Consider the following 144,179-nt stretch of genomic DNA (forward strand, 5'->3'; position numbering starts at 1 on the left):
TCACCTGATGAAAATGCAGCCAAACCAAAGAGACAAGCTAGGGTAATGTACAGTTAATCATTAAAGTTTTAGATACTGTGATGTATTTTTTTTTTTTTAAATCTGTGATCTTCAATTGTTTTTGTGCATTTTCATTTGCAAGTGAACTGTGACATTAGGGCCTTATCGAGCACTATATTCTGCAATTTTTAATACTGACTTTGGATACTGTTTTAATTCTGGAAACTGTGTTGTTGTTTTTTTTATTTTTAATCTTTTGCTAAATTGCATTACCTTTTACGTTAACATGGAATTTTACATACTGCTACAATACGTATCAGATTAAAAGTATGTACAATCCATGTGTTGTCTCTTTTGGCAAGTGATATTTTCAGAATCATATCATTCTGCATTAAAACACTTCATCTGTTGAAAATATAGTACTGTACCAACAAAACCAATACAGTACATCTAAATGGACGCCTACTTATTTTAAAACAGTCCTTTCAGATATGTATTTTTGATATTGTATCTTTTTTGTGTTCCCTGAAAAACTGACAAGGGTTGGAATGAGCGAAAATGAAATAATCAGATATGCGTCGCACGCGTTTAACCGTCACTGAAGTCAACATTTTATAGGGTCGGATATGTGAGTGCTGACTGTAAAGCACAGTGAAAGCATGGTAAAGCGTAGGTAATCGTTGTAAAGCATAGACAGGTATGGTAAGGCATATTTAGAAACTTGACAACCCATAATAAACTATGGTAAATAAATAGTATAGCCGTGGGAAAACTGCAAAAATGATATGCAATAATGTTTTCCTCAGTGAAAATGTGCCTGTTTCAAAGATGCCAATGCCAGTGAGATTTGAAAACACATTTTTTAGTAGTCTTTTAGGAGTGAGGCTGTAAAACTGATGCAAACAAAAGTATATCCAGTGCTTGAGAGCTGGTTTTTAATATTATTTTCCAATCCGAGCCCTTCAATAGATTCTGAATACAGTATATGGTGCACAATCTTACCTGACCCAGAACCTGCCTGAATTACTAAAGCGCACAGGACACACCCACCAGGTTTCTAGAACTGAAACTGCTAAAAAAGGCCGGAAACGTTTATTATTATTATTATTATTATTATTATTATTATTATTATTATCGAGCATAGACCCTCCTGCTAATGCTTCTCCTTCAGTCCCCATTAACAAATAGATCCATGTCTTATTTACTCTGTTCTGTGATCTCTGTGTGCTTCAGTCCCCATTAACAAATAGATCCATGTCTTACTCTGTTCTGTGATCTCTGTGTGCTTCAGTCCCCATTAACAAATAGATCCATGTCTTACTCTGTTCTGTGATCTCTGTGTGCTGCTGATTGTGTTTGACCCACACATGTTTTTTATTGTGTTGTTGTACTTTGCTATTATTTTACAGGACCCCCTTGTAAGCGAGGTCTCATCTCAATGGGCACATCATTAAATAAATAAACAAATACATACAGAAATAATTTCAGTAAAGTGGGAAAGCAATAATGGAGAATAGAATGTTTTAAAATCGTATGATGTAAAATACCCTTCTATTCACCCTTATCAAAGTTTACCACGGTATTTTTGCACTTTCCCCATGCCTTTCCCAAGATTATACTATGCATTTACCATAGTTTACCCTGGTGTGCCATGTTTTATTAATATACTTTCCCTCTCTGTGCTTTACAATGCCTGCCTATGCTTTCCCATGCTTTCACTGTGCTTTATTACACTTTGCTGTGCTTTTGCTTTGGGAAACCTTTAAAAGGGCAGAGCAGAGAAAATCCACAAGTGAAAACACATCAGTGACATGACCAAACACAAGCAAAAATAAAGCACTGCAAAGACACACTGTTTGTGATATAAATTATTTATTTACATTACTGAAAAAAACCCCATCAAGACAATGTATAACTATTTGAAATACATCCATACATAATCAAATATAGCTGTAGTATCATGTACTGTAATCATTGGTGTAGTTTACCACAAATGCAAGGCAACACGTGTTAATCCTGCCCTGGCACCCTCCGCCAGTGTGTCCAGCTCAGAGCAGTCCGTGGTGGGGGGGTACAGGGTAGGTGCTGTTTACTCTTCTTGCACGATCACATGGTCCTAAATCAACCGGGTCGAAGCTCGCCTCGTATTGTCTGAACTGTAATGCGTCGCGTTTTGTTTCTGTCGGTTTATCCTGCTGCTTCTTGGGCATTTTCTGTGGGGAAAAAAAATAAATATATATTTTGTTAATCAAATCCACAAACCAGAGGAGGACCAGTTGATGATTGACTGAGCTATGCACAGGTAGACCAGGGTTCCTGCCTAGGGTTACCAGACATCCCAGGAAAACAGGAATTATCCCACTTATCAGCCTTCATTTATTTTGTCCCAGTCAGAAAGAGTAAAAATTTTAAATCGTCCCGGTTTTGCTAAACTGTAAACTGTATTAGTGTGCTCAGCAAGTTAACAGCAGAGTCATTTATTAGGTTGTGTCAGCACCACAAAAACAAAATCTTGACTATTTATTTAATAAACGCTATTCTGTTTGACTTCCTGGACCCTGTCTAGCTTTTTAAAACTTCATATCTTGCTAGTGCCACCAGCCAAGGTAGCCTTTTAAGTCAGTCCCAATTATGTCCTGATTAATACAGCCATCAGTATAACTGATTTACTGACTGACTTACTACATACACACATATAGTTATGATCTGCAGTAAATACACCCAGTGCTTTTTGCTTTTGAATTATGATTGAGTTATTATATACCGGTACAGCTATTTTAACTGCTTCAGAGTTGCTACAGCTTTGATGAAGTGAATTAAACTAAAAGTCCTGTTTTAACACTCTCTAATCTGGTAACCCTACTCCTGCCCTTTCTCTGCAACAGTGAAGAGATTCCATATGTACTGCAAAGCGGGCTCATGCACATGGAGATTTCTCTCAAATCCTTTCCCACACACCTGTCTAAGGATTCTGAAAAATCGCTCCTGATCCTAGATATGGCATGATATTAAAAAAAAGCAAATGTCACTTTGGGCTCAGGGAATGAGAGACAGTTCTCAGAAACATTTTGAGTACTTCTTTTTAAATGTTTTATGCCCCTATAAAACTCTGCCTTAGCAAATGCATAGCAAAGTGTAATGAAGCAAACTTTCTGACAGCACAAAACAGCTGTAATGAGAAAACCCTTATACAAGTGTAATGAAGCACAGTGCAAGCATGGCAAAGCATAAGAAAGCATTGTAAAACCCAGAGAGGTACAGTAACACATATTCAAAAACATGGCAAACCAAAGGAAACTATGGCAAATACATAATATAAACCATGGGAAAAGCATGGGAAAACTGCAAATAACTGTGGTAAAATGTATGTGTTGGAAATGTTATAATGTGCACCGAAGTCACTAGTGCCTATAAACTATTACACTACCCTTCATAGGCTATGGTACCGTTTCCTCTCCTCTCTCAATAATAGTCTTTAGTTCCTCTGTATTTCAATATATATATATATATATATATATATATATATATATATATATATATATATACTGTATTTTTAAAATAATATATATATATATATAATTTTTAAAATAATGGGTTTTCAGTTTATCAATGACTTTTCTTCTTCATTTCTTTTCTTTTCATCTATATATAATAATGATAAATAAAAGTCGGCTCTTTTGAGGGTTAGTGGTTAGGGTTCGGGGTTCAGAGTTCGGGTTAATATAGAGGCAGCAAATCTAAAATGATAATGAACAGTATCACAATTTAACAGATAAAAAACAAAACAAAACAATAAACAAACAGAAACATATATATTGTTGTTACCATGTCAAATATGAGTAATTCCTATAAAATACCATCTGCAAATCCAAGACATTCTTTTTTTATTTTAATACTTAGCACAGGAATGTAAAGAGAGTTTTCTACCTGGTGAAGCTTACCTATATGAGGAGTGTACTAAACTGAAACAAACTGCAATCATGTTAAAAGCCTGTGATTCAGGCCACACACACTCCCCTTGCACTTTCACTGCAATTGCCCCAATCTGCACTTAAAGGGTCCTTTACCATTAGGAACAGATTAGTATTTCACAACCCCAGTTGACTGTGCTGTCTGCCCTTTAAAGAAGCTGGCAGGTGACTCAAGGTTCAAAACAATCGCAGACGCAAAGGGCACATTTTCAGAGGAGTAAAATCATTTTAATGGAAAGAAACTACCTGTAAAAGCTGAACTGCTTCCTATATTAATATCTGCAGTTAATCAGTTCAGGCTCATCTGCAGTAACAGCTTTATGAAAGTGATCAGGTAATCTGGAGCAGGCACATGCAATAACTCTTGGGTTTCAAAGATGGGTATTGATAACCTTTACTCTTATAACTTTTGTAAACCTTTAAAGTAAATTGCTAACTTTTTTTTTAAGATCTATTTATTCAAGATGGGACAGGCTACTTTAATCCAATTTAAAATGAAAACAGAAGAAATCCCAAAAGGGTGTCCTCTCTAGAACACAACGTATGGCGATCTTTAAAGATGGTTGGCATCAGGGTTTTAATGACAGGTGTTTGAAGATTTGAATTGACACGTCTGGTTTCAATAACAGTTTAGTGGATCTAGCTGTAACTTTATGAAACCTGATTCTGATGCTTGTAAAATTACCAAATATCCGGTCATGCTTTATTGAACGGGCTCTTCAGATATTCCTTTATTGAACAGGCTCTTCAGATATTCCTTTATTGAACAGGCTCTTCAGATATTCCTTTATTGAACAGGTTCTTCAGATATCCCTTCATTGAACAGGCTCTTCAGATATCCTTTTATTGAATGGGCTCTTCAGATATCCGGTCATTCTTTATTGAACGGGCTCTTCAGATATCCGGTCATGCGTTATTGAATGGGCTCTTTTTTGATATTTATTACCTGTTAACAACCATGCTTACTAACATATTAACAGATGCAGTTTATTTTGTTGTTGTTAATGGGTAGTTAATATATAATATGTAGTGGCAGAATTAATTACCCTATCTGACCCCCTATCCTAAGAGTGAGGGTGACTTGGGACCCTAATACCTGCTGCACAGGATATCAACTTGCAGTGTTAGTATTACGGTGGGATAAATTAGCTTTAATCTGGAAACCAAAACAACCTGCAGGAAAACAGCCTTACAAGTTATTATGTGAAAGCGAGGCACTGACCTTGATAACCTTTTACCACAGTCAATAAATCAAATGTTGAGCACGATTTAATTAGATGCAATTAACACACCATTGATCCATTCTCTCCCAGAATAATTAACTAAATACTTGAATCTATTCTGCACGTTAATCCTGGTGTACATCAAGTCAGTCGAGCACAGAGGGCATACACTGAAAAGTAAGTTAAGGACACATCGTGCTAGAAAGGGATGAGCCATCCACTGTAGAAGTTTACCACAGTAAATTTGCTCAGTAATCTTGCAGTGTTCCCATGCTTTTCCCATACGGCCCTATTCACAAAAGGACTGTTGTAATGATTTCATGACAATGCTTTATACGCAAAAAACACATATGTTTAAGACATGTTTGAGGCAGGTGAGAAAACGTGCTTTCCTACTGCGCTGACAAATCTTGAAAAAAGGCCAAAAAGCCAAAAGCATCTTATCCTGAAGAAACCCAGAGTGCTGTAAACAGTGCCAGTGGGCTTGGAAACAAATACTAGATGGGAGGAGGAAAAAGGCTGGTTGGACTTCAACAAAGAGTCAGTACATTTACAGAGATGTTTGCAAACAGCTCTTGATATCATCAGTCTTAGAAAGTCGTCCCCAGATGCATTGTTAAAAAGATTACTGCAGGAGAAACCCCCACCGACGGACTTGTTTACAGGTGCATGAGTGCACTGGGGGACACTTCTCATTTCTATAAAGGTCACCATGCTAATACATCTCCCCTGATTGTGCAGCGGGGAATCCCAACTCAGAAGGGATGATTAGGTGCTGGCTGCAGCCGTTGTAATTTACGCACCCTGGGAGTGCTGCAATTGTTGTGCGCTGGTGTGCGCGAGGTTGGCAGAATGTAAAGTGAGCCCTCGAGGACTGGCTAATGCTATGGAGGCAGATAGTTGTTGAGATTTTTTTTCTTTAAAAAATTTAAATAATTAATTCTCTAGTCGCTAACAAACCGCATGTGAAAGAGAATCATTGGATGCTGGAAAAGCAGAACTGCTACATCAGTTTGCAATACTGATGTGTATAAAATATTATTTTAAATACTGTTAAAAAACGTTGCTGTTCCTACCTGGTACCTAACCCCTTATTTGTTGTAGGTCAGATTTACTCCAATCAGACAATGTGGTCTACAGCACAGGAAGTGATTACTGGGGGTTCCAGGAGTCTGTAGCGCTGTATCAGAAAAATCTACTGGACATATCCTGAAAAAAAGATGCCACAAAACTAACCATGTTCAGCGCAATAAGAGGTTAATCAGAGGTAAAGGAATGGCTTTTACTGCTTTGCTTAGACCTAGAGGACATACTGTGCAATACACACTTGGACATTTGTATCTCAAGGCTGCTAAAGAGCTATAGAATTGCTGTAGAGACTGGCATGTGTTACATAGGGAGGGGAGGGGGGTGGTGGTGGATGGGTTTGTAATGATTTGTGAAGTCAGTCCGCCCTCATACCTTGTTAGCTGTGCAGGAAGTTGGCTTAACAGGAGGGCTGTGGTGTCTGCATCCCCAGCTGCAGGGATAACAAAGTGCAGTAGACAACACCAACAAACAAACCGAGTGAGCATTCCTTAAGAAACTCCTTAACAGCCTAGAGTGCTGGATAAGAATGAGAAGAAAAAACAGCTTCCAGCTGGGTCCTTCTGACTAACCTGCACACACAAAAACTCACCTATGTGTTTGTATTCCTGTTCTCAAAGGTATAATGGTTGCACGGTTCAAGTTTACATTCAAAGGTGTTCTTTGAAATATCAGTCTAATTGAATGACTTTAAACAGCAGCTGATTTAAATAACACAAGCGCTAACCCAGTTAACACCAGGAAACACAGGAAATGACAGTGGAAAACTGTCAACGGTAGTTCATGCTCACTGGAGACGATATTCAGTATCTGCTGCACTACATCAATCCAAAAGAACATCTTTGAATGTAAAAACCAAACCAGCGCCAGAGACGTTTGTCGACAGCACAGAAGCTACGCAAACACCAGCTGACTATTAGTGCAGCCCGGCTGTGATCCACCACAAATGTGCTGCTGTGTCTAAGAATGCACCAGGGAATCTAGCACAAATGAAGCCCAATGCTTTTCAGACATTAGTAAAGAACGCTAGTTGAAACTGTTTGTCAGAAAACCTGTTCAGTTCTAGTAAAAAAAAAAAAAAAGGCTCTAACAACGATTCCAAGCTCCTTTGAACAATATATATATATATATATATATATATATATATATATATATATATATATATATATATATATACACACAGTACTGTGCAAAAGTTTTAGGCAGGTGTGAGAAAATGCTGTTAAGTAAGAATGCTTTCAAAAATAGACATGTTAATAGATTATATTTATCAATTAACTAAATGCAAAGTGAGTGAACAGAAGAAAAATCTAAATCAAATCCATATTTGGTGTGACCACCCTTTGCCTTCAAAACAGCATCAATTCTTCTAGGTACACTTGCACAAAGTCAGGGATTTTGTAGGCATATAGTCAGGTGTATGATTAAACAATTATACCAAACAGGTGCTAATGATCATCAATTCAATATGTAGGTTGAAACACAATCATTTACTGAAACAGAAACAGCTGTGTAGGAGGAATAAAACTGGGTGAGGAACAGCCAAACTCAGCTAACAAGGTGAGGTTGCTGAAGACAGTTTACTGTCAAAAGTCATACACCATGGCAAGACTGAGCACAGCAACAAGACACAAGGTAGTTATACTGCATCAGCAAGGTCTCTCCCAGGCAGAAATTTCAAGGCAGACAGGGGTTTCCAGATGTGCTGTCCAAGCTCTTTTGAAGAAGCACAAAGAAACGGGCAACGTTGAGGACCGTAGACGCAGTGGTCGGCCAAGGAAACTTACTGCAGCAGATGAAAGACACATCATGCTTACTTCCCTTCGCAATCGGAAGATGTCCAGCAGTGCCATCAGCTCAGAATTGGCAGAAAACAGTGGGACCCTGGTACACCCATCTACTGTCCGGAGAAGTCTGGTCAGAAGTGGCCTTCATGGAAGACTTGCGGCCAAAAAGCCATACCTCTGACGTGGAAACAAGGCCAAGCGACTCAACTATGCACGAAAACACAGGAACTGGGGTGCAGAAAAATGGCAGCAGGTGCTCTGGACTGATGAGTCAAAATTTGAAATATTTGGCTGTAGCAGAAGGCAGTTTGTTCGCCGAAGGGCTGGAGAGCAGTACACGAATGAGTGTCTGCAGGCAACAGTGAAGCATGGTGGAGGTTCCTTGCAAGTTTGGGGCTGCATTTCTGCAAATGGAGTTGGGGATTTGGTCAGAATTAATGGTCTCCTCAATGCTGAGAAGTACAGGCAGATACTTATCCATCATGCAATACCATCAGGGAGGCATCTGATTGGCCCCAAATTTATTCTGCAGCATGACAACGACCCCAAACATACAGCGAAAGTCATTAAGAACTATCTTCAGCGTAAAGAAGAACAAGGAGTCCTGGAAGTGATGGTATGGCCCCCACAGAGCCCTGATCTCAACATCATCGAGTCTGTCTGGGATTACATGAAGAGAGAGAAGCAACTGAGGCTGCCTAAATCCACAGAAGAACTGTGGTTAGTTCTCCAAGATGTTTGGGCCAACCTACCTGCCGAGTTCCTTCAAAAACTGTGCAAGTGTACCTAGAAGAATTGATGCTGTTTTGAAGGAAAAGGGTGGTCACACCAAATATTAATTTGATGTAGATTTTTCTTCTGTTCACTCACTTTGCATTTTGTTAAATGATAAATATAAACTATTAACATGTCTATTTTTGAAAGCATTCTTACTTTACAGCATTTTTTCACACCTGCCTAAAACTTTTGCACAGTACTGTATATATATATATGTATGTATATATATATATATATATATATATATATATATTTATATATGATATGTGCTTTCCCACGTTCACCAGAAAATGTGAATTCAAATATCAAAATCCGAGAAGCTGCTGCAGTGACACAAGCAGCACAACAGGATGTGAGTCGTTTGTTTTAAGCTTTACACAATTAATATCAAAATAAAAGTGTAACGTTTCAACAGGTAAATTCGTAAAAACAAACAAGTTTACTCATAGTGTGGAATGTATGTAATTGATCACTGAACGTAAGCACGTGATTGGATGTTTTGGGGGGTGTTTACTCACTACCGTACACATCAGTATTGAAGAACTCCCTGTATAAGGATGTCTGTAACTTTACTTCTAAACTTTCTTTTGTTTCCAGTTTGCCAGGGCTTACCAATGATGACTAACTGTTTAATATGCAGAAAGTGCCGTGAAAAGCGTGCCATGAAAAGGTGTGCAGGCAATGTCCCTGGCTTTGTGCTGCACTGTGCTTACCGCGTGATACACAGCACCACGATGCAGATGATGGCCACCTGCACAGCCCCGATGATGGAGGCGATCAGGACGTAACGCAGCTTTCCGGCTCCTGGGACCACGTACAGCACGTTGAAGTCCTTCTTGTCACAGTGCGCCCCGCTGAAGCCAGCGTCACACCTGGGGGAGGAGAGGAGCAAGGCATGTTAAAAGGGTGCAACACATACTTCGGTCAGGAAACTAAATGAGGGATGAGAGATTTTTATTGACAGGGACTGTAGGTTGGAAGCATATTTTCTAACAAAGAGTAGTAATGGCTGTATGGAATGGCTTTCCAAGCCAAGCTGCACTTATAAAAGTTTACCACAGTATTTTTGCACAGTATTTTTGCAGTTTTACCATTCTGTTCCATGGTTCTACAGTACTGTGCATTTCCTATAGTTTACCCTGGTTTTACATGTTTATTAATATGCTTTACCATACCTCGCAGTTGTTTACAATGCTTACCTAGGCTTTACCATGCTTTCACCATGCTATATTACACTTTGCTATGCTTTTACTATGGGAAGCTTTTATAAGGGTGTTGCTGCTGATTCATTGGGATTCAAGTGCCATCTGGGTGAGGTTTGGCTGCAGAATGTATTTCATCTAGAGACTAGTTCCTCTAGCTGTATGCTGTATGAATAGCATTGGTGCATTGGCCTGTTACTGTTAAATGGCGAAGGACCCTGTGTAAGCTGACATCCCCGAGAGCACTGTGAAGGGCATGAGGTATGGACAATGGTTTCAAACACCAGCTTAGTAAGGAAGGGTGAATAAAAGGGCTATGTGAAGATGAGTTTGCAATTGCGAATGAGAGCTGCCACAGAATCAGAGCTGCAGAATGTGGACGATAGTTAATTGTACAGACGGCTAGTGTAGCTCAGGGTTGGAATAAATATCTTCCCTGCAGGAGGGGGTCTTGTTGTGCAAACGCCATGTCTCTGGAAACAACTCTGACCTCTTCTTAACGTTGCTTCTTACTAGTTTTAAAAAGTCAGTCACTGCAAATCAGATTCGATCCTTTATTTGTCATCCGGTGACGTCTGTAAATGTTATGTTTAACTTGACTGAGCACCAGATGCGTATATTCAGTGCAAAGACGTTGTCTCTTTGTCATCTCTACATCTGCCTGGAGGTCAGGTGTCTCCTTGTCATTTACACCCTTTCTTATATGTATTCTTACAAGCTCCACTGTGCCGCTGTAAGCGAGGAGAGGTTTGTGGGTCACTATGCTTCCCCAATCTCTCGCTCATACAGCCAGATCTCTGGGTCAAAATGCCTGACCGGTTCCCTTACCCTTTCTCATTCCCCCTTTCGAGTCACACTCAAGACTTTTTGGGGCTCTGGGTTGAGCACCACTTAACTGCCCCAAGGAATGTGGAATGAAGCTAAAGACTCTCTCATTTCTGCCTAGCATTTACTACAAACCTGGCCTGTTGATCTAATTGACATTTCGTTTGTCACTTTGGATAAAGAAACTGATCTGGCATGCAATGGTCTTCCCAGAGCTTTGATCCTTTCCACTAAAAGGTTTGACCATGGTCTTCTGCATGGTAATTGGGCTGTTTTGCTGAGTTATTTCTCATGGTTATATTAAAAATGTCCCATGGTTTAACATGGTTTGCCATGCTTCTTAATCCAGCTCTGTACAGTACCTGCAGGAGGGCTGCAGCAGGTCTCCAGGGTATTCGCACTTCCCGTTGACACAGTAGCCTGAGTAGCGCTCTGGACACGGGATGTACAGCCCTCGAGCCGTCTCCTTGGCAGCCTTCTCCTCTTTTATCCAGCTCTCATCTGTGTGAAGACAGCAGCTTGTTTATTACGCAAGCATTCCGCATGTACGTTATAAAGAGAATTTCCACGTGACACTAAAATTAGCTATACTAAATGTAACTATATAGTATAAAAAATATTGTATAGGGTACAGTGTAAGATACAAGCTGATTTTGACATACCTCCACCCTCGGACCTCTCGTAATGGGGGATTTGAGCTTGTATCATACAGCACCCCATAGAATGTAATACTTAAATCATAGATTATAAGTGTAGTGCAGTCTGCCTATGTCAGGTTCTTAGAGTGTTATGCTTTTGAATTTATAAACTCTTCTGTACAAAATGAGTATACTGTATGTGCTATGGTCAATTATTATTGTTTTAGCACCCTTCATGCTTTTTCCATCAGGGACAGAGCTACAGAGACAGACAGATGCCATGTTTTTTTTCTCTTTTCCTTGCCTGCATTATTGTAAGATATTTTTTTTCTTTTTTGATAAGCAAGCTGAGTTATGGCTTTTTAAAAGAAAGAGGAAAAAAAACCCATTATCATTAGTTTGATTAGTTTCCTTGGGAATGAATGATCCTTTTAATTAAGATAAAAAAGCTGTTATTTTTCATGAATTCTGGGGCGTTTCAGTTATCAGTGTAATTCCCTGACTATACAAAGCTGTTTATCAGTCTGTTCTTTCTATCCTCCATACGCTCTGTTGCCAAGAGATTTAAAACAAGAACTTGGAAGTTGGAATGGAATGGCTTGCACAGAGGCAGATAAGAGACACTCCGTTTACAGTGTGCCACTCTTTTCAGTAGCTCAGGGCGACCACCACATCTACCTTTAGAAAAGTTTTTGCACAGGATTTTTTGCAGTTTTACAATGTTATTCCTATGTTTCTACTATGCATTTATTATAGTTTACCCTGGTTTACCATGCTTATTAATACTCTTTACCATACCTCACTGGTCTTTATAATGCTTACCTATGCTTTCACTGTGCTTTATTACACGTTACTATGCTTTTAATATGGTAAACCTTTATAAGGAAACTGCCCCCCCCCTCCGTGGTAGTGGCACAGAGTGCAATATTCGGTTCTGATGAAGAACCCTTGAAATGCTCTGCATTGCTGGCAACAGCAACATACCTGTGGTATCTGTGCGTGCATAATGTCCGTCTTCAGTGGTCACGTTATCTGTGAATGCCGAGAATAAATACATTTAACAACATGCTCATCTATTTGGTTGAAATCAGTGTCAGTGAAAGAAGCTGCATTGACAGTGCTTGAGCCTGTATTAGAACATAAGAACATAAGAAAGTTTGCAAACGAGAGGAGGCCATTAGGCCCATCTTGCTCGTTTGGTTGTTTGTAGCTTATTGATCCCAGAATCTCATCAAGCAGCTTCTTGAAGGATCCAAGGGTGTCAGCTTCAACAACATTACTGGGGAGTTGATTCCAGACCCAACTCCCCAGTACTGCATACTGCTTCTCATACAGTATACTGTAATATGCTATGTATACATACACTGGCTTCTCATACAGTATACTGTAATACACTATGTATACATACACTGGCTTCTCATACAGTATACTGTAATACACTATGTATACATACACTGGCTTCTCATACAGTATACTGTAATACACTATGTATACATACACTGGCTTCTCATACAGTATACTGTAATTTGCTATGTATACATACACTGGCTTCTCATTTAGCAATGCCATCCTTCAGTACATCAATCACTGTCTGACAGCTGTCAATAACAGAGGAAACACTGATGGGTATTTTCCCAATTTGTTCAAAGTTTAAGAGCGCAGCACAATAGATAACCAGGTACCTTACTGGAAGACTTTAAAGCTGGAATCCCTTTGTGGTGATCAGATGGGTGTGACGGGAAGAATCTTTTTATTTTTCCATCAGATGCCCTTAAATGAATATCTACTGCTTTATAATGCATGCATCTCTCTGTACAGAAGATGTAGTGTATTGTAAAAAAAAAAAAGCAGTTCAGTATTTGAGGAGTTTCTTGGCAGTTTTATAACGTTAAAATGTATTTATTTATCCATAATATAAAAAAATAAATAAATAAACTGGTGTTTAATCACACTGATGAAGTCATTACCTGAATAATGTTTGTCTACCTGACTTTTTTTCTTATCGTTTTTTAAGTTAATCGATGAACAAAATAATTTTACAGGATAAAACTGGCAGAAAACGTTACTTATAATTTTTAATGTTTCTCTTTGTCTTTGCTCTCCAGTCAGTCCCCCCCATCATTCTGGCACTCACCTTGACATCTACCCAGGTACTTCATCTCAATCCTCTCCTGCCTTTGACAGGAAGCCTCCTTCACCTGACACGGGTTATCATAGGACTTGCCATCAGAGGCGCAGACGGGATTGAAGCTGATGTGAGAGCAGTCGATGTTGCAAACACACCTAAACAAGGAGCGAGAGACACAGAGAGAGAGACAGAGACAGAGGGAGTCACGTCTGTGAGCTTGGCACATGTCAGCTTCACTTGGGGGGGTCGCTCTGCAGTGCAAGGTCAGGTACAGTAAAGAGGCCCTGGGGAGAAGCCTGGAAGGGGGGGGCACAGTGTTATTGATATCAAGCTGTACACTACAGGGGGGTCTGGCAGGAACAGCAGACAGCTCCATTACAAGGGTGAGCTGCTTCTGCAACTGCAGCAAGCCAGGAGCCAGAGAGAGTTACAGCAGATCGATTATCATATGTATAATATGGTCAGAGCATTAGCTTTGCGGTAATCAATGCTTTTTAGGCAACACTGTTATGAGATTTGTAGTTTGCAGGTCAGTCACTCAGCATGACAGGAGATATCGCCTGCTTCCAAAGTGGAATTCATTCCATGCTGTGCATGACAAGTCTGCTTTTATAATGAGGAGCATCCATTATTTTATAGAACAGTCCAATATATATATATATATATATATATATATATATATATATATATATATATATATATATATATATATATATATATATTATATATATATATATATTTATGACATTGGCCGATTTTGTCAATCAATGTAGTCATAAAGCTCTAAATAACAACATTGACAATCGTAAATACAACTACTCGTGCATGGGGGAAGGCAGTAGCAGGGCTGGCAGGTGACGTAATCTTACAAGAACACATAAGCCTGATATACGCTCCTTGCAAAGGAGCCAGCTCTTCTGTACAGCAGTATCAGCGCTATACTTTAGTGCAGGGGTCTCCGACCTTGGTCCTGGAGAGCCCCTATCCAGCAGGTTTTATAGGTGTCTTTACATCATCAATGGCTAAAGATCTGGAACACCTGTTAATCTTCACTAATTAAGCCAATAATTGGTTCAATTAAGTAACTGAGAGGTTGGAGACCCCTGCTTTAGTGCGAGAGGTCCCGGTTTCGCGCCCGCCCTCCGCCTGTATGTGGATTGCCTCGCCCTGAGTGATGCGCCTGCCTGCGTTAACTGAGATTGCTACAATATACTGGAGATAAAACAAACTAAAAAAAGCAACCCCTGTATATTTTAGAATACTTTGTTGCTTTATTCAACAAAAGGTATTGAATATTTGAAAGAACCAGCTATACATATTTAAATTATCGACAATGCATGGGGCATTTTAGAAACTATTGACAGCTCTATAAATCAAATACATTCTCAGCTATTATTTCTAAATAAGAGAACAAAGAGATACAATATACACCTCACTGAAAATAGAACTACTGCTTAATAGCAAATATGAAATAGGAAAATATATCAAACTCAGAAGATTTATTTACACAATATTTGCAAATGTTCGGAATGAAAAAAAAGAGAAAAGTAACAAAAACATGTATATGCTTTGAAACACAAAACCAGTAAGATGGTAAGAACAGATTACTAGCAGATGAGTCATTTTGGAAAATAAATAAATAAATAAATAAATAAATAAATAAATAATAGTCCCGAAAATGATTAGTATAAATCAGTCTTTGTTTAAACAGCCCGAAATATCCAGTCCCCCAAATTTTTTTTTTAATCCCAAAAATAAATGGGGAAAAAAAATGCAAAAAGAAAAAGCTTGGTCTGAGCGGAAATCCAAATCGAGGAGGATGATTCTTCAGAGATAAGATTCTTGCTGATCACGGTTTAGGAATGAAGATCCAACAGCAGGGCAAGGCGTACACAGTAATAACACAGCGGCATTGGAGTGTTTTGGTTGTTATTCATAGCTTTTTTGAATCTTCATAAACTATACTGACTGAACTACAATGGATTACAAACTTTACAAGCATGACCCAGGACGTCGTTTTTAAAGGGATACACTCCTAATAGAAAACCAAACAATGGGCTCATTTTTTTTCTTTCTGAGTATGTTTTTCTTAAAAACATAGTGTCGCCTGGCCAGGCTTACTGCTGCTAAAAATAAGAGCAGGTAGAACCCTTACTGTCCCACATTGTGAGGAATTTGCTACAGATTGGCATAGTTACACACATTGCCTGAGAATCACTGGGAATTGTTGACAATGGTCAGTTAATGTCCGAAGTACTCTACATTTATGTCAAGATAACAACATCGCCCTAAATGTGCGGCTACTGACGTCAATGACCAGGGACTGTTGTCAGAGCCCAAGAGCAACGGCCAATGACAGCACTGGTCTTTGGCCGTATATATATATATAATTTTAAAGTCTGTAATGCTACAAAGTACAGTAACATTGGACGTTCAAAGTATTCAACAATACACAGTAACATCACAAAAAAATACTTTATTTTATAATAAATGTCTGATAAATCAAATTTTTTACGATGATAAGAGGAAGTTCCTGTTTGCCTGGACTAACACACGCCACCCAAGCTGTTGAAATGTTCTATTGGTACCAACTTCTGCCATGAGAAAGTATGCATGTGCTCAGATTTGAACCTTGGGCAGCTCCATTCTGTGTCCAAGTCCAGAGCAGCCTAACACAACGTCCTTGGAATCTGATTCAAGATCCTTTTCCACTTTGCAGAGCACGCTGCTCATTTATAGCAGTGTGGGGAGGAGATACACTGAAGCACTGACAGTTGTTTATTAGCTTCATAGAAGCATTTGCTTTCAGTCACTATATATTAACGTTAATGCTGGGATATGTTATTTTTCAGCGCTGGCAATCTATTACATTGTAAGCTCATTTTATTCTTTAAATAAACAAGCATCACTTCAATGCCGTTCTGACAAAGCCCTGATTTAGATACTTCTTAATAATTGAAAAGGGAGGAGAGTTTCACGCTGTATTTATTTAAAATAAAGCAATGAGTTGACGTTTTACTGTACAGTAGATCAACAGTGACACTTTATTGTGGGCCTCCAAATAATTGAATTGGCATGGCAATTTAATTTATTTGCATTATTATGAATATTATTATTACAATATGGTCCATTTGTAATGCCTTGATGTCATGGTTCAAGAGGGATTTGCAAACCCTTGCGAATGCCAATCATAGCTGGAGTGCATTCTTATTATATGCAATGGTTTAATAATGTAGATCTTTCTTTGGGTATAATGCCCTGCCTAGGGAATTCAAATGCCTGCAATACGTTTCATTCTAGAGTGTGAGCGCTGCAGAAACCACCTTTATTTCTGGCCTCTAAGAGTGCTGAATCCATTCCTTTTGTCAGCCAGCCCCGCTATTGAATTGTTTGCACGCCTACTGAGCAGCGGATGGGAACTGGGCAATGTACAGGAGTATTAAAGACCATTGCATTACATCGAAACATTTCATCGATTCGCCAAACAGACCAGAAATCAGGGGAGCCCTAGCCTGTTTCTTTTCAGTTCTGCTGCTATTCGGACTGGCACACGATTCCTGCTTCACTTCAAAGTTTTAAGACAGCCTTTCAATAAAACGAATGGCGCTTCATATCCCGTGGGTTCACCAGTCAGGCCGCTGTAGCCGAGCCATGGCAAGATTTTTTGGGACTGATCTATAAATAGCTAGCAGACAGACCCCATCGGCAGAGCGTGGAGGCTTGATTGAGATTTATCAGCCTGGGCTCTGTGCCTGTAATTTATTACAAGCTCTGTGCACCCTGGTGCTTCAGATTGCCCAATACAGGTCAAATACTGGCTACATTATTTTGACCTATGTTACTATGAGGCAAGTCTAACAAGGCAGTTTGACTAAAATTTTGTCTTTCTATAGTGGTATTGCTCACCTGTATCTAATTGACACCAATGAATTTGTTCAATTTAAAACAAGCTTGTAATATTGTTTCATATCCTGATGAAGATCTCTCGTAGATCAAAACGTTGATTTGACCTGTTGGCATGGTGTTTTGATAAATAAAATAATTTATTTTGGAGCTTATTTAGTGTGCAGGTATTTAATTTCTTTATTCAAGTCTTTAATCCCCCTTGCCTTAGAGATGGGAAGAAGACAGCCCTGGGAATGTGGCTATACACAATGAAAAATGAAACAGTCTTTACAGACATGTTTGAAAGAGGCCACACTGATATGGGATTCTGCAAGCTGGCGTATAGCGGCAGAACAGAACAATTATTGCAAGTGTGCATCTTATAGAACATACACATTACGTTTTGCTTTTTTTTTTAACATGGGATGTGATTCAAAAACCCAGTTTCAAAACCCCAGCTTTGCTCACATCTCAGGAAGGAATACCAAACCGATAAATGACACCTTGTTTTCAATTGCACATTTGGCCAATCAGACTGTTATTGCCCATTAAATAAGGCAGCAGCAGCATCAGTCAGTTCACAGCAAGGACAAGCTCTCCAGCTAAATGCAAAGATGCAGTATTGGGCCCTTTCCCAGGCCTTATTCCCCCACACGCCAGCGCTCTGGTCTACATAACAGATAATGTGTCTGGGAGCCATGCATTTTTAATGAGCCTTATCACATTATCCTGCCCTGTGCATTACTGCAACGCTACACTCCAGTGTTCGTACAAACACATTACAGCAAAGTGGAACACTTAGTCAAGTTGTTTCCTTGTTAGTCTTGAGTCATGACCCTGGCCTCTGCCAACTGCACACAATCAGACACAGATACACACACACACGCACACACACACAATCAGACATACACTTACACAAACAATCAGACATACACTTACACACACAATCAGACATACGCTCACACACACACAATCAGACATACACAATCATACACATATATACACACACACAAATCCGACTCACACACACAATCAGACGCAGATTGTTTGAATCGAAACATAATTAAAATTATATATATATATATATATATATATATATATATATATATATATATATATATATATATATTTATGAACATCATTTTGTTTAACATCATGTAATCAAATAAACTACAAAATGATATCACAAAAGTCTACTGGAAGCCATATAATAGTACAGCATTTCATGTTAGATTTCGAAATTTCACATTTTTCAATTTTTCCTTAAATATACGGAAAACTACAAAGCGGCATGTAATTTAATCCAGCACTTTTCATTCAACTTAATGAAGCAAAAAAACAGTCAAACCAAGGCTAATTGCTCCTGATCTTTTTTTTTATCAATTTATTCCGACTTCCACCCCAAGCTGACTCTGCACCGATCCATTTCTGCACCTTCATTTTCAATAAGAGGAAGCCCTTTTAAAAGCTGTGGGGTATTGATCCAGGGCTTGAGAATCAGAAGCTGACCTCTCAGTTTGAATTGCCTTGCCCTTCTCTCAACCCCCAGTACCTGACAACTACTCTAATAACCCGAGCCTGCAAAGCATTCAATTAAATTACTTTCTCAACTTCTACCATATACCCAAGAACCATCATCAATTACAAACCCAATCAATGCTCCACATAGCATAACTAGTGTTGACATTGGATGACAAATTCATCAGATTAAATCCAAGTTTAATAACTTTCAACATGCCCTTTTAATAAAGGGCTGCCCAGGTTCACAAATGAAATCCTCCCCTATAAAGTGCCTTCACATTGGGATGTTTGAAAATGATTATTTTTGTAATTGCTGTAATCCTCCCAAATAACAGTGTAGGCAATGGGATCAGCCCGTGCTGGTTGGAGTGGACCCCAACTCGACTGGCTAGTTATTGGAAATGATGCAGTGGAATGTCGAGCCGATTAAATAGATTTACCTTTCAAGAGTGCTTTTCAATAGTTTATAAACAGGTTTCTACATACAGCATTTGTTAACATTTTAAAAAGATATATAAATGAGGCAGTAGTTGATGGTCACATATTTCTCGTCTGCTCTTTTAGTTTTCCCTGGAAGCAATTTCATTTTCACAAATATCTCTGTTATTTTATAAACAGTAAATCATTTTTTTCTTAAAGTGGCTGTCAAATGAAAGAGTGACACCCATCATCGGATTACATCACAATCCAGGGTTCAAGATTCAAGGAAGCAGACGGGTTTATACTATACTTTCACTATGCTTTATTACCCTTTACTTTTACTTTGGTCAACTGGTACTATGTAAGCAATAACACACTCCAGGGGTCGCGCCTCTGGTGTGGTATATTATGAGATAGCACACCCTGGGCTGTGTTATTGCTATCATAAAATGTATTGTATTGTTTCTTCTGTAAAGGAAAACTGCAAACATTTAAAACTAAAACTGCTTACTTATATGGTTTATAGACATTGGTATGTAAAATGTGATGTTTAAAATGACTGTTCCCCTACAGCAATCATGATCCGGACCGTTACATTTAAAACGTCAAGCCTTTGTTTATTCTCACTACCAGACTCAGCAATGGTGTCAAATTTCACTTAAATAAATAAATAAATAATAATAAGGTTCCGGCTGGTGGGGTGTTGAGAAATGCCTGCATGATTAGAATGTCCTCGAGCTCCCTCTCCCAATGCTATTTTGCAGCTCTGTATAAATGCAGAATGGGTGCTGTGGTCTTACCAAACGTCCTCTGCGTCCTCATCGCACTCGGCTCCGAACTGGCAGATATCGCAGGTGGACGTCTCCTTCTGGCTCGTCTCTCCAGAGCCCTCGTTAGCTGCAGGGACACACGACAGGAAGAGGCTGCTTTAGAAGGCGCTGGGCTCTCTCTACAGACAACGATGCTTTGCACTGTCTACATTTTCACAATATTTCATTTTTTCCCAGTTTAATATCTTATTACATGTATTCTCCGCCCCTCTCTGTTGTTTCTGCTTGCATCCCGGATGTAGATTCTGTTCTTCAGCACCACCTGTTCAAGAATGCACTCTGTGCTAATTGTTTGTATTGTTGGATAGTGTTTTTTTCTGTCGCGTTTGCTTGTCATTTTAGTAAAAGCTGCTGCTGATTCTGTTCTCAACTGATTTACCATCTTAAATAAAGGATTGATTGATTGCTTTATTATTTACCAGACTTAATAAATATTGCCTGTTTTCAGTCATGAGGGGGCTGCTTGTAAGAAAAGACTCCTAAAAGCTGAATCTATGAAGTGAGGTGGTAATCGTAATGGGTCTAAAGTGCAATTGTAATTTCTGCTCTTGTAATGTGGCAACTGAGTTAATCAATGAGTCAGTTGTGTGCTGCATGTGTGTGTGTGTGCTGCATACATGTGTTTGTGTGCTTGTCCTGCATGCGTGTGGGTGTGTGCTTGTGTGCATGCGTGTGGGTGTGTGCTTGTGTGCAGGCGTGTGGGTGTGTGCTTGTGTGCATGCGTGTGGGTGTGTGCTTGTGTGCATGCGTGTGGGTGTGTGCTTGTGTGCTTCTGGTGAGATTCCCCTACACTTGCCCATGCTGTGCCTGCTCTGTTGGTAAACTGAACATTCCAGACACTGATATGGATTCCTTGTCGTTCTAAAGAAGAAAAGTGCAGCAGCGATGTTTGCAGTACAGTGTGATCGTCTTTTCTGATTGTCTGCCTTCCTGCAGAGGCCATATCTGAAATAGTTTTGTGATAAGTTCTATTAACATAAAAATAACGAATGTCAGCAGAGTTCAATTAATCAGCTGTTTGTTTTTGTTAAAGTTTAGTGTTTGGCACATGCTGGAACTTTTGCATGACTAGGAAGTCTAGCACTCAAGCTTGTTTGAGCATCAAATAAAACAGCTTGCTGCAGTGTGTTTATTCAGAGTTCTAATTAATTCCCTGGCAAAATGAAACCTCAGAATTCTAATCCATTCCCTGGCAAAATGAAACCTCAGAGTTCTAATCCATTCCCTGGCAAAATGAAACCTCAGAGTTCTAATCCATTCCCTGGCAAAATGAAACCTCAGAGTTCTAATCCATTCCCTGGCAAAATGAAGCCTCAGAGTTCTAATCCATTCCCTGGCAAAATGAAGCCTCAGTTCTAATCCATTCCCTGGCAAAATAAAGCCTGTGCAAATACACTCCAGCCCAGTAACCTAGTAGCCAGCAGGACTGACTTATTTATTCATTGATATATATATATATATATATATATATATATATATATATATATATATATATATTTTTTTTTTTTTTTTTTTTTTTTTTAAAGTTAGATAGTCTAAGTTAGTATAGTCCTGGCGCATCTCAGTGTATGACAGGGCAGCTCTTAACAAACTACTATTTTATGATTTAACAATTCATTTTAACATTCAAAACATTAAATGAATCGATCAAAACATTTGCAGACTGTCCACTGCTTTAGGAGTCCTGCTTTAAAATGATTTGTCTTATCAACGCACCCTCCTCCCAGTAACCAGGGCCACAAGTAATCACAATCCAAGTTTTTGTCCTCTGCAGAACTTGCGCTGGAGCAGGGAAGGTGGGGAGTGCTACAGTGTATTCCATCTTGCAGGGGTTTGTTATCTCCCAGCAGCACAGTGTTCAAACCTGACTGCATGCCAGGGTCAGCTCCGATAAGCAATCGCTGCCATCAGATAAACGACAGCTGTCAGAAGGCACTGCGCAGCGAGGGTTTATCTCGGAGAAGCAGGTCTGTCACACTGCAAAATCTGCTTGTTCCCTTTCCTCCTATTTTATCTTGTATCATTTTCTTCTTTTGAATATTTGACGAAAGTTGTTTGCTTTTATTTGTGTTTTCTTTACATGTCTGCTGTTTAGATGGAAGGACCCCTTGAACCAACCAAGTGGATTATTGGTATGTGAGATCAGTGAGGGGAGGAAAAATCTTCAAAGAATCCTGATAGCATAATTAGAAGTTATTGTGGGTACTGTAGCCACTTGTACAGGTCTAGCAAATATATAGATGCACTGCTTAGTACGTGACAGGCCCTGCTTTAGACTTGCAGTGATACAGTATGTATGAATCCACATTGTAGTACACAACGTCACTGTGAATGAAAGACAGCTTCTAGTTTTACTAATAGTGACTGAGAGCCCAAGGAGCAAGCAATGCTGTCACAGTAGATAAGGAGGAGGGGATTCAGAGTGTAACAGTCTTTCAGGCTACCTGAGACATGCCTGTTCCACTGCAGAATACTCAATGATTATTGGCTTTAAGACTGATACCTGACTTTGATTATTAAGAATGGTACAGCCTACAAAAAAAAGACTATTTAGTGGGAATGCAATTCTTTTCAACATTTTTAGTACACACACACACACACACACACACACACACACACACACACACACACACACACACACACACACACACACACATATATAGGATTAAAACATGAAGTACCGTGATCTGTATCCCAGCACAACATTGCCAGGTAGTCAACACATATGTTACAAGGTGACTAATTGAATTGCAGGTTCCTGCCATTACTGATGACACAATAAACATTATGAATCAACTGTAATCTTTAGTGTTAAGAGAACACTCACTGCAACACAGAGAAATGTTTGTTTACCATTCTTTAGTTTCTTTCAGTGTTCCGAAAGATGATCCAATAACTCCCCCTCTATCTTACATCATGGACAAGCAAGCCAATAAATAAGAGGATTGGATAACTGCCCCATCATAATTAAAGTGACAGTCACATTTGAAAGGTACACAGAACACATTGGCCCTGCTCCTAATGCATTAATGACATGCAAGCATTGTATCTGCAACAAATGTGGTACTCAATACTTCAACAAGAGTAATGACTGGGGCTGCAATGTGTGTGTGTGTGTGTGTGTGTGTGTGTGTGTGTGTGTGTGTGTAAGCAAAAGCAACTTGATCACTCTGCTGCAGTTACAACACTTGGCCACCTGGTGGTACTCTGTCTTATGTTAACATCCTAAATTCAAAGAATGTTATAGAACAGAGGTATGGAACCTGGGCTCTTTTTATCCATTCAATTGCAACCTAGTCATTCATTATATTAATGATCTTCATCAAGGTCTTACAATAGAACAAGCAGAAAAAAACCCAAGGCTGCTTAGCCCTGTGCTAGAGCAATACACATGAGCCAGAATATTCCTTTGCACTGTTGGGGGTTAACCTCCATGGTTAGGACTCTATTGTGTGTGTGTGCAGCTTTATTTCTGTGTTTACAATATTTTTCATAAGGTTCCCTTCACTCTACAAAAGTCACACTACATTTCTGCTAATTTATACAAACTATTCTTTGTCAGTCATTCTAAAGGCCCTGTTAGCATAACAGCAATGGTGAAGTCATAGGGAATATGCTCTGCTAGCTGGACAGTGATGCCATGCTTAGTTCAGTTTTATTGGAACACATATTCACTGGTTCATTGCTATTACCCACCCAGCTGATTTACTAACAGCAACCTTTCTGGTAGCTTGGGTGTCTTTTCTTCATCGGTTCTAATCAGTGGTACCTCCAGCAGCACAATGCACCCTCCTGTCATACACAAAGACGCTAACGGCTGCAGTACAGCAAGTCCAGGTTTATAAAGCAGTCTGGTAAAGCTGAGCTCTCTAGGTTAGCGACTCCCTGCTGAGCCACCAACTCCTGACCCAGACGTTAGAAAATGAGCCTCTGAGCTGCAGAGCTAGAGAGCCGAGTCTGGGGCCGTATTACAGAACAATTCCTATCTTATCTGTCATGGCTCGGATAGGATTTTTCCTAACTTGGTATTACAGAAGTCAGAAGTATTTCCTAAGTCAGCAGTGCCTACAATTTCCTAAGTGTCTCCCCCTATCCTAACATTAGTTAGAAAATCCTATCTAACACCAATCTCATCCGTGAACGACTGATCGAGTCTGAATAGAGCAGGTTACAGCTTTAGGGAACTGTCAACAGAATATACATGTTTTTTAAATTATGGCGTCTAAACTCGATTCAGTTGTGGTAATGAAACGCAAGGCTCTAAATTTTACTCAGGACGAGAATAGGGATTTGATCGCAGAAAAATCTACAATAAAATCTAGTTAACGACAATACATAAAAACTGCTATTTAAAAAAAAAAATTAAGCCATACTTATACAATTTCAGTCATGAACACAATTTTATTTTAATTATGAATGCCAACACACAACAATATCTCTCAGGCTAAAGTAAAGCTAAAAATAATAACAGTACAGTGATATGTTCGTGCCTCCAGTGTGAAAGAAAGTGTGTACAGTAATATCATTTTGTACATTAAAGAGTCCAAACTTGTATTTTTTTGAGTTACATTACATATACAGTATGAGCCGCTGGTTATAGTTCAATGGAGTGTCTTGTTGTGTAATACAATAACAAAACAGAATATCTTATTACTCAGTAAAGTTTCAAATATCAGTAACAGTAATCACTAACAGTAACTTGTGAGTGCGTCAAACTCCAACTCCATGCTGTCCCGTACATAACACGGACCACCACCTCGGGAGGTGGGGCTAGGTCTAGACGTTACACGTAGCCCAAATATTCGAATTGATCATTATGGTTCACTATAGAATATGCTGTATATAATAAAACCTAAATGCCCAGAAATACACATTACAAAACTTAAAGCTCGACAACAATAATAAATGTGCATCATTTTTTTGTTTTGTTTTTTGCAGGGTTTGTTCAGATCTTGCAAACCAACAATTTTCTTTTTCTAACTGACAGATAGGACAGGTTCCCCCGAGTCCTAAATGTTAGGAAAGAAACTGAGAAAATTTAGGAACGATCTGTTATATGTCATTTCCTATATTAAATTAAGATTGGAGAGCATTTTCTGTATTATCAACTCTCCTAAACTTGTAGTTAGGACATTCTATCTCTGAAGTTTAGATACGAATGTCACTTAGGATGCTTTTGTAATACGGCCGCTGGTCTTCTGAAGGCAGAAGCATGAGGAGCAGAACACCAGATACAGCAACTTTGAAATTGCTGAGCCTAATCCCAAGAACAGAGCCTGCAGTGTGAAGACACATTCCATTGAACTTTCTTTCTTTTTCAATGATTTCAGTGTGTCCCTCCAAATCCTTTCCAAGCTGGGTAAGGAATTCAATCTTCTTTTTTATTTTTTTAATGGTCTGCCAACCTCGTTCACGGCTTAAACCAGGGCATCACATCCCAGGTTGGAAAGTAATTGGTAGTGAATTTAAATTATGTTTCTGAAGAAGTATTAACAGCCGTCATTCTTCTCCAGTCTGGTGTGATAATGATAACCCATGCTTCGAGAAGGGGGTCGAGAGTAGATACGAGGTTCCCTAAAGCCACTGCCTAGCACTGCCAGCCAGTGCTGGATTTCTGCCTTCAATGCCTTTGTAACCCACATGTTTCATGAAATGAGCAAGCTGCTGTAACAATCACAAGCAATTGGCATTACAAGCATGAAGAATGAAACACTCCCTCTCCTCACCTGAGCATTTAAAATGTACCCCTTTCTTCCTGTGGTCATATTTCTCCATCGTGTTGGGTTCATTTTAGAGTAAAGAGTCACAGCACTGCAGAAAAGGAAACGGATTCTGGTGTTGTGGGATCTAAAGCGTTTGAATCAGTTGCTTATCAATGGGACCATGCTATTCCGTGGCATGGATTTATCATCACATACCTTTAAACACTCAATAGTGCTAAATGGAAAAGATGAAAAGGTTTTTTTTTGGGTGATAAAATATCATTTATTTCAGGATGTTTCGGACAAAAGCCCTTCTTCAGCTGTGTAGAATTTTTTTTTTAAATTTATATATAAATAAAAAAACATTTGAAGGCATGATGCAGTATATTTGGATTTCAAAACGTTGCCATCAAAGTACATTTCTGTTGCCATATGCACTGTATCATCTCAGGGGATGAGTTTCCAAACCTGTCTTCAAAACAGTAGTCGCTAATTATAAAATACTACAAAAACAAACAAAAGCAAAACAAGTTCCTTCATGTTCCTTTGTGTTTTCGTTTCTTAATAATCCTCAACCTGCCAAATCTAGTCACACTTCTGTTGTTTATCTCCCTTGCCAATTACAGACAGCGCATTCCTGTTTGAAGTGTGCTGAAGTGAACTGTCAGCACTTGCAGGATATTATGAGGCTGTATTTACACCATCATATCTGTTACTGAAGACTATCTACTCCCTGACAGAACAACAAAAGAAAACTCTAAAATACAGCACGGTGACCCTCATACTCTAGTCCTGAACGGGTGGGTAGTCCTAAATCTGAAGGTACTGGAACACCACCAAAATACAGATTGTCCTAAACAAGAATTATTATACGAATTCACATTTTATTTGTAACACATATAATAGGTAATGCATTTATCTAACTATCTAATAAGTAACCGCTTCACTGTATGCCATTCCTGGAAGAGCTTTTTGTGTTTGAGTTCACAGTCATAGTTGATGCACTGTTGCTGTCGTCTTCGTCACCATTTTTAGCCTTCTTAAAGAAGTAGTTCACAATAGAAGAAGTTCCTAATGGTCCTTTCATTGCATCAAGAGGACTACTGACTGAATCAGACAGTTGTGCTGGAGATGTGAGTCATGTGACTTAGCTTGCTTATTTTGTGAGTTCCGGCTTGGTTACAACACTGCTGCCTATTTGAAAACAGACCAGTGTTTATTGATTCACCCCGTTGTAAGATCTTTGCATATTTACTGCTGTCTTAGAACATAAGAGATGGGATTACCTGGAAGACCACAACCAAGGACCAAAACAAGAGTTTTAAGGATGCTTTTCTTATGGAACCCCAAAGAACATCTCCCAGAAATACAAGAAACAGAGTTATTACGGAAGCTTAACCTCTGCTCTTAGCAGCGCTGAGATCTGAGCGAAGAGCACAATTCAAATGCAGCACCACAGATCAGAGACTGTGAAAAAGCAGACTAAACAAACCGCACATCCTTCTCATTTATTATACAGGCTCGGATTATACAGGGGGAAGGCTGGCACTGGACCAAGCAGAACAGCTACATCAAGCTCCAATGTGAGTGTGTAAGTGTGTGTGTGACTGTGTGTGTGTGACTGTGTGTGTGTGACTGTGTGTGTGTAATTGTATGTGTAAGTGTGAGTGTGAGTGTGTGTATGTTTTTATATGTCTGTGTGTATATGTCTATGTGTTCTCTACTACGGCGCTGCTATACACAGGCACGTACCCCGGCTGAGTTCCTCAAACCTGATACAGGATTTTCGTTTCATCTTGAACACGTGCCTTTCTCAGATTCTCAGATGTGAAAGAACACTCCCTGTAAGTAATGTTGGTAGCACTTTAGATTACAGGCATACATAAAGTAAGCATGTAATAACACTGTAATAACAGTGCTGGGGTGCAACAGTTTTTACTGCGCAAACCAAACAGAGGCCTCCGTTTCTGAAGATGAGTATTTCAGAAGCCTGGTGCAGTCGCTGGTATTTAATGCGTTGGATTAGTACAAACCTCATTTCAGGTTACAGCAGCAGCAGACGTGAGACTGAGCTGTGCCTATAAAGAAATTCATTTCCTTAGCTTAGAAATTCTTAGCCTGATGCCTCTAAGATGGCAGCTTGACACTAAGGCAGCCAATGTCTCAGAAAGATAAGGCGCTCAAGCTGCTTTGCTCATTTGTACTTCAGGCACAGCCACAGCTGGTCAGAGCACAGAGCAACTGCTTAAACCCAGGCTTATCAAATTAAAAAACAGATCCCTACACAAAGTCTTAACACCCAGGGGACACTTTTAAATTGCTTTTCATTCTTTTTGTTCCTCAATCATTTTAAGCAGCTGATTTTCAGAAACGTCCAGGGAGACAGCATGGTCTCACTTAGCAAAACGTTACTATAGTAACATACTTTAAAGCGTTTTCAAATGTATGCAGTGTCTTCACTAGTTAAACACGACATTCTCCTACAGTACTTTATGTGTCACCTATCACTATAACCCAGTTGCCTAGTGTCCCTTGAGTTCATATGCATTTTTAACCCACTGACTCCCTCCGTTTCAACCATTGCAAGCACACCTTGGTCTAACTTCCTAAAATAATGAGGGAAGCATTCATCCAAATCCTTGCACAATCAAAATCAATTCATTCACAAACTGCTCATTCACTCTACAGAACTTGTCATTGAATCTGCAGGGTCAGTTTTAAAGTAAGCTTAATTTGTATTTTTTAGTTGATCATCACTAATAGCCTGAATTGAATTCAAAGACACTATTGCATGTGTAATGTTCAGTTTGTGCCTCACAAGAGATTCTGCTATGAGTTAAGGTGTCTCATGCACATTCATTACTTTTAAATAAATAAGTAAAACATCAATGAGATTGAAGGTTTCTCCCAAAAAAGCTATTGCACTCTAATAAGCAATCAATATACAGGGGAGAACAGCAAACTTTTAGAATCAATTCAGTTTCATTTAAACGCCTGCCCTGTGGAGCTGATTGTGGCTGCAGAATCCAAGCTCGTTATTATTTCTAGCTCATTGCCTTTCTCTGTTGCATGCAATCCGATGAAAGCAGAGTGGAATTGTGACCCAACGCTGTTTCATGTCCTGACAATTGGCAATCAGCCATCTTTTGTTTCATTAACACTAAGCTCTGGCGTAATGCAAATTGTCAGCCTTTTTCTTTTTCTTTTTTTCAGAGCCAATTTGATTGTGAGCGAGATGTGATGTTTGATTTCATTTGTCAAAGTAGCTGGTGATACAAGGAATGCTTAATTATTATTATTATTATTATTATTATTATTATTATTATTATTATTTATTTCTTAGCAGACGCCCTTATCCAGGGCGACTTACAATTGTTACAAGATATCACATTATTTTTTTACATACAATTACATTGTTTTTTACACATTATTTTAACATACATTTACCCATTTATACAGTTGGGTTTTTACTGGAGCAATCTAGGTAAAGTACCAGAGCCCTAACCACTACTCCACACTGCTGCCCAAAATGCTGCAGAAATGCTACACATGCTGATTACACAGCCCCTCTTGCGCATTGGGCATATGGAAGTCCCTGGGTACAGATCCTTTGGCTGCTATCGCCTCTCCTGTTGAAAGGCACTCCTTTGTGAAAATTAAGGGGCTGTACTTTTACATAGTGCCTTTACAAGGAGTGGTATAGGTGAGATATTGTTCCTGTTGTTTTTCTAATCTGAGTGTGGAGTAGTGGTTAGGGCTCTGGACTCTTGACCAGAGGGTCGTGGGTTCAATCCCAGGTGGGGGACACTGCTGCTGTACGCTTGAGTAAGGTACTTTACCTAGATTTACCTAGATGGCTCTAGTAAAAACCCTGTTTCTTAGAAGATCTGGATCAATCACTACTTTGAAATCAGGTCTTCAACCAAGGAAAGTCATCAAAGGCTCCTGTGCTCCGATACAGTTTGCATTGCATTTGGGTATAATCCCATGAATACTGTGTACTGTTCACAGAAGTGCAGTCTTGCAGTGCATTACACAACCTCCTTGGATTTGTACTCTACACTTTTGGCTGTATACCCAGACACATGCCACACTCTGTGTGCAGTCTAAATCGTTTTTTCATTTCCTGGGTGTCTGTAAGGCGTTGCAGCTTGCTTGGAGTCACTACCTTGGATCTTGAGAATTGGAACATAAACCACTGCATGCACTGCAATAGTTAATTCAGCGAATTACAAAGAAAAAAACCCACCAAGGAATAATAGGATAATTAGCCTCTTATTGAGAGTCCAATTTTAATTAAAGAACTAAATCACAGCCCCAGATTCCAGAACAATGTCATCGCAATAGGACCTAATGCAATCACTAATGCTGCATGTTCACAATTGCTTTGCATACTGAAGTAATAATAATAACTTGAATTTACTATAGCGCCTTTCACACCTAGGTGTCTCAAGGCGCTGTACAAAACAAAACATTCAAACACAAATCAACATTACAAAAACACAATGAATAACAATTAATCAGTTAAAAAATTATATGGATACATAAATAAATAAAATACATTAAAATAGGTAACTATAGAGATAAAATCGATCATCATAAAAGTACAGTATATTATAATAAACAGTGCAGACTGCAGTAGAGTCATAGAGTTAAAAGAGATGTACACAAGCTTCCCTCTTATCAGCAGGGTCAATCAAGACACTGTCTTCTAAATATACTGTAGTTTCAATACATGCTTTTCAAGTTAACAATTCTGACTGTAATGTGGTTGATACAAGCTTTTTAAAAAAACTGTTCCAATGCTGCTCTCTTCAACTTGCGAACCACACCATGTGGACAGGCTGTTATGTCTCTGTCATTTCTATCCTGAAGCCAAATGCTTTAACTAGAAAAGGAACAGCAAGGCTTCACAGAGAATGCTTAGAGAGAGATCTAATCGCCTGATCACCCCTGTTCAGCGGTCATGCCAGGACACCCAACAGAAAAGAACTACTACTAGCACACTGCTAGGGAACGATCGAGAATTAAAACTAAAAAATACTATACAGCAAGAGGAACAAGTTCTATTGTTTGAAAATGGTGCCTGTATCTTTTTATAATATAAACTACCCTGGAGAAGCCTTAGCAGCAATGGCAATGGCTACACAATTACTGTGGCGCAGTCCTGATAGGGAAGGACATTGTAACTGACAGAATACCATTATAATGCAGTTGATTGCCTTTGTGCATTGGAGCATACTGCTGCAATACCACTAGCATGTCAATACTTGTATTACACGCTAACTGTGCATCTTGAACTTCTATTTGCACTGCACAAGCATTTCACAGGCAGGAAAAACAAGCTGTCCCGACTATATTGTGCCTTCTGTGCTTTGATTCCAGAACTCCTCTTCTCGTCTCCCAGCTAGCCTGCAAACGGTTTAAAGTGCTGCTGCAGGAATACGTGAAGTGTGCATGGTGTTGTTTTTTTTATTATTCACATCCTCAGCGTGTTTGTGATATCTGAGACGCTTGCCGCTTCTGCCTCTTGTACCCCACTGAGAGCAGTGGAGTCAACAGAATGTTCCTTCTGGTTGAAATATTTGAATAAACAAATATAAAGTAAAAAGAGGCACAAATAACAAGGCTCCTGTCCCAGGCTGAGCAGAGGAACTGGCATTGCAGCCAACCCCCCTACAGAGCGGTACTGACGTAGAACTGGGAAAGCAAAGCAGAATCCGTGACTGAGCTGAACCAGCAAGGAGAAACAAACCACCGACAGCCAGCAAAAGCATGTGCTAATAATGTCTTTATGTGTTAAAATGAGAGCTCAACACATGCATACATTTAGAAAGGCTTCTCATCGAGATTTTTAGAATTGCTACCAAATTTTCTTAAGTACTACTACAGTATATATCTCATGCTTTAATGTTTGAAGTTATGGAAGCAAATATAAAGGGTGAATAACAATATATATTCAGCAGTGGACTATTCAGTATTGAATTGATGAGATGTTAATAATGTCATTGTGTAACATATTTTTACATACACAAAATACACTGGGGACACTTCTAGTGTACACAGAGGGTTCTATGTCAGTCATCTCCATAGTGCCTGTATTTAGGTCCACTGCAGACTGGGTCAATATAATGGACCCCTTTGTACAGCAACTGGTCATTTTTGGAATCAAATCAGAGCTTTGCATTGCTCTATTTTATAGAAGGCATGACTACATGATCTGTGTATTGTTCTATTGCATAGAAGGCATGACTGCAGGATCTTTGTATTGTTCTTTTGCACAGAAGGCATGACTGCAGGATCTTTCTTGAACACAAAACCTTTCTCTCATTTTAGATAAAAGGGGACGAGCAGAGGGGCTACAAACACGTTGGTCAGCAGTGTTCACTTTGACTATAGATGAACACGAGGCTCCATCTGCCAAGGCACGACGGCGCAGCTTTGTATTGCCCAAAGAGCAGCTTTTCTTTTCTGATCACGCCTTGTAAAGCAGATGTATACAGTACTTGAAGGGGTTCAGTACTTCACAATGAAGAGATCTGCTGATGATGTCGAGGGTACAGAGGGGAGAGAGGAAGAGATGTTCTCCCTCGTCCCTCATCAGATCAGAGGGACAACTCTTTTATCCTGCTAGACCTCTGCTAATACATACAATATCAATTATTCAGGATGCGTGTTGAGCTTCCTTTAATCATTGGCTATCTTTTACCCAATGAAGGAGCCTGGAGGCGGGGCTACGAGGGAACCGGGTCACTGCCACCTGTCTCTTGAAGTTTTATTATCACTCAAATTACAGACACACATTGAGATCTGTATAAACTACAGGAGTTTACTGCCTCATTATTTGCAGCAAGTCTGCGGTGCCACCTGTAAAAATAACTGCCTTCACCTCAGAACAGCAGCAGAAAACTATACGAAAGTGAGACGCTGGAAAAACTAGAGCAATCCAGTAAAGTGCACCCCACTGTACACATCAGGCTGTCAGTTCATCTCTGGTTTGTGGTTCCTGAGGTAAAAAATGAGTAGAACATGTTTGCATCTGTATAAACCACAGTGTATGCTTAATACAAAAAAAAGATTGATAGATTAAAAAAAAAAATTTGCTCTTCTTTTCAGTCCCCTTGTCCAAACTGCGCAACACTAAGAGACAAACTACACACACAAAACATTAACTTAAAAAAAAAAAAACCTGCCTATTAAATTCTGTGCAAATAATTCCGCAGTGAATTCTGCGTGTGTGGGGTGCTCTATGCATACATGTCTAAAAATGAAGACTCTGCTTTCTCTTTATTCTTTATAATTGCTATACAGGGACTGCTGTGTTTAGTTCATGAGTTGTCAATACAAGCCTGGCTCTGCTAGTTACTGTGTGCTGTTGATCTTTTAAGGGGTGACTCAGGGCTGCTTCAATATTGGGTGACTGGCAATATGCTGTACAACATTTACACTGACAACCTTCAGATTCACCATCTCTGTCCTGATCACAAGCCTTGGCTCCCAGGCTGTCTGCCTCAATCAGTGCAACCCGCGAGACAGGAATAGCAACACAAGACAAAATGCCACTGTCTTATTTCTCTTTATTTTCCACTTTCACCTCCACTGCTAAAAGATCACAAGGAAACAGAGGGAAAGTGTGTGCGTGTGTGCGCCCCGTACAACGTGAAGAACGCAGACGTTAAACCAGGTGACTCCAGTATCAAAGTGAAGACAAACTTGAAGAGGGTACTTGTCAGGATTTGTAGTGGAGAACCTGAAACAGTACGAGTTTAATGGGTTGAAAGACGGGGGTGGTTGAACTGACATTCAGTCAGACGTCACAGTGAGATACTGGCTTAACCAAGGGAAATGCAAGGTGTTTTCAGGGTTGACGTCTCCTCCACAATAAACGCATGCAGTATATACACCAGGGATAGCAAGTACATTATAATATGTGTAACAGCAGCGAGGATGGGTAATAGCAGGATGGGGGTTAATAGCCTCCCTGCAGGAAAAACACGTGCGTATGCACAACATTGTAATTGTTTTATTGTTTGTTATCCCCTGCACTCGGTGGTGATTAAAAATTAGAACTGAGTGCAGGGTATTTAAGACTGCTGAGTAGAAGGAGGTGGAAAGGTGCTCTGTCTCCGAGTAGCCATAGTTATAGTAAGTACTGTGTTAAGCCCATGTGGTTTTGTGTTTGTGTGACAGGTAAACAGCTTAGCCGTCCTGCAAGCTAGTCAGGGACTTACCTGTGTAGTCAGCGCTCCAAAACGGAGTTAGGTATTTGTTTCTGTTTTGTTTGTTTTGTTGTTGTTAATTTAAAAAAAATAGCGCAATCGCGCAGAAAAATCCATTCCTGTATGTGTTGGGTCGTGTTTTTAAAGGGGCAACGAACAGTATAGCATACTGTAGATGTATAGTTCTGTATCTATACTGTTGCTGTAACTCCCAATGGGGTATTGCATCACAAATGATTCAGGGTATCTGCTTTTAGATTTTTTTTAGACAGAAGAAAAGTGAAAACCACAAAACACACATATACATTGGTAAGGTACTCATGATCTCCAAATACATTCATCTATAGGTTAAAAACTTAATAGTCAATAGTTTATTGGATAATACCCACTCGCAATATGAAAGGACTATGATAAAAGTTTGCAGGAGATTTGTAAAAATGTAACACGGGTTCACCAGCAGTAGACAAGCATCATCATTTTGAAAGAGGACATAAATATAGCAGCTCTCCACCTTGATGGGGTTAACATAATTACGAAAAGTAACGGAGGTGAGCGCACCCCAGTCCTGAGCTGAAACCCCCAGCCCTCCATTCAGTCCTGGGCCTCTCTGAAGCAGAGACTGCTAAATGTGCTGAATCGAGTGGTGGCTTTATGGAGGGCTAAGATGAAACCACAAAACTCTTTCTTGAGAAGATAGTGTGCTGTAGTTCTGTTTTCAATCTAGTAGGAAATGTATTGTGTTTCAGTAAGGCAGAGCGAATAATACCTACAAACAAAATAAGGGGGAGAAAACAAAAACTAAGATAAAGGTCATTGTATTTAATAAACAGTATGAGAGTATAATCTGCCCTCCAGGTAAACTACCAGCACTGCTCTCTTTCCAGTGTCTTGTTCCAGTCTCTGGCAGCATTTCTATTTAATCTTTGAACAGAGTGGAAGTCATTATTTATGTCTCAACTCATGCTGAGGCAAACTGCCAGCCTTTCACTCTACAGCCCTGCTGTCCGGGCAGTGAGGGTGAGGGACATTTATTATATATATAAAAAAACTAAAATAAAAATGATACATTGAAAAAGTCCACTGAGACGCAGTCATCTTGTTTCTTGGGGAAGTCCTGCCCTACGAAGTCAGTACTCTTGTTTTCATTCGATACCTGCACACTGAATTGGACAGTTGCAGTGAACACCTCACTTCAGAGGTGGGGTTCCAGCCATCAAACCCTCAAACAAACTAGTGTCCTGGTGTAAAAGGGCCGAGGCTAGGTGCGAACCAGTGACCCCGCGTACCGCAGGGGAGTGTCTAAACCACAATGCAAGAGAGCCGGGTTCGTCTGCATCCGTGGATTTAGAGCTTTTAACCTCATCTCATCTCAACCACAGGGGACCCAATCCGTAACAGCAGTGTATCACACAACAATGCCTGTTACATTAAAAACAGGGTACAGAACGGGTCTCATGTACTGCATATAGATTTTTTTGCTGTGAAATTGCATATCATTTTTCTCTTAAATTTTGTATTTTCTTAAAGCGTGCGCAGTATTTTGTGATGATTGCAGTTATTGTGAGTGATCTGACTCAGCCAACAACATAAAGGACAAGTCATTAGGACGGACACGTACCACAAAATCTTGAGTTTTATACCGTGCTTAAAATATAATTCAGGGCTGTCTCTTAACTGCATCCTTTCATTGTTTACCATTCTGTAAGCCTATTCATCTTACTCCTGCTATTACTTCCGACAGTATCACTTGGCTATAAATGACACCTTAATGCTCTGCTGTGGCACTGGAAGCAAAACAGAAATGGGAAAATATTGCCTATTTTTTCTGTAATGATAACATTTTACAGAGCTGATATTCCAACATTATAAGGTAATCTTTACATTTATATACGCCAACAAAAGAGCCCAGCTATTTAGGTAATATTCCCTTTCATTTCTGCTATCAAATAGTAATAAATGAGACACATCTCATAACAGCGAGGCTGCTTGTAAAGCCTGGTTAACAATCAGTAGTCTCCTCTACCATACCAATTTGTCTTTTTGTTTTTTTTTTAATTTAAAGATGGTTTGATCTGAGCTTGCTAAGGGTCCTTACAGCCTCTGTAAAGTATAACACAGCAGACAGCCTGGCCCAATATTTTCTGTTAGTTTAGTTCACAGCCACCTCTCTGGAATACTGCTTTCCTATATGGAGCTATTGCTTAGTTTATGAACGTTTCCCACTGCATATTTAAGTTATTTATTGATGTTCATAATTATAAGAGAGTTAAGAGTTGTTTTTCTAATGTGATTTTTCCAGTTCCATGGGATTGTTTTTGCCACCCACAGTAATCTAAAAGGTAATCCAGTGGTTTGGGATTGCACCCTTTATGTGAACATCAAATACTAGATTACTTTGCAATTGAGGCCCTCTTAACAGCTGGGAAATATTTTATGTTACTTTATCCCATAAGATATCCTAAGCCTCTGTGTTTGTGTTTATTGCAGATTTCTTTTTAATCAATACAGAAAAGCCTGAATTTTTATTTCTATAAATTCTGGAAAAAAACAGATGCAAGATATAGCAACACGGCACAGATACTGGAAATAAATTAGATTGTCTTTTTTTTTTACATTAGCAGGGTTATCTTTGCACACAGCCATACAGACATATTATAGCACATTTCTTTAATAAATTCCAGGTTCTTGCTAGATGATCTGTCACATTTCTAATAAGTTAGGGGCTTGCCTGAAAGACCATCTGTATTCAAATGAGCTTTTTCTTCCCATTTTGACAACCACAAAATCACTTTTTTTTTCTCCTTTAATATTGTATCTGTCTCGCCTACATATTTTATTTTGTTAAACATTTGGCAAAATATACCATAAACAAGTTTGCTAGTTTTGTACACTGTAAATCCCAAAGTCATTCTAAATAAATTAAACCAAGTTACGTTAACTGAAAAATTCAAATTTTATTCATAACACTTTTTAAGTTAGTTGAACATTCAAATTTACTTTAGTTGTTCAAACGTAAATGGTTTAAGTAGAATCAGGGGACTCGATTCCCATCAGCCCTTGCAGGACTTGTACAATTTATTTTTGGAATCGTTTCTTGTTTATTGTGTTGTTGTTTTGTGTATGTGCGGTTGCACAAGTGTGTTGTGTCTGCTTGTCTCTTGTGCCCCCGCCTGCTCCCTTACATGTGTTCTAATTGTGTTGTCTGTGGCCACCCCTGTTCGGATGTGAGTCTGCGGATGTGATCTCCCTTCCTTCTCCCTCTGTCTACATCTCTGCATCTGCCTGCAAGTATCTTATGACTGAATATCTATTGTTTCTATATGCGAGTTCACTTTTATTTTTGCACACTTTATATGTGCTCTTACAGGTTTGAATGTCCTTTAATGTGTCTGTGATCCATTTATGTTTACTGTGGACCAATATTTGCATCCCATCTAAAAGCACTTGTGTACTGTGTACTGTATATATATATATATATATATATATATATATATATATATATATATATATATAATCTTAAAGTCATTATATTAGGTGCCTCATTATTATAATTGTTTATTTATATTTTAAAACCCAAACACCAGGTTTTGTTATTTATTTTACAAACACAATATTCTGTCTCAGGTTTCTGTGAGATTTTGTTAACCCCTCGAGCTGCTCTTTTGGTTTCCACTATCACAGAAAACCCCTTGATGGAATTATATTCTTGTAATTCTCCTCATCTATCTATCTATCTATCTATCTATCTATCTATCTATCTATCTATCTATCTATCTATCTATCAATAATTTAGGAGATAACTTGTATATTATATACCACCCGGGGTGTAATATGTCTATGGCAGGATCTTAGGTGTGATATGTACAGCATATGAATGTTTTTTTATAAAAAGTTAAAAAAAATTAATAAAGTTTTTTATTTTTTTCTTTTGCTAGATCACTTCAGGCAGGTTGAAGCTGGCACAGTAGGTTGATGAGTTTGAAAGATTGAGAGCAAATTGAGAGCCAAGCTGATTTCCTGAAAGTCCCAGTGCAGCAGCCTCATTAGCATCTGGGGAGCAGGGTCTGTTCACCAAATGATTTCCTGAAAGTCCCAGTGCAGCAGCCTCATTAGCATCTGGGGAGCAGGGTCTGTTCACCAAATGATTTCCTGAAAGTCCCAGTGCAGCAGCCTCATTAGCATCTGGGGAGCAGGGTCTGTTCACCAAATGATTTCCTGAAAGTCCCAGTGCAGCAGCCTCATTAGCATCTGGGGAGCAGGGTCTGTTCACCAAATGATTTCCTGAAAGTCCCAGTGCAGCAGCCTCATTAGCATCTGGAGAGCAGGGCCTGTTCACCATATGATTTCCTGAAAGTCCCAGTGCAGCAGCCTCATTAGCATCTGGAGAGCAGGGCCTGTTCACCAAATGATTTCCTGAAAGTCCCAGTGCAGCAGCCTCATTAGCATCTGGAGAGCAGGGCCTGTTCACCAAATGCAGCTCTTGTTCTCTGTCAATCATTGTCACCCTAAATCCTGATCCAGAACAAAGAAAAAGCCTGAGGTGAGTCTCTTTCTGAGGACACAGCTTTCCACAGCAATCCAGCTCAGAACAGTCACTCTCTTAATCCAATTGTACTAGTAGCACCATAAAAAAGGGCTGTACAAGACTTGGTCCTAAGACTGATAAACAACTGAACCCCATGCATTATCTCTGGAATGAAACCTTATAGTATCAATGACAAAAAACACATGGGAAAACCAAACCACTGCTGCACACTGAGAGCACTGTTAGAAACTTTTCAGAACTACCTTAAATGTGTGTGTGTGTATGTATATATATATGCACGCACACGCGCACACGCACGCACATGCACGCGCACACGCACGCACAGTATATATGATCAGCAGCCAGGAGTTTGATGTTAAATAAATCATTCCTCCCTCATAGCTCCACAGATAACTCCTATCATTAATCCTTCAGACTTCTTCATGCTGTGATGAGAATCGCAATCATTTCTGAGCAGATATACTGTACCAAGGCCCAGATTGTTCAGACCACATCAATTCCTGCTCTGAAGAAGGCAATAGCCAAGTTTTTGTCTACCTGACTTAGCTTCTTATAGTTTCAATTACTGAGCGTTTTCAAGTTATGGATACTACTACTACTATGACTACTACTACTACTACTACTACTACTACTAATAATAATAATAATAATAATAGAAGTTCTGAAAGCCAAGCCAGGGTGCCGGGCTAGTGCAATTTCAAAGCCCTGCTTGAAAGATATTTTTTTTGACCACATCACAGATTCCTTCTCCAGCTGATGTAACTGGCTTGAGTAAAGGCAATGCTCTTTCTGCTCTGCAGCACACAGCTACTGGCGTGAGGGATCCAGAAGATAATGAGCAGTAATGTGGAACTGGATTGCAGGCAACAGTGAAATGAGAGACTGCAAGTGAAAGGATCTCTCTCTCTCTCTCTCTCTCTCTCTCTCTCTCTCTCTCTCTCTCTCTCTCTCGTTAAACTTTTTATTGGCATGATAAGCAGAACAAGTATTGCCAAAGCTACAACACAATACACAAACATACATTAGAACAGATACCACACGGTTATATTGACCACATCTTACAGCGCGACTCTGGCTCTATGGCAGGATGCTACAAATTCTGCAGCTATTGCTCCCTCTCTCTTTTCTCCCAGAAGAGCCTGCAGTTTCTCCTCCTGGCTCTGGAACAGGAAACCCTCCATATTATTTGCCAGTATCTCGCTCAGCTCTCTGTATATCTCCAAGTGGAGGATGAAGTGGGGCTCAGTTTCAATCTCTCCACAGTTGCACTGGGTACAGATTCTTCCCTAGGTTTCCATTGTGCTCTATACATGCCTGTTTCAATGGCTAGCTTGTGGTCACTAATCCTATATTTTGTTAATAGGTATTTTTTTTTTTTTTTAAGTGTTTAGATATTCTCTGTTGAGGGAGCTATAGAGGTGGAGTTTATTTTGGCTTTTAATCTGCTGTCTCCAGTAGAGGGTGTATTTCACTAACAGGGCAGATCCTACAGCTTTTCTCAGTGCCCTCTGGCTGCTGGGCTCAGTGGTGGGACCATTGTGGATGTAGATGCTGGTGTGTGTGGACAGGGATGTGATGTAGGTCTGTAGCGAGTATTTAGCTGTACTGCCCAGGGAGGATTCAAGGGCTTGGAAGTAGAGGGAGTTTGGGCTGCTGTTTCTCAGGTGGAGCCAGAACTGGGTGATCAGCAGAGGCCCTCTCCCTAGCCATTGGTAGGAGGGTAGGGACATTTTTTTAAATTTGAATGGAAAAGAAAACTGTGGAAAACTGAGTGGTTTAATGAACTGACATATTTAAAACTGTAAACTCAAAAAAGAGATGTTGATTTAATTTATTTTTGAGAACATATGAAAACCGTGACTTCCTTTTATTAAATACCCCTGCAGTGTTCATTAATGGCAGTTAAAATGTTGATTTAACCTTATCTGACATTAATGAATAAATTACACTGCCACAGGCATGCAGTTGAATTATTTATGTACAGTATTCATTATTTATAATTTCAAATTTTTTATATTTCATGTATTTTTTATGCATTTAATTCCCCGCAGCTGAAAAAGAAAACACACAGTTCAGTTGATAACTTTTTTTTATAAAGCGCTTCACTAGAAATGATACATTCAGTATAGTTTACAAAACCACAGTGAGTGCTTTCCTTTAGGGTAATGGGGGACTGTATATGGGCATAGAAATGCAATCATGGTATGATTTACGATATCACACATCTAGTGGCGCTAGAATTGTGATGCAACAGTTCTGTGAGCAAAGCTGGCAGGAGGACAGCTGCAATGGTCGGTCATCTACAAAACAATTGTAATAGACATACAAGAAGTACAGGACTTACGCAACATTCAACACCAAAACTTTGTAAAAACAACCAGAGACAAATATAAAAAGAAATGTTTACTTATACTGTCATGTACAATCCAACTGTGCCGCCCCGAAATGCAAAAAAGAAAGTGGTAGGGGTAGGGTGACCACCTGTCCCTAATTGGGCGGGACAGTCCCGAAATGTAAAGATCAAGTCCCGGTCCCGGGCTTCATGCCTACGGGATGGCATTTGTCCTGAATTCGTAGACACAGTGCAATCTTACAGTTTAGCGCCACAGTCAAACCATAGCATATCTGTTTATTGCGCATCATAGCACTGCCCCTGATGCATTATTTTGCAATGACTTATACTCGCTCGCTCGCCAGTTAAAACTATTTAAAAAAAATGTATGTATATATCTAGGTGTGCCCCCAGAAATCTTTCACATGGTACGCACAACTGAACCACACTGACATCTCATCTCATGCCAATAACGACTCTGCATCAACATGCTGTAAAGTGTTTCAGTCAGAGTGTTCTTTCCTGAGTTTCCCATTATAAAAATGAATAAACACAACGTGCTGCCATCGAGACAGAACAGAAACTACCTTGACAGCCAAACGGTCCAGAACAATAAAAGCTACAAATAAACCTATTTGAAATACAGACTTAAAGGAAACACTAGCTCACAGATATTTTATGCTGGCTGGAAACAGTAAAAAAAAGTAAAAAAAAATAAAAATGTAAATATACCCCAGCATAAGAAATGGCAGGTGACCTTAGGTAGGGGTGTAACGATCCACTAATCTCACAAAGCGATACTTATCATGATACATGTGATTGTCCTGATTCACTAGTTCTCTGAGGCATTAGAAGATCAAATAAATGATGGACCATTTTGTTAAAATACTAAATTGAAATGAGAGAGGGAGAGCATTTCTCCATGGCAACTATAAAACACTCAGAGTAGAATTTTCAAACATCAACGTTATTGTATTGAACTCGTGGTATAGTAACGAGAGCTTTAGCAGCAAGGGATTTTCAAACTAAATGTGTTAATTAAATCAATCGGTTAATGATTTGAAATTGTGTCCATGAAGTCATTTGTAGGCTATTTATAAATATGTTTATGTTTGTAGTTGTTAGCTATATTATACATGTATACCATGTATGTAACACTTCATTATACATGTAGCAAGCTTTTAAAATTATGATAGAACTCCCCAATCCAATACACAATTTTTTTTATAATAAATTGTTCAGTGAATTCCTCTAATCGTGCATTTTCTCTGGTACTCTTTGATCGCCTCCGCAATAAATAAACTCAACATGAATAGCCACCGAACACTTACTGTATTATAAGAACATTTTATATGCATACAAACATGTGAAGGTGAAAGTGTACACTGTACATAAAGTGTGGGGAGAGTCTGACAGCATTAAATACGTTTAGGCAAACTCCATCTCGATCACATTCCTAGTGGATCTGTGTGCCCTTGTACGCCTGTTCTTCATTCTTGTGTGGATAAGACACAAGTGTTAAAAGCCAAGGATGCATTGCAAATCCGCAATCACCTAAGGAAACTTTATTGTAATATCTAATATACTGCTTTCTATACCAAGATTTCAGTTGAAAAAGTGGGCAGCAGTGTGGAGTAGTGGTTAGGGCTGGACTCTTGACCAGAGGGTTGTGGGTTCAATCCCAGGTGGGGACACTGCTGCTGTACCCTTGAGCAAAGTATTTTACCTAGATTGCTCCAGTAAAAACCCAACTGTATAAATTGGTAATTGTATGTAAAAATAATGTGATATCTTAATTGTAAGTCGCCCTGGATAAGGGTGTCTGCTAAGAAATAAATAATAATAATTCAAGTAAAATCTACAGTAGAGGTCAGCTGTCATATAATGTACATACAGTGCCTTGCGAAAGTATTCGGCCCCCTTGAACTTTGCGACCTTTTGCCACATTTCAGGCTTCAAACATAAAGATATGAAACTGTAATTTTTTGTGAAGAATCAACAACAAGTGGGACACAATCATGAAGTGGAACGAAATTTATTGGATATTTCAAACTTTTTTAACAAATAAAAAACTGAAAAATTGGGCGTGCAAAATTATTCAGCCCCCTTAAGTTAATACTTTGTAGCGCCACCTTTTGCTGCGATTACAGCTGTAAGTCGCTTGGGGTATGTCTCTATCAGTTTTGCACATCGAGAGACTGAAATTTTTGCCCATTCCTCCTTGCAAAACAGCTCGAGCTCAGTGAGGTTGGATGGAGAGCATTTGTGAACAGCAGTTTTCAGTTCTTTCCACAGATTCTCGATTGGATTCAGGTCTGGACTTTGACTTGGCCATTCTAACACCTGGATATGTTTATTTGTGAACCATTCCATTGTAGATTTTGCTTTATGTTTTGGATCATTGTCTTGTTGGAAGACAAATCTCCGTCCCAGTCTCAGGTCTTTTGCAGACTCCATCAGGTTTTCTTCCAGAATGGTCCTGTATTTGGCTCCATCCATCTTCCCATCAATTTTAACCATCTTCCCTGTCCCTGCTGAAGAAAAGCAGGCCCAAACCATGATGCTGCCACCACCATGTTTGACAGTGGGGATGGTGTGTTCAGGGTGATGAGCTGTGTTGCTTTTACGCCAAACATAACGTTTTGCATTGTTGCCAAAAAGTTCGATTTTGGTTTCATCTGACCAGAGCACCTTCTTCCACATGTTTGGTGTGTCTCCCAGGTGGCTTGTGGCAAACTGTAAACGACACTTTTTATGGATATCTTCAAGAAATGGCTTTCTTCTTGCCACTCTTCCATAAAGGCCAGATTTGTGCAGTATACGACTGATTGTTGTCCTATGGACAGAGTCTCCCACCTCAGCTGTAGATCTCTGCAGTTCATCCAGAGTGATCATGGGCCTCTTGGCTGCATCTCTGATCAGTCTTCTCCTTGTATGAGCTGAAAGTTTAGAGGGACGGCCAGGTCTTGGTAGATTTGCAGTGGTCTGATACTCCTTCCATTTCAATATTATCGCTTGCACAGTGCTCCTTGGGATGTTTAAAGCTTGGGAAATCTTTTTGTATCCAAATCCGGCTTTAAACTTCTCCACAACAGTATCTCGGACCTGCCTGGTGTGTTCCTTGTTCTTCATGATGCTCTCTGCGCTATAAACGGACCTCTGAGACTATCACAGTGCAGGTGCATTTATACGGAGACTTGATTACACACAGGTGGATTCTATTTATCATCATTAGTCATTTAGGTCAACATTGGATCATTCAGAGATCCTCACTGAACTTCTGGAGAGAGTTTGCTGCACTGAAAGTAAAGGGGCTGAATAATTTTGCACGCCCAATTTTTCAGTTTTTTATTTGTTAAAAAAGTTTGAAATATCCAATAAATTTCGTTCCACTTCATGATTGTGTCCCACTTGTTGTTGATTCTTCACAAAAAATTACAGTTTCATATCTTTATGTTTGAAGCCTGAAATGTGGCAAAAGGTCGCAAAGTTCAAGGGGGCCGAATACTTTCGCAAGGCACTGTATGCAGACTGCAGATGCATTGATAATTTCTTGGTAGTAATTTTACACTGGGTGCAAATAATAGTATATCACTAGCAATACAACAAACATTCCGTAAGGTTACAAATGGTTAAAACAAGTGAATAAATCTTCATAACCACAAGTATAGAAAAGGCTAACATATTTTCAGAACTACAAATATTGAATTATCTAGGTTGTCTGTAAGAAATTAACTCTGGTCCTGTCAACAGTGGTCTTCTCTCTAAATTTCTGTTTCAAGGTGAGTTATATAATGTTTTGTTAATTAAAACCCTCCTTTTTCAAGTGCAAATTAACTCCTGATAAATTATGACAAGTAACATGGATTTGCTATTAAATTCCCACGCAAATAAAATAGTCACAAGAAACACTGCTCGTTAAGATATTAACATTATTTCTTAAATCAACATAATTTCGGAAATCAGTGTAAATGTATCCTGTAAAGAAAGCATCATTATTCATCGAGACAAGATGGATCATTACACCCCCTAGAAACTGGTACTGACATTCCAGCAGAATTCCTAACCATTTAAAAAACAAAACAGAACACAACACAAAGTTCAATAATACAAGACGAGGGAAGGTAACTGAAGTGAGAGATGTACAGTACATGGGGGCTGACGATGCCCTTCCTAATGGCATGTAGCTCACTGGTTGTTGCAGTCTTACAGACCTTGTATTGTTATACAGTCAAGATACAGTCAGACCATTACAAGCCTGGCACTGCAGAGAATAAGACAAACTTGGCGCTCTGGTGTGTCTGTTACGCTTCAGCTGCTGATCAGCATAAAAAAAAATGCTTAGAAAAGAAAAAACAGCCGTAAAACTGAGACAGCAGAGGGTGGCAGAGGCCCCGGAAGAAGAAGATGAAGACTTGTGCATAATTCACCCCGAGCCACTACAAACAAACTTGTTTTATCACTTCCCAATCTCTCCCTCTCTTCCTATTACTCGCTTTCTCATTTTGGGGTTATGAAAAGAGAGCTGATATGAATGGATTCCATTACTTACCTTGTGACAAATGGGATTCTTATTGTCCCTGTGACTGGATGTTTATAAACATCCATCCATCAGTGTTTAATGATTGGGGTGAGGGTATGGGGGGGGGGGGGGGGGTTGTTTCCACACAAACGCATAATAACATTACAATATTCAAATTGAATATGTTATATGTTTAAATTAATATATATATATATATATATATATATATATATATATATGTGTGTGTGTGTGTGTGCTCAATATTATATATTTGTTTATATATATATATGTTGTCTCTTACCTTCATCCCCAGAGCCTGATCCTGCATCTAAAAAACAAATACAGTGATACATTATTACTGTTAAATATGCATAGTGTAATAGAACCAATACAACGAAAAGGCACACAGAACTAGACAACCAGTATTAGGGGTAGAACTGCATTTCTGTTTTATTTATTTATTTTTTATATATAGTTGTGTTAATCTAATGAGTTCTGATAGGCTGCCCTCCGGGATCATTTTCTAGCCAACGGTAGCACACGTTTTCATGTGTTTTGATAGGCTGCCCTCCAGGACGAGTTTCCAGCCAACGGTAGCACACGTTTTCATGTGTTTTGATAGGCTGCCCTCCAGGACGAGTTTCCAGCCAACGGTAGCACACGTTTTCATGTGTTTTGATAGGCTGCCCTCCGGGACGAGTTTCCAGCCAATGGTAGCACATGTTTTCATGTGTTTTGATAGGCTGCCCTCCAGGACGAGTTTCCAGCCAATGGTAGCACATGTTTTCATGTGTTTTGATAGGCTGCCCTCCGGGACGATTTTCCAGCCAATGGTAGCACACGTTTTAGCACATAAAGGAAAAGTTAAAGGGGCTGTACAGCACTACAGTTTTCTATTTTGTTTTCCGCATATTTATCAATGTTTAGAAAATATAGTAGTTTATTCCTATTAAATTAATATTGTACACGGTAGGCAGGCATTTTATAATAATGTGCAAATATTTAGAGGTTTTTGAATGTCAAATCGTATCATACAGTAACTTAGCAACTTATGTATACATACAAACATTCAGCAGAAACATTCTGTTTTTTATATAAGCTCAGCAATATCAATATGTTTTTAAGTGCACAGATTTATTGATGCTTCTTAATTATTGTCCTGTGTGACATTCTGGTTTAATACAATTCTTCATCTGAGCAACAGGTATATAGAGGATAACAATTAATGCAAAGACATAACCATCCTTTCACTGTTTATTGAATGCACTTTTCATTTTTCAGTATTTTCCCAGGGAAAAGTTAGTTAAATTGGGCTGCAAGTCATCAAACAGTTTCCAATATATATTTTTTAAATGTCTACATGGATTTTTATTTTTATTTTTTGCATTTGTGCATTTCCGAATTCCAAACAAAAGCAAATCTGTTCAGCTATAATTACAATATTTAATATTTATCCCATTAGGAGTCAGGAAATAGTTGGTGCATATTAAATCCATTTAATCAACCCAACCTGCTAACAGTACAATTAGCAAACCAATTAACGTGAAAAAAAACAAACAAATGTAAATGTCATTGTAATGCTCTTCGACAATGTGCTTCGAATTCTTAATTCTTAAGACTCAACCACAATTTTAACAATCTAATTTGAAGAACAGTTTTTCAGTCAGGAAACTCAATAGATTATTTATTAAAACTTAAGACTAGACAACATTACTGCATTATACATATTTTTACACTATACATTTTTTGGCCTTTGGCCTTGACTTTTGAAGTACCCATAAATTAGCTCATATATAAAAGTGGGGAGAGGCAGCCCAAACCACCGCTTTACTTCATTTATCAACCACGGCTTTACATAACGTGTGAGACCAGGTGATACCTATTGAATTATTTCATTAGCTTCAACACGTTTTTTTTAAAGTAATCTGTGTCGTTATGAGTTTAGTGAGACAGTTTGATCTTGATCTGCTGCTTCACTCTCGACTGTCTCAGCGGTAAATCTTCAAAGCAAGGTTTTGTCTCTGAGATTTTATACAGAGGAAATATTTATAAAGAAAAGGTCCTCACTTTAAACTCAACAGACACCTAGACACAGCATAAGAGAGCGAGTACGTGTCTTTGAATATTCCCTTCATAAATCCAGGAACCACTCGCCTCTTCATATAGGTTTTATTATTGATGTCAATATTTATATTCCTTTCGCCTAGTCGCTCATGAATACTCAAGAAAGTTTTTTTTTTTTTGTTTACAAGACATTAGTCTGCTCAGCCTATGATTGAACAGTTTGGCATTCTGAAGGAACTGTAGTGCACAAACTTGACTGCCAGCAAACATCAATAATGATAATTCTCATAGGCCTCCTGCTGTCTGGAGAGAGCTCCTTCTAGCGCATGGTCATCTGCTACTGGCTGTCAGCATTTGAAAAGCCAGTCAATCGAGGTTTTGAAAAACTTGTTTCAAATGAATGTCAGGAGTCAGCCCTGTTTATACTCATTGTCATCCTGTATATTGCAGGTGAAGCAGAAATTGCTTTTTTCCTATTAAGTTGAACCTGTAGGTACCTTGTGGATTTGCTAAAGGGGGGTGGGGGTTGCCTTTACTGTCTTTATTTCACTGTGGAAGTATTCATTTTCTATTAGCTTTGGATTATTCTGCAGGGAGGGAATGGAATAACGAGCACAGCAGGTTTTTAATTTGAACTGTATTTTACAGTGGGGCAATATCACTATGTAGATGTGGTCTGGAATAAAATAAGCACAATATGTTTATAAGAGTGCAATCTGAGATCCATCTCATAACGGGAAAGAAAGAGCTAGGGGCAAATGGGAGCCATGACCATAACGCCTTATAACCGTTCACATAGTATAAAGGTCCACATTATAACCAGGGAGCACTGTATATCATGAGGCAGTTGCTCAGTGTTTTTGGCCCCGGTTTCCATTTGAAATGAGAAAAATAAACTGGCTGACTTTGCATCAAGCAAACCCTAATCCAGTCCCTTCTTAGGTGTCTGGCAGTTTGTTTCACTTTACATACAATACCTCTCCAGCTTCACCACTCTGGCTTTCGCTTTAAAATGAGAAATGAGTTTGACTGATTGTCAACATTATTTATCCAGTGGCGTGTCTGATAAACGATCAGAATTACCTGTCAGTCTTTTCTGTGTTTGTTTATCTCTCCATGTCACCCGTGTTAGCGCAGATAGGGTGTAGAATTAATTGTCTAAATTATCTACTTGTCTATCTGTCTCTCAAGTGCATCTAACCATCAAAAAGCAAGCGAGTGGATATTGAATTGTTTTAATGATCTGTTTGCCAATGTGCCTTTCAGTGTCCAGACCCCGAATGAGTTATTGCCCTAATTGGTCTGTCTGTCCTTCCCCCAATAAAAACGGCTGATCAATAGCTTATTTGCCGTTCTGTCTGTTTCCACGTGTAAACACGGGTAGCTCCCTGATTGATTGCTGTGGTTGAATCTGTAGCTGAGCACCCTGAAGTGAGCAGTGGTAGAATTAATAAGCGATGCAGTATGTCACATGTTCCATTTGTTACTCTGTGTTCCACTTTGCAGTTCTTTATCATACCCAGTAAGCCTGTGACTTCCTATCGGAGCCTTGTTGGTTACTGCATATTTTAGAAAGCATCCTTTTACAACAGAGGTCATTTGAATAAGAAATTAATTTAAAACAAGACTTTGGAGAACCTAGCCAAGGTGCCAATATTGATTGGGGATGTTTGACAAGTAATCCTGGAGTGTTCAGCATCATCTTCACTAATTACAGGACTACTTTGCAGTCTGTTTCTCGTTAGACTTTTTAAAGTCTTAGACATGAATTACTGTACTTACAGCTGCTTGCTCGTGTGTTTTAGGTAGAGTTGCAATTTCTTCTTAAATATATCCTGCACCACTTACTGGTAACGTGAATTTCCTCACCATTTTCAATCTTTTTTTGTAGAACCCATTAAGTATTATTGTCCTCATTTGAGGACAGGCTACTTGGTAAGTTTTTGGAGCATCTTAAGCTGGCATCTACCTGTAATTTTCTCTTTAACTATATTGTTATGATAACTTACATCCAAATGTAATGTATTAAATTACATAAATGCAGCTTGTGTTCAGATTTTTTCAAAGAAAAATGAATTTTTTTACTTAATGGAGACAGTAACACTTACTGGTTTATGATTTTGCACCCTAGTGCATGTTTAACTAAAAGAGCAGTAGGAGGCTGCAGTGGCGAGTGCAGTCTCCCAGTATGCAGTACGTACCGACTGGACAGGCCCCCTCGGACACCACCAGGACTTCAGTCTGTCTCTTGCAGCCATCTTTCCGCAGTAAGCACTCGTTCTGGTAGTTCTCCTTATTGGAGCCACACACTGGCACATAGTCGTTGTTGCACTGAACAAGAAAGGAGGAAACTGGGTTATATACTTATCATATATGGACAGCAGTGTTTTAGAGCCAATGGTTATATACACCCATACCTTTAAACATGCAATCAAGGCTAATAAGAAGAGTAAATCAAACAGGCAAGTATGCAGTGTGATGCGTTCAACAGAGAGCCAGGGGTTAGGAGTCTGAGCCCAGGATTAGTCACAGGTGTAATGATTTCAAATGAAGAGAACCCACATACAAAGCACATCTATTTACATGTACAGTGCTGGCTGTGTTTAGTAAGCACAGGCTGGGCATTAAAAAAAAAAAAAAAACACTCCTAACAAACACCTGTCTATTGCTATCAAAAGGTTAGATTTTCAAACTTTGAAATTGTCCTTCTAAATCTCCCATCTCCAGTGGTTACAATCTGGAATAAGGTATGTGTGTATTATTAGTTTCGTTTTCCGACTCCGGACACAAGAGGGCGCTGTTGTGTGAAGAGGCCAGTTAAGGTCTGCCACTGTAGACATGGCTGACTGAAGTCCAGGGAACTGAAACTATTCGTCAGGTCAAAGTGAGGCTGCCTGGCTCATCAGGTGGCTTCAGGAGGATACTGGATGTGATGTCATGCTGAAAACGTTATGCTCTACAAATCCCATTTCCTTTTAGAGGCTATTGTTTACCTTTTTTGTCACTTATATCTGCAATGTGCACAAAGTGCCTAAGACTGAAAGCCTGCAGCATTTTAAACCTCTTTTATTGTAATAATTTATTGCAGTTTGGTTTGGTTGTGATGTCTGTCAATCCTAACTTTATTTTCTGAATATCGCTAAATTTCTTGACTGTTCTGGGAATAGAAACCATTGCTTTTTTTCTTGTCTTGCACACAAAACTAATCCTAATCTTTATAACAGCTTGTCGATACTGAGTGTTAAAGTACTACCATTGAAGTACAGGGTGAACCATTCAATTTCACTGGGATGCCAATGGAAACACCTGCAATGTATAGCACATCCTTTAGTGTAAATGGGGTGTCCGCACATGACTGAATTATTCATTATGCAAATGGAATCAATGACTCTGTAATATATAAAGTCAAGTGAATTTCAAGTCAAAGTCACCTTGAAATAGTCTGTCCATTTGATTAATTTGCTTATTTGCTTACAAGTCCTGACACCCTGGCCGACCTAAGCCCTCCCCCCGGGCGGCACTCGGCCAATTGTGTGTCGCCCCCTGGGAACTCCCGTCCACGGTCGGCAGTGGAATAGCCTGGACTGGAACAGGCGATGTCCAGGCTATGGGGCGCATCCTGCACTCCACGTGGAGCGCGTTTACTAGATGCGCCACTCGGGAGCCCCCTTTTCTGTTGACTTTTTCCATAAACTAGCACAAGCCTGCACATTATATACCACTTTCTACAGCTAACAAGAACACAAACAATTCTGGGCAATGCATGTCTCATTATAAGATGAAACACTACGAAATATCTAAATCAATTTGTATCAATTTATTATCAGCGGAAATGTAATATAATACACACATTCTAACTAACTGCTTGTCCCAGTAATAACAATGGTTTCCAAAGTGAAACAACAACAACAGCAATATATGTATGGTCAAAAGCATGTATAACACACACACACACACACACACACACACACACACACACACACACACACACACACACACACACACACACACACACACACACACACACACACACACACACACACACACACACACACACACATATAATTTGAATGAACTGGAACAATTTTGCGTTGAAGAATGGCCAAAAGCTTCACTGAGAAATATCCTAATCGTTTAAAAGAGGTTATTATTGCTATAAATTTTTTGGAGTTTTGCAAAACATTTGCTGAAATAAATAATTGTAGACATCTATTTCTTTTAACTTTTTTTCCTCATCCACAAAGCAAAACTTTTGCTACAAAAGATTTTTCCTATAATTATTTGTTTGAGAAATTTCTAGAAATTATAAATTTCCATTGGGGTATGTAAACTTTTGACTACAACTGTGTATATATATATATATATATATATATATATATATATATATATATATATATATATATATATACACATACACACACACAGGTAGTGGACAAAAAAATTGAAACACTTGGGTAAATGAGGGACACCAAGTATATTGAAAGCAAGGGCTTCCACACAGGTGTGGCTCATGCATTAATTACGCAAATAACATCCCAGCATGCTTACAGTCATGTATAAAAATGCTGGACAGGCCTGGTTGCCTATAATTATCTTGTAACAATTGTAAGTCGCCCTGGATAAGGGCGTCAGCTAAGAAATAAATAATAATAATAATAATAATAATAATAATAATAATAATAATAATAATAATAATTATGGCTAGCATGGCTGCAAGAGGAGACCTCAGTGACTTTGAAAGAGGGGTGATTGTTGGGGCGCGTTTGGCAGGAGCTTCAGTGACCAAGACAGCTCAACTTGCTGATGTTTCACGAGCAACAGTGTCTAAGGTGATGTCAGCATGGAACTCCGAGGGAAAGACATCATCAGCAAAGGGCAACAGTGGGCGGATGCGCATACTCCAGGATCGTGATATCCGTGCATTAATTTGAAGTGCAAGACAAAACAGGTGAGCAACTGAAGATCAATTGACTGCAAATTTCAACCTGGGGCGCGAGCAGCCAGTTTCATCAAAAATGGTCCACTGAGAACTCCACAGAGCAGGATACCACAGTGGCCCAACGCCCTATTAAGTGACTTTACATTGGTGTTTCCATTTATTGTCCACTACCTTATATATATATATATATATATATATATATATTTATTTATATATATATATATATATATATATATATATATATATATATATATATATATATATATATATATACTGTATATATACACACACACATACATACATATCATTATTTGTATCATTCGTTTCTGTTTTCTACAATAATGGGCTTAATGCATTAATGAGCATAGCTTCAAATGTCATTTAAGTTTTATTTATTTATTTATTTTTTTTACTTTACCTCTTGTTATTTTATACTTTTTGAAATCATTTTGAGCGGAGTTCTGTTGCCCCCATATTGAGTTATTATCATGTTTCTCTAAATCAGCCTGCACCTGGCTTGGAGCTGTTTTGAGCTTGTCCGAAGAATCCTAACTGCCGGGACGGAATGTCCTTCCTGTAAGTTTAATTGGGTTTCTGCTGGGGGTCCTGCAGTTCTTAACATAACACAATGATCATTTCAGTGGGTTTACGTGCGCTCAAGTTGTTTTACAACATTAGCATTTCTCTTTTGTAGCACTGCAGCACAGCTTATTAACTTGGGCCAGATGTATTTTCCAATGCATGGGTACTGCTTAACAGGCACTGAGGAGTGCAATGCTATGATGGGTTTTACGATGCTTCCACAGCTTGCCAGACAATCACACTTGTCATTGTATCTTCTTTGGCACTGCTCCTCCTCTGTATAATCCTACAGTATTGACTATTATAACAATGCTTATTTAAGCGTTGTGGTTCCTAAAGAGGGGAATTCAGCTTTTTCACACCATGGTCCTGGAATAAACTTCATAATGAAATGAAACCTGGCACCCTTACTACTGTATCTCTAAAGGTGTTTAATATCTTTTTTTGGCTGGTGGTCCTATTGTATTAACTGCTAGAACTGTGTGCATCTGTTTGTGATTACTTTGTAACATATGTGATCTTTAACAAACTCACTGTTGCAGGGAGGAAAGAAATACCGGTGTGCACCCTTAGTGGTGGTCAAATATTCCGGTAACGTACATACTAAATTCTACAAGCTGCTACCGGCGTAACGTGGGTTTATTGGGTACAAGCACCCAGGTTTGGAAAAATGCACTGATGGCCTCACTGGTTCATCTTGATCCTACAGGGATGTCCTAATATGAAAGCTTTTCCGCTGTTGTGCCATTCTAGCTGTATCTCTGTTCCACTGTAGAGAACCATTGCCACCACAGTGTATTGCATTTCCATTGCAAAGGGTGGTGTTTAGAAAGCAGTAGGGTAACCCAGTACTTTCAGCACTACATGCTTGTATTGTACTAGGGTTAACTCCATTTGTAAAACACTGATAAAACAAGTACATGCAATGTACAGGATGTAGAGGAAATTCCACCCTGCTGAGCAGATTCTAAAGAATACTCCACCCGTGAATGGCAGATGAGATGTGATCATATCTCTTTATCATGAAGATCTTGCATTCTGTATCTCCAGCTATGAGCACAATGTCCTGTGGAATCCACAGAGCACTACTGTATGTGCAGCACTTTTGTGTGCAGATCTGTGGGCTGCACCTGATGCATTGCTGCTGTAACGTATTAAATGCTGCACCTTGATGCAGAAGGGATATTGAATCAGAATCAATATAGTCTTTTATAAATATTCGACTGATAATATCTCATCAGGATCTTCACGTTTAAACTCGTGCCAGCACAGTATGATTACCGTTTCCTAAGCTGTTTTTATACTCTGCATTTACTGTGCTTTGGCTAACCCATGGCATTGACAGTGCTTAACTGCACACATGTGATATTTACCAAGCTAGTCTGTGCTTCAGCTCTTTTGTTAAGACTTTAATTTGAGTGGCATAAAGAAGTATTGAACTGATGTGCAATTACGCAGATATGCATTTGGGAAATTAAACCAGATGAAAATATCACTTTAAAAGTCAATGTTTTACACGGCGGTCCTTTTGTGTCTTTGTTTGTCGAAGCAGGAAACGGCAGTATATCACAGATTTGCAAGTGCAGTCTAAATGTGGGCACACACATATTGCATATCTACAGACTGCTTATTAACATGGAGCTGAACTGCAATAAACATTTAACTGCAGATCAATGAAATACTTATTCATGCAAAATAAAGCGCTATCACATTTTGTTAACTATGCTTTTAGTATGCTTTACAACACTTGGCTATGCTTTTACCATGGTCTCCTGCAGAGGGCTTCTTTTTTAACAGCTGTTTAACAAGCACACTCAGGGCTGAACAAGCCAAGTCAATCTGCATGATAAACTCCTGACTCCCTGCAGCTCCAGATTACACACAGAGGCTGTTAATACATCTGGCACAAGGAATACCAGGGTATGCAACTTGATACAAAAACAACACACCAGAAACCCACACAGCAGCAGCCAGGCTATTGTTATTTAGAATTCCTGTGGAATTCCAAGAACATTCCCTGAAGAGGAGACAGGCATGTTTTTTTGTTCCGCAGTTTGCTTTTATTATGAATGAAAATACAAATGTTTACCTTTTCCTTGCCCTTCTTAATATGATTTATGGTTAGTCAGTGGCGGCGAAAAGAAAGTAACAGTTTGAATTGAGTTCGACTTCAACGACAGGATACAATTAATGTTTAGTGGGTTATTTTGGCTCAATCTCTGGCTGACATTTTCACATAGATAGACAGAAATCCTATAGTCCTGGCCAGAGATACTGAAGGAGGAAGAGAAACATAGAGAGAGATATAACAGTCTGAGCATATGTCAGCTTGAATTCAGAATGGAGGACAGTTTGTATTCCGTAAAACTATTTGATTACCGTACTATTTTAAAAACAGAAAGCAACTTCTTTTTTCTTTTCTTGAAAATGTTATAGCCTTACCCAGAGCTGAATTATACATAATGGTCCATTTTCCTGGGTCTATCAGGTGGCACTAGCTCTCGGTTCTCACGAAAGTGCTATATTGGCAGAAGCAGACGGCTAAGGCACTCCTCTAATTCTTGTAGGCTCTTTGATCCATCTCCACTACACGGTAAAGCTTTTACAGGCACTTCTCTGCCTTGTTCTCAGTACTGATCCTGATACTTTCACCAAACCAAGACTGCTCTGCACTACTGAGGACTCATTATCAGTGCTGCTACCCTCCAAGGAACAGGGATACTGTGTGCTCCACCCTCTCTCTGATCTTCTCCTTCACAATAAGGCTCTCTGGCCTAGCAATCATTGGCATCAGGTTACTACACTTTACTGGTCAGCCTAAAGCTCCTTGCTGCAATAGTATCTGAGAGCACAGAGGCTTTTAAACTCCCCTCCCTGACACTTCAAATCCCCCCCACCCCCAACCTGTGCTGACAAATGGACTGGATCAAGGCCTGGGTGCACTTACATACACTTTACTACTGAATAACCTCTCAGCTCGCCAGATGCTTTTATACAGACTAAACCGCTCCTTTTCAATACAGGCTTGGCAGAGACTGCTCCCAGATTTCATTGCATTGTTGTCCTTATACTGTTTTTGGTTTCACTGGACTGTGAATCTGTTTTTAAGTGTAGCGTACGACGAGGTAAACATTCCGAATCCTAATGAATTTTTTATTTTAGAATTGGGAGTGTTTGCCTCAGCATGATTATACATTACAGAAAGATACCTCAGAAAGCATGGTCTTATTCGGTTTTTTTCACTTTATATACACTGCACAAATCAAAATCCAAAGCCATAGTGATGTGATTGGTGATATATGCAATATTTCAAATTGTATACACAAGAGGAGACACACAATCATTAGGCTGCAATATGTCCAACAGGAAAAACACAATCTTGTGTTGTATGTGAATATATATATATATATATATATATACACTCACACACAGTTGAGTTTACATACCACAAAGGAAATTTTGTTTCGAAAACAAATTATAGGCAAAATCTTTTGTAGCAAAAGTTTTGCTTTTGTGGATGAGGAAAAAAACGTTACAAGGAATAGATGTCTACAATTATTTATTTCAGCATTTATTTTTTGCAAAACTCAAATTTTTTTAATTCAGAAGTATTCATACCCTGACAAGGAAAATGAAATTAATAGCTAGTTGAGGCACCTTTAGCAATAATAACCTCTTTTAAACAATTAGGATATTTGTCAATGAGCTTTTGGCATGATTCTTTAGTGATTTTTGACCATTCTTCAACGGAAAATTGTTCCAGTTCATTCAAATTCCGAGGACTTCTCTTGTGCACAGACTTCAACTCATACCAAAGATTTTCAATCAGATTTAGATCGGGACTTTGACTAGGCCATTCCAGAACCTTGATTTTATTCTTCTTTAACCATTCTGAAGTAGATTTTGATGTGTGCTTTGGATCGTTGTTGTGTTAGAACATCCAGTTGCGTTTTAATCCAAGTTTTGTAGCGGAGGGTTTCAGAGAAGGATATTACCACCTCCACGCTTGACAGTAAGTATGGCGTTCTTTTCTTTGTACGCCTCATCAGACTTTCTCCAAATGTAACGACTATCAGCATGACCAAATAGCTAGATTATTGTTTCATCACTCAACAAAACCTTTGACCAGAACTCATATCCATCATTCAAATGCCATTTTGCAAACTTTAAGCGATTGTCAGTTGTGCTGCCTTCGCTGCCACCGTGTGTGAGAGACGCTGCTCCTCTTGGGTTTTTGTTCCAGCACTTTATTGACCCAGACACACACAGGACTTGTTTTCAAAGCGCAGTTGCGCTATTATTTTATTTTTAAACAAAATAAACAAACAGAAAACAAAACCTAACTCCGTTCAGAGTACTGACTAAACACTTTTTCTCCTTTTAACCTGCCTCAGCAACCAGGCAGCTGCTCTGCTTACCGTTAATAAAAAGAACATCCGTTACACAAAACAAACACATCAAACAAAGAGGTTTTCCACCCGACCTCTTTTCCATTTACGGCTGTACACACTCACAACCGGGCTTTTCACTCTGCAGCCCAGAATGCATAAACTGTGGAATTTTTAGACCCTTCTAAATCATGCAATTGGCTGATTAGGCCAACTGCCAAAATAATTAAACAATTCACATAATTAACCAGAAAATTATCACAATTAAGGCTTTTCAGCCCATGGCCTACTGGGGAATGTAGTCCTGTCACTCTCTTTGCGCCTTGTTTCACAATATATACGGCTATTCAAAGAGCCAGCTTCCCAACATTTCGGTACGTTTAACATACCTTTGTCAAGGGAAAGTGTGTTCGAAAACAAACATTGGCGGTATTGATAAGCTTTTTGATGCCATGGTGACCACACATTTATTTCTTCTATAGTGTACATTTTCTAATTTATTTTTTTTCAAAATCCACACACTGTAGGTCCTCCATGGTGTGTCTGTTCCTTGTAAAGTGCTGAAGTATTGGTTCAAGAGCGAGAGCAGCATGGTTAGGTTCAGACGAGTTACAGTAGTGCCTGGTGAGAAACAGAGCCAGTTTCATCACCCTGGCTTGGTACAGGCTATGCTGAAGGGTGCATTCTGAAGTTTCAAACACATTTTTGAACTGCCCTTCAAACCTTTGATGGAAATTTAAGAACAGAATGATAAAAGAAACTGATAAAAATGTTACACCTGTAGTATATAACACAGGCTTCTTTTCTTGTGTATTAGGTTTGAGTTTCCTGGCTAGAGAAGAGAACTTCTAAATACCCTTGTTCAGACTGATTTCAATAAAACAGCTAAGAAACTACTGAGAAAGGAAATACGTTGTAGTGATAATTCTTATTTATGCTTCTGGGTCAATTACAAAAGAAGGCTTACAGTAGTGTGTTATCTCATGCAACAAAGCATTTTTTCTTCACTTTTGCTTGTTTACATTACATTACACCTTTCAATTAAAGAGCTATTAATGACCAGAGTAACCAGAGGGCTGTACAGCAGACATCTAAAGCAAAGATGTGGTTGGAGACATACGAAGACAAGTGCTAGACAGTATGCTCCATTTGACCAGGGCTGTATATTTTTAGCCTAGAATAAATGAATCCCAGATAGAAATCACCCTCATGGTTTGCCCTTGGTAGAGAATTACTGACTAATATCATTTCTCTATGATGAAACCGCAAGCAAGCTGACGCCATATATCTCAAGGCATGGGCAGCAATAGAGTAGTTACTATAAGACCATGGGGGCTATTTTAATGATCTTAACAGCGGCAGATCCTAACAGTGACGCTCAAAAACATATGATCTTCTTCAGTCCTCTTGTTTGTATTTGCATTGTGTTCTGTGATATTATTAAGGGCGTTAATAACTCACCAAGGCTAGAAGAAAGAACCAGAAGGATTACTATAGAGTGTTTGGCAGCTCTTTAGATTACAGGGAATGATTGGCTGTTTAATAGCATTATATTAACACTGTAATAACATTGCAATAACTCATCCTTGGACCATGTAACTGTAGAGCCCCAGCCGTTGTCTTTGCAGAGCAGTTATACTGTATTTACTGGGCTATATTCCTGGGAGATAACCAATGGGCTAATCCTAAACAGCTCTCTCAGAGAAGCATCTCTTGCTCTCTCTTCCTCAAAAGGGGTGCCCCAGAATAGACACAATGCCATCTTTCTAGGGTGTCACTTACTCCTTCAGCAAAGCAAACCAGAGCTTAAACATGTGCAGGATAAGAGAAGGATATACAATTGAAAGGAACAGCTCAAAAACATCCAACGATGTATGAGAACTGGTAAATAAATATTAAACAAATTCACCCTTCCTCCACCCTTTCCATGTCAGGCTAGCAGCTTGGATTTATTTAGCCCAGCAAGATTATAGGGTTGTTGATTATGTTTGATTCAGGCTCCCTGCTGCATTAGACCTCGGTCAGATAATCTTCGTTAGGATAATCAGAGGTTTTTCAAAACTTTGGTAATCGGATTTCCGCGTTTGAAAATATTTCATTATTATTATTTATTTATTCGCAGACGCCCTTATCCAGGGCGACTTACAATTGTTACAAGATATCACATTATACATTATACAGATATCACATTATTTTTATATACAATTACCCATTTATACAGTTGGGTTTTTACTGGCGCAATCTAGGTAAAGTACCTTGCTCAAGGGTACAACAGCAGTGTCCTCCACTGGGGATTGAACCCACAACCCTCCGGTCAAGAGTCCAGAGCTCTAACCACTACTCCACACTGCTGCTTATACAGAAAAGTGACACTTCGACGTCACTGAATTCTACTGCAGAACAAATGCCCTCCCTGGCAGTATTAGTCAACAGATAGATTGCTTATCTTTTGTCACCACTGACTCCCTGTCCTACTGCTAAGTCACATTCTCAACAGAAGCCCTGCCCATTAGTACAGCTGCCCTAAGTCCTGCCAGCAGCCTCTTTGAGGAGCCTCCAGCACCAGTTAATCCACTGCAGCACCTGATGTACAAGATCTCCCATCCAATAACAGCACTTATCAGGCCAAACTCTGCTTAGCACTTGAGATCTGATTTATATCAGAATACAAGTCAGTGTGGCTGCAAGCCTTAGGAACTGGAGCTTTATCAATAAATCAATCAATGTTTATTTTATATAGCGTCTTTCATAGTGGACAACCATCACAAAGCGCTTTACATGCAAGCACAATATGACTGTCAGAATGGTGTAGGAGAATCACTATCCAATGAATGTGTGCCAAAATCGAATGTGTCTACAATGGATTTGCACATGTGATTTTTGTTTTCAAAACCTGAGTATACAGTAGTTTGAATACAATGATGATGAATGATATCCCTAAATACTTGGCAGATATCCTGGAAATTATTATTCAATGTAGTTGCTAATACCATGACAGCCACAATGTCAATGCAAAGCTAAACAAAACAAAACAAAAGTAGCACTGCCAGAGCAGCAAAAGTAATGATTCTTCTTACCTTGAACTCACAGACACACGTCACAGTCTCTCCAATCTGCAAACATTCCCCGTCGAACTTGCACGTATTCGTGTCGCAGAGGAACAGGTCGTTATCTCGGTCATCAAAACCTCAAATACAAAAAGAAAAAGGAGCAAGGTCACAGCCAGGTCAAAACTGAGAGCAGGTTCCCTTTCTGAAGTGTTTGCGAAGACCACATCAGAACCTCTTTGAATCCATTCAATTAATTTTCATTTTCTCACTTAGATCATTATTTGCCAAGCTTATTCAGTATATCAGCAATTGTGCTTCTGAAAAGACTCCCCATGACTCAGCCTTGAAGAGTCTTTTCAGAAACAATTCTTGTCGGAATAGTTATCAAGCAAGGTAAGCCAAGATCTATGACCATACTGAACACACATAATAAAATATTAAACAGGTAGCAAATTAAATATTAGGAAAAGTCTACAAAGTATATCTTTAAGCGTGTAATGTATTGGAAAATGTGGGAGCAGTGACTCATGCTTTATCTCAGTATACTGCTGCGATGGATAAAGATTATCTGAATGAACTCGTATTAACATAACCTTTGTTCCACTTTCTTGAGAGTAATGGAAAATAATTATTATTTGTTATTAACATGGTGAAAGATTTAACCTCCGACCAATGCAACAGTTGAAAAAGTTTTTTTGGAAAAGGGTCAAGTTTTTCACAAAGCTCATTAAAATGTTTGCATTAGGCAGTTCAGCAAGCTGATAGATATATCAAAGGTAACCAGGGTAGGATGGATCTGGTTGGAAACACCAAGGTAACAAGATACTGCGGTAACCATACGTGGGTATAAAGCAGAGGTGCCACCAGTGTACACATTACCAGGGCAGGCAAGTATAACCTATGGGGCCATATTTTCAAAGTGTTTACGGGTAAAACACCTGTTAATTTTACTGGACTAGAACCAAACAACTAAGTTATAAATTTCAGGTTCTCTTAAGGACTCGAAAGGTTTTTGGCTTTTCATTTTGTAACACAAACAAAAAAACAAACAAAAAACAAGACTTATTAAAGAATAGAGGAAACCCATTGAAAATATGGTCCATGGTATCCTCTCTTGAATGTATCCTGGTTCTACAAACCAAATGTAACGCTGTGGCTCATCATTGTGACCGTTTATGTGTAAGCTACTACCTGAAGGAACTGGATGAGCACTGATACGTACGCTATTTTTTAAAATTCTAATTAGGTTTATATTTGCCTGCTAAACCCTCTTTGTTTATATGATTAATTGACTCAATTTACTTTCCTTTGTGCAGAAGCCACATAATAATCTATTGCCCTGTGAAACTCCTCACTACACAGCAGGGCTGGAACACCAGCTTCAGTCCTCCGTTTACAAGCCTGGTATTTTTTCTTTTCTTTTTTAAATTAAAAGTTGCATCCCTTTCATATTCATTTCATAAACATTAAACACAAATTTCAGTGACATTTTTTGTCATATTGCAAGTCAAATACAAATGGGTTTTGCTGTGCAATCACTGATACAGCACGTTTGAAAAATGAAGGGCATACTACTACTATGACTACTACTACTACTGCTACTACTACTACTACTACTACTACTACTACTACTAATAATAATCCTTTCAATACAATAGTCATGCATTAAGTGGGGGATTATCATGGGCCCTATTCACAGAAAAATAAAAACGTTAACTCCTGAGCTATTTGAAGAAAGATTGTTCGAAATCTGTGAATCTTCATTTATCTCTTTGTTATTTAGCTGATGTTTTTAGACTAGAAGAGCCTTCAAAACTTAATAGCAACTCCTCAGCAAATGTGTATTAGAAAATTATATCAAGCACCTTTTACAGGAAAAGAAAGCCGACCAGAAGATTCTCTCTTCAATTTAAATGAATAATTAAATAAAAACAAGTCGGCAGGCATGCAATATTAACGAGGGGCTATGTCAATAATCGCCTTACACGGGTAACGTCGAGACTCTCAGTGGCATGATGCATACAATTAGGCACAACCCAAACCCTTATTCTTATTTCTACAGTGCAGTAGCTTAGCATAATATATCTTTTCAAATAGCTACTTCATTGTTCACAGCGGTGGGATGTAGATCCATTTGGTCTCATGCATATTTCAGTTTTTTTTAATAACACTGAGCTCTGACCGAGACCTAATTGGTAACATTCAGAGGACAGAAAGGGCATCACATTACTAGATAATATATTTCCATCAGATCCCGATGAAAATTAGTGTTGTCTTTATAAAGCACCACCTTGGAAGACAACAAAAGAAAAAAAGTGCAAAAAATCAGTTGCAAGCAAGATGCCACAGCACTGGAGGTCCAGCGACTAAGCCTCACATATCAAATGTTTGGTGGCAGGCAATGCACTCCGAAAACACATCAAGCAATTGGCTTCCTCTTTTGATCACATAACTGTAGTCTGTTTTTATGGTTTGCTTTATCCCAGACGTTAATTGCTCATACCGCAGGCTATATAAACTATAGGCTATATCAATTGTTAATAAGTTCAGATTCAACTAATTTTCTGCCCTTTCATATCGTGTCTTTGTAACAGAACAGGCATAGCTAAAATTCACAGTTCAAAATTATAAAATGCAGTGAAGATGCTTGTGTGCAAGTTTTAAAATGTTGTCACTTTATAACCCCATGCTGTATTATCAGTTCAGCAAAATTTGAATAAGATTCCCTGGCGACGAATTTTAGGTACAATCCTCTTGAATGACCAATGCATTATAACCCAGTTCTGCTGCATATAGCACGATTAAATTCCAGAACACTACACAATAACATCAAAAATTCACTCCCGCCCCGATAGTCGAAAATGAATACAACCTAGACTATAATAATAATAATAATAATAATAATAATAATAATAATAATAATAATAATAATAATAATAACAACTAGAACTGCCAGGCAGTTTTACAGCTTCTAAGCTGTAGCATTGAAGCACAAGTGTCAACAACAGATCAGTTTTATGGAGCAGTTTCAATTCAAAATACTGCATTAGTTAATTATCTCATGACGCTTTATAACTTTAAACACCATAATGACCATGACCCTATCTACACACTGCAAGGTGTTATAAGCAAATTTTACATTTAATCTTAAGGAGGGGTCAAAGGTCACGATCAAGGTAATTTTTGAATAAAGCATATATGAGTTCCTAAATGTGTTGTATAGTAACCATAACCCTATGTGCACTGTAAGGCGTTATAAGCTAGTTTTACATTTGACCTTAGAGAGGTCAAAGGTTACAGGCAAGTGATTTTTGGATATAGCATATATGGGTTCCTATATGTGTTCCATAGTAACCATTAACCTATCTGCACTTTGTAAGGAGTTATAAGCTAGTTTTACATTTGACTGAAGATTTTGAAAGGTTTTTAAAGAAATGCGTCATGTGGCCATATTGGTTCACGCACAAACACCGTTTTTTAAAAAGTCAACTGTATTGACACAGGGATGATGTTTGTCAACTTTGGAGTTAATCAAGTAAACCACTTTTCAATTGAAGCGGTTTTAAATTTAAGAACGAAATGTAAGTCTAGCCGCCATCTTGTTTTACAAAAGAACACCATTTTGCCATATTTGAACTCCACTGTCCCCAGGATGACGCCTACCAAGTTAGGAGTCAGCTGATTAAACGGTTTGCAAACAAGCAGTTTGATGTTTGGAGCGCGTTTTGGCGAATTTGGTGGCAGCTATTTTTATAGTAAAATTTATCGCGGCAACTTCTGTTTCGCAAACTTGAAGCAGGTTTGGTTGCTGATGACGTATGCTGAGATTCAGATCAATCTGTTCACAGCTTCCCAAGAAGAAGATTTTGAAAGGTTTTTCCAAAAAATGTGTCAGGCCGCCATCTTGGTTGATGCAGGAGTGCAATTTGTTTTTGCATTTGAACTGTACTCTACACGGGATGATACCTGCTAAGTTTCATGTTGATTGGTTACACTGCGTGCGAACAGGAGCAGTTTAAAATTTTGGGAGGAAAAACGACAATAATATATATCTATATATCTATATATATATATATCTATATCTATATATATATATACTGTATATATATATATATATATATATATATATATATATATATATATATATATATATATATATAGTCAGCTTGTAAGCCTAATAATAATAATAATAATAATAATAATAATAATAATAATCTACAACGTCACCCAACAGTGCTTAATAAGGATATAATTCTATCGAGGCTTTCTGGTGACATATACAAGAGCGCTAGCTGGAGTGCTTTATCACTGTAACATAGAAGTACAGCCCTATATGTGCAGTTTAGGGTGTATATTATTTGTTATAATGGTGACATAACAGAAATTGTTAAACTTGCAGTGTTTATTTTTAACAATTGAAGTGTTGGGAATAACAAAATAATTATTAAACTTCAGTATTTTTATTTTATTAATACTGTCTTCTGACTACATGTATTACTACTACGACTACCACTACCAATAATAACACAACAACCAATAACGATAAAGTTTCCTATTATTGTGTCACTATACAGTTGTAAATAAGCAAACTAAACGAACACGATAACGTTCTGATTGTAGCAAGACTGTAGCAAGCATGTAGTAAAGGACTGAAAATGAAGAATTGTGTTTTTGTGTGACATGAACACGATGGTGGGTTTACTACACCTCTAATAAATGTATCATTACAGTAACGCTTGAATTCCGGAGCTCTGAGTGCAGCAGGTGGGCGAACACTGGGCTACAATTTAGATTAGAAATGTGCAACAACTGTGAATCACACCGCAACGTTGCAATTTAACACGGGAGAAGTGCTTTAAAAAAACAAAGCGCCGTGTTTTAAATGTTAATTTGCAAACCCCGAGTTATGCTAGTGTACAGAACTGTACCTGACTCCGGCGCCTTTATGTGTCACAGAATGAACGACGGGAGCCGGTCTTCTGATTTACAAGGTGTCCACTCAGGGAGCGCTTTATGGCCGCTGCTGTAACTTTTTATAGAGTCGAAAGAAACCGTTTTACTGTGCAGACAACGGAGGCAGGGAGGTTATTGGTTTAAAGTGGATGCTATCGTAAAATGGTTCTGTGGCATAAAAAAATAAAAGCCAAGGCGGCTAGGACATCGGTATGCATATAGGCTGGGGGTTGGGGAAGCGTTGCTAACAGTAACAATAAACCTAATAGTGTAATGATTAAGAAGCATGTGAAAGTACTGGTCCGTAGCTTCATTGCACAGCTGTTATGCTATCTAATGCGTCATGTAGTTCTAAAGCGTGGCAATGCTATCTCTCCACTCAGTTTTGTCATTGGTTGTAAATATAGGTTCACCCCCCTTACTTCTAAATGTGTGATGATCAAGTGAATGTGATTGTTTGTGCTTTACTTACGGCGTTTTGTGCAAGATTGTGATTTCTTGACGGACTATGGTCTCCTGAAAACGGGGTACGCACTACGTTACAATTAATAAATGAGAGTTTACTGGTGAATCCATTCAGTGCAGTTTTTAAAACAGTCTAACGCCTTCGCCGTGAGATATGGTATTGGAAAGGCTGCCAATGTTTGCTCACAGATCGTTTTAGGGGATAACCCCTTCCGTCACCCCACACCGTACTGCATGTCGTTGAATTGCCCAGTTTGTTGTCACTAGTCCCTGCAGTTTCCATTGAATAGTAGCACCCACATTTAGAGTGCTGGTCACAAAACAGATCGCTTTTCTTTGTTGAGAAATTGGAGTGTAATCGTGTCTGTGTGTCATGTAGTTAGATACATACACGATGAACACTACAGAGGATAACTGCAGTAATGTTTATAATGATAACAATAATCTATATATTAAAAATGCATAACTGCATACCAGCAACAAACATATTTGAATGAACGTGCTGGATTTAGTTTTTTCAATTATTATGATACTGTTCCGTAAATCATTTTCATTTATGGAACTGACATCAGCTTGGGATTGTTAATGTACTGATATAACTGTATTACTTACATGTAGCCGAAATGTATTAACTAAATGGGTTTGTACTGAATCCACTTTTAAACGCAGAAAACTGCAAATCCCATCTTTCTGTATCTTCTTTGTCGCAGTATATTTATAGATTAAAGGATAGAAAAGAAAGAAAGAATGAAAGAAAGCTACACATATGCTGCTTACCAGAACAGTTCCATCCTGTGGGAGTTTGGCAATCGCTCAGGGAGGTAGGGAAAGCGCGAAGTTGCTGCACAGGTAAGGTTACAACAAACGTTACCATCGCTATCAAAAGCCACTCGCGAAGTGTCCTGCTGCGCTGGCGCCCGTGATAAGGCTCCGGCACCGCCGCCGCTGATGTAGAGAATCGCATTTCAAACCAGCAGCCTCCCCCCAAAATAAAACTCAGGGACATGCAGAAGAAACAGCAGAAACTCCGGTCCTAGCAGTACTGTGGTCCCCCGCTGTAACACCAGCATCTTCCGAACAAGGTAGCAAGCCCCATCCACGGATGATCCGCGCGGGCTGAGGTGTTGTAGGTGGACTGTGGGGTTTAAGGGTCGAGGGTAAGGGTGGGAGAGAGGTGGGTAGGGAAGTAGATAGGGAGTATTACATATATACCATGCACTGTTAATAAATCCAAACTGGCGTAGTCTTGCTGTACGTTCCTCTACGGGAAAGCGCCATGCAGAGGCTGGATGCACAGTCTACCCTCTCTGTACTTGAAGTTGAACTGTCTGTGCTTCGAGCTGCAAGTTAGTTAAACGCCTCCGTCTCTCCCTGTCTCTTCCCTTTGCTTCGAATCTCGCCTACTCTGATTCACCGCAACCAGAGCAGCAGGTTTCCAGCCTGGTTATGGTCACGTGACCCTGGGGCTTGGCAGGCAAGGTGGGATGTGATTGGCTGAGAGGGATGCAGGTCCGTGGAGCTGCTGCAAAGCTTCAAAATTCTTGTTTTGTTAGTGTGTTCAGTGGTGTAGGCAGGCGAACAGGCAAGCTGTCAGTAGTCACCTGCTATTTTGTCAGCCCTGGTTTGGGTACGGAGTGTCTTAATAATAATATCACGATTATTTATATGGAGAACAAGGAATGCATTTGTTTTTTTGATGCTGTACATTGTCGGGATTCTGCTGTGTATGCAGGCATCGCTGTATATCCACCCTCTGTCTCGCACACACACACACACACACACAGGTATGCTCATGCTATATATTATGAACATTAGGAAAATCAGTCGATCTAAAAAGCTCGTTTTCAATTTCATGAACATTCATTCATGTGAATATTCACTCGGACATTCACTCTCGGACATGCGCCGACAATCGCTGGGTGGTGGTATTCACCACGTACTGATCCCAGGAGTACATGCGGATTATTGTTTGTGCGTGTTTTATTATTATTATTATTATTATTATTATTATTATTATTATTATTATTATTATTTAATCGACTGCCGGGAATTTCGAAAACGCAATTAATTCTTCTTTTCATGTCACATGTGACAGACTGCATTCTTTTGAAAAGCATTAACGCAGGGTCTTGAATGCGCGTGCACATTAGTTTCAATCACGTGTAGATCCACCATTAAGTTAGAGATGTTAAATATTCATATTAAACTAGACGGTGTAAAAATAGTTGCACTGTTACTGAAATACAAGAGAGGAATACATTTAGTGCTTATCCAGACATGGGCAGTTATTACTTTTTACATTTTCTTCAGTTTGCGTGGGAAGATATTTCTTTTATATCACATTCAATAAATCAGCCCCTGCATGAAACAGTACAGGAGTCACTTTAAAATAACGGCCTCTATGAATTCTTATTAATTATATAAAAACACACACAAAGGACTGATAACCAAGGCTTTAAAATCTACTTATAACCTCTTATTAGTATTAGCAGCACAATGACTGCCCCTCACCCCACCCCACCCACTTAAGGAGTGCTAACATTGATGGGCAATAATATATATATATATATATATATATATATATATATATATATATATATCCAGATTTGCAGGATTTCCTAGTCCGCATTTTTTGTGCACCTGATGTGGACTAAGGCCCTGTCCACACTACATAACCGCTCTCGAGAACCGTACTCAAAAACGTCTTAATTAATGCAGCTCAAAGCGTCCACACTAAAGTACCTTTTCATGTCTAGTCGGGTTTAAGGTGTACACACACTATTAAAATAGTTCGGTTACAATTCCTAGCAGCGCAATGAACAGATTAAATTAATATGATAGTACCCACCATGCACTGTATTTTATTTTAAAATCATGTGTTATGCCCCACATTAATTGAGGTCCATATTGCTAAAAATAAATAAAACAAGTATTTTGGAAAAAGTAAATGTGAACACACACAAGTAGGGCTTGAAGTTTTCAGGTTTTATTTTTAAACAAATTGAGCTGATTAAACTCAGAAAAAGCTGTTAATTACAAAACAGTCTGTGCTTTTACCTTCATATCTTGCCTGAGCCTAATTGTGGTCACCCTTTATTTCAGACAGAGCTGACAAATTACATGAATTGTTCATTCCCGAACCTACTTTTACTTGCATATGCTTTGGGAGGATCACATCGCTGGCTGAAGCAGAATCTATTCCTCCTTGAAGAGGAACCATTAAACAGATCAATCTGCCCAGACACCCCAAGGAGTCCGGGGACAGCAATCCCCAAACAGGCCAATTAGAACGGAGAGGTGGAGAGGCTTCCCCAGGCAGGTTTGAGCGCTTTCCTTTGTTCGTCGGGATGAATCCCATGATAAAGGTTTAACACATTGACTTAGCCTATTAATGCCCCAAAGCATTTTGCAGTATTTCCTTTCCTGTACTGTGACAGCAAATTTCAAATTACACTACTCTGCTTGTGTATTTATTCCACTGAGTTTAAGTGTAACTGTTTGTACTCTGCTGCATATCGTTGTTGTGCACACCTGTGTTACATACAACATTGCAGCCAAACCAAGGCATTTTAAACAATGCACGGATGCATTAAATTAAACTGTGTTTGAATTCTGACTTGGACTGTAAATTAAGAGAATGTGGCACAGTCCATAGGAAAAACAAACAAACTGCAGTGTAACTGCTGGGAAAGTGCAGTAAACTGGTAACAGCAGAGTAGAGTTAGACAGCAGCATATGTGCATAATACAGTCCTAGAGAGTGTCTAAACAGTCTCAACCCCAGCTACAGTACACAATTCAAACGTTACGAAGTACCTGCACAACCCCATGGCTAGATATGGCTTAGCACAGTAAATTATTAGTGTGATGAATTGTACTAAGTGGTCACATTTTCAGTGGCATCCCAGGGAATTCAGACAGCTGCACACAATATCTGCATTTTCACATACATGACAGTACATAATATACTGTATAGTGTGTATGATACAGTATAGACATGAGGACGTAGACGATTGTGTTGTCTGTTAAATTGCATTTACCACCTGGTAATCTGCAGCTACATCATAGGTAATCTGAAATGGGGTCTCTTTGGGAAAGAGGAAGGATCATGAAAATGACCACAGCATCCTTGCCTACCTGTGATGTTTACAGAGAGAGGGTGGGTTTTTCTGGCTTTTTTACTTTTTTTGTTCCAAGGTTTTAAACTTGATTGATTTCTCCAAGGATCTGAAGTAAGGAGGATATTAAGATGGCGGAAAGCCTGGGAGGTATTATGTCTGAAAAACAAACATTTGGAACCTGGAAAAAAAATCATGATATAATAACAATGAGAAAACAACAAAAAATAAAACCCCACCTTTATGCATCTACCACATCCTGCTGTTTACATGGAAAACATGACGATGAAACTGATGATATCTCAGTCTGAGGTCATTTACTCCTGCAGCAAATATTATGCACCTCGATGTCTTCTGCAGCAGTGCATTTCTTTTCCTTTCGGCTGTTTGTGTGCACCAGGCTTGCACCTGATACCAGATATTGTTTCCCAAATGGCCACAAGCTTTACTCCCTGTGGCTGTTGGGTTACAGCTCTAACTAGAGGGCCCTCATCTTGTTTTACTAACCGTGACCTTCAATGCACTCGGCTCTACAACCCCAAAACATACAGTATCACAGTGAACAATCCCTAATAAAAACCAACAATACACAAGCAATGCAATCCAATGTCTTAAAATCACCCTGAATTCACGCCCCTATGGCACTGGCATTGAAAATAGCAAAAGATGAGTTCCAAAAACACACATTTTTTAACATCAGTGATGGAAAACAAAAGACATTCAACAGAATTGCAAAAAAAAAAAAAAAAAAAAGCCTACGGCATCCTAGAGATGCCAAAATACAACCCTGTGTGCATGTCTGTGTTTTTCTTATTTACCTCGAATCTGAATTTTCTTCTTGATCACACTGATGACCCAGTCATTGACCAGTTTTCCCTTGGCTATCATTGCAGCCAGTTGATCTATGGCCTGCCAACTGAATTAGCAATTATTTGACTGGCTGTCTCAATCTTGAGCACAACACTAAACATAATGTGTCACTTTGATCTGCTTTGCTCACTTCCGGCACGGAAAACTAACTTAAATTGATTCTTTGTTCTACAATGCTCCATCTTTGCCTCACAAGTAAATGCTCAATAATTGATCCCAAGCCTGCGTGCGCTTTGTGGTTACTCGCCATCTCCCATCCCTGATTCCTGTTCTTTTTCATCCCTTTATATTTTCTGAAAGCTTCGCTTCTCTGTCTAATTGGGTTTGCCAATTTGAATCAGCTCCCTGTAACAGTGTTATGGACCCACACTTGCCAGTTTCAATTAAAAGAGCCAGACTAGATAATTGTCCAAATGGCATCAAACCAACTATGGCAGAGAGAATGAACTCAAGATAAATCGGTCAGCATTGAACAAAATGATAGTATATGCAGTTTGGTAAGAGGTAGGATTTTTGGCTGCAGTATACTATAATAAATGGTATTGTCTTAAAAATATCCTTCTAAGAGTAGTTATTTAGTATGGTGCTTCACTGAAGAAAACCTTTGGCATACTGTAATGATAATGACACAAGCTCTGGGATTTATTCAATTGATCTAAAATTCTGATTTAATTACTGCTGTCATTTAAATCTCCAAAATAGCGTTTTGTTTTAACAGAAAGAAATAAGCTGAAGCAGGGGTGGGCAAAGGTCCAGTTTTTGCTCCAATCATGTTCTAATATGTTTAATTAAACCAATTTAACATAACACAGTTTTTTGTTTCATCTTTCTATTAAATCTGGAGTGGAATAGTGGTGCAGGACCAGAATATGGCACCCCTGAACAACACAGACTCCAATGGATTGTTAGTTGACCGATTTTCAGTGTGTTGGTACGCATTGTTGGTATTCACCATCATTTAGATCAATTGAATTAAACCATATTCACCACAAATTAACGTGCTCCAGGTTTATATCACTGTAACCAGCAGCCATTGTTAAGAGACTGGTGCCATATAACAAGAATGCAAGTGCTAGTGGAATGGCACTATGGGACAAATCAAGATCATGCTGCCTTATAAGTGGTCTGGGTCATCTTATAACAAGGGAGTACTGTATATAATGCACGGACCATCACGCTTTGAAAACTTGATGAAGTTAATGACAATCATGGGGTTTCAATGCATGTTGACCACACATTGTTTAGATAAAAGCCCAACGTTTTATAATTTTAAACAACCGTCAAATAAATGAGGAAATAACCATGCATTGTTGCATTTCTTGTGATTGAATTCCCCTTCAGTGTTTTTGTGCTTAGTTGGTTTAACATCCACAGTAGCCTTACAGAAACTACCAATGTTGTTGTGTTCGCAGGGTATTATATGTATTATAGATGATCTCCCCTTCCACGGACAGGAGCTGATCTGTTTCATTGGAAGTGTTTAGGTTTGCCGGTTCAGCAGTGTGATTGAAGGGCCTTCCTGCTGGCAAGTCCCCTCGGACTGGCTGAGAAATCCCATATCACATCTCGAGAGGATATACTGACAAATGAAATTTAAAGAAGTATAATAATTTAATTATTCATACAGGACACCATTAAATACAAGGCTGGTACTCAATCAAGGGGCCCTGATGGTTGACATTATAAATCATAGAAAGCACTCAGATGTTTTGTAAAAGCCATTGGAAATCTGAGGTTGAAATACTGTCTGTTGTAATATATATTATTGTCTGGAAATTGACAGAAGAGAACATTCTTAAACAAAAAACTGTATTGGTGATGTTCTTTTCAAATGAAGCTATTACAGCAGAGGAAATAATAATAATAATAATAATAATAATAATAATAATAATAATAATAATAATAATAATAATAACTAAATTATTATTATTATTATTATTATTAGGGTTAAGACAGGAAGAGAAAATTGCAAGCTTGTAAATCGCTTTTATATGTCATGAAATCATACAAGAGTTGACAAAATGTGATATATGGAAATTACTTTTATGTGTTTCAGCCCTGGATTTTCTATTTTTTTGTGGTATTTATTAAAAAAAAGGCTGGCTGTGTTCAGACAGTATAGATATGCTGAAAAATCACAACTTGTTTCCAGGGCTGCTCTGGGCTGGGTGAATTGAAGACATTTCAATAAATTATCAAACACAAACACTATACAACATATAATAGTTTCTCTCCATACACAGTATCAACTCGGATTTCTTAGGACGATGGTACTTCTTTACCATAACATAATGGACTGGTTAAGTTACAGCCCAGAGCAGAGAGAATCCCTCAACTTCCAATCCTGCTTCCAATGCTGAAGCTGGTGTACCTTAGAGAAACAAGCTGGAAATGAAGTGGAGACAGACTTTGGACAGAGACATTTCTTTCAGTGAATGGAATGGGCTACCAAGCCATGTTGTTGAATCATTGGAATCCTTTAAACACTGAAGTTTTTGGATCAATCAGCTACTAGAGCCGATTAAAGCACTGATGGGCCAAATGCCCTTCTCTCATTCGTAACCCTTCTTATGCTGTTTTATATTGGGTAAAAAATAAATAATCCAATCCTGCAAACCAGGCCCAACCCTTTTTAGTATTGCTGAGGTCTGACCTGATTACAAACCAGCCCAAATCTTCAAACGCCTGCCTGAGTCTGAACACATCACAGTCAAAGAAGGCACTGTCCAGACCCGACCTGTCTAATTGTTTCTGAAAACAGACCACATCACAATACCACGCCTGACCAGGCTTCCTCACCTTGCTGAGCTTCAGAGGTCTAACCAGAATCAGGACCAGCCCTGCTTAGATTTTGAGATAAGACCACACCTCAATCTAAGTGCTGTCCTTGCCTATCTTCTGAGATGTGACCAGACTGGAGTCTAAGGTGTTATTGCTGCTGAGTATTGAACTCAAGAGAGTACAGGGGTGTTCGTATCTGAGGACCGCTGGTTTAGGCAGGGATAGACGGTGACACCTGATTCATGCTGGAATGAGCACTCCAGCAGCACATTCCCTGTGAGCTATGGGTGAGCACACAATCCAATGACCTGGCATGCTTCACTTGACTTGTTGCTTTCTTGTAATAGGCTTTCTAATGGTTTTGCTGTGAAATACCACCTGCCTCTACATTTGTAATACAGTGATCAAAGGCTAAGCTCTAATGTGGCAGACAAGCAGAAAATGTACAAATCGTTGAACTGGTTTTGACATGGACGACTTGTCTAGCCCAGGCCACTTTCTGTATTTAAAGGGTCTTCCCTTTGCCGCCTGTATTCTCAGGAATTCCAGCAATCTCCTTTTTCCCATTGATGGGAGACTAATAGAATCATTTAGATCTGTTGCTGCAGATATCTAGTTACCTAACGTTATTTATTTATCACTGCCCGAGGTGCAAGGCAGGGACACCTTAATTGCGGGAACATCTGAACTGGGTGAAAGTCATTACAAATTCACATATGAGTAAAAACGGAAAGCTTTTGAACTTATCCATTATTGTGAGCATTTTCTACCCCTGCTTTAAATGAAATAGGATTGCATATGCAGCCGGGTCGGTTGCTTTCCTGTTAATATGTAGCCAGCAGAGAGTATTTTGCTTGAATCTGTAATTCTAAATTAATACACACTTCTTATATAAAAACCAGGAAGAGAATGCATTATCCTGACCAGAGTTTAGCACAACCAAGTTAATGCTTTTTTTTTTTTTTTTTTTTTTTTAAATAACCCTTCTTGGGCTTGTATTTAGTTTTAGTATGGAATGCAATGTTGTTTCTACTAAATCAGGTGTGCACAACTTCGGTCCTCAAGGGCAATTCCACATCAGGTAATCAATATATAGGTGCAACTGATCAATTAGTAACTAAGGGTATGGAACCAATATCCCTCACTGTGCTCCACTGTGATAAATGAACTGCACTTATAGCTTGTGTGTCTTTGTAGGCCATTGTTGCTTTTTTACCTTTTCAAATAATGGGATTTTTTTGTAGCAGTCTGTTTTTCACAAGGTTTCTTTTTCAATCAGTTATTTATAAAATAAACACATACAATGTAATAGCAAATGTTTTGACTAGGAGTCTTTCTGAATGTCTTCAATTTAAAATTCATGGAGCAGTCGGTTAATTAAAGATTTTAAAATAACTCAACGTGTCAACAGTGCGAAAATTAACAGTTTTAAAAAAAACCTGCATTCTTTTGTTTGTTAAGAAGTTCTCTGTCGATGAAAGGTGTAATCCTAATATTTCTAGAGCCTGCTACTGTACATGCTATGTGTGCATTTTGCCTGATTGTTAATGCTTAGGGCAACTACTTGTTACACAAACAAAACTAATACAAAATGAATAGTGTTCGGATGTAGCAGCTGGGCCCTTGGGGTGCTTGAAGAAATCAAGGTCACACTGCTGGGGCCAAAGTCCAAGGTGCTTCACTTTTAAATATAGACAGAAAGCATGAGACCTTTGCCTGTAATGCACAACTGTGCAGTACACTCTACAAGGAACCAGGAGAAAATAGAAAACAGGCAATTTATGTGGTAAAGAATGATAAAACAAACAATGGAAAAGCATTTGGAGGCATGGTATAGCACACAGAAGCATTGTAAAGCATGATAACATCCATGACAAATTATGGTAAACTGTAACAAATGGCATATTGCAGTATTAGCATGGGTAAGCCATGTTAAACCCTTGCAACTTGCAGGAACTGAGGGCTGTTCCACTGGACCAAGGTGCAACTCCTCCTAGTGGCTGGTGAGTTCATAATACTGACTTCTGCATAAGACAGCCTTTGCCTTTCCATTTGATTCAATGGGCTGAGATGAAAATTCATTACACCAGACCTTCAACGATTGCATCAGCAGGAGTCTTCAGACACTTAAGCACAGTGACTCGCAGAGAGACAACCCTATACTTACCAGTGGTAACATTAAGTCATGTTACATTAGACATTTGTGTCTCGTGAAATAAACGTGGACATGGTGCCTTTTTGTGTTTACATGTAAAGCCTCTCATTTCCTTTGGAATGCCTACTTTTCCCAGAATGCTATGCAAATGAAGGAGAGGGGGAGGGGAGAGGGGTCAGATTTAAAATAGCCATGCTAACGGCCACTAGATTCTCGTGCTGTTAATCGTCCCCAAAATACTGTTTACATGAAAGAGAATCCATGTGTCATCGTGTGTGACGTAAATTGTTGTTAAAGATCTGATTTGCTGATGGATACTGACTGGTTTTTTAAGACTTAGTTGTACTGTTGTCGGCCACATTGCTTTTCACACATAATCGGTCTGGGGCGTATATCTTAATTGCTACAACCTGTTTTGCCTAATTAATCAATTGAAAACTTATTAGCAGCATATATAAGGAATCTGTTCATCCCTCGTATGTCATCTCACCATGGCTGACAACCGGCGGAGATGCAGAATTCTAGCAATGTGTGCAAGACACCTACCTGGGTTGCTCCCAAGGCTGTCTGGATTGGGAACAGTGGATGCCATGGCACTGTTCAGCGATTGAACCACCTAACATCCTTTACCCACATTTATCCCTATGCCTCCTTACCTACTGGCTATGCTTAGCAATAGGGCAGTCTGGGCACATAATCATCCGTCTTGCTGGTGGGAAGAGGTTGTGCTGCATTCCTCTTTTTCGGATCAACAGTGGATGGAATCCTTTCGGGTCACATGATTAACCTTCCACAGAATAGTGGAACTCATAAAAGAAGACCTGTAGCCAGAATTAAATTATGTCTGGAAGTGCCACTTGAGAAAAGAGTGGCTATAGGTCTGTACAGGCTGACTTCCACAGCTGAGTACAGGACAGCTGGGAATGTGTTTGGTGTGCATAGGCCAACTGTGTACAAGTTTATAAAGTGACTTGTGCAGAGGCACTGCAAGACATATATAGCGGTGCCTGATGAAGCCGAGGCTAAAAGCATCACTGCGTGTCTTTGAAAAGTACGGGTTGCCCCAAGTAATGGGCATGATAGACGCCACCCACATTCCTATTACAGGTAAAGAGTACTATGATGCGTGTATTGTTAACACAACTTTTTGTTAACAGAGTTTACGAATGTTTTTTTTTGTTTATCGAAAATGTCTCTGTAAATTAACTTAAATTACTGTTATTTGTGTAAAAAATACGATTAAGTAGGTCCCGAATCGGTACCGTTTATGTCTGGCCGAATACTCCCATTTCATTTTGAGTAATATGCCTACTGAATTAAGGTTCAGTGACATTTGCTGTGGAATGGCAGGATCTGCACATGATGCTGCAGTGTTGCGTTCATCGGGATTGTTTGTGCATCAAGACAAACTTCTGCAGGGAAGCATTTCAAATGGATTACTATTTTGCAATGTAAAGGCAACATTGCAGTATTACAACAAACTTCCTGATTAACCCTTTCTGTTACGTCACTTGGATGCGTATTTTCTGTACAGTTTCTAAATATGTCTGCTGAATTAAACACAAATATATATATCTAAATGTAATCATTTTATGTATTGTTTTATAGGCACTGCAGCATATAGCAGATCAATACAGTAGGTGTATCTCATAGGTGATGCTGCATACCCTCTTCTTCCCTGGCTTATGAAACCCTACCCCTCCACACCGCTCACAGCTGCTGAAGAAGCATTAAATGATAAACTGGGCCAAATCCGAGTGGTCGTTGAACATGCATTTGGACTACTGAAAGGGAGGTGACGGATATTGCTGAAGCGGAGTGAGGTGGACCATGAGTTTGTTCCCCAAATAATTACTGCCTGCTGTATACTGCACAACCTCTGCCAGGACCGTCAGGGGGTGTACAGGCAGGATTGGCTGCTGCCTGTCAGGGAAGATGAGGAACAACTACCTCAGCCACCAGCGGTACCTGCACCACAGCGTTCTCAAGACGGTTGTGCTATCAGAGATGCACTGCGATATTTAGTAAACTGACAGTGCTTTTGATTTGCATCACATGTCTTTCATTAACTTTGTGTTGTGCATTTTGTGGTTTACTTAAATATATCAATGTAGAACTGTAGAGAAAACAATACTCAGAAACACCATAGTAAACTGTTTACATATTTAATATTTACATTTGAGGGATTCCCCTGGTGTGAATCCCTCGAGATGGACGACACTTGATGCATTTCATGTGAAACTTTACAAACACATTTAGATCCATGGCATAATTAGCATTATGCATGGTTGTACAGAAGACATGACAACATTGACACACCAAGCTGATAAGGAAAATACTGCAAACATCAAAATAATTTACCTGCTCCCATCTTTGGACCATGATAACTTCCATGTGACTTTTATAGATGCTTTATGTCAGGCAATTGAATGAGTTCATTAACATTGTCACATGCAATCTGTGTTTATATGTGTAAGGGGACAAACATTTCCTGGAATCTCACAAGAAATTGAGACTTTCACAGTAAAATATTGAGACAGTTTTCTGGGACATTTTCACAAGCTTTCCCTGACAAGTTTAACATGCATTGTCCATTCATGTGAAACAAACCACACATGCAAACTGGCCTATTCTCATGTCCTGGCAACATCCACCCATTAAAAATATATTTTTGCTCTAGGGTGTTGAAAATCTATGTGTGTGCGTATGTGACAAACTTAAAGCAATGGCTTGCCAACTCTCTGTTTGGATCTGCCGAAGGCATCACAGCAGTTGAATCATACATTAGTGATAATGATTTTTTCTTCTTCTTTTATCTCTCTGAGAGCAGCAGCAGCAGCTCTTGTTAAGAGTAACATTTGCTTGTTATGGCATATGGTTCTGTTAATGTTGTAAATTTATCTCCATACCAGCCATGTAAGATGCATTATCTTCCATTAGACTCAAGTACAGCCTAGACACTCATAGATACAGCAGGATATCTATTACAGTTGAGAGTCATTCCAGTAATGTGTGTGGTGCATTTTCCCTTGCTTTTCACATGACAAACGGTAAGCAGTGGCAGCCTTATGCAGTGAAACAGGCAATATATATGTCAGTCTAAGATTTCCCAAACAGGGTGTGGAAAAGGTTCCACTGGTCCCATTGAACCAGCCTGTGCCACCATTGCACTGTTATCTAAATCCAAACCTCCCTCAACACAATGTCGCAATGCCAAGTCAAGTTGTTTCATAATAGATTAGTTGTTTTACTGGTTTGTGTGTTTTCCTTTCACAAAACATTGTGTGAATTGCTCCCTGAAGTAAATAGCTATGTTAAATATGTTAAAAAGCTTTTGTTTTAAATGTTTCATTGAAAAAAAGGTTAAATACATAAATAACTACTTGTATGCCACAAAAAAATTCCATCCAAATAATTCTCTTTATTTATAACCCGTGATTATTTCCAGTGTAGTTCTGAATGTGTAGCAAATTCAGACTGCGGGGGTGTTTTTTAAGGAAACTTATAATAGTGTGATTGTTAGGTCTTATTGAGGGATGGTGGTCCACTATGAAAGGTGCTATATAAAATAAAGATGGATTGATTGATGGATTGATTGATTGATGTGTAAGCTTCTCTTTATGTCTGTAGCATATGACCGCTTGCTTCTCTGGAAAATTCATTGATTGGGTAATGGTGAAGGAACGCGATTCTTAAGGCCCATTCTGCAACTTCAATAAAAGACAACAGATATTGCTCTTGCGGCAATACTGCTCATCGATGACATTGACCCTCAGTTCCATGATACCATTCAATGTTCCAAATAATAATTGTAAACTCCTGAAGGCATACGGCACTGTCGAACTTTAGTTTAGCACATCACACAGTTCCTTTACCTTTCTTGCAATACAATCTGGGAGTAATGACCTGCGTAGTAGTGCAATATTAAAATAAGAGTGCAGGTATGCCAGAGCAAGACATTGTATAAGAGTCACTGAGAGACAAACTTTCATTAATGCACTGCAGCAGCTGTTTATAATGGGTCACTACTTTGAATAAAGCTGCTAATTATTCACTGCGCTCAAAGTATTGATTAGAGTTAACTGTGTCAAGAATTTAAAGACAACAATCATGTCCCTTCTTCTTTAGATTCAGTTCTTTCAGCCTATCCTAATAGCTCATTCTTTTAAGCCCTGGTATTAGTTTGGCTCTCGACCAGCGCTCCAGATAAGGTTTTGGGTCTGGGAGTAACTTACCCTCTAATTTTAACACTGAGAGAGTAAAATGCGTAATCTCAATAAATACTGTTCAAGCTTTAATGGTAATGACGTAGGCATTAACAAAGAGCCTTCCGTTTAAACTGCAGTGTTACTTTGAACTACTGACTGTACAACCACGAATGTGATCTACAAGGTTCTTTATTGGCTTAGCACATTTTTTCGAGGTATCACACTGACTGCAAATTAATTATGTTACTTATATTTTAACATTAAATTCTTAATCTCAGTGAACATGTTAAAACTTCAATACAGTTGAAACCATACAGATAATTAAAAGAAATATATTAATGTTATAAAACAGTTTGTTTTTATATTACAGGCACCTTTATTTAACGGTTGCCTCTGACGATGGTTCCAGTTGGATTTGTAGCTGGACTGGGGTGTTTACACTTCAACTTGTATAGCTTTGAATTTTTCTTACTGTTACTGTGATTGGCTGCAAAGAAAACAGGGCTAGCCAGAGACTGGATAATGTTTGTTGTGTTAGTTTTTCTTGTGTACAGTTTCCTGGTAACTGAAGACGTTGTATTCTGGGAGATGTAGTTGTTAGTGGAAGTTTTAGGGGAGCCGGGAGGGGAGGCAGACAAACTGTGCAGCAAAAATAAGCTATGCGTATTTTTACACATTACATTTAAATTTAGTGCATATTTCGGATTTTTTAATGCATATAAATGGCAGGTACAGAGCTTATCTGAAAGGAAGTACATGCAACTGGATACATAACTGATTAAAACATAAGCATAAGCAAGTATTTTAAGTGGAGAACCCTCTAGCTGGGGCCACAATGTCCCTTTGTTTCTGTGTCCAAGTCATTGATGTAGATAAGAAACAACAGCGATCCAAGCATGGAGCCCTGCGGTACCCCACTGAGTACATGGCCCGAGCTAGAGGGTTCTCCTCTTAAAATACTTGCTTATGCTTATGTTTTAAACAGTTATGTATCCAGCTGCATGTACTTCCTTTTATTTCCAAGGATTGCAGTTTGTGGATTACTCTTTAATGTGGCATTTTGTCATAGGCTTTTTAGAAGTCTTATATGATGTCATAGGCTCTTTTTGTGTCCATCCTTTGACTTCAAAAAAGCCAAAGAGGTGTCAGACAGGAGCGCCCTTTTCTGAATCCGTGTTGGCTGTCTCCTATGATGCCGTTGCTACTGCATTTAGTAATACCGCTAGATTCTCTCTTGCTATTGATTCCATGGTTTTACATGTTCTGGATGTGAGGCTGATGTCGTTGGTATCCATGTTTGGTGGACTATCGAAGTTCTTTTTTAAAATTGTATTTGTTACCTTGCATAGGTTTTGGTTCCACCTATGTCCATTGGTTTTACCTCTATGCTACTCTAATATACAGCACCACCCCAGCTCCTCTTCTGACTTATCTGTCCCTCCTCAAATTAAACCCACTATGCATTCCTCCCCGTTGCTTGGGGTAAGCCAAGTTTCGGTAACCCCAAAGACATCATAGTTTTCTGCAGCTACTGTAGCTTCTAACTCCAGTAGTCTAGACACCTAACATCACAGATTATCTGCTATTTATGCAACATATTCAGAATCGCTTTTTCTAGCAGCTACAAATCTCTTAATAACTCCCTAATGACATCACATATAGGTAATTTCATGGCTTGTAGATGTTCAGCTGTCATTTTTAATTCTGCACAATTACAAGCGAGTTATAGGTTTGAGTTCTGCTGTGATGTTAGGAGTAGTTTGTACAAAGACATTTAAGTTTCATTTTTAAACTTTTACAAATTTGTTTTTGTGCCCCATATGTTTCTTCTTCATATTTTATTTGTTCTTCTAGTTTCTCTCGTACTTGCTTTGCAGTCCAGCTTCCTTTTAAACTCTACTCCTTTGGTGTGATTCAAACAAATAAGCTTTTCCATCATTAAAGTTCCACTGTACAAAGATGAGGGGTGAAGTGACAATGGTACTAAAGGTAATCAGAGGTAAGAAATAGATTTAGAAATCTCAGCAAAAACATCTTTAACATTAATAACCTTTAATGTACAGCTATGGCCAAAAGTTTTGCATCACCTAGAATTTTAGGATTGAGACATAATAAACTGTGAACATAATTTAGAAATTTTATTTCAACATCATGTAATCAAATAAACTACAAAATTATATTGCAAAAGCCTACTGGAAGCCATAATAGTAGTACAGTGTTTCATTCTAGATTGTGAAATTTCACTACAGAGCAGTATGAAATTCAATATGTTAACGTAACATTATTCAGCAGGTGTCATTCGACTTTATGAAGCAACATCAATTGGATTTTTTAACACTTACAGGAGTTTTGAACATCTCTATCCTCCTTAAACATCTCCCCTGGGTTTAAGAGTGTGCTCAGAGCATATATATACTGTATAGATATATAAATAAAATATAAAGAGTATGTGCAAATCTGACAGTACTGAACCTGGAAAACAATCAAAACAAACGTCTTATGATGCAAGGTACCAGATATAACTATCCCAGGGTGTAGTGACTGATATTTCATAATATTAAATATGGCATTTTAAAATATTGCAATTTGCAGCTTTTAAAAAGATAAACTGTAAAGGGGTTACTCAATAAATATACATCCACTACTCCTATCCACTCTGGCTGTCATGTTAATTCATCTGCATCCATGCTTCTGTCAAGCCAGAGAGCGCCACTGCGTTCATTGCTGTCACTAACAGAATTCCTGTGCCAGCAGGTTTTATTGACTAGAAATGCAATTAAGCATAAAATGAAAAAAACGTGGTGCAATGCAGATTTATTCAAATCTTCTAACTTTTTCCCTTTTAATCATAATTAAAAACACTGATGTATACAGCAGTGGATAATTACATTTGCTATCTATTTTGTTTTCCAGGCTTCGAACAGTGTGCAGTGAATGTTTGTCTAGGACCACAGGGTGCACGGGGGTGAGTTTGAGTGCTTGTGTGTGTGGGTGCATGTGTATGGGACTGTGTGGGCTTTGAAAAATGTCCCAGTGTCTCATACTTCACTGTTGCAGCTTTGTGCACAAACAAGCTCTAGCAACAATGCAGCTTTCAAATATAATAAAGGATCGATCTGTCAAGAGGTGATGTGCTCCTGTGAAAATGTTGCATTTGTGACAATGAATCCGTTCTGATGCCAATAGTGTGCAGGTAATACAATATAATGTGAAGGTGTCACAATGGAGTATTATGACCTGTGTTGGTGGTCTGGGAGTCTTGCTGTCCATTGCTGAACATGGTAAATGTTTTTTTATTTCTATATCAGCAAGGCAAAACTGCTGACTTTAAAACCACCTGATACTGCAGTTTATGGAGTATAATGCATTCAAATTTAATGAGAATTTCTATAAGGTACGTGTGGGTAGCTCATTATATATAAAGTGTGTGGGATACGCAGCTCTAAATAGAATGCTCTTTTTGCTAGGGCAGTATACCAGAGGTGTGTGTTATGCAAGGGATGAAATACCAAGCTGCTCAGTCATCAGGATTACACACAGGGTCAAAGTTACAAAAGAACACTGCTGCTCCCTGGAGCATCTTCACATAAACCTAATCTTACCCAAAACCTTTAACTGAGTCCCAACCTTGAAGTCATTGACAGATTGAAAAAGTTATTTTCAGTCCCCCAGTGGGGCGATTGAAATAATATTCTCTACACAACAGATGCTAGTTAAACTGTGGGTGAACCCCGGAGCATTTTGCACCGGTTGAATGGACGACTAGCATTACACTTGAGAAGATCATGATAGTCAGTCACATAAAGGGATTATTTATAATGTGGGGGGGGGGGGGGGGGGTGTAAGGGCATTCCTTTACAGACTGAAACCACACAGATTCATTTCTAATACCCCTGGGATCCCTTACACTCATACTGTACCCTCATCACCAGGAATTTGCTTTCTGAATTTACCTTTCAATAGCCAATGCCACTGAATAAATAAAAACAAAGAGATAACACTACATGAAGTTACTTAGTCAGACCTGTAGATTTTTGCATGTTGAGTACTTGCCAAGAAAAGTTCAAAATCAGTAAACTGCAGATGTCCAAAGCCTCCTGCCGAACTGAAGACTTCACTGTGGTCTCTAATTGAACTAACTACGCGTCTTGTTTATCACTAGGGCAGTAGCCTGAACTCAATAACTCTTTATTTAGTTCAGAAAGGAACTGTGTGTGATCAGCAGACTGCATGAAAGTGTTCCTGGCACACTTTAGAGGGTATGCTAATCGGGGCTCATGGGCAGAGGGTGTGCTTTAAGTAATCTGTTTCTTTTCCTCATGAGGAAAGCCCTCGCCACAACAACAGAGTTTTAATTTGCTTGTGTCTAGTGATTGCTTTTGGTCCATTTACTGCTGGGCTGACTCTGGCTGGGAATTGGGAGGGGGAGGGGAGGGGGTGCATCAAGTATTTTGTTACTGTAGTGGTAACACTTTACATGAAGTGTCTCTAATTACTGTGTATTTACAGAGTACTTAGTAAATACATGTGTACTTACACATAATTACAATGCTATTATACATAGTTACATTGTATTTGATGTAGTGTTAGAATGCAATCAAAGTGCTATATTCTTTTTGTTTAAAGTATGGAGAATTCCCAAACCGCTAGAAAAAACAAGCAGTTTGCTGGTGTCAGATGTACAGAGAGACCAGACAGATAGAATGATACACTGGATCTCTGATGAGATGAAATTGAATAGGCTCTGATAATGTCATAAACTGATTGATTTCTCACAAACTTGGGGATGGAAACATAACCTTTAGTTTTTGTACCATCTGTTGTTGCTTCTCTTATGAGGGAACAGATCTAAGTAATTGGTAACATCAAAGGAGTTTAAACATCTTAAGGTTTTGTGAGGAATGCAAAAATAAATCACAGCAAGGTGCATGAAAGTGAATAGTGATCAAAACAGGCTTCAGCTCTCATCCAATGGACTTCCTTTCTTTTTTAGATATAGGTTAATCCCTTAACTGCAAGTCGCAAAATAATACAATTAGTGTCTCCAATTATTCTAAAATGACACTACATTTGCACATTTGGTTACCCGCTAATTACATTGTACTGTAAATACACAACCTAGCTGTGTAATTGCAATAACAATAAGTAACTATTGCCCACGAACATATAAAAGAGGACTTTTAAGAGCAGTGCTTTTCTTAATCAAGAGACTAGCATAATAGATAGCATTGCATTTTAGCCACAATTAAAGTCTATAATGAGCTGTAATGAAAAGAATGAAATGACTTTACATCTCTTTCATTGCTGCCTTTGTCTTCAGACACTAAGCGATGGATTCCACTGGATCACATACCTATTCATTCTGCTCTTTGTTTACAGGGCTCCCATATTCTTACACAGCACATTCAACCTATTCAGAAATGGTAGGAATTTGCAGGTCTGGCCCATTATAATGTTTGCACTGAATACAGGAAAGGGAAATTACGGTGCTTAAGCTAAGTGTGAAGTATGAAGCTGTCTGATAACCAGGATTGCTGGGCTCTACTTATCCACATCACAACAGAAAAAGGAAAGCCAATTAATCAGGTGTCCTGACCTAATGAGAAGCTGAGCCAATGGATTCATGCCTGGAATTTCAGCAGGCAATGCAGGTTATTAACTGGAGCAGTCCAGTAAACCTTGCCATGGTCAGTGACCGCGCTTGTGCCTCCTACATTATAGCTGCAGTTGAACTGAACGCATTCAGGAGCTAATGCTGACTATCCATGGTTCAGTACGTGTACGACTGGCTTCCACTGAACTTTGTTTAACACTTTTGATGCCTTTAGTGGTACACATTTATTTTATTTTAGCAGAGGGACCATCAGCGCTATCCGTCTGAAATAACTTTTCCCCATTTCACTACTGGCATGGCAGTAAGGCATGTCAAGAGGTAAGGTTACTTTAACAAGATTACTCAGGGAGTCTCAGTCTCTTTCAACAGCTGAATTTTAGATGAATGCAATTACTACTACGATTATAACTAATATTATGACTACTACTACTAATCAGTGTAGTGAACGCATTTCAAATATATCCTCCGTCATCTGGGTACATTCAGAAAACAGGTAGCCTAATGTTGAAAGCATGTGCAAATCAATCAACGACACGCCTGGTCTCCTTTCTATCTTGCTCTAAACCTAGATCTACACCATGGAAATTTGGTGAGCAAACTGCCTATCTGCCACCTGACAGCTGTGGCGGATAGGCAGTAGAATAGTAACTTGTGGGAAACATAGCTTGAGATAAAACTACGAAGACCACCGAGGAATGTCTAGGCAGAGACATGAGCTGTGCTATTTCATCTTCTTTTTTTGCCTTTCTGTTTTACTTTTACTTGGTTAGGCGCCTAAATATCAGTGAGCTCTGCGTTTAGATAGCAGTGGAGGAGAGGAAAGACGTTTAGAGCCATTAGCTGGCTGAGGTCTGTTTTTATGGCCCCTGGCGTTTCCTGTGCTTTAGAGCTCTGGTGAGGTTTATAGAAAGAGAAGGCCCGCTGCTCCACTTCTACCTAACAGGGCTAATGAACCAGGGGGGAAATAAGAGTGAAAAACCCAATGTCCCTTTCCACTTAACCATGTTTGTACATGCTTGTCATGCGTGCATTTCTGACAGGAAGGTGATGTTAAACCACCTTTCTCAACACTGTACTAAATTTCCACTTTACTAGACATGATACATTTCTAATAAACACTTGCTAAGTGCTCTGCTGTTTTTTGGGGGGGGGTTTGTCTCTCTTCAGAAAACTAATGCAAATGTATCCCCAAGCAAAAACCTTTCAAGTCTGCCCCTTTAGTTTCTCTGAATTGATGTTCATAAATGCAGTTTAAACACACATGCACACATGTTCTTAAAAGGTTTCTATATTTGTGTCAGTTCAATTAGCAGGTGATGATACCTGTGTTTAGACAGGTATGCTTCTAATCTCAGGACTTTAATCAAGCCTTCGCTGCTGTTCGTGCCGAAATGGTTGAGCACTGGAGAAACACGCTGAGCAAAAGCCCTTGACACAACTGCATCAGGAAAACAGCAGGGCTTGAGCTGCATGAAGTAGCTCTCAAACTAGAGACCTGTGACCCTCCCGCACAGACAAGGACACACTCTGAAAACTGTTCTCTCGAGCCAAGCAAGCAAACAGAGAATATTCACTTTGGAGATTTAGAAATGAGAGTCTTTCTCCTGCTTTTCTATTTAACATGTACAGTGCCTTGCGAAAGTATTCGGCCCCCTTGAACTTTGCGACCTTTTGCCACATTTCAGGCTTCAAACATAAAGATATGAAACTGTAATTTTTTGTGAAGAATCAACAACAAGTGGGACACAATCATGAAGTGGAACGAAATTTATTAGATATTTCAAACTTTTTTAACAAATAAAAAACTGAAAAATTGGGCGTGCAAAATTATTCAGCCCCCTTAAGTTAATACTTTGTAGCGCCACCTTTTGCTGCGATTACAGCTGTAAGTCGCTTGGGGTATGTCTCTATCAGTTTTGCACATCGAGAGACTGAAATTTTTGCCCATTCCTCCTTGCAAAACAGCTCAAGCTCAGTGAGGTTGGATGGAGAGCATTTGTGAACAGCAGTTTTCAGTTCTTTCCACAGATTCTCGATTGGATTCAGGTCTGGACTTTGACTTGGCCATTCTAACACCTGGATATGTTTATTTGTGAACCATTCCATTGTAGATTTTGCTTTATGTTTTGGATCATTGTCTTGTTGGAAGACAAATCTCCATCCCAGTCTCAGGTCTTTTGCAGACTCCATCAGGTTTTCTTCCAGAATGGTCCTGTATTTGGCTCCATCCATCTTCCCATCAATTTTAACCATCTTCCCTGTCCCTGCTGAAGAAAAGCAGGCCCAAACCATGATGCTGCCACCACCATGTTTGACAGTGGGGATGGTGTGTTCAGGGTGATGAGCTGTGTTGCTTTTACGCCAAACATAACGTTTTGCATTGTTGCCAAAAAGATCGATTTTGGTTTAATCTGACCAGAGCACCTTCTTCCACATGTTTGGTGTGTCTCCCAGGTGGCTTGTGGCAAACTGTAAACGACACTTTTTATGGATATCTTTAAGAAATGGCTTTCTTCTTGCCACTCTTCCATAAAGGCCAGATTTGTGCAGTATACGACTGATTGTTGTCCTATGGACAGAGTCTCCCACCTCAGCTGTAGATCTCTGCAGTTCATCCAGAGTGATCATGGGCCTCTTGGCTGCATCTCTGATCAGTCTTCTCCTTGTATGAGCTGAAAATTTAGAGGGACGGCCAGGTCTTGGTAGATTTGCAGTGGTCTGATACTCCTTCCATTTCAATATTATCGCTTGCACAGTGCTCCTTGGGATGTTTAAAGCTTGGGAAATCTTTTTGTATCCAAATCCGGCTTTAAACTTCTCCACAACAGTATCTCGGACCTGCCTGGTGTGTTCCTTGTTCTTCATGATGCTCTATGCGCTTTAAACGGACCTCTGAGACTATCACAGTGCAGGTGCATTTATACGGAGACTTGATTACACACAGGTGGATTCTATTTATCATCATTAGTCATTTAGGTCAACATTGGATCATTCAGAGATCCTCACTGAACTTCTGGAGAGAGTTTGCTGCACTGAAAGTAAAGGGGCTGAATAATTTTGCACGCCCAATTTTTCAGTTTTTTATTTGTTAAAAAAGTTTGAAATATCCAATAAATTTCGTTCCACTTCATGATTGTGTCCCACTTGTTGTTGATTCTTCACAAAAAATTACAGTTTCATATCTTTATGTTTGAAGCCTGAAATGTGGCAAAAGGTCGCAAAGTTCAAGGGGGCCGAATACTTTCGCAAGGCACTGTATGTATGCACTGCCCTGTCAAATGCAGAAAAAGAAGGGCTATTAGTTTCGCAGTAATGGCTGCCAGGACTGGCCCAGCATTCGGTAGTCTAGGTAGTCACCACTGCAGAAACTTACTAGTCTTTCTGCATTGCTAGTAGATGGATAACATTCCTGGTGCCCTCTTTTTGCTAATTAAAATCTGTTCTATAGTTTATTCACCAACATATTTTGTAAACAGGTGGTCTGAGTGGGGTTGATGCCCACAAAACATCCCACTCCCAGTCATTCTGTTTTCCTACAAAATTGATAACATCTTTTACTTATATTTGAAGAGGAGATAATTATCTATTCAGTGTATATAATATGAGATTGCCATATGTCAAACAAACAATACTGTAGGCTTTTCTTTCAGGCAAACTTGTAAATTACACCCTGGAATAAAGAGCTACAATAAATAGAGGTCTAATTGTTGTACAGCACCATGCACTGATGCTCTTGTAGATACAGCCACGAGTCAGTGTTTCTGTTAGTTTGAAGAGTTACCAACAATGTGCATCTCCCTATTGTCTTGCGGTGTTTTGCTTTTTGCTGTTGCCAAACTTTGTAATATGGTTCACATAGTTTAAAAGCATAAAACACAGGGTCTGACATACCGTACACTGACAATGTACAGCTATGTAATAGAATAATAGACATCGTTTCCAGCTGGAGATTGCTAATTATACCATTAACAAAGACACCCTCTGCTATATGGCATCTAAATTTGTGGTAAATGTAATTTTGACAATGTTCATTTGGATATGTGGGATAAGCAAGAACTTCAAAATGACACAAAGCTAGAGGGGGACTTTGCAGTCATTTCAGCTTGTTGAATTGAGCAGGGGCACAGACAATAGCAAACAAGCTATAAATAAATGTGTAAATTACATATCGTCCCTCTGATAAGCTTTCCAAGTTGTTTTGATATTCTTCTTAAATTTTAAATCAGTGATATATGCACTAATATAATTGGTGTGAAGGATGCAGCCTATCGTATGCATCTGGAAGCTCCTTGCATTGTGATTGGATGCACTCAGTAGCTTAACCCAATCAGAGAAGTTTCTACACATGTGCCGCAAGAGAAAGTTCAAGTGCGGAGCTAGGCGACCCAAATCCAGCAGTACAATGACATTTGGAACCAAACAGTAAATGAAAACCCACTGAAATATGACAATGTAAATATTCAAATGCTGAAATATTTAACCCTAACCTATTGCTGAGTATCCTGACCGTCTTATTAAAGTGCTTCTAAATCACACCTGTTGTGGGTTTAGCAATGGTCACAGCCGAGTCTGAGACTGACAAGCTTATAAAACAACTTTAACTCAAGCTGTAAACCTGATTGGGAGATGAATAAAAACGGTTCTGAAAAGTTGAGAGATGTGTGAATGTTTTTTTTCCGGCAATTACAGCTATTATGTCCGGAATCTCCTAATTGTTGGCGATCTGCCACCTTGCCTTCATACACCTTATCTTTCCATCTGCCACCTTGCCTTCATACACCTTATCTTTCCATCTGCCACCTTGCCTTCATACACCTTATCTTTCCATCTGCCACCTTGCCTTCATACACCTTATCTTTCCATCTGCCACCTTGCCTTCATACACCTTATCTTTCCATCTGCCACCTTGCCTTCATACACCTTATCTTTCCATCTGCCACCTTGCCTTCATACACCTTATCTTTCCATCTGCCACCTTGCCTTCATACACCTTATCTTTCCATCTGCCACCTTGCCTTCATACACCTTATCTTTCCATCTGCCACCTTGCCTTCATACACCTTATCTTTCCATCTGCCACCTTGCCTTCATACACCTTATCTTTCCATCTGCCACCTCGCCTTCATACACCTTATCTTTCCATCTGCCACCTTGCCTTCATACACCTTATCTTTCCATCTGCCACCTTGCCTTCATACACCTTATCTTTCCATCTGCCACCTTGCCTTCATACACCTTATCTTTCCATCTGCCACCTTGCCTTCATACACCTTATCTTTCCATCTGCCACCTTGCTTTCATACACCTTATCTTTCCACCTGGCTTCCTCCACCATCAAACCAAGAGTTCAGGGAAAACACATCTCAGACAACTACGCCATTTTGGGATGTATACACACACACACACATACATTCAATTAGTACAATTAGAAATTAACCTGTCAGTCAATAAATAATTAAAACCCCCCAAACAGATTATTTTCAATAGAAGCCACGGACGTGTTCATGTACATTCATACAGATGTCAGATTTAGATTTAGAACAAAGGAAATGTCCAAACGACCAAACAGATCAATGGACAGATGAATAGATAGACAATGGATCAGGAGGTTGCTGTTTAGAAAGATGGGAAGTCAATGAATAGGGAGGGATATTGATGGACCGAATGGAAGACACTCTCCGGTTACACAGTGCAGTACCTAAAAGAGGTATTCAACAAGGTCTGCAGCCAACCCAATAAAGCTCTATATACTGACATTGCCTTGCTTTGTGAGCAAGACCCCAACAAAGTCCTTTTTGAGATTCTTTATACTCTCACCACTGGAGCCAGGAAAAACAAACAAACAAAACGTGGATTCATAGAAAATAGTGTAGGTGTAGATCCATCAACAAGAACAGTAACAGACTGAGTCACCAACTGACTCCATGCAGCTCAAACCAGCTGCTTTACAGCCGGAGAACAAGAGGGTTCTGTTAATGACAAGTACTGGGCAATTGTTTATTCATTAATTACTTAAAAAAACAGAGCAAATATACGTTTACCATAATGTGTGCATCTTTCATATATGAAAATGTGATTCATGTCAGGTAAAACATTATTGGAATTATTGTGTTAACTTTACAGTACAGTATGGTCTTTAATTGTGTTTTTTGGTTAGGCTTCATAGGATCATATTAGTGTACACCATCAAATTCCCAATCACCCCAATAGCCTGTGTGGCAGAAAATGTTATTATTATTATTATTATTATTATTATTATTATTATTATTATTATTATTATTACTTCTACTACTATAAACTATGCAGATTCGAAGACTGCTCAATTACATTTTTTAGAAACTGAAATGTCGAAATCCCATAACTGTGAGCAGCTGACAGAGAGGTTAAGCTGTTAAAACAAGGATGGTTCCTTTAAAAACATTGCTCCATTACTCAGTCCTCCCATTTTCTCCCCTCTCTCCGTGCAGTATGATAGTTTTATTTTCATTACTGATAGCTGCAAGGCAGTAAATAGGCAGCTTTAGAACGCCCATGGCTCTGGATATTACAAAAGAAAACAAGCCTGAAGTTTTGGAAGGGTCACAAGTGCTTAATAGATGTAATTTTGAAGACGCACTTATTCCTGCAAACAGCCTGTCAGCAGTTTCACTGCCGGCTGTACAGTTGTGGAATAGAGATCAAGTGGTTCAGCCTCAGTAATGGCACTTCAGCTCCATTGCAGAAAGGGGTCTTAACGCAGTGATTTAGGCCTGGCTGAATCTGAAATACATCCCCGTTGCTTCAGGTCAGGCTCTGCTGAAATGAACCAATTTCTCGCGACACGGCACGGGGGCTGCTGCCAATTGCCCTGTCCTGTTATTCTATAACGTTCCCAAGCTGCCAAGCGGAGTGAGGCGAGATCCATTCAGACTGCTCTGATCCGCAGGCGTCTGGGTTTAGTAGAAAGACAGATTTGCTCCACTCTGCTGACTCACATACAGTACCTGCGTTTTATACAGGTGGGAGAATACCTGACAGATACAAATCAGCATATACAGTAGAACTTATTTGACAAACATGTTATCACTAGGCTATCACTTTCAGGTGGTAAACAGTGAAGGTAAATACAAATGGGAAAAGTTTTTAGCTATAATAGTCATATCTTACTGAACACCCATAGAAGGCATTCTCAGTGGCATACTGCATCCTTTCCTGCCTCCTGCACTGACGAAGAAGGCCGCACACAGCTGATGGAAAATAAGTGGAAAATAATTTGACACCTGTCTTGATGTGAAAAGCAAACCATTTAACCTTCTGACCTGAGAGCTGCAAAAAGACATACCGGTTTGAGAACCACCGTCCAGTCTGTGGGGAGAGGAGGTCTGTGTGATACAGGATTATATAGAGGAAGAAAATGTACTCTCAATTAGTATTCCATCATTCTCAGTCAATTACATCACCCCGTCCTGTATTAAGAAAACGGAAAACTTTCTTTTTTTCTTTCACAGTAGCTCCCTCACTTAAGTGTGTGTAATGATTGCAGTGTTATCTGCAGCCCCGGCTCCCTCCGCAGTGCTAATGGCTTTGTTGATATTAACAGCTGCCCTTCAAGCCAAGACTGATGGAGCAGGAAGGAGCATGCTTTTTTAAAAGATTTATGGGAGAGGGCTTCGTGGAGGGAGGATCATTTCAGGAATCACTTAGCTCCCTCCCTCCTGGGAAACCCTCCTGTTTGTCTTTGTGTTTCTGAATGTTTCACTCAGTTGATTAGGGGAGGCACTACACCTGTAGGGGGCTTTGGGCAGAGTTGACCCATGATGCTACTGCTGCCAGACTGCTGTCTAGTTCAGTTGCTTCACACGGGTCTGATGAGGTGGAACAGCACATGAACAGCAACGTTACCAGATAAAACACAACAGTTTATCTTACCTTTTAAAAGCGAAAGCTACAAGATGTGTATTATGCATTTCGTATTTTAAAGCTAGGGAAACTGGAAAGTACAGGTACATTATAAATGGTATATTGTCTGGTGCTATTTCATGATTTACCAATAGCTCTTGGTAGCTCTCTTATAAAATGTGTGACAAAGATGGCGATGAGAAAAACAGTTTTGCCACAAGGAAAGTGCATTCTGTTCCACTCTTCCTCTGGATTTGCATTATGATCTCAAATATGCATGTCTCAGTAATTTGATCTTGTGCTACAGTGCTTGCCTGTTATTTCATGATTCAATAATGCACACATTTGGTAATTCATGTTTAGGTCATATTGCACTTTACTGTTCTGTACAAGGGTCATTCACTAATTCACAGCCCTCAGCATTCTCTGATTGTTGATTTGTAATTCATATAGCAAATCAATTAACCAGAGAATACAGTGTATCAGAGAAGATGTATAGGTAGACGTACTAGGATAGGCCAGACACAGCGCAAACATACCGCAATTTGCATTTTCGTTGCGACACTTAGCAAAGTAAATGTGTTTCTATCAAAAAACTTTTCAGAATCATACAGTAAGTAGCCCCTCACTAAACCGGATATGTTTGTCTGACATTAGAAGGTGTCGGGTTTAAAAAATACAATAAAATCGCACACAATTACATTTACAGTTGTCAATGTATTTTAAATGTATAAATCATTGTGCTGAAATAACACCAATGTGTTTTGGGAAGGCTACACATTACATTATGAAAAAATATATTAAACTGTCCTAAAAAGTCTCAAACAGCATTGCGCTTGTCTAGTACATTTCACCCAAGACTTCTGACTCGTTTGCAACTGGTTTGTGACTGTTGTGACAGGTGCAACACTTTAGTAAACCTACCCCTTTTTGTTTTCATAAGTTGATCAATGGGGTCAAGATGGGGTCATCACATATAAATTTTGTTCCACAAAAAATAAAATGAAAATTTGTATCCAGACATAACATAATCTTCCAATGGCTTTTTCTTTTAACCTTTATTATTCACGAAAGGCAGTATATATAACTGCACATTCCACTGTAATTGTATTACTGTATTCAAAATCCAAAGAGAAAGCACAGTCTAACTGCACTCAGCTGGACTGCCATCTTTCACATGGGTCATAACATAAAATCAAACTTTCCATAGCTCATGTCAGATCATAGAAATCTTCTTTTTATTAAATACCTCTCAGGAGCTTGATTAAATGGGAAGGTCAATATAACCTGCAAAGGGTGAGCTGGAGAGCCTGTGTGTTGTCAGATTCTCATTTTTATGAGTTTTTAAACAAACACAGAACACTGAGTTATTGGAAAAACTGAAATAAACAATGCCACGATTGCCCCTAGAATGCAGGCCTTTGCGTTACTCATAAATGTGGGATTCAAGCTGGTTTATCATGGATCTCAGCATGAGTCGAGTGTTTTTGACCTGGCAGCTTTTCATCTGAGATGGAATAACCTTTTAATAATAATAGAGAGGCACAGGAGGCTGGCTGGGAGGAGAGTGTGTTTGATTAGGATTGCTTTTCATATTGCCTCAAGGAGCTCTATACTTTCTCTTCATCTCCTTAATCTATGAGTTTTGTGCTGATTTATTATTACTTTTTTATTAGCTGCTAAAACCCAATTGAATTTAAAATGGGATTCAAAATGGTGTCACAACACAGTGGAGTGGACCAGTGTTCAAGAAGTAGCAATACATCAGTAATTTCCCTTATAGAAGCTTATTTTTATATGTTACAGTAAAAGTATAGTAAAGTCTAGCTGAAGCAATGTATGTTAAGCATGGTATTGCATCCAGAGCTACAGAGCAATACTAGGTTTGCAGGAGGCAGCATCTAAACTGTGTTCCATAGCACTACGGGTCATAAAACTATGATGCCCAGTTCTATCAGTGGCCTTTTCAGAACTGGTTCGAATGATTGCAAGCAACATTAGAAGGTATGGATAAAACAAAAGTACATTTATGCAAATAAATTAAAACAAGTCACAGAATTGATTAAATCACCGATAGAAATGGAAATGGTCGGGCTTGTTTGCTGCATATTATTTACAGAAAGAGAAAGCCCAGTGGCTGATAAGCTCTGTACCACAAAACAATATTTGTACAATAGCCAAACACTATGTAAGTGCATATTGTATTCCTTTAATTCCAAATTAATTACATAACATACTTTTTCTAAGACATGCATGTCATCTTTAATGGTTCCTAGTTTCAAGTCTGTTTCCTGCTTGAACAGGAACGAGATGAGACTGTCCTCCTTCTATCAAAGCTTTCTGTTGTGGTGATACAGAGGAGCAATATGTTGAGTTTTTATAGGGCATTTCAAGTAACAAATGCCCCAAGGCGCTGTGCTGAGGAGAGTGAGTAATAGATGCTATCAGAGCTAGCTCACCTACTTATGACTTGAGCTGTACCCTAGCGATGCCCCTCCCCCTTGGAGAGAGTGTGGGGAAGAGCAACAAAATTTGTTTATTTAGCAGACGCCTTTATCCAAGGCGACCTACAGAGACTAGGATGTGTGAACTATGCATCAGCTGCAGAGTCACTTACAATTACGTCTCACCCGAAAGACAGAGCACAAGGAGGTTAAGTGACTTGCTCAGGGTCACACAATGAGTCAGTGGCTGAGGTGGGATTTGAACCGGGGACCTCCTGGTTACAAGCCCTTTTCTTTAACCACTGGACCACACAGCCTCCTAATCCCAAGCTAAAGGGTGTGAGTGTATGAGGACAGGCTGAGGGAACTGAGCCTACTGGTCTAGAAAATAGAAAGGATTGAGGGGCGAAGGGTTTTTAACAGTCTTAACACAGAAACAGGAGCAGAGGACGTGTTTGGAAGCCAAGTGGAGACAGATTCTGAAGGGTAGCAGGCCCTGGTGGGTGTATGGAGTGGGTCACCAGGCTCTGCTGGAGCTGCTGATTCAATAGGACCCTTGAATCAGACAAGCTTCGATAGGCTGAAAAAGATTCCTGTTTTGTATATTTTCTTTTGTTCATTATTTTGTTTAGACAGGGTCAGTATAGCAAGCAGAGGATAAGAAATCATACATTCTGCCTGGGGCTATGAATAACTGCAACCCCTGTGGTTTCAGTGAATACGCTGACAGTAATAAACTGACTCACTAAAGACACAAAACGACTGACTTCAGGGGTTGCAACCTATTTTCGGTGCAAAGCCGGGTCTACGCCACATTGTTATAACTAAATGTACACAATGCAACAGAATCCATTTCTTTGTGTGCTATGGGCTTTCTCTTTCTCTTATTTGTGCTTTTTAATACGAGTAAAGACAAAGTACAAAGTACACTATGTTTCATTTTTCATATTCTTGTTGCAATTCTAATATTCCACCGCTGGGTGCTATAATAAGAACAACTCATAATCTCCTATTCAAAGAAGCTGCAGTTACAATATGTGAACACCGCTGTGACACCTTGTGCAGTACACACATTCTGTAACAACTCTATGTAAAATAAAAAACAAAATGATACCTTTCGGATTTGATTTTAATTATGGTGCCGCCATCCTTGTAGAGGCATTTAAAAAAGTACCAAGTACCAACAAATTATGATAACTGTGTGCAATTACTGACTATTAACACTTTAAATATAAAAAATAAAATAAAAAAATCAGTGATCTTTTTCACAGTTTGCCATTTGTTGCCATTTTTGTTGTTGTTGTTGTTATTTGGTGTTTAAAGGCTGCTATCAGGATAGTGGCATCACAATGAAAATGTACTTTTTTGATCACATGCCTGATAGACAGTATCCAAGACGCTGTGAGTTGATCCTTCTGCAGCCACCACCCAGCAAACCTATGGCTTAAACTTCCAAATAGTGACTGAGAGTGTGGGAGATAGGTAGAGGTATCAATCACAATAACACAGCCATTACAACACAGAAAAGGTAATAGCCTTACATTACCATGACAGCAAAAATAACATGCCCAAATGTGAGTTGTGCTGCAGCTATGTAATTATAGAAACAGCAGTTTTAGATGATACTTCACTCACATGGGATAATCGCCAAGGCAAACATTCCAATGTTCTGGTATCAGGCTCTGATATAACAAGCGCTTGTAAATGAGCACTCTCTCGCCTTGCAGCACAGACAAGGATAGAACTGGGAGCATGAGGATCTGTAACAGGGTAGTGTCATGGCCCAAGCTGTTACCTTTTGGGATATTCATTTGTTAAATGTGTTCATAGAACATTGTTTTTGCTTATTAGTTGTATTGAACAGCTCATGCATATGAGCTGTTTTGAGATCGAGACATGTTTTTTTTTTAAAAGAAATATTTTCATACTAACTTTTGTACTGGTAACATTAATTTAAAAATCCAATTGATGCCTTTGCATAATGTTTTTTGTGACTAATTTGAAGCTATTAATATGTTTCAATATTAAGTAAATCAAGTTATTAATCAAATTGATTCATCTTGTTACATAATTGATTTATTAAAACGTTTGGATATACTGTTACTTGATTGATTAGTCTTCTTGTCATCTTAAAATAAAGTTAGAATAGTTATAAGTTATAACTTATAAAGTTATAAAGTTAGGGCAGCAGTGTGGAGTAGTGGTTAGGGCACTGGATGTTTGACCGGAGGGTTGTGGGTTCAATCCTGCTGCTGTACCCTTGAGCAAGGTACTTTACCTCGATTACAGTAAAAACCCAACTGTATAAATGGGTAATTGTATGTAAAAGTAATGTGTAAAAAAAAAAATAAAAAAAAAATAATGTAATTGTATGTAAAAATAATGTGATATCTTGTAACAATTGTAAGTTGCCCTTTGTCTGCTAAGAAATAAATAATAATAGAATAGGTTTTGTTGGGAAATTAAAAAAAAAAGTTTGGACCGATTCAGATTTTGCTGCGGATGTATTTAGGTTGTGTTGCACACTTTTCTTTTTCCTTTTTTTTGGGGGGAGGGCGGGGGGGTGTCCTACTATACACTCCTGCACCAGGGCCCAGTAAATCCGAGCTCCAGCACTGGTATTGCTCAACCCAAAGCAGAACAATGCCACTAAACTATGCCACATTACTTGCATATGTCCCTATTAAGGATTTAAGGTTGTATCCCTGTATGAGGAACGATTGAGGACCTACATTTTATTCCTTGAAAACCCCTACTTACTAAAATATCTATCGTAAGCCAGACAAGGAGCCTCCTTCTCCATTTGATGGATGGAAATGAATTGCTTGTAGAAGAAAACACATTCAACACACTAAATGTCTGAATGGTTAGCTTGGACGCCTATGAGTATGGGATGTGTTTGAGTTCAGACTCCTGCGAGGGATTTGGTATGTCTGCAACAACTTTGCTGACAGAATGGGGGTGTATTCAATTGATCTGAATAGTGGATCTAAATACTATCATTGTTGGAATTATTAACACATGACCAGACCTGGTTTCTAGGTCTTTTTTACAGATAGAAAATACATTAAAGAGACACATTTGCACTGTGAGGTTTAATTTAATAATCTTGTTGCAAAAAAGCAAGTACTGTCATATTATGTGTGAGTCCTTTTTATGATGTTTGCATTCTGACAGTATTTCTGATTCTAGCTGTTCTCTATACATGTCTTTACCTGGATTTGAGCATGCTTTGGGCTTGTGTGGAGAACTCTTTAACTGCCCAGCCCTGAACAGACTTTTCATTCCATTGAAACAATGTGTAGCAATTCGTGTGTCCTGCCTTTCACTGACTGAACTGACTGAAAGTCATATAATCTATGAGTAGTGACAAAACTATTGAACTGTAAGAAGACTTAAAAATCTGCATTTTATTATAATCATAATTAATCCTACATTCATTGGCTGAACCATCATCGTGGTCTATGTAATATTGATATTTTTCCCTAGCGAAACAGGTTTATTTTCAGCAGGGGAAGCCAAACGACAGCTTACTTGTTTTTTTTATAACGAAATGCACCTGGTTTAAACCCATGATTTACAGCAAGAGCAATTATAACAGCCAAATGCACTTGATGATCATGCAGAGTTAAGCACAATTAAAACTACAACTGTGGATAACACTAATAAAAATAGATGAAACTTTTATTACTTGTAAATCACTGTTAAACCTTAGGGGCAAGTAACTGTAAAGGTCAATGCTAGATTGGAGAACTCACTCTTTTTAAAAAAGATTTTGCAACAGTACCAGGAAGGGTGGGGGGTGGAGGGGAGGGGTAGGGTAGGGTAGGGTAGGGGGACAAGTTTGCTTTTAACCTTATTCCTTCACGGTACTGCATTTCATCTTAGCAGCTGCTTAAAAATTGGTTCCAGAATCTAAAATAGAAAAAAAAGCGAAACAGAAATGCTGTATTTATTTACTCTTATGAACTGAGCCCTATAAACATAGGATTAATTGACAGTGAATCTGCACATGTAGTTCTCCAGGAAGTCCTCTTTGCATAGCTGCTTGCAGTTCAAGGTGGTTTTCCATTCCACCCTCGCTGAGGTTGAAGCCAGCAGTGCTGAAGAGCTGATAATAGAGAGGTGAGGAGGTCAGGTATGGGGAAGGAGAAATTATTCCATCACTGTCTGGCCAGCGCGGAGACATGTGAGTTTCTGCACTGCACCCTCCCCAGTACCAGTGTATTCACATTCTACTGATATCAGCACCGGTAACTACTGTCACCATACAAACAACATTCCCACAAAACAAAAACAAAAAAACCTGCTAGTTTCCAGCAAGCTTGTGCCTCAATGTTAGGCACACGCTAATCCCAAGGCTTTGTTTTTTATCTTTTGTAAATCTAGCAAAGCCTTGCTCTGCGTTCCAGCATTTACATGATGGAGAGCACACAACAGAGTCCTCTGAAGGTGAGGTATATCATGGGGGCAGTCTCTTCCATCAGTGTCCCTCCAGTGTAATTCAACCACAGCCTCGCAGGAACCTCTGTTAATACATCACTGGTCTGGATACTGGGGCTGGAGAGTCTCAAGGTCAAAAAGCAGGACAAACAGTGACAAAGCAGCCTTTCGATATAAATGCAGCTGTGCTGTGAGCTCCCAGGCACTAGCTCAGCAAGGCTAGGTCTGGATTTGATGTCAGGAGTGCAGAAGAGATGGGCCAGGTTGGTGGCAGAGTCTTGCAAAGAACACTGTAATGTAAAACATTTTCATGACGCTGCTCATATTCATAAAATGGATCAGAAAATAGGAAAACGCAACCTGAATAGGACTTAATACACAGTGGAAATATAAGAATGAGGCAAAGTTAATTTTCAAATATACCCTGTGGTCGTTCCATTAAAGGTGAAACTACTTTCATAATATTTTATTTTTGGACATCTCTTGAAGGCACAATTCCTATCATATAGACGCTTGTCGTTTCTGAATGTTATATCGCATTAATATCAGGAAGCACTGAAAACCCTCTGTTAAAGCTAGAAGAAACATGTTTTCAGCAAACTCCTTTTTATCAGAACACATATAAACACCATCTGTATACTTATCATGGTTTCTCATCGTTAAGATTTTATGATTTTAAAAATCAATATTACTGTATGCGTGCAAAGGAGAACAAAATAAAGGAAAATTATTTTAACAGGCAGCTTGTGAAAATGTACCAGATGACCCCCCCCCCTTCCCCCTGAGAATAAATGGGCTTGTTCATTTGCATACATGTGAATAGGATAGTCAGAGGAAGCAAGATATTTAGGGATTGGATTGATCAACCTATACCCTCATAAACCACAGCTGGATTTTTATAACATTTTACATCACTGGGGTAATCCACCTGGACTGCATCACCCAGCTATACATGGCTATCCTGGGATTACCCTTGACAAAGAGTGGTTGATTCAATCCAGTTGGAATTCCAGGTCTTGTAAACTGCTATAAAAAACCTGCTGTGCCTTATCTACATTTTCTGGCAGAACCGTGTATTTAAATACATACAGCTGCTGAATTCTGTGCTGTGGAAAGTGAAAGAGCTGGTTCTAGAAAGGATGGTGACTTGTTACTGATTGCTTTAGATCTGATAATCAATGTCACATCATTCTCGTTTCTCCAGAGCTGTCTGCCTGCGATTAAACAGAATCGTCAAATTATCAGAGAATGACTTTAGGGAAGGAAGTCAGGTCAAAGGTCAGGTACATGTTTCTAATTGACAGCAGAAGAACATTGTTAAGCTGATGAATGAAATAAAAAAATAAATAAAAACAATCAGTTATATCCTAATAGACTTGGCAGCAAATTATCCATTAATAATCATTCATTGTGTTTCAGGAGCTATATATTTATTGATTGGAGCTGGAATGAAATAATGGAAAATCAAGCTCTGTAAAAATAGAATTGATACTTTTTCTGTGCACTCGATGTGATTATTTGATATCATAATGGCATTCGTTAAATCATTTTTTTTTTCTTTGGTTCATTTTTCTCTTCTGTGACACTTTGCAGATTGGACGTATATTTTGATAAATATCTTATTTTCATCTTTACTGTTCTCTAACAGTGACACATGCATGAGACCGACACACCAATCATTCTTAGCTAGGTAACTGACCACAGTATATGTATCTAAATTACATTTCAGAGATGTAAAACATGATTTGGTCACTTTTATCTATGCAAAACTACAGTATGGCTGAAATACACAACACAGTATCAAGAATATGTGTAAAGAATATCATATATCAGAAATATATCTCACAACAGCATCTAAAATATAATCAAATACATTGCTTTTTTTTACACCTGCTTTTTTCAGGTTTTTCAGATGTAATCAATACACCTGACCGGAACATGCCTCCTCAAATCTTCTGTGACTATACAGGCCAGCTTGTACTGAGCCCGGCAATATGTTCGCTTTTGTGCAGAGCTTGAATCTGATTGCATTTGAATCCGATATATATATATATATATATATATATATATATATATATATATATATATATATATATAGCTCCCTTGAGAAAGATATGTACAACATATCGAAACATTGGGCAGCTGGCTCTTTGAGCTAATATATATATATATATATATATATATATATATATATATATATATATATATATATATATATATTAGTTAAAAGTAATTTGGTAAACAGAAATAAATCAGATCTTAAAAAATATAAATTTTATGCTTGGACAGCATGCTAACCTTAACCTTACACATCTGGACAGCATGCTAACCTTAACCTTACACATCTGGATAAAAAAAAAAAAAGTTGCAATCATTAAAGTTCTTAGAGTGTGTTAGACACAGCTGGACTCTAATTAATCAAATTTGTGCTGAGGGGCTAGGCTTGTGTGACTGCTTCGAAAGGCCCAGTTATATACTAGCATAGCATTCCCCATTCTGCTGCTAATTGATTTTAAATTGGATGAAAAAAAAAAACTATGATTGAGTAAGATAGATTTTGACATAGTTAAAAAAAGTACATACTGTAGAAAATAAGGTGCAATTGGCATAATACAATCAGGGCAACTAAGCATTGTATCAGAATGCTTACTTGCTGCGGTTCCGCTGTTATAAATGATAGAAAGAACAATCATTACAAGACTAGTGTATGAACCAGCCTTATCATTCATTTATATACCTTGACATAACTTTTGGTTCTCGAGTTTTCTACCTGTTTATTTTTTTTGGCTCATCAATACCCTCTTTCATCACCTTCAAAGTTTTACAGTTTTATTATAAGCTGTGGTGGTACAAGACCCATGTATAATACGATTGCATGTGTATAATAAGGTTGATGATAAAACTGCCAACTTCAAATTTTAAATACCCCCAGTACATGAACACAACAAAACACCGTCAATACCAAAACAAAGCAACAATGAAGTGCAGATTTAAAGTTATAAAAAGTTATACAATTTAAAAAACTGAAGTTTAAAATTAATTGTTCTTTATTTGTTAAAAATAAATTAGTTCTACAATTTTTGTCTGTTATGTATTATAACAAATACTGTACACCAAAACATATAAGGCTGTAATTCTATCAAGGGTTTCTCTCTAGCTAGTGCTGTCTCGATTTATATGTCACCAGAAACCCTTGATACAATTACAGCCTTATAATGCACAACTATTCCTTACATTATTATTATTATTATTATTATTATTATTATTATTATTATTATTATTATTATTATTATTATCATTATACTGTACCACAGTAGTGCTACAGTACCAGAAAAACAACACATTTACAGTCTTTTGTAATCCTTTAACATCCATTGAATGATAATAATGGATAGATTACTCCTAAATGTCATTAGCACAGGCATTAATGGAGAATAAATACACACACGCATATATATGAAAATAATAATAATAAAATAATAGGTGAGAAATGCTTTAAGAATTTCGTACATAAAAGAGCTGTTACTATTAAAATGTTGCTAACGATTTGCAGAGGCATATAGAAACAGCAGAGGACCAACGAGGTCACGCCAATCCGGTTCAATCACCAGTCCTGAAAAGACAAGTATATTTGTGCTTTTTGGATGCATTGGCGGCAACCAGTGCATGCAGGACCTGTATTTAATTGTATTTTATTTAGAAACAATCAGCCTCTTTTGACCATGTGTTTCACAGAGTCAGCGGGTTGCTGTCAGGACGTTGAAAAGGTCAGTGATTGGGGGGGGGGGGGGGCAGGTCTACTGTTGACTCGCTCGCCTCCTCTCTCTCCCTGTCTCCATCCAGTGGCATTTGAAAGGACAGGCAGCAGGGGACAAGCTCAGGTAAGGTGATAATTGCTGTGTTAAAAATGCAGACAATTACATATTTGTAAATCCTGAAGCTTCATGAATAATTATGCACAAAAGAAGGGTATTCATGTGCTAGCACTTCAAGGTGGCATGATGTGCTTGAGAGACTGGATTATCCAGCCGTTCAGGGGTTGAGATGTAATAAGATCAGAATTGAGTCCGGCTAGGCAGTGAATAGCTTCCCTTAAAAAAAGTTTACGGTGTTAAATTTGCACTTTAATTTCAGTCATTTCCCATGCTTTCCCCATTCTTAACCATTGCTTTACTGTACTGCAGTTGTGGTTTACTTTGTTTTATTGTGCTTTTACTGTGCTGTGCTACTACTACATCTTTATAAGGGTACCTTTCAGTAATAACAGAATGAATGGCGCTGTCACGGGTGTGAAGTCTTGAACATTATTTTTACATTACAGGGTAACTACAGTAAAAATGATAGTTAAGCATCATATTGGCATTTTTGTTTAGTAGAATTCTCACTTCCTTCGAACCTGTGTGAAAAACTTTAAATATTTGGTAACAATGTGTATTTAGAAAGTAGTTACTTAGTAAATGCCATACATGTAAACTTACACATAATTACAATGTACTTAATGTGTACACCTTTTTGCGCGATATAACACTAACCCCAACCCTAACCCTTTCATTCAAAAAGATTTACACGTTAAGTACATTGTAACTGCATAATAACATTGTAACTATGTGTATGTACACAAGTATTTACTAAGTACCTATTATGTAAATACACAGTAATTACAGACACTTTGGGCCTCATTTACGAAACAGCACTAAATGTAGCTCTAACTTTAAGTAGTGAGCCTAATGTGCACTGTAACTCTTTGGCTAATTTACATACCATACCGTGCACACTACATGTATTATGTATTTACTTACGATTGTAAGTGGCCCTGGATAAGGGCGTCTGCTAAGAAATAAATAATAATGAGCGATAATTTAATGTGCACAATAATGTCCAGGATTTACTCGTAACCACTGTGATATAAAAAGCCCCAGCAGTCCAGGCGTATCTTTTGGTCAGTGGCTTATTGTGAAAGGTGGAGGTGGCTTACATTGACCGAAAATGAGGGATCAACAGATGCAGCCCTCTGCAGGGGACAGGCAGAGGCAACGCAAACTAAAACTGCACACAGAGGAGTTTGAAATTCTACTGGAGGAGGTTGTTTTAAATTATTATACCTTGTTTGGTCCAGTGTTTTATTTAACCACTCTATTATTTGTACCAATGTAATGAACTATCAAATAAAATCTAAAAATTATATAACACATTCACGTTTATTCACGCTTAATATAACCTGTTATTTACAGGTAATTTTCACTGCTCTGTTGAAAAAACGAATACAAGTAATGACTCCATGTGACAGGCTGGCTGCAGGGAGGAACTCCAGACCAGAGAGAGAAACACACAGACAGACGGTGATGATGAGAAGCCGAGTGCAAATGGTAGCACTCAGCGTTTATTAACAAAGTAAAAGGTTTAAACAGAACACAAAACACAGGACACGGCACACGTCGCCTAAACAAAAAGACAAACAAAACGGACTACACAGACAAACACGGTGAGCTTCTATTTTTCTTATTATTGTTACAATTACCTCCGTCTCCAATCCCATTCTCCACTCACCGAACACACAACCCCGAGTGAATGAGAATGTGTCTATATATACTGTTGTGCTGGGATTCAATTACTAATTAATTATTCACTTGAATCCCAGCACGTGAATGAATTACGTGCAACCCCGTGCTCACATATTACATACTTTAAATGCACGTGAAGTGATTTGTGCCATCCTCGTGCCTAAATACAAATCTACATTTTTGAAATACACGTGAAACACAGACCTGTTTATATCCCGTGTACCAATGACTATACACCAACATTTACACACGCGACATACAACATATAACCCACACATGCACACAGGGGCGGGGCACATTGCCACACTCCACGATGCCAGATAGATTTCTGCCCCGAAAAATAGGTTTAAATAGTGGTTAAAGCCTGGTTTCCAAACAAACTAATCGCTCACTTTAAGGTGCACACTATACGATTATCGTCCTTCAGTAAATAGGGTGTGAATAAAGCTCATCTCATTATTCAGAGTGGGGTGCCTCATTTAAATACATTATCATGCTTTTCCATACAAATCACATATTCATTGTGATTACCATTGTGTGTCACAATCAAATCAGCATGCGCCATAATATGGCCACTATTTCACGCGATAATGAATACGATTGCAATGTGTTGATCCTAGCAGTACATGTCCTTGCATTTTATATCTTTCAGCTCCTCCTCTTGGGAATGGATCTTCTGCACACTCATCTATCACAGTGACGTACTAAGGAAATAAGGCAAAGCTGCCCTTTTAATGATCTGTAATATAACATGGATAAATCAAAGAATGCTTTGCTTTAAACAAAGGTGCATGACACCAATAGTATATTATTAAGTTCATGTCATGTAAAGGATGATTCATATATTAGTGCCAGGTTGCTAATTAGTGCTCTTAATCGCCTGGAATGGCATTCCAATTTTTTATTGTCATTCACTTTAATTAGGTTTAACTATTCAAAACCCAAAGAGCCCAACTAGAAATAAATGACTGAAGAAGACTCAGTGCTCTAGGTTTTGTAACCTCAATGTTTTCCTCCTTTCAAAAAAGAATGCTAATGACACTCAGAGTTACATGGCTTTGTGAGTTTCTATTATAACAAATACATCGCTCAGGGGTTCATTTAAGAGCTTCTGCTTGCACCTTATTTCTTGTTAGTTCTGTAACCTTAGCAGTTTGATATTCACATCAGAAAAATGATCCAAACTGAATGATCAATGAGTATGGATTTGCCTCTAAAGGTGCACAGTAGTGGATTAATATAGCTCTATACACGTATTTCTGCACACATCTTAAGCCGGGTCCATACCTGAGCGATCAGTTGCACAACCCAAATTCTCCTGAAATTGTGAAACTCAGTTGCGATCAATTGCTGTGTCCACATCTGAGCAATTACTTGTGCAACAAGGTTCTCGCGTCTACAAGTTTCATGTTTTTATGATAACTGAGGTGACAGTTTTTTTTTTTTTACATTTTTATTCCATCTACAAGGTGAAGTAGTTCTTTTGGTTTTGACAACCGAGTTGACATGTTTTTTTTTTTCCTCCCATGTCTACAAGTTTAGAATCGTATTTATTTTTTGACAACGGAGGTCGTAATGTGTCCAGTAATTAATGAGGAAGAGTTGACTGTTATTATTTTTTCAACTGTTATTTTAAATGCCATATTTCCTAAAGAAAAAAACAAAGCCGCGTAAAAGCTGGAGAAAACCGTTACATTTTTTTTTACCGCTGACATTTTTAAAATTAGAGCTTCTTAATATACAAGCCGTGCAGTCAGCATTATAAGAACCAATCGGAGTTGGCGAATTGCCACGTGATCGCCTGTGTCTACAGAAGTCGCTCAGGAGGTTGCTTGGAAAGTAGAGCACGGCTCTACTTCAAGCAACTGGTTGCGCAACTGCTCTCAACTGATTGCAGGGACGTCCACATATAAGTGACTCGGTTGCATGCAACTAAGTTGCACAACTGATCGCTCAGGTGTGGACCCAGCTTTACTAGACATGTTCTTGTTGTTATAATGAACAACTTCTAGGCTAGACTGACTGGACCAAATTGGCATCATTCCACTGTAAACTCCAAACATTCAGAAGGCATGCAGAAAAGACAGCTGGTCAAAGCTGTGAGTCTGTCACTGAACCTTCTGAATTTACAAGGCAGCACTGCCAACAAGCTGCCAACAACATTCTGTTTATTTCTAATTGAAAAATGAAATTACGAGCAGGGAGATTTTATTTTTATTCACAATGAACAGCAGTTTTTATATACATAGAATATATATATAACAAAGGCGTGTTTTCAATATATCAATCACTTTTCTTTCTCTCTCTCTCTCTCTCTCTCTCTCTCTCTCTCTCTCTCTCTCAATATATATATATATATATATATATATATATATATATATATACACTACCGGTCAAAAGTTATAGAACACCTCCATTTTTCCAGTTTTTATTGAAATTTACGCAGTTTAATGTCTCAATGTACTCTGAAATTAAAGCATAGAACAAATAAACAATTGGAGATAAAAAAGAAATCATGGAATCGTTTTGTTTAACAAAATTTAATCTAAATTTTTGACTCATCAAAGTAGCCACCTTTTGCAGATATAACAGCCGAACACACTCGTGGCATTCTTTCTACAATGGAAATCAAATATTGTTTGGAAAGTTCTTCCCAACACTGTTGCAGAAGTTCCCACAAATGTGTTGCACTTGTAGGTTGCTTTGCTTTCACCCTTCTGTCCAGTTCATCCCAAACCAGCTCGATGGGGTTTAAGTCTGGAGACTGTGCTGGCCATTCCATGATTTGAAGCCTACCGTCTTGTTCTTTTCTTCTAAGGTAGTTCTGACATAGCCTGGAGGTATGTTTTTGGTCATTATCTTGCTGTAGGATGAATCCCTGATCAACTAGGCGTATATCAGAGGGTATTGCATGGCGCTGCAAAATGCTGTGGTAGCAGTTTTGGTTCAGGGTGCCACTCACTCTGTGCAAGTCGCCTACTCTGGATCCAGCAAAAGAGCCCCAGACCATCACGTTTCCTCCTCCATGTTTGACAGTTGGTGTCACACACTGAGGAACCATCCTTTCGCCTACTCGACGGCATACAAAAACCCTGCGTGATGAACCGAAGATTTCAAATTTTGATTCATCGGTCCATAAGACCTTCTTCCAGTCTTCAGTAGTCCACTGGCGGTGCTTCATGGCCCAGGCAAGCCTCTTTTTCTTATTTTGCCATCTTAGCAATGGCTTTCTTACTGCCACTCGACCTGTCAAACCTGCAGCTCGATGTTTTCTCTTCACAGTTGAAACTGAGACTTGCTTACTTCGACCAGTGTTAAGCTGTGCTTGAAGCTGTTGTCCTGTGAGCCGCCTATCACGCAAGCTGTTGACTCTCAGAAACTTTACTTCTGATTCTGTTGTGGCTTTGGGTCTGCCAGACCTCTTCCTGTCAGAGTTTCCTCCAGTTTCCAAGTGTCTTTTGATGGTGTAGGAAACTGTACTCACTGACACCTTGGCTTTCTTTGCAATTTCTCTAAAGGAAAGACCTACACTTTTAAGGGTTATAATGGTCTGTCTGTCTTCCTTTGTTAATTGCCTTTTTCTCGCCATTATGAGAGCAATATACTACTTCCTGCAGTACAATACTGTCCAAATAATGCTTAAGAGGGTGTAGTAACACAGTCTGTTCCAACACTGCTTTTATACAGACAGAGGGTTTGTAAGTTATCAACAAAAGTTGGGACACCTGTAGGAATTGTTAGCATCAACTTTCAAGGCTTAATTTACTTCCATTGCTGCAGAACAGCTGTAAGTTGTTAACCCATTACTTGTTCCCTGAAAAAGGCCTTTTTGTATAACTCTGAAATATACATTATTTTTCAGTTTTTGGTAACCTAAACTTTTTTTTTTTAACCTCTGGCAGTTTACTGCTTACCTTTGTACCATTTCAGGTTATTCACTGGACTTGAACTGCTTAAATTTCAATAAAAACTGGAAAAATTGGGGTGTTACCGGTAGTGTATATATATGTATATATTGCTTTGTAACGGGAAACAGAGGATGGAACATTCGTCCTCCGAAACGTGTTCCTGCCAATCCGTCATTTTTCGCACTGTGGATCCACAGCAAGGCCACCAGACATATCGTGCCGGAGGACAACACAGATCTGATGGCTCCACTAGAGAACCGCAGGCGCCCTATCGGCCACAGGGGTCACTGGTGCGCGGTGAACCGTGGATTCCTCTGCCGACCTAAGCCCTCCCTACCCAGGCGGCATTCGGCCAATTGTGTGCCGCCCCCTAGGAACCCCCGGTCACGGTCGGCAGTGACATAGCCTGGATTCAAACCTGTGATCTCCAGGCTATAGAGCGCATCCTCCACTCCATGCAGAGCGCCTTTACTGGATGCGCCACTCTGGAGCCCCACTATTTCTGTTTAATGGTTGAATTTGTGTTTTCCTAAAACCTTTCCGAGCTAAAAGTGAATTAAATTGTTATTCTGTTAATATTGAATGGGAAGTCATATTAATCAGCTGTCATTTTTTTTTTTAAAGTGTTACAACTATCATTTAGAGCAGAGCTGAGCTGCCAAGCCTTCAAGTTGTCAAAACTGCATGTTAAACTCCATATAAAAACCTGGGCGCATCTAAAACAGGACTGCTACCCACCATGGACAAGTAATATATGCTGTTTTAATAGATACAGCTTAAAGAATGTCTCTGGTTTCTCTGGATACCTGCTGGGTTTGATAATGCCCATGACGGATGACTGCTTCCCGCTGCTCATGGAAACAGGTGTTCTGCCAGTTGTCTGGTGTTGAAAAGTAGAAACACAGCAGAATGGGGTCATATTTATGATTTGGAGGCACAGTGGAATCATCTCCAAGCACTAGGGCAGGCAAGTTAAATAGGAATTACAGCTCAGGCTTTCTGTAAGATGACTGGCTGATGAATGATACTGAACTAAACCTTCAAAAAGGACTACCTCTTTCACTCTCGCATTAACTAACAGTGATTCAGTGCTCAGAAACACTTTAAAATACAGGTGCATTAACTAAATTGCCACGGCTCTGTAATTACACTTTTTTGTTACATTATGCAACACATGCACTTTACAAATTGCATGATGGGGAAAAAAGAAAAAAAAGAAAAACATTGAATATAATTGTGTACCGCTACTTTAAGAGCATGTAATAAATATCAGTAAAATTAAAATACATGTAGTCAGTGTACCTGTTGTTGAAGTGGATCCTAGTTCAATGCATTAAGTGTTCCAGAGATTAGTTTAGGATAAGGGCATGCCACCAGATACTTCCATTTATGGACAGTCCAGCACAGTTTTGTTCAGAAATCAAGTGACTATGAAACGCCACAGCATACCTACGCACAGACAACAACATGAGGATCTTACACTGCAGGCACCCCTTGACTTTCAATAAATGTGTAAGATCACAGATTACCTCTCAGAAACAGAATTCAGACCCCGTATACTAGGAAAGAACGTCTTTAACACCCTAACTGTGTTTTCAGAAGGCAAACGGTGCTCTCCATTAAATTTACTGAAAGATTAACTGAACAGGGTGGCCGGTAAACTCATGTATAACCCAGTTTAGCCAAGATAACATGGATCACATAGTAAAGAAGGGTAAAGTTTGGATCATGGTATCTGTTTTTTCCCCTCAGCACATGAATTAATTCATGACCATGTACATTTGTTAGCTCTACAGCTGCCCAGTCCAATATGTGACTTGTGCAGTACAGGCCAGTGTGATGAGTGGTCACACAGGGATTTATTACTGGAATTCATCATTTCTATTCATTAGCCATAAACTGTCAGAGGTATGTTTAACATTTCAGAAAGCTTGCTAAAGCAACAAGCTGTGCATTGTTAATTTACCACCTACAGTACTACAACATTATTAAAGGCTAATTACTGATCCAAATTTAATTTGCACACACAACAAATTAAGGTATTGAAATGTATATGTGACAGGGTAGTGTCATGGCCCAAGCTGTTACCGACAGGAAGAGAGACTCAGAGTCAAGAAGCTGCAGCTCAAACGCTAAAGCACACATTTATTAAATACAAAAAAACAGTAAAATAAATAAACAAGGCACAAGGGCCAAAATAAAAGGTTCCCACAAAACAATACAGGCTGGGCTTTCACCTTTATACAGTTTACAATTCCAACACGCAGGTACACGCAGGTACACGCAGGTACACGAGGTACATGAGGTACACACAGGCACACACCGGTACACACACCTAACTTCCTCTCCCACACAAAGGCTTTTATACAGGTGGTTTAGCACCAGTTACCTAACTGGAGAATGGCCACGCCTGTGATTTTTGGCAGGAGCAGATTTAACCCCATCCCCTGTACAATCATTTAGTTTCACCAGATCATGAGAGAAGTAAACAACCTTCTGCTGAATCAACACTATGGTCTCGCTGCAGCACTCCATGTCTCAGTGGAACTGTATCAAATATTAAAGTAGAATATTTGTATGCCAAATACATTTTTTATTAATTATTGATGGTCTCAGCTAAACCCATCTTCTGATGAAAGGTTGTAACCCCCCCCCCCCCCCAAAAAAAAACCTTTTTTTAAAGGACAAAGTCCTTATGGTGGTTACATTCACCCTTAAAACACAAATGAATCAGAGGAGAACAGGGAGCTGACTTACACGTTAACTGACAGAAATAGACACTTCCAAAAGTACAGGTTTAATGTGCAGTAGTGCAGCCATTCTATTACTCCTTGATTACCAGTAAAGCAGACTTCACTATGTTACAGTTCAGTATGGCCTTGGACCTGTATGTCTAAGTGTGCCTGGTTCTCGCTATGGCCCTGTCTGCAATTTCAGAATGGCAGGCACTGAACTTCTGGCAGCCCCATGTCTGAAGTGATAGGGTGTTTTAGCCATTATGCTCTCCAAATCTGGAATTCTCTCGCTAGTACTATTCAGAAAGCAGAGATGAGAACTGGGATGAAAATGTCGCTGTCACTGTCGCTTGGTACCTTTAATCAGCTGCAGGAAAAACCTGGACCACAGTGATCTAGACCCTCATTGATTCTGACTTTGAAGGACAGTGACTAAAAGACTGTCCTCCCTATACTGAGAGAGAAGCATATGAGGTCCTGTTCTAGTCTTGTACCAATGGAAGCGGCTGCAACAAACTGATTGTTCAAACTATCCCAGTGGGGACCTGTACTGTACATATTCTTAATTCTTTCTTTCTTTTACATGGCAATACAGTACACTAGTGTGTATATTTTTAGATCTCAATTGGACATGCAATGTGAGCTTCAAGAGGTTTCCACTTGGTAAAATGAATTAATCAAATAAAATGTGCTAGTGAAGCCATGGTACCGCATTCACAGGGGACTGATTGTTTGCATGTTAAAGGACAGGCTTTGTTGTGAAAAAAAAAAAAAAACAGCAGTGAGTTTCAACAGTGGATTGATTTACAGTAAATGTTTGGAAGTAAATGTAATATATTGTGTTAAAATTAAAAAGGCAGCCTTGTATTCTACATAAAGAGATTGTGTGCCATCCTGTACAGAGAGCGCTTGTCACAGTACGCAGCAGAAATAAAAAGGCTTCTATCAGGGTAATTGTACTTCAGCTCTGTATGGTGGAGATGACCAGAAACTGGGCTCTTCTTCTTCTTCTTCTTCTTCTTCTTCTTCTTCTTCTTCTTCTTCTTCTTCTTCTTCTTTATGCATTGTTTGTCTTTACCACTACCTCCACTCCAATACAAGAAAGTAATATTCAAAATTAGAGCTGTCATTAACATGAAAAGATCCCCATGACGTGCAAATGCACATACCGTACAGGTGGACAGTACATAAGGGTGGGCAGTCACATCCAGCCAGATTATGACACTCTCTTGTCAATAGCTTGTCGTAGATTCTGATATCTATCAATAACTTGTCCAAAGGAATGTCATACCCGCATTTCATCACATCTGGGCAGCAGTGTGGAGTAGTGGTTAGGGCTCTAGACTCTTGACCGGAGGGTTGTGGGTTCAATCCCTGGTGAGGACACTGCTGCTGTACCCTTGAGCAAGGTACTTTACCTAGATTGCTCCAGTAAAAACCCAACTGTATAAATGGGCAATTGTATGTAAAAATAATGTGATATCTGCTAACAATTGTAAGTCGCCCTGGATAAGGGCTTCTGCTAAGAAATAAATAATAACAATAATAATAATAATAATAATCTGGATACATTCTCTTGACATACCCACCAGCTTACACACATAAAGAAGCTTCCACTATATCCCTATCAAATTCTGTGTGATGTTTTAGGCTTCATTTACAACCCATTTACAGAACATGCATACAATGCCTTTGATAATGCAGTAATACCTGTCGTGACTTCTAATTTTCCAGATTTTATTCAGGCATTTGAGGGTTTAAGTTACACCATAAATATGTTTATGTATATAAAAATGAAGAATATTAGAACAAAAGACATATTAAGAACAGCCCAAATTAATGCAAAAGGTTGAAATCCAGATGGTCGTGAGACGGTTAAGAAAATATTAGCAAAACAAAGTTGCCTGGTTTCAGCTCAGAAGCATTAGGAAAGCATTAAGAGTCTGCTGGAATGTATGGCTTATTAAGGGATGAAGCTGTTAATTTACCCAGCGCCAGATTCACAGAGGACGAGCAGCAGGAGTGGGTAAATGATGTGTTTTTGCATATTAAGTAAGCGATTGTGGGTGCTGCAGAAGGTCACTGCAGCAGGAACTGCTCAGCAGCATATAATAGGGGCAAGCAGAGATATCGCCACGGGCTACAGAGCTACAAAGCCATGCAAATGCCAAGAACTTTTTACATGGCAAAGGATTTTTCTTCTGTATGAACATCGGCTGCTGAAAGTTACATTATGACACGAGTTCCCAATGATTTGCAAAAACCACCCTGGTGTTTAGGGATTTTCACTACTGTTGTGTTGCAAAAAACATTTGTATTTCTACAATTTAAACAAGTATACAGACTTCAGGTTATAAGACTAGTGTACAATACTCTACAGTGTAAAATCGACAGGGGCTTACATTTCAGCAGTAATGGATTAATTCTAGGATAAATGATCTTCAGAATCTTAAATGATCTTCAGAATGGATGGTTAGATAGCACCTACTTTAAGAACATAAGAAGAACATAAGAAAGTTTACAAACGGGCGGAGGCCATTCAGTCCATCTTGCTCCTTTGGTTGTTAGTAGCTTATTGATCCCAGAATCTCATCAAGCAGCTTCTTGAAGGATCCCAGGGTGTCAGCTTCAACAACATTACTGGGGAGTTGGTTCCATACCCTCACAATTCTCTGTGTTTTAAACTACTAGCGAATGCTATTAACTACTGTTAGTTAATAGCATTCGCTAAAACGCTGCGTTACATGTAATGGGTGGAAATGTTTAGCTTAGTTTAGGATTTTGTTCATGGTCCATTTGCTCACTGACCACAGGACAGGAACATCTGGATAGGAGTCTCTGGACAGAAACCCATGGATTAGGGGAAATCAGCCTCACTGTAGTGCAGCTGTAAATGTAACTAAATCCATGTTACTTTGTGTCCAGCACACTGCACATGGAATTAAGTAGTCCAGACGGGTATATTTGGGGTTAGATTCTTTTCATTTTCACCATCATCTTGTCAGTTTCTTCTACAGCACTTCATTAATAATGCATGGTTTTGTACGGTAAACTGGGCACTGAAAAATAGCCTGCAATTTTTTCTTTTATTACTTTTTTCTTGTTTTTGTGTCCTGTTGTGCAACCTAGTGTAAAGATCAATACAATATTGTTAAAAATTGCATAATTGTATTTTTTTCTGGCCATGAAGGTTATTTATTATTTAGTATTCTTTTTTTGTTTAGAACCAGACATAATTACTTTCTAAAAACAGGTCAGCAAGCTGCAGAGCAAAACCACCCACAACAAATCCAGTGAAACTTACACTATGAAACAACACGAAACCCACCAGAGAGAACCTGGAAGTGTTGTTATCAATTAATTATGAATTCATTATGGTGCATATATTCGGAAAACATCTTAGTGTTTCAGCAGCATGTTTGTGAAACATGACGGGTCAGAAAGATACCCTGAGGCAGCTCAACCTTTTCCAGGGACAAAAAAAGAAGAAAAGAAGCTGGAGAAATAACAATCAGACACTTAAAGGGAAAGACAATGCAGGACTTACTAACGATTTGCTAGCACAGTGTGAACAGACAGCAGTGAAAACTGTGTTTTTTTTTAAAATCTATTTTGGTATCCGTCATTGGCACAGGAAACATAATCTCTGGTCTCCCGTCGCTTGAGCTAAAGAACTCTTTGCTCGTTAACGGTGCAGTGATGCAGATATGTTTTTAAATGCAAGACTCTAGATTAGTTTAAACTGCTGTTTCCTGGTAGCAAATTACTTGCCGTGCTGTTGGTCAGATTCCACACAATGATCTGCAATCAAACTGTGTTACCTAAAGTGCACAGGAAGAGATAAGGCACCAGGAAACAGCATGTTCAAAACGTTTAACCTATAGCGAAATCTACACATCCTAATAAAAAAAAGCAAGAGCACAATGGAAATTATATTAAAGCACACAGAAAGGGGACTGGGGGAAGTGGATTAGTAATGTTGCTAATGCATTGGTATGCATGGGTATGAAACACAAACAGGTTAAGCAAATTACAACATGTTTATGTGTGTATATAAATCAGGCCGACCTACTTGTGGCTCCCCAGTGCAATTGCATTGGAAGTCATGAAATTTAGCACCAAGCTTTTAATAACAGCCACAGTCTTCTGTGCATTACATGTAGGCAGGGCGTTGAATTATTTCTGCTAATGCTTTACACGATTATATAGAAATTAGCTCTATTATTACAAAGTGGTACATATGAACTGATAATATAATTATACTAATGGGCTCAAACCTGGTTGGCTGGAATCCAGTTCTAGACATCCAGTAAGGGAATGGTGGCGTATCACAATAGTGTGTCACTGGGGATGAACTGACACCAAGGGGAAGACATTGAATCAAAACATACAGCCTGTATTTATGACCTTTATTAATTACCTGTTATTCAGTGCTTTTAAATTAAACCTCAAGACCTAGTAGGACATGCTATAAGCCCTTAATTTAAAATGCATGCTTATGCTTCTTAATAAAGTGTGGTTGATTATTTTTTTTATTTTTAAATCACCCCCAAAGTGAATCTTTGGGAAAATGAATAACTCTGGAAAGCAACACATATGCTTCCCCTCCTGAAAATCTCAGCCATGTCTAGTAAGCTTGGTGATCAGCAAGATTGTGGAATAGGAGCACATGTTTTGTGCTTATGCTGTGCATTTACCATGCCTGAGCATGGTTACCAGACATAGGGCTGTGCATTTACCATGCCTGAGCATGGTCACCAGACATAGGGCTGTGCATTTACCATGCCTGAGCATGGTCACCAGACATAGGGCTGTGCATTTACCATGCCTGAGCATGGTTACCAGACTGTGTTTTTTTCCCCGTTAGCACAGATTTCACGATTTCGGTGACATTTACTAGTGTTGTGTAATATGTAAATCCCCATGAAAATTTCCATTTCTGAAAGAAGAGTGTAAAGATACATATTTTTTATCACTTAAAAATAAATACAGCAAACATTTGCCTTATTGCCACACTACCGGTTTAGTTTGCTTCTGGTAAAAGTTTGGACACACTGCACAGAGCTGCACGATTTCCTTAAAATGCCTTCAACAAAAAAGACACCAGCTGCATCAAAGAGTGGAAATATTCCTGCTAAAGATCGCCCTGTCCAGTACAAGAAGGGGACATTTCATTTGCCTGTTGTTATTTTTACTTTTATTTATGTTTTTATTTAGTTTGATAATTCACTGATGGTGAAAATAGAATATATTTAAAAGGTGGACATAAAAAACATTCTACAATATGGCATTTACTGTTTTTCAGGTAAATATTTCTACAGAAAATTATACAGTTATTCAGTGCTTTTAAATTAAACCTCAAGACCTAGTAGGACATGCTATAAGCCCTTAATTTAAAATGCATGCTTATGCTTCTTAATAAAGTGTGGTTGATTATTTTTTTTATTTTTAAATCACCCCCAAAGTGAATCTTTGGGAAAATGAATAACTCTGGAAAGCAACACATATGCTTCCCCTCCTGAAAATCTCAGCCATGTCTAGTAAGCTTGGTGATCAGCAAGATTGTGGAATAGGAGCACATGTTTTGTGCTTATGCTGTGCATTTACCATGCCTGAGCATGGTCACCAGACATAGGGCTGTGCATTTACCATGCCTGAGCATGGTTACCAGACATAGGGCTGTGCATTTACCATGCCTGAGCATGGTTACCAGACATAGGGCTGTGCATTTACCATGCCTGAGCATGGTTACCAGACATAGGGCTGTGCATTTACCACGCCTGAGCATGGTTACCAGATATAGGGCTGTGCATTTACCATGCCTGAGCATGGTTACCAGATATAGGGCTGTGCATTTACCATGCCTGAGCATGGTCACCAGATATAGGGCTGTGCATTTACCATGCCTGAGCATGGTCACCAGACATAGGGCTGTGCATTTACCATGCCTGAGCATGGTCACCAGACATAGGGCTGTGCATTTACCATGCCTGAGCATGGTCACCAGACATAGGGCTGTGCATTTACCATGCCTGAGCATGGTTACCAGACTGTGTTTTTTTCCCCGTTAGCACAGATTTCACGATTTCGGTGACATTTACTAGTGTTGTGTAATATGTAAATCCCCATGAAAATTTCCATTTCTGAAAGAAGAGTGTAAAGATACATATTTTTTATCACTTAAAAATAAATACAGCAAACATTTGCCTTATTGCCACACTACCGGTTTAGTTTGCTTCTGGTAAAAGTTTGGACACACTGCACAGAGCTGCACGATTTCCTTAAAATGCCTTCAACAAAAAAGACACCAGCTGCATCAAAGAGTGGAAATATTCCTGCTAAAGATCGCCCTGTCCAGTACAAGAAGGGGACATTTCATTTGCCTGTTGTTATTTTTACTTTTATTTATGTTTTTATTTAGTTTGATAATTCACTGATGGTGAAAATAGAATATATTTAAAAGGTGGACATAAAAAACATTCTACAATATGGCATTTACTGTTTTTCAGGTAAATATTTCTACAGAAAATTATACATTTTTTGAAATACCTATTTTTAGACTGTGAAATGCCATGAAATAAGCAATTTCTACCGTGAAAGAAATGCAGCCCTCAGCATACATGTTTATCAGACTTGATTCTGCTATGATTTACTCTTTGCTTTTGCTATACCACACTGCTATGCGTTTACAGTACCATGGTTATGCATAGTTAACTTTTATAAGAGTTACTGGACACTCAGCTGGTATAGAAAAGCCCAGCACAGGTATGAAACCCTCATCTAAACTGAGATAATATGGGACAACAGCTAACTTATTGGACACAGATATATACTTTTAGCATAATGCCTTGCACAGACCTATGGGTCATCCTATCCTTTAATGCCATGCCTTTGCAGTGTAGTGTTCAGCACTAGGCAGACACAGACACAACCCCCTGGGCACAAAGCTCTCTCGTCCTCCTGATTTGTTTGACACTGAAAAGATGTTCTCCAGATAGGGTGCCATGGCTTCCTCCAGTGCCAGGATAGAACACGGTAATTGCATTAGAACTCTCTGGGCAATCAGCAAACGGTTCACATTCCGTTCAGATCTGGACCCACATTGAAACAGTATGGTAATATAAAAATAATAAAAGAGGCAGCCATTCCCAGGCAACCAATAACAAATGAGTGCGTCCCACTGACCTTATAATCAAGGTGACAGTGCACATCAGCGGCTGACCCAGATTAATATGAAATCTGCCGCGCTGAATGTAATTATCAGACTGCATGACTGCAGACCTGTTATGGAAGAGTTTAAAAGGGCTGTTGCCAAGCATTTAACCATTTCCCACACCTGCTTCATATCCAGCCTGTGGACTCTGGGAATCGAGTTCTGGTGGTCAAAGCCGAGGTAGTAAATTATTTCATTTGAATTAAAGAATACATTTCTGCATTGTTGAGAACATAACGCACCTATGCTTCAATATAATGTGTCTATGTGAAGACAAAAACAAGCAGAAACAAAATGGGGAAAAGCGTTTTTGATTGTACGGTAATTAAGAGATTTATACAGTAATTAAAAATACAAGTGCAATTACAGTGTAATTCTGTGTATTATAATGTATATATACAGGAATGGACCAAATTCCTGGTAAAAATCTGCAATACCCAGAACTTTATTTCTATATGGATAGATAAAACAAATGGCCTTGCTTGTTCTGCAGGTCTGTATTGTTATATGTTCTTTTCTGGCCTCATCTGAATGCATCTGAGCGCAGACCTGATCATATGGTTGCACTGGGCAGTGAAAAAGTAGCATTGTCCTAATCAAGAAACAGAGATTGTCAGGGAGCTGGTGGTAGAACATTGAGGGGAGCCACCCACCAGCTCCCTCCATCACCATGCCTGGCTTAGCCAGCTTCATTATCTAGGCTTTTAGGAACGTAAACATGTGAAAATACAGTCAATGTTGATTATAGCCCTACTATGGCTGTTATGGTGTAGTTCCTATAATGCTAGTCTGTACATTGCAGTTATATTACTGCAGTTACATTACATCATGATTATATACTGCATTTGCACTACACTACACTGCATTTATGGTGCGGGTAAATTGCATTTTAACCTCACTCTACACCCTTTTTTTCTGCCAATCTAATGCAATTCCACAGCAGTTAAATAGCAGTATTTTCCATAGAGTAGAAGAGTACCGCTGTAATTTCTCTTGGTTTTCAGAAAGGAATCAAAGGGGGACTTCAGATGTGTTGTATATTTACTACATAGGAATACGTCTGATTTTTACTGTTTTGACAGCCTCGAGCATATCATTTAACTGGCTTTTGAAACTGGGAGCTGTATGATAAAGTATATAATGAGTTGCCATTTCCTATTGTATCGAAGCAATCGCCAGAGACTGGGATTGCAACTCACAATTTGTAACATGACATCTCTGTGCTGCCTAGCTGGATCAAAGAAAATGCTGTATAAACTGGGATATGAATGATCAGCTATTGTCTGTACTCTGGTAGATTTCATTGCAAACCTACCGCTGCCAGAAAAAAACAACAGGCTCCTTCCTGTTCAGATACAGCCTGGCAGCAAAGACACAATAATCTTCCCAGGGAGACCAGGAGGAGCATTGCAGTTTTCATTCAAAATGTTTACTCCAATCTTTAAAGAACTCCATTGCTGTGAATATAAAAAAATCATACTTCAGTGGTGCATGGAAAGCATATTAACGTTGCACTGAGGCTCGGAGATGAAGCATTCTGCACTTTAGCCTGTGATACACAGATGTGCGTCTCATCAATCAATACTTAGTCTTTTAAGATTTTTTTTTTTTTGCTGGAATAGTTGGTAAGAATGGGGACAACTGCTGTAAACCAGGGTCGTGAGATTTCATTCTACACTGAGTTTAATGGTAATAATGAGATAATTACCTGCTTTAGGGCCTGGCATAAAATACATAACAGGACATTCAATTGTAAATGTATGTGACATTAAATATCCCTTTAATAGATCTTTAATGCTAGTTCTTTGGTACCAGTTTTGTAACATTAACAGGTGTTTTAGTCCTTTAGTATGAGCTCATTAAAATGTCTAAATATGTTCCCTAAATTTACCCCTAACAGAACTCCATTCCTATATTCTTGGAAACCCTTTTACATTTTCTCAGAACCTGAAAGTCCAGTGTATATCATATTTTAGGAAATAATCTAATACTTTGTCTCCAACCACCCTTAAGAACCCGATGTGATTTTGAGTCTGTATTGGGTGGATAAATAATGACCTGTTTTGGAAGCACTGTTTAATTTTGCCTTATTCTGCATGAATAAAACTGTTTTGACATTGAAAGATCTGTCATTCCAATTTTGATGCATCCCCAGAATAAAACACATCAATATGTGATTGAATAATGCAGGAACTGAAGTGAGCTAATATATATATATATATATATATATATATATATATATATATATATATATATATATATATATATATATATATATTATATATAATCCACATTCCAATAACATGAAAGGACAAAATGATTTTACATTTTCACATTTTTTATTTCAATCCCCAGTGACCAACTTTTCCTAGTCAAGCAGAGTATATTTAAAATGATATCCAGAAGCTGCATTAACTCACCTTGCTGCCAGCGCATGTGCTTTCATCGTTAGTATAAAGCAAAAGAGATTTTTCTGATCTCACTCAAGCTAAGGGTAATTGAGTTCAGCATCTTCCGCTTATCGGAGTGGAACTTTACATTCCTTTTTGACAGGTCCCAACGCATTTCAAAGTGCAATATCACGATTTAGTATTAATGTAATTTTTTACTTATTTAATCCCCTTCCACTATGCTCTCTAACAGCAGAGCCAATTAAAGGAGCTGCGGGGACAGCCAGGACCTGGTTCTTCACCCGGTGCTGTCAATGTCTACTCTTGGATCAATGTGTGAGCTGGCTCTGCCTTGAAGGAGATCACATGCTGTTAATTTAAAAAAGTGTGGTTTTAAGACGACATCTACCTGTTAGATAATGACCACTCTACCTAATTGGCTGAGATTTTTCTTAGAGGCTTTTTGAGTTGAACACTGCAGATCCTTTTTGAGCCCTCCCCCCCCCAAATCAACAAACTGGGTCCCGTTAAAAAACACTTTATACTAATGTAGACAGTTTGATAACTTTTTTTTTATAACTGTTAATCAGCCCTATTCTGTGCGTCTGTGTATGTGGGGGTGGGGAGGGATTTAGATAAGCATCCTTTCAGAGCACAGATTTGCTTCGGAGCGTATTTAGCGGAACAGAAACACACCGATGCCAAGAAGTGCTTTTGTCACCCTGGCCTAACATGCGGAGGCAACGCTTGGCTGGAGCACACTCACAGTAATTAAAAAGGAGTTCCGCCACCCCTAGTATTTGTTCCACTGATGGCAATTTGGTCTCAGTGTGAACCCACAGCTTGGAATTGTAATTTCAAATTAAACAGCCCCATACCTGCTGTTCCACTGCAAAGCTTCCAAATGAGTTTCCATGAAAAGATAGCCGCTGTCACTCATTGTGATCTCTTTAACCACATCAGCGTAGGCTGAAACCCTAACAATGGTTTACATTTCAGAGTATAAGTGAGGAATGGATACCGTACCACTGTGGCAAAAATTTCCAACATACTTCATGTCTTGGGTGGTGGTCTCCTTACACAACACCTTAAAGCAAAGGTCAGGGATAAGGGTATTTCCTCAAATTTGGTTCTTAAACTTTGGTCACTCAGAATATAACCACTAGCATTGTCCTTTAACTCATAGATAACATTATAATACCTGTGCTAACAAATGTTAGAATAGTTTTCTTTACATATTCAAATCACATTTTAATATTATTCTATGTAAAAAAATAAATACAAATAATAATATATAGAGGATACTGAATGATCATTCGTGGTATATTGTTTTTTGTTCCCCACAGGAGTATGTTCTTACATAAACCACTCGCCCCGGTAGCTAGTGTTTATGTAAGGACTTACTCCTAGGGGGATAAAAACTGTATACCATGAACCATCATTCAGTATTCTGTTTATACCACAAGCATATTTAAAATAAATAGCAATACAATGTGTACATTCTTTATATTAAATCAATTAATTCAGGGATTATTTTACCTGGTGGATCTTAACTTTCATTGTCAACAGACTATACTTAGAAGCGGAAAAAATTTGAACCCTGTTTATGGCCTCTTTGCAACCGTCTTTAGATAGAACCTTGAGCTCAGTCTGTCAATTTCCATCCTCTCTGTTGTTTCCTACCTTTATCAGTTTTAATGAAGGGGCTACAGGCTGCTCAGATAAGTCAGACGCAGGCAGATCAGTAACTGGCATTTCTTGACTAAACTTGTTCTCAAGGAAATCACAGTCCAAATCAAAACAACAATAGAAATCTGAAATTATTTCAGACATTTTAAAATCGTTATAAAACACGTATAGGTGGCAGTATTGTTTGAAGCTCCATCCTGAATTTCAGCAGCACACCACTGGATTGGAATGTAAGCAAAGACACATTGGAAACTCGTCCTGATAAGCATGTTATCCATTCATGTTATCCCACTCATGTTATCCACTCATGTTATCCTACTCAGGTAGGATAACAAAAATATATCCCATGCTATATATATATATATATATATATATATATTGTAACAGCAGCGGGAATGTGAGACAGCAGGGAGGGGGTTAAAGCCTCCCTGTAGAGAACGAAATGCACCTTTATTGTTTAATTGTTTTGTTTTTCTGTCAATTAGTTTTTGTTAATTGCTTTATTGTTTAATTTAACTGTTTTATTATTTAATTATCCCCTGCACCTGGGCAGTAATTAGTAATTGGGACCAGGGCAGGGTATAAGAGAGGATCAGTTAATCTGATCGGGGCTGCTGAGTAGAAGGAGGTGGAAGATAGGTGCTCTGCTTCCGAGCAGTCTTTAAAAATAGTAAGTGCTGTGATAAGGGTGCAGGTAAACGGCTTAGCCGTCCTGCATGTTAGTAAGGGAAAGAACCTGTTTAGTTAGCGCTCCAAACGGAGTTAGGTTTTTGTTTTGTGTTTTGTTTATTTGTGTGTTTATTAAAGAAATAGCGCAACCGAGCTTAAAAAAATCTATTTCTGTTGTGCTGGGTCGTAATTTTAAAGGGGCACGAACCCGTGTGTGGCGTGATCTTTTACTATATATATATATATATATATATATATATATATATATATATATAATAGATGGGCTTCAGTGAGTTACAGGGAAATAATTTCATCCAGGTCTCGTAATTTACAAATTGTCACAGAGACCCGAGATGGAATTGTTTTCCTGTACCACACTGAAGAGGTCCATCTATTATTTTTTTATAATACATGGATACCCTTGTGATGCTGATATTAAAGAAGACGAGGTTTATCAGTACAGTTTGGGGTTTTTTTCCGTTTTTTTTTTTTTAAATAGTGTTTTTCAGCGCTGTACAGAAGTTCTATGTCATTATCCATTCAGTTTCTCTGAGATGCAAATGTTCCAGCTTTACATCTTTTTAACGTATTCTCATTTTGTTGATCAAGCATATTTTCCTCTAGAGGAATTGTCACTTTTTGATGTCACTACTGTGGTATTATCACTTTGTTTTGGAAGCAAATATAGCCTTCAGCCATGTTATGTGTGTAATATATATATATATATATATATATATATATATATATATATATATATATATATATATATATATATATATATATATATATATATATATATATATATATATATGGGATAGAAATTGGTTTTATTTATAGGGCTCTGGGATAAGTGAGACTATTACACTATTAGTGAGACTAGGAAGCATTAATATGCAATGTGGTGGTCTCCCACTGACCAGAAAAGGACCCTCCAGCACTTACTGCTATAGCTGGTCATTAACTCACTGGCTTATTACTTATCTTGGGGGTTTGAATCCCAGTTTGACTATTGACTTGCTGTGACCCTGAAATATAAAACAACAAAAACCATAAAAACAAACACATTACTGCCGGTGGTCACTACACCCCCAGTGCTTTAGTGCAATATCCTCTTTCTGCATCTGCCCTTCTGGAAGCTGCTAGCTGCCTGGCTTGCATGATCTAATTCCTTTATTATTATTTTTGGGGATATTTAAATACTGTTTGCTTTACTTTGTTTGCATTGTCCTAATGCTGTTTGCTGTTGTATTGGTATTCATATTTGTAATCAACAGACTAGATTGAAACCCAATGAGATCGACATTGAAGCAAATGTAACAGTCTGTTAGAAGTTGTGCGTTGATATGCAGATTTTTCTTTGCTACGTTTGTGAAGGGAGTGGGATGTTGATTTAAAGTTATTCCGAGAAAGACACAAAGTAAATACGCTGAGTTGATTAAATACTGTATCCAAGTGAACATAACAAATAAGACAGTTTCCTAATGAATACAGAAGATCAACAAATTATCTGCAGTGTTTGAAGCTGTAAAAAATGGAAAGAAGAAGTTAATGAGGTAAAAGATGTGCTTATTTAAATTATTCGTGTAGAAAGGACAGTGGTGACTGGACCTTCATTTCTCATTAATCAGCCACATGATGATCTGCAATATCGACTGCCCAGGTGCAATCAAATTTATATTATTCATTTATTTTTACTATAAATATTTTAAATTAGAAAGTCTTCCAAGGTGCGTGAAGTTTATACTAATGGGTCCTCAAGTGCCCACAGGAATTCTTTGGCATTTAAGCCATGTTTTTTTTTTTTATATACTACACAGTCGATTAAAAGTGGCTGATGCATCTTGGCATCACTTCCTGTGGGTCACTCCAAAGGCCCAAAGAGTAAAGCCTTATGCCATGTTCAAAAGCAATTATAACATTTGTTAACACTTTACATTGTGTCTCTAATTACTGTATATTTACGTAGTAGTTACATTGTAAATACATGTGTACTTACACATAATTACAATGCTATTGTGTATAGTTATAATGTACTTAACATGCACATCTTTTTGAACAATATATGTAAGTACACAATTGTATCAGAAAAGGGTTAGGGTTATATCATGCAAACATTTTTATTCCTTAAGTAAATTGTAACTATGCATAATAGCATTGTAATTATGTGTAAGTACACATGTATTTACTAAGTAACTAGTATGTAAATACACAGCAATTCAAGACACTTACTGTAGAGCTACCTATAGTTTCTTATAAATGCCTTGCAACATCCTTTATAACACATTTATAGCTGCAGTATTGATTGTAAGCCAGTACAATTGACCATTAAAGTGCTGCCTATTAATGTAGATGGTATTGTAGCTTGTTATGCACTGCAGTGTTGGTGTCTGACTCTTGACTGTGCTGTCTCACGTCTTGTATCTGCCTCAGGGCTGCAAGGAGTCCCAGCTTTAGGCCTGTAGGTGTTCTGTCTGCCTACCTCCACCTCAGCTGTTGCCAGTAATCCAGATAACACACAAGACCAAGATCCCAGCTGCTGTGCAGTGCTAGACTCCCCTGGCACCAGTCAAAGTTAAAAAGGCACAGTGCGTAATGCTTGTCCCAGTCCCTACATGGAAAGGAGCGATGGAGGCAGTGCAGGTGGCCTTTTCAAGCATAAATTAGAAGGAGAGGGTTTAGTTCAAAATCTGAAGGATTATATCATAGCAGAGGGACACATAAGAGACTGCTGCCTTAGAAAAAGCACTGAATTGCAGTGCTTGCTCAATTAACATGCAGTATTACTAACATTAAAGGCATATCATAATATTGGACCTGACCATGGCAGCTGATCAAAGCTCATAATTAATCTTGTCCTCTTGTAGGTTTTATGTTAAGTCAATGTATAGCTGAATATGAACCTGACATCAAAATTGCAGGTACAAGTTTCAGCAGGTTTATAGGGCAGCTTGTATTAAGTTCTCTGTGTGTGTATAAAACAGAGGACTGTCAATCACTCTTGAGTACCATACAGTATTCATCATGCCATTATTAAAATAAATCTCTCTCCCTCTCTCCCAGTCCCTTTCATATTCACACACCGTGCCCCTCACCGGGCCAGCTATTTACTGCCCTACTTATGACTACTTTCCATCTCCAACACAGCTGGCAATGCTGATGGGCTTAATATGTAGCCTTGAGTCGAGGTGAAGCTGCAGAATGGAGATAGATGCGAAGAGAATGAGACATGGAAGCTTGTCAATGTACCCCCAGCTGCCACTCGCTGCAGACAGCAGCTTTCATTCCATGCCAGCCAAATGAAAAGGAATGAAGAGAAAGGAAAAAGAAAAGCACAGATGTAATAATGGAACCAGCCTGGCAAGGCATGATGCTGATTAGAGAAATATAAGATAGCGGAAGCTCTCTTCTGCAATCCTCTTCCTCAGTTTAGCAAATTCCCATCTGTGGATTGTGCTGCGTTGAATTGTGCAGGATGCTTCAATCATGCCATCAGCTAATAAATACACATAAAGAGCTCCAGAATAGGATGGCAGGCAATGTATGATGCTACTTTAGTGCAACTCAGTGCTTTCATTCCTCACGATGTGCAGATGCTCCTGATACTTATCAACCAGAATTTATATAGGTTGGGAGATCTGGCTCAACAGAGGAATCAAAAGTCACTCGAGGCTTTCAAAAGCTCCACCAGCTTCCCTGATTTTAAATACAACTATTTGAACACAAAGCCATCCTTGCAATTGCTGCTTTTCATATTACTGGAAAAAAACATATTGCCATAGGAGAAGCTAATCAGTGTTTTAATATGTCTCCAGTTGTTACTTATAAAATCACACCTTGATAGTAATCAATCAATCAATCAGTCTTTATTTTATATAGCGCCTTTCATAGTGGACCACCATCACAAAGTGCTTTACAAGATGCAGTAACAAGAAAATCCATAATACTTTAAATACAGAGAAATGCATAATACATGATATACAGTAAAAAAAAAAAAAAAGCATAACACATTAAGCACAGTGAAAAATGCATAATACATGATAGTAGGATAATACATGAAACAGTAGCAACAACACAGCAGCTAATAGCAGCTATCAGGCTTAAAGAGCATGGAAAGCAAGAGAGAACAGGTGGGTCATTGATGTACTAGTTTCACCCTAGTTTCATAACATGCAGTACGATTCTTCAGTCGATACAAACCACATTATTATTATTATTTGTTTATTTGGCAGACGCCTTTATCCAAGGCGACTTACAGAGACTAGGGTGTGTGAACTATGAATCAGCTGCAAAGTCACTTACAACTGAATACTGTAATCTGCCAAGTGTTTAACCTGTAGTACTTTGTATTTAATCACATCCTGATGTAACTATCACTATTTAATCATATCCTGATGTAACTATCACTATTATCTGCTGTATTATTGAATTGTGGTTTGTCACACTTGTACTTTGCTTAAACAAAAGTTATTGTATTTCTTGCTCTTATTGTATTACTTGTATTGTAACACTTGAAATGTATTTGCTTACGATTGTAAGTCGCCCTGGATAAGGGCGTCTGCTAAGAAATAAATAATAATAATAACTACGTCTCACCCAAAAGACAGAGCACAAGGAGGTTAAGTGACTTGCTCAGGGTCACACAATGAGTCAGTGGCTGAGGTGGGATTTGAACTGGGGACCTCTTGGTTACAAGCCTGTTTCTTTAAACGCTGGACCACACACTGGACCACACATGTTAATGACATATGACTTTCTATCTAGTCTTATAGAAAGTGGTAGGTAATCAATTAAATTCCTTTTAGCAGCCCATGACATATGTGAGAAATTCCAGTCGGGTTTCCGCCCAGGACGCAGTACTGAAACTGCTCTATTAAGAGTAGTGAACAATGTCCTTATGTCTGTGGACACTGGTTCACCTACAGTCCTTTTTTTCTCTTAAGTGCAGCTTTTGACACCATTGACCATGCCACCCTGATTGACCATCTCGAGCATCTTGTGACATTGTCAGGCACTGTATTGTCCTGGTTTAAATCATATCTCTCAAATAGGCAACAATATGTTAAAATCAAGGATGACATCTCCTTACTGTCTGAGGTTACTTGTAGTGTTCCTCAGGGTTCTGTTCTTGGGCCAATTTTATTTTCATTATAAATGCTGCCCTTGGGTGACATTGTCCATAGACATGTGGTCAACTTTCACTGCTATGCTGATGACACCCAGCTATATCTGTCTCTATAACCAGGTGGTGTCTCTTCTATAAAAAAAATGTGATAAGCTGTCTTGCTGACATCAAGGTATGGATGTCTAATCATTTCCTTATGTTAAATTCAGATAAACAGAGATAATGATTTTGGGATCAAAAGATCAAAAAAAAAAAACACATAGATCTGTCCTCCTTCACAGAGGATAGTTTCCCACTACTGAATTGAGGAATCTGGGTGTAATTTTTGACCCTGACCTCTCCTTTGAGCCACATATTCGTAATATAATTAAAGTATATTTCTTTCACCTTAGAAACATTGCCAAGGTGAGGTGCTTCCTTTCACAGCACGATGCTGAGAGACTGATGCATGCCTTCATATCTTCTAGGATTGATTACTGCAATGCCCTGCTCTCTGGAATTCCAAACTGTGTTCTGTCACGATTGCAGCTTGTACAAAATGCTGCAGCCAGGGTGCTAACCAAAACAAAATAAAGTGAGCACATTACCCCAGTGTTAGCAGCCCTCCATTGGCTCCCAGTGCTGTCCAGGATTGACTTTAAGGTCCTTCTTATCGCCTATAAAGCCCTAAACGGTTTGGCTCCGACCTATTTGAAGGATCTTTTAGTCCTGTATGACCCTGGCCGGTCACTCCGATCCCAAGATGCAGGGCTGCTATCTGTCCCAATGATTTTAAAGCAAAGGACAGGTGGTAGAGCATTCAGTCATAGGGCACCTGAACCCTGGAATGCTCTACCATTGCTCTTCCTCATCTGTTGCATTTATTTGCTTTAATTTTAAAATGTTGTTTTCTCTTGCTGTTTTTATTGTTTATATTGTTTTTATTGTACTAAATGTACTTCTGAATGTCCTTCTTCTTGTTAAAAGTGCCTTGGGATGGCTTGCCACCATGGAAGGTGCTTTATAAATAACATTTGATTTGATTTGATTTGAATACTAATCCATTGTCTCCTATTTTGAATGTGAGAATTATTCCTACAAATGACTCATTCCGATAGTGTGTTAATAGAGTCTGCTCCATTAAATGCCTTTATAGTCCACTGATGAGGAAGATGTATCATTTAGGCGCTCAACGCAAATCTGACAGAGAGAGAGAGAGAGAGAGAGAGAGAGAGAGAGAGAGAGAGAGAAAGAGAGAGAGAGAGAGAGAGAGAGATAGAGAGAGAGAGAGAGAGAGAGAGAGTGAGAGAGAGAGAGAGAGAGAGAGTGAGAGAGAGAGAGAGAGAGATAGAGAGAGAGAGAGAGAGAGAGAGAGAGTGAGAGAGAGAGAGTGAGAGAGAGAGAGTGAGAGAGAGAGAGAGAGAGAGAGAGAGAGAGAGAATGTTCGACAAGAAGACAAAAAATAAAGTGATGGTCATTTGACCTTGGCAAACAATGAAATCATCATCATTAGCCAGGTGTTAAGGCTGAAAGGAATGAGCTTTTGTTCATGGTCTGCTAGGCTGAGCCGAGACATGGTTTTACCTATACATACCAATCAACAACAATTAATAAGCTGGTGGAGGAGCTGCATTTGCTGGGGAAGGATATCTACCATACATGATTAAAACAAATACACCTACACACATGACAATGAGGACTCAGCTTTCATTCCTCTATGTATAGTTTATACCTTTTCCATACCACCTTAATAATGCACAATCATGCAAAACTTTTGGCAACAGCTGTACATGTGACAGATTCAGGTTTTTCTTTGATTTAGTCCGCTAGTTAAACAGCGTTATGCCTGATACATCCAAGGCACACCTACACCACTCTTTGTCCTCATCGCAACTGAGATACATTCAGCAGCAGGTGGTGCGAATGAACTCTCACCCTTTCTTGAAGGTACAGTAACCAGTTAAAGGATCTTTACAAGCTGCAATGGGAATGTAGAGTACTGTGTTGTGTTGCTTTTCTCCACTAAGCTGTCTGTTGCCTGCTGCCCTTTCAACTTAGTCTGTCTGTCTGTGTGTCTTTCTGCTTATCTGTCCCTGTCCATGCGACATGTTCATTGATTTCATTATCTGCCTATTAACCCTTTCATTGACCTCCAGATTTAAGCATTTCTCTGCTGGACTGTCTGGCTTGCCCTCACACAGACTGAAGTTAATTGGTCAATTATTAATTATTTAAAAGTCTGTAAGAGGTTATTTGCATTTGGCATTTGCACAAAATGTGTTGCAATCTATCAAAAAAGGTCAGGAAAATAGATTTCTTAGCGGGCTCAGTAAAGAAACACACACACACATTACAGGGACAACATTAGATTGTTAGAAAGAGTTTAAAGAAGACTGCTGTAAAGTGATAAGGTATTGCACATTGCATATAAATAAATGTCTTACAGACTACTAGGACTATTATTACAATAACAATGAAAGCAAAGCAGATTTACTATTACTTGCACAGTGGCTATACTGTGTTTTATTTAACCCTGTAATGCCCATTCCTGTATCTCATCTGATACAATTATATCCACACCTCTATATTATTATTTTTTAAATCCAGTCTCACAAGCCAGAATTTTTCATATGCTGTACATTATTATGTGTTGTCAGACAGGAAAAAGAAAACAGTGTTTTGTACAAGAACGGAATCTAGTTACATATAATAAAGTAACTTTTCTCTTTAAAAAAAAAAAAATGCTTGGGCATTAAGGCAACACTTTCAAAGCAACAAAACCAAAGGCATAAGGGGAATGACATTTAAATGGCACTGGTAATGTAAACTTTCCCATTGCAGCCTATACAAAAGCAGCATACTATCTAGAGTTCTATTCAATGCTATGCTGAGAAGTTGCACGAATAATTTGATGTCATTGTAGTCCTCAGGTCAGAACTGGCCCTGCAGGTCCCTGAGGCACTGTCAGGCCATTGTCCTACACAAGGGCACTTTGTCACTTTGTCACCAAGCCAGTGATGTGCCTTATGCTTCAATTGATGTGTAGGCTGTAAAGCAACGCTTACCTCTCGTTTTCACTTTAATAAAAGACACTGATTCTATTTTAACAGTAAGGATACCCCTCTGTGTGTTTCAATTTAAAGTTTTACAAATAAAAAAAAACAGTTCCAAGGAAAATTAACTTCAACCCCAGAATGAAGTACAGGTCTAAAGTTGACTTTAATCTCCAACAAGACGGAAATTAATTAGCCATGCAATTACTGTCTGCAATGTTACGTGACACTGATACAATTTAATTTACTTGACTGCCTTAAAGGTGCAACAATTCACTAGTGTTATTTTAATAATCGCCAGATGTTACAATCTTACAGTACAAAGGTATTATAGCCAGGTGCTGCTGAGCAACAAAAATGGTGACGGTTTCTTTAGCAGCATTTAAATAAGGTAGAAGTATAAGAAAAAAAGTCAATAAGACTGAAGTTTGGGCAAGTGCCTTCATCAGTGTTCAGATAATTTTACCTTAGAATTCTGACTGTGTTTTGAAATTATGGATGTTTTAAATAATAATAATAATAATAATAATAATAATAATAATAATAATAATAATAATAATAATAATAATAATAATAATAATAATAATAACATGCATTATTATTATTATTCTAACACAAATATGAATGCTGTGTGGTATCTGATTGGACTGTGAAAGTATCTGTAGAGTTTGACCTCATTACATTGCATTTGCAGGCAGCGTAGCTCCCTTTGGAGTTAATCAGGCGCTTGCTTTAAACGCTCCTCACCGAGATCTCTGCCATGAATTATTCAGAACCACTACGTTGTTTAATTTCCTGGAATTTATTTTTCACTTATCCTTCTTTTTCCTTAATCACTTGGCTACGGCTGCTTAGGTCAAAGGGACGAGGAGATGATTGTAAAGTTAAATCTGAGTCCAGTATGTACAGAGGGAGCGGATAGAAGTGGTTTATTTTAAATCTACATTGAACTAAATAAGTAGCCTTCCTATTGAGACATGGCTTTAAACTTGTGAGCAAATTATGTGTGATAGACCACATGTTTTATTTATGTCACAACATTTTCTCTAAATAACAGCACTAGTAAAGGTAAAGAAAGGGTTTCCATAGTGACAACCTATTCAAGATGCACCTTAAAATGCCCTGCTCCCTGCCAAATACACCCCAACATTATCCTGAATATTAGATTACCCAAAGGCAAATGAGGGAGGTCTTGATTGGCAGGCTGTCGTCTCCATACAGCTGTGAGAGAAAGTTGTTGTCATTTGGACAAAATGATGAGAACAAGAGCTCTCTCTAGTGTTACAGAGCAGCTCTGATAAAAGCCCTGTCTATCATTAACACTGTAGACCCCTCCTGTCAGCTTGGGGTTAATAGTGGATTGTTAGAATGACCTAACCCTATTACCCATCCGTACACCAAGTTAGTGGGCCAATCCACAATGAACTTCAAGTTGATGGGGTTAAATTCCGGATTGGAATCCCAACACATATGAACATTCCTTGGGACAGCACAGTGATTATCCGGAACCATATCCAAAACTCCAGGTTTTGGGAAGTGCAAATACAAAATCAGTAGCTGTTCACATACCAATACAAAGCTAGTTGAACCTTTTCACTGGTAAATATAATGCTGCCTTCCTGACTTGTTCCTGTGTGCTACCCGCACTCAGGGATGGCTGTAAGAAGGCTTGATTCAGGGAAGCAGAGCAGGCCGCAGACACAGGGCCGCACCATTATGTGAGAATCCCATTCCTGTGTGTTAAAACCGACCTGGATGCCAGCACAGAAAACAATGTCTGCCTAAGAGCTTTGTGGTCTGAGAAGACTGTTAACAGTACTGGATACATATCACCTGACTCTAACAATCACTAAAAACAAGGAGACCACACAAACAGTAATCTCCCCAGAAAATCAACATAGCATGCCAGAGTCTGCCTGGATCTCACAGCGCCGTGTGCAGTAGAGCTGCACAGACCTGTTCCCAGCGAATGTGGGTCCCAAATACTTCCCAATGAGTTGTCTAGCTGTTCTGATTAGCCGTGCCTCCATAACATGAAAAATCATGGAATCAATAAAAAGGGGTAAATTAGTGTATAGTTTATAAAGTAACAACTTTATTGGAAACAGCCAAGATAGATTCAGAAAAAAAGTAGATTCTGTCAGACTAATTGTCTGGACTTCTTTGAAGACAATACTGCAAGGATGGGGAATTGAGGGGCCAAATGACCTCCTTTAGTGTGTAACTTTTCTTATGTTCTCATTAGGGATGCAGCCCCATGCAGGGGAGAGGGTTCCCAGCACATGCTTTGTGACCATGCCTGGCTAATCATTATTAATAACCCCTTATTGTAAAGTGATAGGAGCACTATCTCAGGATGGACTGTATATATGGACTGAAAAGGGATGTAATCCCTGTGGAATTGTTTTTTTTTCAAAATATCTTTTCATGAATAAAGTTGCATTTGATATACATGAAATATACATAGCCTGTTGTTGAATAAGCCAACTATAGTCTAGATCAGTTTTCTGACTGTATTTTGCCTGTAAAAACAAATGCATTAAAGCTTTGTGAAAGTGACTCTAAAGTGCAATTAAACACAATTTGGAGCGGTCTATATTGTATTGTGTTAAACAATAAGAGCAAGCTTATGCTGCGGAGCTGGACTGAAAGACAGAGATAGGGTGATCGATAATTCCTGTTCATGTTATTTGTTAGGATTGTTTTTATGTAACACTATCTTAATATACAGCAATTCCAAGAATAACCACTGAAGATGTAATACTATTAAGCATATATTAAGTCCTTGTATGGCGTTTGCACTCTATTGTAAATGTAATATATCCTATTTATAAACATGTCATGTGTTTTAGAATGGAGAGGAAGTTAAGATCTATGTATTATTCATCTATTTCTAGATACACTGTACTACAGTATTCACAGTGTGCAGAAGATGTTTTTTTTAACCTGTGTGATTTTTATTTGATAAAAACAAACTTCACTTATCTGCACTTTAATGTGAGCAGGCAGAAAAATATTGTTTTCCTCAAAACCTTAACAAACGTTACCGACGTTGTCATACAAATTAAAAAAAGTAATCCAAACTGTGGTTGGGGTGTGTTGAATTGTGAGGTTGATGCAAATTTAGTGTTAAGTATACTGCTCCAGGCCAACAGGATAGTATAAATTGGAAATTAGTTTCTTAGAACGCCAGCTGTTCTAAGCGCCAGCCGTTCTAAGCGCCAGCCGTCCAAGGGCAGTCTGAGCTGTGGCATTCTGAGTGAGGACAGGTAGAGTGAGAATCTTTTTCCAAATCCTTCCCAGTGGCTACTAGAGGCCTCATTCCAACTCTTTACATTATCTATATTTAAGTAACATTATTAAGGTGGTGTTTTAACTGGGTGATCCACTGTTGTGATTAGTACCAGGTGAGTGTGGTTAAATTGAATAGTGGTTGATTTGCAATTTTATTGGTTTCCACACAGCTTTTGTAGTTGTGTGCTCCCATTGAAGTGTATTGAAACCTATGTATTACTTAAGTATTGTCTTAGCGCAGTTTAGCAGCTGTTAACCAGTTCTTTTGCAAAGTGAGGTTGTGAGGATATGCTGTTGGAGAAAATCCGAATCTAGCAGTGCTCTGGAAGACACCAACTACTAGACCGATCTGTACCCTCCCACTACTACTGCACCTCTGTGTCTTACCTGTCTGGCTGTGACTGTCCGGCTATGACTGTCTCTCACATCTCTGTTCTGTCCTCTCGCTCCCATCCCCCTGGACCTCTCGCTCACTTTCTTGATGAACTCGACTATCTCCTCTCCTCCCTCCCTTCTCTGTCTACCCAAACTGTCCTGTTGGGTGATTTCAATATCCATCTCTCCAACCCCACCCACTCTGCCGGATTCCTTCCTCTCCTTCACTCCTCCAACTTCTCTCTCTCTCCAACCCCTCCTACCCACAAAGCTGGCCATCAACTGGACCTCACCTTCTCCAGGGCCTGCTGCTATTCATCTCTCTGAATTCTCCTCGATTTCTCTGCTGCCTTAGACACTGTCGATCATTCTATTCTCCTATCCTCTCTCGCTGACCTGGGAATCTCTGGCACTGCTCTGGCCTGGTTCTCCTCCTACCTCTCCGACCGCACCTACCAGGTAACCTGGCGCGTCTCAACCTCCACACCTCACCCTCTCTCTTAATCTGACCTCCTTTTCTTCCCCTCCTCATCTTCCCCCTCCTCTTATCTCTCTATATCCATTCCTCTGGAATCTACCACACTCTCTCACTCCTCCTCAGCCAAGAACCTCGGGGTGACCCTGGACCCCTGCTTCCCCTACTCCCAGCACATCTCCACTCTAGCACACACCTGCCGATTCTTCCTGAGCAACGTACAAAGAATCAGACCCTTCCTCACCAACTACTCCATGCAACTCCTTGTCCAGGCCCTGATACTCTCCCGCCTAGACTACTACAATTCCCTCCTGGCCGGCCTCCCTGAGTCTGTCAACTGTCCGCTCCAGCTCATCCAGAACTCTGCTGCTCGCCTGGTGTTCTCTCTGCCTCGCTTCTTCCATGCTACTCCACTGTTCCGCTCACTCCACTGGCTCCCGATCACCGCTCGCATCCAGTTCAAGACTCTTGTACTCACCTACCAATGCCTTGACCAGACTGCACCCAGCTACCTCCAGACCCTCATCTCTCCCTACACCCCCACTCGACCTCTCCGCTCCGCCTGCAGTAGAAAACTGGCTGTACCTCCTCTACACTCCCCTGCCTCTAGAGCCCGCTCCTTCTCCACCATCGCCCCACAGTGGTGGATGACCTTCCTACGGATGTCAGGACTACCCAGTCCTTGACCACCTTTCGGCACCTCCTCAAGACACACCTTTTCAGACAACACCTGTAAAACTCAACTCTTCCCTTCTGGACAATATAGCACCCTGCCTTTATTGCATTTTAACTTGCACTTATCTGATCCCTATTTTACTATATTTAATCCTGCACATAAACCAAACTGTAGTATTTTGCATTTCACTTGCCCTCGTATCTAACCCTGATGTAACTATCAACACTGTTATCTGCTCTTGAACTGCCCTGATACTAAATCATACTGTGTTTTGTATTTGCTCTTATTAGGACTGAAGTCATTATATTTTGTATCTTGCTCTTAATTACACTGTAATTCTTGATATGTATTTTATTTTGTATACAACTGTAAGTCGCCCTGGGTAAGGGCGTATGCTAAGAAATAATAATAATAATAATAATAATAATAATAATAATAATAATAATAATAATAATGCAGTATTTCCATAATGACCAGTAAACCCTGCCAAAAAGCGAAGTCTTTATCTGTACTACTGTAAGAGTGTCAGACAGACATCCTTCTCTGCTATCTAATTATGTTTGTAACGTGTTTTGTCAGGAAAGCCTAAGAATGTGATTAATCTGCAATCACCAGACAGCATTCTGTGATCCTTGTTCTTCATACTGCAGCCTCTACAAATAATATCTGTCATCATAATTACAGATCATATTAAATGCGTGTCATTTTCAATAAGCATTTGCAACACTCTTTTGCAATACAACCCACCTTTAAAAAAAGTCATAATGCACTGATCAGATAATTCAAAAGCCCACCTTTTATCCATGAAAGATTACTATTCAATTTGTTTCAAAATAGAAAAGAAAACTGCATTCATAATATACATTTAAAAATGATTTTTTAATTACATTTAAGCATATTCAACACATGACTGTGTAGTTACCATTAAACACCATGTTTAATTACAAACATGGAAGTTGCTAATCTTTTATAATTACTCTGTACATATTTGATGTAAAAAGCCATGCAATTACAGTGGTATTGCAGTTTAGTAGATACACTTAATGTAAAGTGTAACCATAAAGGGATATTCATTTCTGAGTTTTCCTAAATTTACATGGTATACTACTAAAACAGAGCACTTATGCTACTTGGGTTTTAATAATTTAAACTGAGTACCAATAAGTAAAATTCAACTTGTCAGATGTGTCAAAACTGTAAATAAAGCTATTTTTTTGTGTTCTGTTCATTATAAATAGAGTATAGGTGTAACAAAAACATTTTCAAACCTTGATATTAAAGGGTTATTTTGAAGCACAAGGGTATAGTTTGTAAAATGTGTCAACACTGTATTTGCTAATTTTCTTTCTTCATTTTTAATTGTTCTTCCTTCAGCAGTAGCTCAGTGGTGGCCATTTTAAAAATGAAAGTGAGGTCAGTAAACACTGTCTGAATTGTCTATGAATGATGTTTGCATCACCAACAGAGCAAACAAGCTTCTCACCCAACAAGTCACCCATGGAAATAAGTGTGCGGCACTGGGAGCTGCTCCTGGCCCCTTGCCAGACTGCCCTACTTTCACACAGCTTCCCACTCCATAGCTGTCAATCCGGAAATGAACAACTTCATCACAATTACAAGCGGGTGAAAAGGTGTCCTTTAATTAGGGATCTATAAACTTGTATACCTGCTCCCCATAATCTCAAAAACATCTGGAACAATTCTACCTTTTTTTGATCAAGTTTGTCAGGTTATGCAAATGCAATCCGAAACGCCTATGGGAAATTGATGAAAATTCAAGACAGTTATCATGTTCACCATATGACAGACAGGCAGACAGACAAGACAAGTAAATAAAATTGCACATTTGGAATAAGGACCCTAAAAAGTAGCAGTACATTGGCTATGGTATGAATGCTAAATAGTGTACAGTACAGTACATTATGTTGCCATCAATTGAAGCCTCCTGGGTGTTATCGCTACTTTTGCTAATTGGTGTTGGGTTAAGAGGCGGGGCTGAAACAGTTTTAGTATTGAAAGTGCCAAAGCCTTGTCTTTAGAACCTGACCTGATGACACAAGTGATTGGCAAACCCCACCGTATGAGGAAACGTCTGGGGGCAAGGCCAATGATTGCCCACCACATCAGGAAAGCAAAGTAACATAACCAGATGCAAACTGGAAACTGTTTTTTTTTGTGTTTAATGGTTGAGTCTAGACCATTGTTGATAAAACAAATTTAAAAAGATGAATAGCACATGCCCAGATGATGGGTCCCACTTTTTTTAATCCAAGAAAATGAAAGGAAGTGGCTGCCATATTACAGTAACTGCTAAATGTTTTCCACTGTACACATTCCTTCACCTGGGACACAGCATACGTTTCAACTATATTAATCATATTATTACCCATCCAAGAGATAATCTATTTAAATATAAATCTCAATTTAAAAATAGCAAGCTGTTAAATCTTCCTATTTAGACACTGTGATGTGTCCTCCGTTCTCCATCCTACTCCTCAGCAACAACAGAAAGAAAAACAAACAAATGCAGACTCCGGCTGCATCATCAACACTCAGCACAAGGGGGCGTACCTGCGTAGCTGCGCACCCTTTGTAGTACCCAACTCCTCCCTGCAATCAGCTAGGCGCCCCGGTGTAACCAATCACTGCCTGGCCTGCAGCTGATCACATTTGAGTCGTTTCATGTACTGACAGCTACGTGCCCCCACCAAGATGGCCGAATTCCTGTTTCAGCCCACCGTTAAGTCGGACCGTCTATGGGGAAGCCTACCACCAACCTTACACAGCATCCTTTCCGATCGAGAGGGAGATTTACAACATTGATTCTTTCTCTCTTTATCACAGGGCATGATTAATGATGCGATGAGATATACTGGGGTTGTTATATGCCAATTAGGTAATGTAAAGAACAAACACTGTAGGAGTATTGTCTCAATTCCTTTGTTATACAGTCTTTCTTGCGACCAAATCTGTCACATACAGTTGCGTTGTTCAAAACCTTTTGTTTTTTTTGCTGGGCCTGCTTATTTGTTGGATAGCATGCTCACAGTGGTAAGAGGGTAAGAGTGTGGTGAGGGTATGGAATGTGCTACCTAATTATGTTGTTGAGGGAGAATGACTTGGGTCATTTGAGACCCAACTTGACAAAGTTCTGAGATCAATCACCTACTAGGAACTCAATGAGCTTAGATTGGCCGAATGGCCTCTCATTTCATACATTTTCTTATGTTCCTATTATTGTTGTTGTATTGCAAGATATATTTGCCCCTTTACTGAAACTGTGCTGAATGACACAGAGTTAAATATTATTTTGCAATGATTTCAACAATGGGGGATTGTAATACCTGTAGGCCAACATGGAGAAGGGTACTGCTGTGTAGGTTTAAGAGGAAAGGGTACTACCACAAATAGTATAATTTTTTTCTTTCAAAACTGCAATTACTCTACCTTTAACAAATGGTTAACAAATAACATGCACCCCCACACCCCCATGAATAATGTGTGTCACACTTGATTAATGTATTTCCAACAATTTATCAATAGACAGACCCTGGTATTTACGCTGCTGGCCATTAAATACAAGCAGTGTATTCTTTCCTAGAAAAGTAACATGAAACGTTACAAGTTCCACATTAATAACACGTTATCTTGTTCTCTTCGTCCTTTGATGTCAGCCGTTATTCCTGAGCTGCCGAGGCAACTGCGCATGGCTCCAGGCATCACCTCAAACTTCATTCTGATCTGATTCAGACATCAATATCTGACATGGTAGCCACAAGTCAGAGCATGTAATTAAATTGAGTAGAACACTGATTCTTGGAATGCCATGTGCTCGGGTACATTAAGCAGGCTGTGCAGGAACCACAGACAATAGGAAGTGCATGTCCCATAATACCTCAGTGCTATAATAAAGCACTCTTAGCACTGTTGATTTTTCTCTATAACAATAGATTCCCTGATTTAAATAAGCTGGTGAGCACAGCTGCCCAGTACAGGCCGGTTCAACCCAACATGGGTGTCCTCCCCTTTTGACCCTGTTTTCTCACATTGATGCTTGGTGTGTTGATTGTGTTGAGTGCTGGATGTGGTATCTATAAAATAAAATAAACTTCCAATTGGTAAGTCCATACACTTTTTGTTTCTGTTTCTTATTCTTAAGACGTGATGCATACATATAATTGCACATGGTTGTTACATAGTAATTACATTGTAAAAACCACCACATGTGTAAATACATTGTAATTACAGAAGATCTTGCAACTGCCAAAACATGTTGCTGCATTGCACAACTGCACAACCATATCTGTAACTACTGCAGTGTAACTATTGTGTAGAGACACTTACTGTAAAGTGTTACCATAAAAGGTTGTATTTTCTACACTTGTACCACAATGTACTACTCTCTCCCAGTGCTTACCAGTACAGTAGCACACTTACCATTAGGTTACAATGTGTTCTCAATATGCAGTGCCATGATTCCCTGGGTATTCAACATGCACACTTTACTGAGATTATTCTAAGCTTGGGTATTCATTACTATACAGCTTTGCCTTATTGAGCAGCATAAATTTAACTAAAGATACAACTCAAGCTGTGGGATTAGGGCACCCAGAGTGGGCAGTGTGTGGGGAACGCTACCCAGCAGATACAACAGTTTAGTTGAAAAGGAGCTGCCACCAGTTTTATAGATTGTAAAATGCTGTGGCTTGCAGATCTATGCAGTTACAAGGCTATGTTTTATCTTTACAGCAATGTTGTTTTTAATGCAACATGACTCACTGATAATCAGTGCTGGCAATTTGTTTTTATTTTGTTAACAGAAAAAATATATGAAGAATCACCCTAATGACTAGCTGGTTCTGTCAGGGTAATTAATTGTGTTATGATTTCCGCTCTGTGTTCATGGGGCATGTTATCTTGTACAGCATTTAGAAACATGTAATGCTTAGCTGCCGCAGTGAGACCCAGTATGAAGCAAGTGCAAAGGCACAAATAATTTGAACATTGAACAGAAAATAAACAGCTGAGAATAATATAGCTGCTTTCTCCTGCAGCTGAGCAGATCCTAAGTTGATCCTTTGGTTTTATGCTATCACAATTGTTTGTGATTCAAATCCAATTAATTAAAAAGGCTGACCTGCAACTGAAGTCGCTTTTGACAAAATATGTTTAAAATAGTTTAGTAATGTACTTTTTTTTCTTCCCCATTGTTTGCAGTTTTAACAATGTAAATATATGCTTAATAATGTACAACGAACAACCCAATGATATTTCATGATTGGATTAATTCAACGTTCAGTCTTGTTGGCAGTACATTGTATGTGATTTGTAATTGACTGTATAAGGGCCCTTTACTACTCACCGCATTTACTATTTATTTATTTGTATGTGTAAATCTGTAAGCTAAGTAACGAGGCGGTACTTAATATGTACTGCATCTGTCAACAAATAATCAGGATTAGCATGCGGTAGTCAGCAATATTCCATCACAAATATATATATGTACAATCACAATGATTTAAAAATGAAATTGCGGCAGTACACAGACCACAATGAGATTTAAGCAAAACAAATGAATTCATTTGAGGACAAATGAATGAAAATCTGTGTAACCTTTAAGCCTTATTTTTGACCAAGCAGGTGCTTTCTCTTGTCTATGAGAGTTAAAGGGCAGGTTGCAGGGATTTCCATTTTAAAAACAATTCCAGCAGGCTTCCGCTCAATGAGGGGCTAATAGCGCTTTATTCCAAAGGGAGAGCTGTCAGGGGTCAAACAATACATTGCAGTGAGAACCATTCACCTTCTAATGGAAGACTGCATACATGTGTGCGGAGATGAGAACCAATAGGCCATAATCTAATGCCTTGTCTCTATGGCCTGTTTGGAGTCTGATACCTTTGATCATGTCAAGCTTAACCCTTCTGTTTTCTAGGCTAAATAAGTCAGTTCCATTACTCTATTTTCATAGCCTTCAGAGGGATTATCGGTAACACTTTATAATAAGGTGCTGCTTATTAATGTTTTATTAATGTTTTATAAGTATATAATAGATGCTTAATAACTATGTTATACAGTTTTAACAAAGCATTATAGATGGTTTATGACAGAATTACAGTTTTATAAAGGGGACAGTTTTTATCCACCTATTCTACTTTGAGATGTTTAACCATGCAATAGCCATAGACAGAATTACATTTTTATAAATGGGACAGTTTTTAGCCGCCTATTGTACTTTGGGATGTTTAAACGTAATTCATTCTATGGCTATTGCATGGTTATAAACCATATATAATGTTTTGTTAACACCCTATAACATATGTATTACTTATCTATTATACATTTATAAACCGTTGATAAGCAGCACCATAATATAAAGTGTTACCGGATTAGTAGTGCTGCTCTTCTCTGCCAATTAAATACACTTTTGCAAAATAATCCTTGCTATAAACTGGATTGCCTGTTTCACCAACGTGGG

The 144,179-nt window shown here is 38.8% G+C and overlaps 1 protein-coding gene across 3 annotated transcripts; it reads right to left on the reverse strand.

Annotated features, from left to right (window-relative positions):
• Positions 1-1,861: 1,861 nt before the first annotated feature.
• Positions 1,862-67,468, reverse strand: LOC117401233 (tomoregulin-2-like). Of its 3 annotated transcripts, XR_009329757.1 has the most exons (12): positions 66,833-67,468; positions 60,665-60,774; positions 49,880-50,009; positions 45,916-45,942; positions 20,264-20,360; positions 13,644-13,792; positions 12,494-12,541; positions 11,234-11,372; positions 9,558-9,716; positions 6,656-6,713; positions 6,271-6,403; positions 2,076-2,213 (listed from the first exon to the last, which is right to left on the reverse strand). XR_009329757.1 is itself a non-coding variant. In XM_034001778.3 (11 exons), the coding sequence occupies exons 1-11, from the start codon at positions 67,059-67,061 to the stop codon at positions 2,049-2,051; spliced, it is 1,311 nt and encodes a 436-aa protein (XP_033857669.3). In that variant the 5' UTR covers positions 67,062-67,468; the 3' UTR covers positions 1,862-2,048. The 3 variants fall into 3 exon arrangements, 2 of the variants coding, with proteins under 2 accessions (XP_033857669.3, XP_033857678.3); XM_034001778.3 differs by lacking the exon at positions 6,271-6,403 and having other exon boundaries at positions 1,862-2,213; XM_034001787.3 differs by lacking the exons at positions 6,271-6,403; positions 6,656-6,713 and having other exon boundaries at positions 1,862-2,213.
• Positions 67,469-144,179: the final 76,711 nt, after the last annotated feature.

This window comes from Acipenser ruthenus, chromosome 10, assembly GCF_902713425.1.
Source record: "Acipenser ruthenus chromosome 10, fAciRut3.2 maternal haplotype, whole genome shotgun sequence".
In the NCBI taxonomy this organism is placed as follows: domain Eukaryota; kingdom Metazoa; phylum Chordata; class Actinopteri; order Acipenseriformes; family Acipenseridae; genus Acipenser; species Acipenser ruthenus.

What these genes read in the sequence shown, in the direction of transcription:
- LOC117401233 (XM_034001778.3), bottom strand. Translation starts at nt 67,061, where the DNA reads ATGTCCCTGAGTTTTATTTTGGGGGGAGGCTGCTGGTTTGAAATGCGA. An exon ending in CGAGGGGGCCTGTCCAGTCG is followed by an intron (nt 45,943 to 49,879) that starts GTACGTACTGCA and finishes TTTGTTTTTTAG; the next exon opens with ATGCAGGATCAGGCTCTGGG. An exon ending in TGCACGCACAGATACCACAG is followed by an intron (nt 11,373 to 12,493) that starts GTATGTTGCTGT and finishes GTCTTCACACAG; the next exon opens with ATGAGAGCTGGATAAAAGAG.